Consider the following 116,682-nt stretch of genomic DNA (forward strand, 5'->3'; position numbering starts at 1 on the left):
TCCACAGTCAGATGATTAACTACAAGCCATATCTACTCATCATCTTCAACCGGATCTGATGCGATGGCACCTTTCCGTCCCAGTGACGGGAGAGCACAATCATTCCTATGCTCAAACCCGGTAAAAACCCTCTTGATGTGGATAGGTATCGGCCCAGCAGCCCTGCTAACGTTCTTTGTAAGCTGATGGAACGTATGGTGTGCCGGCGGTTGGGTTGGGTCCTGGAGTCACGTGGCCTACTGGTTCCACGTCAGGGCGGCTTCCGCCACGGTCGCTCTGCCACTGAAAATCTTTTGTCCCTCGAGTCTGCCATTCAAACAGCCTTTTCCAGACGCCAACACCTGGTTGTCGTCTTTTTGGTATACGAAAAGCGTGTGACACGACCTGGTGACTTCATATACTTGCCACATTATACGATTGGGGCCTGTGAGGCCCGCTCACGATTTTTATTTTGAATTTCCAGTCGTATCGTATTTTCCATGTTCAAGTTGGTGCCTCCCACAGTTCCCCCCCCCCCTCCCCCCTCCCCCATATCCAGTAGAATGGAGTCCAGCAGGGCTCTGCACTGAGTGTATCTCTATTTTTAGTGGCTGTTAATAGTCTAGCAGCAGCTGTAATGCCACCCATCTCACCTTCTCTATACGTGGACGCCTTCTGCATTTCGTACTGCTCCACCAGTACTGGTGTTGCTATTTTTAGTGGCTATTAACAGCCTAGCAGCAGCTGTAGGGCCGTCCATCTCACCTTCTCTGTACGCGGACGCCTTCTGCATTTATTACTGTTCCACCAGTACTGGTGTTGCTAAGTGGCGCTTACAGGGAGGCATCCACAAGGCCTTGTCATGGGTTCTAGCCCACGGTATCCAGTTTTCGGCTGCAAAGTCGTGTGCTTTGCACTTCTGCCGCGTCATACCGTTCATCCGGAACCAGAACTTTACCTTAATGACGATCTGCTCACAGTAGCGGAGACATATCGATGCTTAAGACTGGGTTTCGACGCCCGAAGACGTTGCTTTGTCACCTACGTCAGCTGAAGCGGAAGTGCTGGCAGCATCTCAATGCCCTCCGCTGCCTGAGCAATACCAACCGGTGTGCAGTTCGCTCTACGCTGATGCAGCTCTACAGAGCCCTTGTTCAATCCCGCCTTGACTAAGGGAGTCTGGTTTATAGTTCAGTGGCGACCTCAGCGTTGCATTTACTCGATCCAGTGCATCACTGTGTCTTTCGTCTAGCGGCAGGAGCTTTTACGACGAGCCCGGTGACCAGCGTCCTTGTGGAGGCCAGAGTCCCTCCATTGCTGGTTAGGCATCCACAACTGCTGGCCAGTTACGTTGTACATGTTTGTAGCTTTCCTGCACATCAGAATCCACGTATCCTTTTCCCACCCACGGCGGTTTATTTCCCGCATCGGCGGCTCAGGTATGGGCTTCCAATTGCAGTTCGTGTCCGATCCTTTCTTTCCGAACTGGAGTCCTTGCCTCTACCACCTATTCTTGAGGTCCATTCACGTGCACCTCCAGGGTGCACACCTAGGCCGCGGCTTCGCTTGAACCTTTCACATGGCCCTAAGGACTCAGTTAAACCCGTGGCTCTCTGCTACCACCTCCTCCCGATTCTTGACATGTACCAGGGCCACGAAGTGGTTTACACAGACGGCTCTATGGCTGATGCCCACGTGGGCTTGGCGTATGACCATAGAGGACATATTGAACAGCATTTCTTGCCCATTGGCTGCAGAGTTTTCACTGCCGAGCTGGTGGCTGTATTCCGTGCTCTTGAGCACATCCGTTCATGCCCTGGGGAGTCGTTCCTTCTGTGTACTGACTCCTTGAGCAGCATACAAGCTATCGACCAGTGCTACCCTCGTAATCCTTTGGTAGCGACCATCCAGGAGTCCATTTATGCCCTGGAACGGTCCAGTTGTCTGGATCCAAGGTCACCTCGGAATCTCAGAAAAGAACTTTCCGACAGGCTGGCCAAACAGGCTACGCGGAAACCTCTTATGGAGATCGGCTTCTCTGCAACTGACCTGCGTTCAGTACTACGACTCAAGGTTTTGCGGCTTTGGGAGACGAAGTGGCATAACCTCAGCACGCTCAACGAACTACGTGCCTTTAAGGAGACCACGAATATGTGGCAGTCCTCCATGCGTACTTCCCACAGGGACTCTATGGTCTTCTGCCAGCTCTGCATTGGCCACGCTTGGGTGACACATGGCTACCTCCTGTAACGTGATGACCCACCTCAGTGTCAGTGCGGCGCCCGGCTGACAGTGTCCCATATCTTGGTGAGCTTTCCTTCTTTGGCTGCCCTGCGACGGACTCTTCAATTACCGGACTCGTTGGCATTAATTTTAGCTGACAATGCATCGGCTAATTTAGTTTTACGTTGTATACGTGACGTTGGGTTTTAACGTTCTATATAAGTTTTAGTGCATGTCTTTCGTCCCTTTGTGTTCTCCACTGTAATTCTTTTAGGATGGATGTTTTAATGTGTCGCAGAGTGGCTAGCTTTTCCTTTTTAATCTCGTAGTCGGCCAGCCACGGTCACCTGCCCTTTTGTTTATATCTCGTCTACCTGTTTCTTGCTTATCTCTGTGGTTTTCTTTTCCTGTTTTGTCCATAGCAGTGTTGCTTGTCCTTCTGTAATTCTTCTGGTTCTTCCTTTCTCCTATTATTGCGCTGTCCGTCTCCTTTTATTCTTCTTTCCCTTGTGTAGTTATTTTTCTTCGTACAAGGCACCGGTGACCTCGCAGTTTGGTGCCTTCACCCTCCCCCCCCCCCCCCCCTCTTTTAAACCAACCAAAATAAGATTTTCCTAACTAGTGATAAATATAGTTTGGTTATCTGTGAATGATGTTTCAGATGTCTACTGTATTCGTAACATTTTGAGATGTTTGAAAATAGTTTTATGATGCTAAGAATCCTCAGTTATTGGCTACAGGTAATACAGAGATATGAATCGACAATTCCAGATGAATATGTATATTCTGGGAAATTGGAGACAGTGTAAAGAACGATGGAGAAAGGGGAAAGTATGACTTTCATGTTAAGAAAATACTGAGCCCAAAAGATAATAAATGATGTATTTAGGATTTAGCTGTATTTGTATGTTGAAATAAGATAATAATATTATGCAGTAATGTAAATGGTACTTATGCTGAGCAGTAATGAAGGAATAATACGATTTCAGTTATGATGTATATCTAGATGAACAGATATGTTTAAGAAAAAATATTTCATGAAGCCAATGAGTGGTAGAAGATGATGTAATTTCAGTGTTGATGATGTATATGGATTTTTTATGGTTTATTATTTCGAGTATCCAGTGAAGGGTAAAGGAAGATTTTTTCCCTGGTAACAGTGTTGTATTTGGGTTTTCAACAGGAACACTGTGTAGCGGTGGGAACAAGAACCAACATACATTTAACATGAACACTTTTTGTTCATAACTGCGCTCTGCATGTATGCCTTTATGAGGAATTCATTCAATAGATAATATAGCCACTTTGTGTTTGACACCTGATCTTTGAATTTTCAGGAATTTGCCACTTCTTAATGGAAATATAATTAAGATGTTACTCATTTACCACCAGGAATGACAACATATTTCTAGTTGTAACGCCAGCGAATTTGACAAATGCTAAGATGTTGTAACACATAAGATTTTTGTGGCAGTAGTATAAGATGTTGACTGGAATGACTGACATTAATTGTACTCTAATAAAGTTTTCTATTCCAGTAGTGTGCATACAATAATTAACTATTTTGTTGATCACATACTTATTCCTGATGTTATTGTACATGACGTATGTGGCAGTTGCCATTTTGGCCAGATAGAGAAATGTTTGTAACTTAAGAAACTGGATCCAAGTCATTTCATTTATGTGAATTACTTTAAAAATGGAGATACGTATTCTAGATTGATTTTTGATAACTTGATAACTTGTTTAAGTTATTGATTTTAAATAACACCAGAATTTTACGTTATGCAATTTATATAACGTACATGTTATAAGATAACCATTTCTACTGCATGTATTTTAGATAAGAAGGTTCGAATAAGGAAAATGTACAGGAAATTAAGATATTTTTCAAGACAATTCATTTTGGCAGTAAAATGAATGTAACTATTTATATAACTCCTATCTAAATTTGTTTCATGTATTCTGGGCACACGTGGGAGATGATCTTGGTTAACACACACACACACACACACACACACACACACACACACACACACACACACAGAAAGTCTAACGAAATTAATGATACTCGATGGCTTTACACGACTGGTTGTGGCACTAAGTTCACTGTCATAGCATGTCTCAACTTGTGAAACATGAACCAATGGAAACACTGCTCCTTAAGGCAATTCTACAGCAGTGATTGTAGCTCTTCAGATTCTGAATTTTCAGTGGAGGCTGTGACAAGACACTTCATCTTCCCTGAGTCTGCCTGGAGAACGTATTTTGAGAGCTGTTGGTAGTCAGTGGAGAAACTGAAAGCAAAGTACTACGCTACCTGGAGTCTGCAGCAGAAATGTGTTCATGCTACCATGTTGGTAAAACTGTGGTAAGTGTGTGTGTGTGTGTGTCACAAAACAGCGATGCGTGTGACACTTTGCAGTGATATTTTTTCCTCCCACTGTGTAACATTGTCCTCATAGGTTTTACCAATAATTGCGAACACAATTATACACATTTTTGTACTGTCCTGTAAATGTGTGTATCCTTCTTGCTGTACGTGAAGAGACAATTGCAACTGCTTTCATCTTGCGTGAAATGCCTCTTCCTTAGTTCATTTGAATTTACAGTAATTCTTACTTGTTCTCACAGTTTTTTTAATCGGTTGTACAATTAATTGTAATGCCTTTGTAATGCTTTGTATCTTATTGTAAAGCTTTACGTATTTCTGTTGCTTTATTTGACTGAACTAGATTACTGACTTACCACAACAGAGATTAGGTTTTACCATATCTTCTGTATCATGACAAATATACAAAGTGACTTATTACTGGATGCTTTGTACAATTGTTGGCATGTATGTACTGTTACTTGCATTTCAACTTATGTACCACGTACGTATCGCATTCTACCACTTCAGTGATATTTTTATACATTGTCAACTACCCCAGGTATTTGTAACCACACATTTTGTACCGTACTTTCGTGACACTTTGTCTTGGAGAATTTTTTGAGAGCTTACCGTTATTCTATCAGCAGAAACCACTCCCCAACGATCTTGTTTAACAAGAGAGAGAGATGATGAAATGAGGCTGTTTTATTTACCATGACAATTTTCAGGTAACTTTGGATATAAATGTGAATAAAGTTCTGAATGTGATTAATGTACTCAACTTCTGCAGTACTGATGTAACCATATACTTTGTGAGTCTGCTCTTGACATCAAATACGTTGGTCAGAGAGGTTACTTCTCTTGAATAGAGTAGCAGCCAATGTCTATTGGACGGTCTGGCTATATACTTGGTTTGAAAAGGATGGAAGCTGGCCTGCCATGTAGCGCAGGCAGCATTAGTTAAAAACGATTTTGTAATAATATATTTTTAGCAAATAGTTTTAGGAAATTACATGATATGAGTGGAAAAATGACAGCCCATTTTTAATCTAATCGATCTTTTTACATTTGTAACGGTGTAGTTTCTTATTTTTAAAACTTTGTGTATGGGCTACGTTCGCTGTATAAATTTTAAAGTGAAGCACATGTAATTACCTTATAGTTGATACGAGTGTCAGAAAGCCAGTTATACACAAGAGAATTATTAAGAAATATTTTGCTAATTTTTCTAGATGTGAGACCTTTATCAAAACGCGTATTGCTGTCTATGGTTAATGAAGCGTAGTTGAACTTGGACTCTTGTTCTTATTTTGTTCTTATTCGTCAGTCGTTAAGATTAGTTCCCCATGATACCGTCTTGCATTGCTTATCGTAAGTAATGGCAAATGAAACTTGGTTTTGGACAGGTTGATAATCCTAATAATGATAGGCTACAGAGCAGGTGAGCGTTCCGTGCGCACAGGTATGCCACTAAATTTAATTACCGTTAAAGTTCATGTCCATTGTAGGGCGCAGTGACTGTCGGAGTGTTTTTGTGAAAATATCAGTATCGGTATAGAGACTTATTATTAGTAGAAGATTTCAGTAAAGTACTGACTTGTTCATTTTCTCTTTCATGCAATAAAAATTTTGGAAAAGTGATTTTTTACAAGACTATATAAATATGAGCTATTTTCAGGCCCACTATTTTAATCTTTCATTAGTTTTTCAGTCAGATGGTATACGTAAATTTCTCTGAAATCTGATTACTTTCTCGCAGATGAAATGTTTGATGTACCTCCTAACATGGATTTCGCATCACCGAGATTTACGTATTTTGATGTCAAAGTAAGTTTTACATATCTCTGAGATACCAACCTGAAACTTGCAAACACGAGTTTAAAGTTTTAATCTAAATTTTCAAGACGATCAAAAATTTTCCGTTTCAGGGCGTTGCTGCTGCATACATGTAACGTTGTGCGACCTCGATACGTGAATATAAGCATCGATATGAGGGCAAGAGATCAGTTACTTCCCGACTTGAATGCGGTAAACACGGAAACGCGATAAATGGCAACGTTATTAGTGAATCCGTCCAAACAAGAACACGTTCTGCTGTTCTTTGCTTGGTTGCCGAAGGACAAACACCGGTAGACATCCTTCGCAGAATGAAGAATTTGTACATTGCGGTTTGTCTGTCGAAAGACACCGTCATGGAATATTGCCCCAAGTTCCGTGCTGGTGTATTGCTGCTTCATGATGACGCACGTCCCCATATCGAGAATGTCGTAACGCAGAAGAAAATGAAAACATTAAGTTAATAATGTTACAGAATTGAAAAGAATCTACCGTCTCCATGGTATGCAATACGCGAATTATGTAGTCTAAATATAGAATAAGGAAACATATTTACAGCATTCGGTGTAGAGGTTATGTGAACTAGGAAGACACACTGAAAGCGGAAAATATTCAGAACAACCTAAAGGTCCCTATGGGAAACAGTTCGATAGATGTTCTTACGGAAGACAAGCCACCGGTACAAGTTTCCAGTTTTAGGTAGTCCAGGCCGCTGTATCAACTTAAATAAACATAAAGATGTGCAGAATAGAATCAATAAATTTCAGAGCGTATGTGGAACTATAAAATATAAGACGAGGAAAGACACAAAACTGAAGCTTCACAGAACAATGACTGTGCCTGTATTCCTTTATCACAGTGAACCTTGCATTGAGAAGATAATTGCACCTTATAGTAGACTCAATTGAATCTTTTAAGATCTGCCAGTGGTTGTCAGATCAGTAATTTTATAAGAAAAAACCACATTCGAAGATAAGTAGACATATTTAACCTCAACGACAAACTGGAAGAATACATGAAGAAATGGTGACAACATGTTAATTGAAAGGAAGAAGGATTACAGTCATTGTAGACAAGTTCTATTCCTCAGGGGAAAGACACATTGGATGGTGGAGCAAAGTTATTCTTCAAAATGAAAAGCCAGAATAGGCATAGGAAAAGAAGAGGAAGAAATATAAGTTGAAAATGTGCCTACTTAATGCAGTATCATCACCAGTTTCTAGACTTAAGTTTTCACTTTATTGTTTTACCGGAAGACAAGTGTGAATGACGGTAATAAACAATGTATGGCAATATATTAATGTCAGGAAATATCTATATGTATTCAGTGTGATCATAGTTTGTTGGACGCTCTGTAGTTCCTTTACTTTCTGAGGATCTTGTCCCAGAAGTCAATTCGATCCTTCATCAAATCCTTCTTAGAAATTAATCCATCGTTGGTGATGTCTAGGTAATGGCCCTCGTTCTTCTTGAAAGGTAACCACGTCACCGACAACAGAGTGTCACCTGGATCAGGCGTCGGATTCCTGTTGAAGAAAATGAAAACCATAATACAATGGCTGCTACTACTCGAAAACGTGAAACGAACATAGGGACGACTTTGTTAATTGTACATAATTGCCAAGCTCTTTCCGTTTGTGCTTGTCACAGCGTGTTTGAATCTCGTGTAGCTAAGTATCATGTTCCCACGAACTCAATTCTTGCACATTGTGCTTGTCTGTATTATCGTTACAACTGAATTTGGGTTGGGAAAAAGGTTCTAAAACCATAGACAGTGATTCTGCTCCACGGCAGCAACATAATGGTAATCCAGGGATATCTTGCAGAAGACGATTACTCTTTCCATAAACATGGGTTTACGGGGTTTTTGCTTGCACACAACCACATCGTTGACATTTTACAAATGCAACGTACCACACGCAGTGACTGTATTTTTATAGTTGGGGGAGGAGTAAGCAGCGTGGTCAATATTCCCACTTATCTTTGTTATTCACGGGAATCAAACTAGATAATTCCGTAACGTATTCCGTAGGCCTTTACTAAACCATCTAAGATGGTAGAAAAAGTTACATCGACGAAAGATATGAAGTAGTCGTCTATTGTAGTGCGTTTAATTTACTTTAATTTCATACATTAGGTATCTGTAACAATGATTTATATTTATTACTGTACCAAAAACACTAAAAACGAAACAGATGAACAAGTGTGAGGGATAGGTGGTTCGTCAAATTAATACGAAACTAAGAATTTGTAGACGCGCTGTACGTATCAACTGTTATTACGACCGACACCAAGAAATGTTTAATAGCTAAATGTTTAGGTTTTATGTCGTGAAGCATAAGTGGAGCCATGTTTATTACATTTACAAAGGACAAACATGAAATGAAACCATTTAAAAATGTGTTTAGTGAATTTTCCTATTACTATCTGATCAAGAACAATAGCTGGCATTTTCCTGCTTTAACTGTAACAGAATGCTTCAACTGAAGTTAATCTCATAGCCTGTTTTCCGATACGTACGTACTATATTAAATGGGTGCAAAGACTTCTGAAAAGAAGGTGGTTATCAGACAGTTTTCTATGTGTTGAAATGTAGAAATGATTACGTTATGATTACTTTTTCTGTTGTACATATCCATATGTGTATTACGGCTCAAAAAGCCGTCTTTCGTGCTTCCCTTTCATTCAATGTTTTTGAATATTTCTTTAGACTGTCTACTTTATAATGGTTTACTTCAAATAGCTCTAACGAAGTATGGTCATGGATTTTCTGTCAGAAGAATTATTTATGTACAATACTTATTTTTTCTTTGAAAAATACTACAATATTGCGAACTTAAGAGACTCTTCTCAATACATCAATTTCAAAGAATGAAAATCAGGTCTGGGGATTTTCTGATAGAAAGGCTTCTTATAAAGAACACTAATAAGGATTCTATTTTTAGTTATAAGGATGTGGTATAGAGTAGTATGAATGGAAACGCAACTCACTTGTGATAATCTTAACAGATAACAATAACAGTAATGTGATCTTTATGGGGAGCTGAATCAGCGGGTTGGCAGCGCTACGTCTCAGTAGATTGACGTTGAAATAGGTCTGTGGTTATATGTGACATTTACCTGCGGTTTTCTGTGTAAGACATCGCTGAAAAACCAAAAGAGAACTTACCCAGTCTTGGCGAAATTTGTCCAAAGCCGCGTCATACGCGCTATAGCTTTGCCTTCGACGGTTTCTGGTCCCTTCGGGATGTCCTTCGTTTTTTCTCCACAGAACAAGTAGGGTATATCATCACAGTGGCTGGCACCTGTCGAAGTAAGCGACAATCAAACAAAATTCCACCTAAATTACGTCAAAAGTGAATGCACTGTGCCTTTTTAGCGCATACGCTTTCCTGTCGTTCGACGATCCTTAGAGAAATGGCAAGTTTTTCTTGCACTTCTAATAAGTAAGGTCTACTGCAAAATGAAACAGGGAATACTTTGTTGATCAAATAATGTTTGATAAGTAGCTATAATAGTTGTGACACGTTTCAAGTGATAAGTATTTCAAAGAAGTATTCCCTTGACTGTTTTTTTGTTTGAACGCTCTTTACTGTTCTTCGTAGCTTAACGTTTGCCTCACTACTATCGTTCTAATATTATGTACTATTGCAATATACTCTGCGGAATGTGATGTGTAAACAATGAATTTCATTTCAAAAAGTGTCAAGGTCCCATTTATCATATCTTTGCAACACATCAAACAATAAAAATATGTGCGTAAGAAATCCAGAAATTACGTTTGTAGTATTTACACAACGACCCTATGAAAGCCGCAAAAAGTAGGAACATACGTGTGATCAAAATCAACTTTATGCCACAGATTAATCACACGAAAGATTAAAAGTTGTAACAACTATTCTAAAAAGAACCCAGTGTCATCACCGAAAGAAGGACGCAAAGAAGATCAAGATGTGTACCTACGAAATCTCCCTCCAAATGCTTAAATATTAGTCCACAAAACTTGAATGGTATGTGCCGGAAGACCACGACGAACAAGTTTCCTGTATTACTATACAATTGCTTCAAAATTTTATTAGTTGCTTCGTGATAATTGTCCGAGCATCCATTATGTCTAGATAGCAGTCAGAGGCGCCCAGAGCACATACCTTATCGCTCCCGGAGTTGTCTCACTGCTTTTGCGATAATGTCTCAATGGTTATCCACTCTGGTGTGTTAGGTACCTGAATGAGAAGTGACATTGCTAGAGTAACGTCGGTTTGTGAAATAAGTGTTCGATGGAATAAATGCTACCGTTGTTGTTAGAATTTCTCACAAACACTATTATTCTTATAGTTAGAGAAGTCCCATATTTACAAATATTATTATACTTGTTGCAGGTGACCCAGGCACGCCGTCCTCCATCGACGTAAGTTAATCCCAGATATCACAGGCGCCGAGAGGTTTACCTAAACACAACAGGAAAGGTAACCCCGCACCAACAGAGACAAGACCCTAATAAACACAAGACCATTGCTTGAAATCAAACACTTTACAGCTACAGCTGGTCCTGTGGCTGATTGCTAGAAAACTTGGTTTTTGTAGGAGGGCTGCTGAGTTCGATTTTTGGGCTCGAGAAATATGTCAGTGTAGAAGAATGATTGGCCAAAACAATGCGCACCCAGGCCAAAGCATATTAATTGTACGTCTCATGCCATATCAAAATATGGCAGCTAATTTATTAACAACATACCAGTACATGCTTAACAATTGGAAGTATTACATAAATGCTATCACACCTCTGATTGCAACAAAGAACAATGAATATAACGAATATCATAAATAATGTTCCTTTAAAATTGTGTTATAGACTGACAGACAATCATAACTGCATTATTCATAATACAAATATTCAAATGCATATCCGCCTTGTTGGATGCATTGAAGTAAGCGCCTCTCTGTACTTGCATGGACACCTGTTAACATTCCTGCCGATAATGAGGCGTAAGTACGATGTATTATCTGGTTCCGTTTCGTAAACCCTGGCTTTCATATAACCACATAAGAAAAAATCCAAGTGCGTTAAATCAGGCGATCTTGATGGCCATCGAATGAAACGACCACGATCTGTCCACCGTTCGGGGTGCACATTGTTTGAGATATTCCCTAACCTCTCTACAGTAATGGGGTGGTGCACCATCGTGCTGAAACATTGCCCCACATCTAAATGAACTGGGTGTCTTCTAGGAGATGCCTAAAACTCGGTTCATTCTGTAGGAATTGCAAATACAGCCGGCTATTTAATTTAGAAGCCGAATAAAATAGCATTCATCTCCCCATAAAATCTACCTGACGAAATTCTAATTTACGGCTAATTTATTTGCGATACGTCTGTAGAATAACAGCCCATTTTGGAAATCGTTTCATTATAGCTATTGGTGTAGGTGCAGCTTAAAGGGGTCCACTTTCGTTCATCCAGAATCCGTTGTACCGATGACCTCCATATCCCCAGATCCGCTGTAGCTCTTCTTTGTACTAATTACGATGAGAAATAGGTACTAATGGGCAAGATCTAATGATTTTCGTAATATTAATAACAATAATAAGAAACAATGATATAATTTTAATTATTATTATTATTATTATTATAGGTACAAATAACACCGCAACCTGAGTGCAATAGCTCGATAGTACTTCCGTTTATACTATATTGTACGTACAAGTTATTTTGATTTAAGCTATGCTTACCGTGCATGAGACGTGCTCCAAAATACTTAGTAACGTTCCGGCAACATCGGGTGAGTCGCGGATTGGTCTTTCCACGACATGTTGGTCTATAATGCTCCCTCCGTTCTCAAATGCATCTCTGTACGTCTAAAACATGCGCAGAAGGTAGACGTCACGTTGGGAAACGTTGTGGACGCAGCCCTCGGTCCTCAGTTACGTTGCGGTGTGTCTCTCTATAGACCAGTATCATATCGGTGTAGGCTTCAATGGTGTACACTGCAGTTGTTACCTGTTCGACTGTAAGCCCTGACTCAAATTACACACACAGGGCAACGCGACCTTGTCAGAGAGGAACCAGGACGAACACGCACGCAGAGGGCGGTACAGCTTAGTGGAGGTTGGCTTGTTCGTGAACTTCCCCTTTGGACAGCAGTGGCGAGGCAACGCTTCTTGCGTAAACATATGCAGAAAACATAAGAATACAGAGGACGGCTTGCATGGACCATCTGGTACGGTGAGTGTGGTACTGAAACTTCCTGGCAGATTAAAACTGTGTACCGGACCGAGACTCGAACTCGGGACCTTTGTCTTTCGTGTGCAAGTGCTCTGCCAGTGGAAATCTCATTCTGGAAACATCCCCCAGGCTGTGGCTAAGCCATGTCTCCGCAAGAGTGCTAGTTCTGCAAGGTTCGCAGGTGACCTTCTGCAAAGTTTGGAAGGTAGGAGACGAGGTACTGGCAGAAGTAAATCTGTGAGGACGGTTCGTGAGTCGTGCTTGGGTAGTTCACTCCGCTGTAAAGTGGAAATCTCATTCTAGTGTGGTAATGGCTTGGCCAGTTAATGGTTATGTACACTAGAACATGAAATCTCCAGAATATTATTTCAGTTACAACTTACGGCAACTATCAGTGTTAGACACCTCCTCAGCGTACTTCTGTCATGTACTTCAGTCCACGTGAAGGCAAAGCCAACCACAAAGACAAAAAAGAGAAGGAAGATGAAGTGTCTACCTGAAAAAAATAACACTCTGTAATAACAGTAAATTAAAAAGAAATTCGAATATTATATTACAACGACCAACCACATCCCAAAAATGTTTTATGCGTGCCATGTCGGGTGAAAGTGCAGGTTGTAGATGTTACACGTTTTACCTCTAAAAAGGCCTGACGTTCCCCACCATATATGACTGATACCAGTTGTCCCTAAACATGTCTTGTAGAGTAAAGCGCCTTGGCCTCAGGTACTTCTCAGTTAGGCGTAGCCACCTGTGGTTTGATATACGAAGGCTATTCGGAAAGTAAGGAACGATAGGTCGCGAAATGGAAACCGCATTGCAAATCAAAACTGTTTTATTTGCAACAGTTAGCTACACCTTCGAGCTACTACTCTACACAATCGCCGCACAGACTTACACATCCGTCGTAGCGTTGTACCAACTTTTCATTTCTCTCGTTATAGAAGGCAGCCGCCAGTGCTTTTCCACATTTTTCTACTCTGGACTGCAGGTCGTTGTCTTTGTCGAAATATTGTCTTCATATACAGCAGTTCATTTGGGCAGGGATGAACCTCAGGGGTAGCCAGTTGCGTATTGTGGGTGATCAAACTCTTCCCGTCGAAAACGCTGTAGGAGCATCTTCATTGCGCCTGCAGAGTGCGACCGAGAATAGTCGAGTAGAACGAACGCATGAGAGTTATGTTATGTGGACTGCATAGTTTCAGGCGAAATCTTTCGCCAGTCTCTCATACTTGGCGGAAGGCGCTAATTTCTAGCCATTTCACTGTGAGCTCAGAACTGAAAGAGCGACATGATGTCATCGACGGGCGTACTAGACACAGTGCTCAACGCAACTGTGCAAAGCTTCATCAGACTTTCACTGTATTTTCCATTTCGAGACCGATCGTTCCTTACTTTCCGAATAACCCTCGTACATCGGAGTCAGAACCGTGCATTGTATCCAGCGTGGCTCAAATCATCATACGTGGAATTTGTCTGGTGTTACACTCAAAAACACTGGTTTATTGATAGAGTCCATCCCATTAGCATGTAACAAACATGCTCCCATCACTGTTCGACATTTGTTCTCTCCGCATGCCTTTGCTGTTCCCATGTTCGTCGTTTCTGAACAATAGAAGCTAACGGAACGGTTTCCCCACAGCCTGCAGCAAACCATATCGAACCGTCTACACAGACAAATTCACAGTTGATGCAACGCTCTTACATCAACCCAACATCATAGACTATGAGGCGTTACGATCGTATGTGTACCTGGCGATCATCCCAATGTGTAGTATAAGTTCATTATTGTCGTGTCTTTACGTAAGAGTGATTTAAATTCACTGGTACCACTGGTGCAGTTTATTATTGCTGTATGGCCTGTGCTAATTGATATTTTATGGTACGAAAAACCTATTTCCCGAGACTAGAAGTTTCTTCTCCGTTATACTCAACAAATATAACAATATTATGACCTCTGACGTGAACGAGGCTTATTGGCACTTGCTTTCACCTTTCCAGTTCAATAGTCGGCGCTACAGTTCCTGAGCATGTTGTATCGCTGCCTTTCCCTGTCAGTACAGTGCAATGCCAAGCTACCCCTCTGTAATATGGACGATTTATTCTGGTAAAATACGAGGTAGGATTCGTTCAGGCCATTCATAGTGGGTGCTGCAATTTTTACTAATATTACTGAAGCACAGTAGGAGACCAAAGGTGCTAATAAATATAACTGAAGTATTTTTAGCCTGTCCCAAGAACTTAAGTTCTTTTCAGTGCCTACCATATGCACCCCTGTGGCATATGCACTACCTGGTATACCACACGTGAAATGCAAACAAACGGAATACCAAAACATTTGGAATATGTCTCTTCATCATCCAGTGTCTTTGCATTTAAAAATACGAACAAACCACAGGGTGTGGTGGGTATGGATCCTCAGTACCCCTTGTAATCAGCGGTAGCAGCTGCATAGGTAGCTCAGTGATTTGAAACGTTTTCAAAGCTAGCATGTATGTCTGTACTCTTCATTGCACAATCTCGACTGACATAAAACTATCTTTTTGTTGTTGAGTGCATACTGTTCTCTCCTCGCTACAAGCGTCGTACATCAGAGCTAAATCGTGCTGGTCTGCCATCATTAAGTGGATCCACTGTTCCGAAGATCTGGGCGGCGTAACTACTACCGGTCATCTGTCCTAGACGTTGGCTGGCACACATGGACACTTTGCTTTGAGGAGTGTAGTCTGCACTCTATGCCTGCTCAATCTGCCGATTATGTCTTCCTGTCAGTGAGTCGTGCTGAGCCAAATGGTTCAAATGGCTCTGAGCACTATGGGACTTAACATCGATGGTCATCAGTCCCCGAGAACTTAAAATTACTTAAACCTAACTAACCTAAGGACATCACACAACACCCAGTCATCACGGGACAGAGAAAATCCCTGACCCCGCCGGGAATCGAACACGGGAACCCGGGCGTGGTAAGCGAGAACGCTACCGCACGACCACGAGCTGTGTGCTGAGCCAACTTCGGTCAATGTGCTGGATGTCAACTTTGGACATCGTCAGTGGCTAAAAAACTGCCTTTTATTCTTGACGTTACACTTCGTAGAACTTGTTGTGGCTGGGTGACATGTGCGTTCAGTCCAGGTACAATTGTCTGATTACCCTAGCCTTCAATACAGGGTCAAGATTACATCACCGTCACGTACTACGCGCAATGGATCTCACTCACCGCACAGTTAACACGTCTACACGAAATGCGAGAAAGAACGGTATTGAATAATGTTGAAGACTCTTCTACTGAACCCGTAAACATCTTCTAATTACGATCTTCAGGGAACACACATTACCGTGTGCTTTTTAATTAACATCTTCTTACGCATACTGATGACAACTGGAACCGTTTAAGTGCCTGGTATTTGTTATTCAGCCTTCTTCATTTCTGTATTTGTTTGCCATTTTGATGCTTCTGCTACTAGGTGACGTATATCAGGTATTCATCTTTCGCAAAAGACACGTCGTAAATGTCACATACATAAGTACTTAACATAATTTTGTAATACCTCGTATGCCATCATAAATATAAATAACTGCGAGGAACGGCCACGGGGTTTGAGGCGCCATGTCACGGATTGCGCGGCTCCTCCCGCCGGAGGTTCGAGTCCTGCATCGGGCATGGTTGTGTGTGTTGCTCTTAGCATAAGTTAGTTCAAGTAGTGTGTAAGTCTACGGACCGATGACCTCAGCAGTTTGGTCCCTTAGAAATTCACACACATTTGAACTTTTTTTTTTATAAACAATGATCCCTTGATAACAAGATGTGCATCTCTTAAGAAAGGCCATACATTTGTTAGTCAGTCGAGAGTACATTCCTACAGGATATCTAAAACCAAGAAATATAAGGATCTCTAAAATCAAGAAATACTAAGAAAGGAGTTATCATTTTCATGGGGCTGAATCATATGTTCTCACAACGAAACTACTGCTCCATCGCATAAGCCACAAATTTTGGCAGAGTTGTTAGCACTAACAAAAAACTGTACAACGAAGTAACTGACGTATCTCTTAAGCCATTCATGTAGCATCTTATATTTTTAAACGTATTTTACACGGGAGACCTGTTATACGAAGCTACGAGAAGCATTCGACAGAGAAATGACAAGAGCAGGGATCCTTGAGAAGGTATTTCCTCAGAATTATTGAGATGTTAGAGAGAGCCAGCCATGACAAAAGTATTCTTCTTAGTGTGCGTGATAGCTAAAAGCCCGAAATATCCTCAGACTTCATAAAGAATGTAACAATTTCAGTTTCAAAAAAGGCGCATACTGTCACGTGTGAATACTACCTTACTATTAGTTCGGTGAGGAATTGTCGTAAGATACTGACACATTACTTGCAGAAGAATGGAGAACTCGTAGACGCTGGCCACGGAGATACGCAGTTTGGGTTCCAGAGAACTGTAGGAACAACAAGGCAATACTTACCCTACGACTTATCTTAAAGGATAGGCTAAACAAACGAAAACCAACGTACATAGCAATTGTAGCATTAGAGAAGGCTTTCGACAGTGTTGATTGGAATACACGCTGTGAAATTATGAAGTTAGTAGGGGTGAGATACACGAAGTGGAAGCTTATTTAAAACTTTTATAGAAACCTGTCATAAGTTATGAGAATCGAAGCACAGCAAGAGATACTGTAGTTGAAACGGAAGTGAGACAGAGTTGTAGCCTATCCCCGAACATACTCAGTGTGTGAAACGAGAAAGATGCAAAGAAAGCCACGGAGAAATTTAGAGAAGGAGTTAAAGTTCAGGGAGAAGAAACAAGCTCTTTGAGGTTGTCCCTTAACATTAATTCTGTCACAGGGAGCGAAGCCCTCAGTAAAGTAGCTGAATGGAATAGATACTGTTTTTAAAAGAAGCTATGAGATGAAAATCGACAAAAGTAAAGAAGTGGTAAAGGAATATAGTCGAATTAAATCAGGATAAGCTGAAAGAATTATGTTAATAAGTGAGACACTAAAAACAGCAGATGAGTTTTGTTACTTGAACAGTAAGGTCACTGACGCCGGCCGAAGTATAGAGAATATGGAATGGAAACTGGCCATAGCACGAAACGCGTTTCTGGAAAAGAGAAATTTGGTAGCGGTTAATGAATTGGTTGGGTGCATAAGTTCGTATCGTTTTTCAGTAAGTTTAATAAACACAACAGATACACATGACGGAGACTTTAATCATCAATAAGCCAATCTAATTCACGATTTACAACAGTCTGCCAACGTTGGGTTAACTTACCAACCCCGCGACTATAGAAACCACGTGGTTTTCAGATGAAGAACCTGTCGAGCCACGTTCGGAATACATTTTCATCTAGGAAGAAATTTCCATGAAGATTGATCGCTAGAGAACGGAAAAGGCGAAAATCAAACGGCGCAAGATAAGGTGAATAAGGTGGCTGCGGAATGATTTCCCGGTCCAACTCCTACGTAACGTGTTTCGTCAGTCTAGCAGAATGCTGGTGGGTATTATCGTGGAGTAGCATCACTTGACGCAGTCGTCCTGGTCGTTCTTCGACTGTGCCTGTAAGACATCTCACTAGTTGACAATAAATGTCAGCAGAGATGATTAGAACTCGGGGAAGCAATTCGTAGCACACCACACGGTCGCTGTTCCACCAGAAGCATAACGCTATTTGTTTGAATGGCTGCAGGTCTTTGTACAGGGGAGTTATTGCATCATTTGTGCTCACCCATTACTTTATTTTATTGTGTTAGCATAAGGACAGCTTTCCTTGTTACCAGGAATGACGCAGGATAGGAACGGTCGGTGACGTGCTTCATTACAGGCGCTTAAACGATCTTCATCAAACCCCGAAAGTCTTCCCGTACGCGGAGAGTCACTAATGTTAAAAGGATCGTCCTTAAAGCGGGAAAACTATTTTCCTTACGTGCTCTGTCCGGTGGTGTTATCCCCATATACGAAATCTGGCTGCCTCCGCTGCTGACACCCTTCTATCGAATTCATACCGAAGAATATGTCGGAAATTGTACGGTTCCTCCACTTGACACTCCATTTTATTGCGTCCACAGCTGAATTCATTATCTGCAGATGACATAAAGACAATGTGTATACTCAGATAGCTACAATGAACTACAAATAATAAAAATGGCTGTCGATAAATAAAGAAAAACAGCGCTACGAGCTTTAGCATCAGCCTAATAAATATAAGTGTTAGGAATTATTTATCTGGAATGTTGTACGGAAGTGAAAAGTGGACGATAAGTAATTCAGACAGGAAGAGTGCAGGAGATTTTGAAATGTTATGTTACAGAAAAGTAATGAAGATTAGATGGGAAGCTCGAGTAGCTAATGAGCAGGTAAATACGAACTAGTGAAAATAATATTTGCATGGAACATCTTAAAGAAGTGTTGGTAGCTAGGATACATCCTGGTGCACGAAAGATCTGTTAGTTTGGTTATGGAGACAAGTATCGGGAAGCAGGAGTTTAGAGGTTGGTGGTGATGGTGGTGGGGGGGACAGGGTTGCCACCAAACACGTCTCCGACGATTGTCTGGTTTAAGGCATATGCGACACTCATCGGCGAAGAGAACATGACGCCACTCCTGAGCGGTCCGTTGTGAATGTTGTTGGGCCCGTCTGTATCACGCTGTATGGTTACGTGGCTGCAAAGATGGACATCGCCATGGACGTCGGGAGTGAAGTTGCAAATCATGCAGCCTATTGCGCACCATTTGAGTCGTAACACGATGTCCTGTGGGTGAACGAAAAGCTTTTTTCGACAACATGGTTGCGGAGATGAAGCAGCGATTAGTATGATTAAGCAATCATTCAAAAACAGTCTTAATCGCATTTATTATTATTATACTGCCAACCGGTTTCAACGCGACGTAGGGGACATCTTCTGGGCGTTTACACTGTGAAATTATAGATATCCGTCAGAAAGACTCCATTATACAACAGCTAAAATTACGTAGATTTTAAATATGTTACCCATTGGTCGACTGCTGGTGGTGTCACTCCTGTCTACATAACGGCAGGAAACTATGCGAGATTAACCCATCGTATGGGTTTAAATAGCGTGCTGAGATGACGTGAATAGACGGCAACACCCCTAGCGGCGATCAACGACATTTAATACAGTTTATTATATGTAATTACTAGTCACCTTAGTTTAACATAAATTTAAGTGACAGTAATAACAGAAAACGGAACCATTCCATTTAAAAAGAGTGTTACTTAGAAAATAATAACGAATATTCCGTAGTCAACTCGTAAAATTCGTAAACGTATATTACATTATGTGCCATAATGTAAAGTAAAACAATTTGTGACACACAAAACTGGTGTCGTCTTGTATTATAATATATCTATTCCTACATTTACGTAGAAAACATATGAGTCAATTTACTAAAACGGCTAATATGGAAGGACTACCAAGCCCTCTACTCCTTGTGATGAGGACGCCGTTGCCATGGATTACAAAGCGTATACCAGTCGTCCGTTGCCGTGGTAGCGGTATGTCATGGCTCTTCATCCACAGAGAAGTTGTCACTTATTTGGGGTTATGGAAATATCTACAATCATGGATAACCTAAAAAATCTAAAGATAGGATAAAAGTTTACGACACGTTTGTAATACCCGTTTAAGGAATGAAGGTATTAAAATAATAAAAGGAAAAGTAGCACAATATTTTCGGATAGCTCGAAAATTTTTTTATCGTGATCTCTATTTGTTCATTCAGCATCTGTGCCGGATTCCGTTTATTATGTATAAAAATTTCTAGGTTCTCTAGAATATCCATTATAGGTCCATTTTGGGTTACAGGCAGTATCTTCAGATTTTCCCTTATATTGATTTCTGCATGTTTTTACATATCTAAATGCTGTCCGAAGAGTGATTTATTACGTGCTGTTCCTGATGTATGTTCTTTCAATCTGGTATTAAAACTTCTCCCTGTTTGCTCTATGTAAATTTTGCTACAATCTGTACAAGTCAATGTATAAGTTCCTGATTTAGCAAGCATCTTATTTTTAACATCTCCTATACTGTGCCTAAGACTATTAGCTATGGTATTTGTAGAGAAAGCAATCGTAACATCCGAATTCTTGAACAGTTTGTTTATCTTATCTGATATAGTCCCCATATACAGCATCTTCACAGGAGTTCTCTTTTCGGGTATTTTCGCCTGTCTGACGTATATTTTCTGTTGTATCGTCTCTACTATATTTGCGTTATATCCATTAGATATCGCAATTCGCTTTAATATGTTAATCTCGTTCTGTCTCTGTTCCGATATTAGTGGTATTCTATTCAACCTATGTATCATTGTGAAGAAGAAAGCTTTTTTACATCTATTTGGGGGGCATGACTTTGCAGTGATAATGGTATCTGTAGTGGTAGGTTTCCGATAGACGACAAAGTTGTGGTGTCCATTATCGCAAAAAATAGTTGGGTCTAAATAGTTTATAGATTTATGTTGTTCATGCTCAACCATGAAAGTAAGTTTTCGATGTATGCTGTTCAACATTTCCGTCAAATTACTTATCTCCTCTGTTGTACCGTCAAATAATATTAGAATGTCATTATCATATCGCTTATAGTATATAATTTTTTGGCGTATGGACGGATGATCTTTCAAAAACATAACTTCTTTATTATTGATGAAAATGTCGGCTATCGTTCCTGCCAGTGAATTGCCCATAGATAGGCCGTCTTTCTGCTGATATATCCGATCATTAAACGAAAAACAGTGAAAACTTAAGGTTGTCTCAAGAAGATGCATTAATTCAGTTATTTCATCGTAATTAAGGGCCTTATGGCGTATAAGGTTTTCTCTAATAATTTCGATTGTTTCTGCCACCGGAACATTGGTATACAAGTTTTTAATGTCTAATGGGGAAAATCTGGCTGTTATCGGTATGGTAATATTATGTATTCCTGTTACTAACTCAAAGGTATTTTTCACTGAAAAAGCCTCGTCATATGTATAGAACTGTTTTAAAGCATATTCAGTTTCTTATTAAGATTGAAAGAAGGGCATCCTATGTTATTAACTATTGGTCGTATAGGCCACTACAAGCTTAGTGTAGGCTGTCTCTTTAGCAGAGCTGTTTCATTTTCTGCCAACAAATTGCAGTGTTTGGTTCGCCTTGCTCACAACATTTTCTACGTGTTCTTTCTAATTTAAGTTGTTCGTAATTGTAGTTCATAAATATTTAGATGAGTTTACGGCCTTTAGATTTGATTGATTTATCATTTAACCAAAATATAAGGCATTCTTTTCAGCTCTCATGTGGATGACTTAACACCTTTCACTATTTAGAGTCAATTGACAGTTTTCGCACCATACAGACATCTTTTGAAAATCGTTTAGCAATTTGCTTTAATCTTCAGATGATTTTATTAGACGATGAACGACTGCATCATATACAAACACCAAATACGACTGCTCATATTGTCTCCTAAATCGTTTGTAGGTAAGAAACAGCAGAGGGCGTATAACACTACCTTCTGGAACGCCAGATATCGCTTCAGTTTTACCCCACGACTTTCCGTCAATTAATACGAAATGTGACCTATCTGACGAAAAATCGCGAATCAAGTCGTATACCTGAGACGATATTCCACACGCACGCAATTTGATTACATGTAGCTTGTGAGAAATAGTATCAGAATCCTTCTAGGAATCTAGAAATACGAAATCAATTTGGAATACCTCGTCAGTAGTATTCAAAACTTCGTGTTAGTGAAGAGCTAGTTGTGTTTCACAAGAACGATGTTTTCTAAATCCAAGTTGGCCACGTGTCAATAGACCACTCTCTTCGGGGTAATTCATAATGTTTGAACACAATATAAGTTTCAAAATACTGCTGCATATTACTCCTTTTATCTTTCTCGTGTGGCAGTGCAGTTTTCCAGCCTTTGTATACGGATCTTTCGTCGAGCAAGCGGTTGCTATGTTTCAGTGGACCTATTGCGTCACAGTACTCTGAAAGGAACGCAACTGGTATAAAGTCTGAAATGGAAGACTTGTTTTTATTAAGTGATTTAAGTTACTTCACAACTCCGAGGATACCGACCTGTAAGTTCTTCACATTGGCAGCTGTTCTTGATTTGAATTCTGGATTATTTACTTCGTCTTCTTTGGTGAAGTAATTTCGGAAGGCTTTGGTAAGTAACTCTGCTTTAGCAGCACTGTCATCGACAGTATTTCTATAGCTATTACGAAGGCATCGACTCTCTTTCCGCTAGCATACTTCACATACGATCTGAATGTCTTTGGATGTTCTATATTTCGAGACCAAGTTTCGTTGTGGAAATTATTACAAGTATCTGGCATTGAAGTCCGCGCAATCTTGGGTATTTTACGTTCGTTTAAATTCGTCTTGCTTTTCCCATTGCTTCTGCAACAGTGTTCTGACTCGTTTGGTGTACCAAGGGGGAACGTAGTTCGTGAATCTGTTTGGTATATGCATCTTTCAAATGCTGTCGATTCTATTTATTTGAATTCAAACCTTCAAGCCACATCTGGCCAACACTTACATTGTCAATTTAGAAGGAGAGGAGACTGGCTCTCAGGATGCTGTCAAGCGAATTTTTATGTGATTTTTTTGAGCAGGTGTAACTTTAGTTTATTTTTAGACGATTTGGGAGTTACATTATTGAGTCTCACTGCGACAACTTTGTGTTTACTGATCCCTGTAACCGTTTTGATGCTCGTTATTAGCTCAAGATTATTTGTAGCTAAAAGGTGAAATGTGTTTTCACAAACATTTACTGTTGCAATGGCATCATGAATTAACTGCTCTAAATACACTCCTGGAAATTGAAATAAGAACACCGTGAATTCATTGCCCCAGGAAGGGGAAACTTTATTGACACATTCCTGGGGTCAGATACATCACATGATCACACTGACAGAACCACAGGTACATAGACACAGGCAACAGAGCATGCACAATGTCGGCACTAGTACAGTGTATATCCACCTTTCGCAGCAATGCAGGCTGCTATTCTCCCATGGAGACGATCGTAGAGATGCTGGATGTAGTCCTGTGGAACGGCTTGCCATGCCATTTCCACCTGGCGCCTCAGTTGGACCAGCGTTCGTGCTGGACGTGCAGACCGCGTGAGACGACGCTTCATCCAGTCCCAAGCATGCTCAATGAGGGACAGATCCGGAGATCTTGCTGGCCAGGGTAGTTGACTTACACCTTCTAGAGCACGTTGGGTGGCACGGGATACATGCGGACGTGCATTGTCCTGTTGGAACAGCAAGTTCCCTTGCCGGTCTAGGAATGGTAGAACGATGGGTTCGATGACGGTATGGATGTAACGTGCACTATTCAGTGTCCCCTCGACGATCACCAGTGGTGTACGGCCAGTGTAGGAGATCGCTCCCAACACCATGATGCCGGGTGTTGGCCCTGTGTGCCTCGGTCGTATGCAGTCCTGATTGTGGCGCTCACCTGCACGGCGCCAAACACGCATACGACCATCATTGGCACCAAGGCAGAAGCGACTCTCATCGCTGAAGACGACACGTCTCCATTCGTCCCTCCATTCACGCCTGTCGCGACACCACTGGAGGCGGGCTGCACGATGTTGGGGCGTGAGCAGAAGACGGCCTAACGGTGTGCGGGACCGTAGCCCAGCTTCATGGAGACGGTTGCGAATGGTCCTCGCCGATACCCCAGGAGCAACAGTGTCCCTAATTTGCTGGGAAGTGGCGGTGCGGTCCCCTACGGCACTGCGTAGGATCCTACGGTCTTGGCGTGCATCCGTGCGTCGCTGCGGTCCGGTCCCAGGTCGACGGGCATGTGCACCTTCCGCCGACCACTGGCGACAACATCGATGTACTGTGGAGACCTCACGCCCCACGTGTTGAGCAATTCGGCGGTACGTCCACCCGGCCTCCCGCATGCCCACTGTACGCCCTCGCTCAAAGTCCGTCAACTGCACATACGGTTCACGTCCACGCTGTCGCGGCATGCTACCAGTGATAAAGACTGCGATGGAGCTGCGTATGCCACGGCAAACTGGCTGACACTGACGGCGGCGGTGCACAAATGCTGCGTAGCTAGCGCCATTCGACGGCCAACACCGCGGTTCCTGGTGTGTCCGCTGTGCCGTGCGTGTGATCATTGCTTGTACAGCCCTCTCGCAGTGTCTGGAGCAAGTATGGTGGGTCTGACACACCGGTGTCAATGTGTTCTTTTTTCCATTTCCAGGAGTGTAATTTCCAGAGGATGCGTTTAGCACAATTAGAGATAACCTTTAATGCGTACCTCCGGAGGTAAACGTGTATTTTCAGCAACATATGGAGGGTAAATTGAAGTTACCAATAACTATAATTGTATGAGTTCTGTACGTGTTTGAAATTGGATTCATGTTTTATTTTAATCTTTCATTAATTATACCACATGAGTTGGGCAATCAGTAGAAGGATCCAATCATCATTTTATTCCGGTTACCAAGAATAAACTCTGTCCATACTAACTCACAGTAACAATTTACTTCAGTTTCGCTACGAGATAAACTACTTCTAACAGTAATAAACACACCACCGGCATCTGTGTTTAGCCTGTACTCTCTGAACACCGTTGGGTCCTTTGCAGAAATTTCGGCTGAACGTATCTCCGGCTTTAGCCAGCTTTCAGTACTTATGACGATTCGAGCATCGGTGATTTCTATTACAGCTTGAAGCTCTAGTAATTTCCCAAAAGCCCTACAACAGTTTACAATTGTTATAGCGATGGTTCCTAGATCTACGATCTTCCTTTATCAGACCTACACCTTTTTTTGTGTTTCCCCGAGATCCTCTAACTTAAAAAACCACACAATCCCTGCTACCCGTGTAGCCACCATCTTTGTGCAACGGACCTCTGAGCTCCTTAGCGGAATCCTAAACCCCACCATCTTAGGCCGCAAGTCGAAGAATCTGCAGCCTACATGGTCGAAGAATCGTCTGAGCCTCTGATTTAGAATCACCCCCACTTGGCTTTGAACCATAGTTCCGCAGTCGGTCCTGTCGACACTGCTGTAAATGGTGAGCTCTGGTTTCATCTCGTGAGCAAGACTGGCAGCCTTTCCTTGTTCTGTTAGCCACTCGAAGCCAGAGAGAATCTCTTCCGATCCAAAGCGACAAATATCATTGGTACCGACGTAGCCACCACTAGAAGTAGGCTGCAACCTGTGCTCTTATGACATCCAGAAGGACATGTTCACCGTCTGGAATGACTCCATCCAGTATGCACATGGAATGTGCATTAGCTTTCTTCCACTCCTTCGCAGACATGTTCCTAATGGGCCCCATGACGTGCCTAACAGTGGAGCTCCCAACTGTCAATAGTCCCATCCTCTGTGATTGCCCAGATCTTGCAGGCTAATCGGGTTTCCTCTGAAAGAGGACAAGTGACTGCGTCTGTCTGAGGGTATGTGTCGGCCACAGACAGCACCTGTAACGTTTTTGTCAGTCGTATCAGGGAGGCCCTACGTTCGGCACTGTCGGAAGTCTTTCGCCGCCTGCCACGCCCCACTTGACCATGATGGGTAAGAGGTCAAACCCAGCGGAAGCAGCTGGCCACCGGTGCGGACCGATTGGCGGTCTCTTGTGTCGTGCTGGACGTCCATTGGATCCCCACGATCGGCCTACAACAGTGATTCCCATCCACTGCTGCGTCATGTAACCGAAGCCGTCACATCCTGGAGCTGAGAGTAAAGTGTCACCAAGTCCGCTAACATCCGCACACAACAATCGCAGTCCCAGTCCATACTGAACACCGTGGAAAATTACACTATACACACAAACAAAGGACTATCGACACGCGCTATGGAACTCTAGTGCAGACACTGACGAAAACGCAAGGACTGTGGCTAATAAATTAGATCAACACGCAGAGATTCAAAAACTTAACTACCAACGCACTCACTTTAAATAATTCGCCCATCCTTAGGTACTTCTAATAATCGGTTTACTTTCGGTTTACTTTCCGACACAAACGTAAACGCGGGGACTGTGTCTATTAAATATAAAATTATCGCCCACAAAATCAAAAACTAAACTATCAAAGCACAAAGAGGAAACTATATAGTTCGCTACTGGTTAGGAACTCGTAAAATGTCACAAAAGCAGTTACTTCCCAGTTTCTGCTTGTGTCTCGGTTGGCTACCCATCCTTGATACTGGCATTGGGACGGTGCTGATGTACATGATGGTCCCACAGACGTCCCATGTGAGGATCTTACTGGCCACGGAAGCACCTTAACATCATGCAGACGGTTTATAGACACATGCCATGTGTGACCGGATATTGTCCTATGGTAAAAGGGCAGCATGAGAGATATCACATGGGGACGCAGGATTGCAGCGACATACCATAGTACCGCCAGATTCACTCACAACCAGTCGTTACCTGAAGTCACACCCGATGGCTCTCCATACCATGATGCAAGAAGTAACACCGCTACGGCTCTCCATAACTGGAATAGTAGCAGGACCCCCTCCGCATACACTCCGACGATGGTCATTCAGAGATGTGCAGACCTGTGATTAATCACTGAACCCAAAACGACGTCATTCATCAGTACTCCATGTTTCCCGATCATGGCACAGTCGTGAAGCAGTCTTTACTGTATTGGTGTTGGAAGCAGGTTGAACATGGGGCAGTAACTCGTGACTCTAGCTGCTGCTAATCTCTGACCAATTTCTCCAGATGACACGGGATGCTATGGTGAGTCTATTATTTGTCCTCCGGCGGCAAATACACGTATGAAAGTATTACTACGCACTTTGTCCACAATACTGCGATCCTGACCTGTAGCGGTCAGACGTGGTGGACCGAAATCTTGAAGATCTATATGCCTGTCCTTACGAACCCATGTAGTCCAACATCGGGATGATGTCACACCTGAGCGCCCTACATATCCGAATACTGCTCGATTCGAGCAGCAGGCAATGCGGGACCAACAATCAACATCTTTCAAACTCTTTCTGCTCCTCATACGGCTGTCCCACACAACACGCGACACCTCCGAATCCTTCACATTGATCTCTCATGTAACGCTGTTCGCACCATTTGTATACGCTACTAGTCGTGGTAACTACACTAAAAACAAACAACATTATATTGCACACTGGTACCCGTTCTACCTGACAGAGGGAATTGTAACCCTACTCATTTAGTAATTTTTGAGAACTAGTCTGTTGGACAAAGAGAGGTCTGGCTAAACGCGCTTTAAAATAGATTAAAGACGCTCTCGACTGCAATGAAATATTTAATTACGTTGATTACGGACTTCGGTCAGTATGTGACCATCTTCAGACCATTTATATCATTATGGTAGCCGGTGGCGGTGAACGGAGCAGGTGTTATAACATTCATGAAATCATAACACCTGCTTCGTTCGCTGTCAACACCTACCATTGTGATATAAGTGGTGTGAAGATGGTTACATTCAGACCGAAACCGCTGATCACTGTAAATAAATGCTTTATTAGAGTCGAGACTATTTTTAATCCATTTCTAAAAACTAATTATTTACCCACCCGCCGATGGCATACACGTGTACGAAGTTGTACTGACATCCGACCGTGTCTTTAAGTTTCTTCACCTGTCCTTGGTCTGGCAGTGTATGTTACGAACCTAAAAAACCTCTACGTTACAAGAGGCAGTGGACTGTTACGTACTTCTTTCGTTGTTACAGTAGATTAACAAGTAAGAAGAAAGAAACGATCGCCACTTACCAGAAAACTGTTCTCCACCGTATTGTTTCTTGAAAACGTTAAGTTTCGAGACGACGTCGAAGTGGTACAAGTAGACGGGCTGAGCTGCAGACATGGAAGAGAGAATCCTGGCAGCTGTCACCGAGGGATATGTGATCAGCAGATCTGCACGGAGCTGTTGACAAAAATGTGGCCACGACGTTTTTCTCAGTATTTTCTGACACAGTGTTTCTCACACTGAATGAAACTGAATTATAGTAAGAGTAGTGTGTTACATTCGAATCTATGGATATGGTTTAAGGAACATTTAACACAATATTTATATCTATATGATTACTTTGCAATTCATACTTAATGCTTGGCATAGGCCAGATCAACTTTTAGATTATTTCTATATCGTTGTAATTTCGAATAGCATGTGGAAAAAATGAACACCCGAATATAACCGAGCAAGCATAGATTTCCCTTACTTTATAACGATGGCCATTCCTCCCTGTGCAATTGGGAGTCAAAAAAATATTGTGGTATTCGGAAGAGGAAATTGGTGATTTAGATTTTGTGAAGATCTCTCACCGCAACTAATAACGTCTTTAGAATGAAATTTTCACTCTACAGCGGAGTGTGCGCTGATATGAAACTTCCTGGCACATTAAAACTGTGTGCCGGACCGAGACTCGAACTCGGGACCTTTGCCTTTCGCGGGCAAGTGCTCTACCGACTGAGCTACCCAAGCACGACTCACGCCCCGTCCACACAGCTTTAATTCTGCCAGTATCTCGTCTCCTACCTTCCAAACTTCACAGAAGCTCTCCTGCGTGTCTTGAAGAACTAGCACTCCTGGAAGAAAGAAGCACTTGCCCGCGAAAGGCAAAGGTCCCGAGTTCGACTCTCGGTCCGGTACACAGTTTTAATCTGCCAGGAAGTTTTAATAACGTCTTTGTTTCAATGGTTGCGGCCCAAATTCGCGTATCATTTGCGTCGCACTCTATCTTCTATTTCACAATAATACAGAAAGAGTTACCGTTCTTTGAACTTTTTCAATGTCTTCTGTCAATCCCACCGCATAAGGACGCCATACCGCAGCAGTAATAGAGAAATGGACAAGCGTGATGCAGGATATCTCCTTACTAGATTTGATGCATCTCTTAGATGTTCACCCATCAGTTTATACTTCGGCATTCACGTCAGTTAGCTTTGCTGCAGCCAAAGAACAATTAATGGGGTGTCTAGTTAATGGATGAAGAAATAAATTGTTAGATTCCATGAATATCTGTATCTTATAAATCTGAAACTATATTCTGCTGAAGTTATAAGGAGTTATTTGCCGAGAGTAAAGAGCAACAGATGAGGTAAAATGAGACGCTTGTGTAATGTATGGAGAAAGGAAACCCAACACTACAGTTCAAGCAAACATGGAAATAGACATTACCTTTAAAGATAGAAATCACTTTTTAGTGAAAACATAACAAAAAACGGATATAGTTTTAAGGCTGTGCTCAAATTAGGTAGTTTTAGAGCTTTTTAATGTAAGCATTTAAGACTTTGCTAAAAAAAGCTGGAAATACTTGTCAAGCGAAAAAGGTTAAAATTTGTCTTATTAATTTCTTTTTAATTACCAGCATCAATGTCACTAGGAAAGTGTTCTAACGTCCTCGTTGGTGCATAATTTTGTGCTATAGTCGGATTAAGTTGTAAGTAGTGAAAACGACTCATAGTTTTCTTGTAAGAGTTACTTTTAGAGGCGTTGCATTTGTGATTTCATTTTATAGACTTATTAACGATGAGTGAACCACATGTTTTACCAAAATATTAGCTAATTTAAACAGCTGCCCGCAGAAACCCTGAGCATGGAACTCCATATTGTTACTTTTTATCTACGAGGAACACCTTCACCATAACTACACATTTATCCACGAGTATTATTCTATTTGCTTTTAATGAACGGCATCCTAAATAAACTACCCACTTACAGAGACGAAAAGCAGCTGATATTAGGAATCCGAAATATGTGATTTTCTGTCCACATTCTTATCAGATTTGCATGCAGGATCGTTGAAAATTCCTTTTTCCATATTACCTCCCTTCCAGCTGCTGCTGTTACTGTGGAACCTAAATTCTCTCTTGTGCGTGACTGTGTGTATTATGTCTTTGTGACTTTTACATTTTCTTACGTGCACTTATTGTTTCCAAGCTTTATCGATATACTATGGAAGACAGTTTAAAAAGGGTGCAACAGATGTGAGTGCAGATATTTTTGTATGTGGTACTTTGATAGGTACACACATCAGTGTGGTAGTCGTTTTCTCTGCGACGAAAAGTCTTCCCTCAAGCAAGCCACAAACTTTACGACCTGATGTTTTCTGCAGGGCCGTAATGCGTCCACACTTCAGCATCTAACCAGCTGCCCCAGGGGAAATTAAGCATTTATGTCTCGCTCTTACGACATGTGCTTGGAGGAACTACCAAACCTAAAAACATACAACTTGTAAGTGCTGTAATTATTAGTCTGCGATTGATGGAAAAGCTGATGTATTGTTGTTTAGCGCACTGTCTTCAGGCAGCTGTAGGAATATTCACTCTTATAAAACCCGTTACGTTCTATGTACTGTAAGACTAGTAGGGTACCAGCTATAATATTGATGCTTTTAGCGTAAGTGATAGTAATGTAATTTATATAAAACACTGTGTAGCATCGTATTATTGTAAGAGTGATACTTAAATTTATATAGTCATTCTGGAAGAAATAAGCATTATCTAGCGCAACTGTTTGTGGAGTAATTCTGCTGGACATAATTAAAAGAAAGACGTTTTTCGTTGCGACGTAATCTTCTTACGAAATTCCAATCACCAACTTTCTCCTCCGAATATGAAAATATTTTGTTGACACCTACTTTGGGAGGAACAATCACCACGATAAAATAAGGCACATCAGAGCTCGTACGGAAAGATATAGGTGTTCATTCTTTCGGCGTGCTATACAAGATTGGAATAATAGAGAATTGTGAAGGCTGCCAAGCACTTAAATGTGATTTGCAGAGTATCCATCAATATGTAGATGTAGATAATAAGTACAGCTATACTGTTGTCACCAGAAAGAGAAAGTATATATTAAACTGATTTACTGTCAAGAGCTCTTTAAAATATTTTATTCTGACAGTTTTGAAATTGTCGCTGTGAGATTTTAATTTATGAATTTTTCTATGGTTTTTTGGTAGTCGTCGAGGAGATATTTTCCAAATACTTCGTTTTTTTTGCGTATTCCGTACCATAATGATTTTTTTTTACATATGGTGACGCATGAAGAAACCAACTTACGTCAGCGTACAAATCAATTGTAGATTCCTCTATCGGCTGGTTATCAAAGTAAAACCGCTTGATATCTCGAGCAACAGTGACACGCTCCTCCTTCTTGATGGGAATGCTGGTAGGTAGGGCTTTCTGAAAACTCAGGTTGAGTTCTCGCCATGCTGCTTTGTCTCTGGAGAGTGCTGTGAAAAAGAAACGTTGCTACACCATTCAGGAGCTCGAACGAAGCACAGTGTTACAGGTGGTGGAGCCATGATTTCGTTTTTGAATTACAATGTACTTGTAGTAACCGGCTAACTTAAGGCCCCTTTCAATATCTGAATTTCCCATGAAGATCTTTTAAAACAAAGGAGTCCTAACTACAGCACAGTTGTGGTTCTGGCCTTTGGTAATAGTTTATGAACTAGGTTGTGAGCTTTATTCGGATTTAAGGGTCTGGTAGTGCTTTTATTCCTCATGAATCATGGACCTTGCCGTTGGTGGGGAGGCTTGCGTGCCTCAGCGATACAGATGGCCGTACCGTAGGTGCAACCACAACGGAGGGGTATCTGTTGAGAGGCCAGACAAACATGTGGTTCCTGAAGAGGGGCAGCAGCCTTTTCAGTAGTTGCAGGGGCAACAGTCTGGAGGATTGACTGATCTGGCCTTGTAACATTAACCAAAACGGCCTTGCTGTGCTGGTACTGCGAACGGCTGAAAGCAAGGGGAAACTACAGCCGTAATTTTTCCCGAGGACATGCAGCTCTACTGTATGATTAAATGATGATGGCGTCCTGTTGGGTAAAATATTCCGGATGTAAATTAGTCCCCCATTCGGATCTCCGGGCGGGGACTACTCAAGAGGGCGTCGTTATCAGGAGAAAGAAAACTGGCATTCTACGGATCGGAGCGTGGAAAGTCAGATCCCTTAATCGGGCAGGTAGGTTAGAAAATTTAAAAAGGGAAATGGATAGGTTACAGTTAGATATAGTGGGAATTAGTGAAGTTCGGTGGCAGGAGGAACAAGACGTTTGGTCAGGTGATTACAGGGTTATAAATACAAAATCAAATAGGGGTAATGCAGGAGTAGGTTTAATAATGAATAAAAAAATAGGAGTGCGGGTTAGCTACTACAAACAGCATAGTGAACGCATTATTGTGGCCAAGATAGACACAAAGCCCATGCCTACTACAGTAGTACAAGTTTATATGCCAACTAGCTCTGCAGATGATGAAGAAATTGATGAAATGTATGACCAGATAAAAGAAATTATTCAGGTAATGAAGGGAGACGAAAATTTAATAGTCATGGGTGACCGGAATTCGTCAGTAGGAAAAGGGAGAGAAGGAAACATAGTAGGTGAATATGGATTGGGGGGAAGAAATGAAAGAGGAAGCCGCCTTGTAGAATTTTGCACAGAGCATAACTTAATCATAGCTAACACTTGGTTCAAGAATCATGAAAGAAGGTTGTATACCTGGAAGAATCCTGGAGATACTAAAAGGTATCAGATAGATTACATAATGGTAAGACAGAGATTTAGGAACCAGCTTTTAAATTGTAAGACATTTCCAAGGGCAGATGTGGATTCTGACCACAATCTATTGGTTATGAACTGCAGATTGAAACTGAAGAAACTGCAAAAAGGCGGGAATTTAAGGAGATGGGACCTGGATAAACTGAAAGAACCAGAGGTTGTACAGAGTTTCAGGGAAAGCATAAAATTGACAGGAATGGGGGAAAGAAATACAGTAGAAGAAGACTGGGTAGCTCTGAGGGATGAAGTAGTGAAGGCAGCAGAGGATCAAGTAGGTAAAAAGACGAGGGCTGATAGAAATCCTTGAGTAACAGAAGAAATATTGAATTTAATTGATGAAAGTAGAAAATATAAAAATGCAGTAAATGAAGCAGGCAAAAAGGAATACAAACGTCTCAAAAATGAGATCGACAGGAAGTGCAAAATGGCTAAGCAGGGATGGCTAGAGGACAAATGTAAGGATGTAGAGGCTTGTCTCACTAGGGGTAAGTTAGATACTGCCTACAGGAAAACTAAAGAGACCTTTGGAGAGAAGAGAACCACTTGTATGAATATCAAGAGCTCAGATGGCAACCCAGTTCTAAGCAAAGAAGGGAAAGCAGAAAGGTGGAAGGAGTATATAGAGGGTTTATACAAGGGCGATGTACTTGAGGACAATATTATGGAAATGGAAGAGGATGTAGATGAAGATGAAATGGAAGATAAGATACTGCGTGAAGAGTTTGACAGAGCACTGAAAGACCTGAGTCGAAACAAGGCCCCGGGAGTAGACAACATTCCATTAGAACTACTGATGGCCTTGGGAGAGCCAGTCATGACAAAACTCTACCATCTGGTGAGCAAGATGTATGAGACAGGCGAAATACCCACAGACTTCAAGAAGAATATAATAATTCCAATCCCAAGGAAAGTAGGTGTTGACAGATGTGAAAATTACCGAACTATCAGTTTAATATGTCACAGCTGCAAAATACTAACGCGAATTCTTTACTGACGAATGGAAAAACTGGTAGAAGCGGACCTCGGGGAAGATCAGTTTGGATTCCGTAGAAATGTTGGAACACGTGAGGCAATACTAACCTTACGACTTATCTTAGAAAAAAGATTAAGAAAAGGCAAACCTACGTTTCTAGCATTTGTAGACTTAGAGAAAGCTTTTGACAACGTTAACTGGAATACTCTCTTTCAAATTCTGAAGGTGGCAGGGGTAAAATACAGGGAGCGGAAGGCTACTTACAATTTGTACAGAAACCAGATGGCAGTTATAAGAGTCGAGGGGCATGAAAGGGAAGCAGTGGTTGGGAAAGGAGAGAGACAGGGTTGTAGCCTCTCCCCGATGTTATTCAACCTGTATATTGAGCAAGCAGTAAGGAAACAAAAGAAAAATTCGGAGTAGGTATTAAAATCCATGGAGAAGAAATAAAAACTTTGAGGTTCGCCGATAACATTGTAATTCTGTCAGAGACAGCAAAGGACTTGGAAGAGCAGTTGAACGGAATGGACAGTGTCTTGAAAGGGGGATATAAGATGAACATCAACAAAAGCAAAACGAGGATAATGGAATGTAGTCAAATTAAATCGGGTGATGCTGAGGGGATTAGATTAGGAAATGAGACACTTAAAGTAGTAAAGGAGTTTTGCTATTTAGGGAGTAAAATAACTGATGATGGTCGAAGTAGAGAGGATATAAAATGTAGACTGGCAATGGCAAGGAAATCGTTTCTGTAGGTGAGAAATTTGTTAACACCGAGTATAGATTTAAGTGTCAGCAATCGTTTCTGAAAGTATTTGTATGGAGTGTAGCCAAGTATGGAAGTGAAACATGGACGATAACCAGTTTGAACAGGAAGAGAATAGAAGCTTTCGAAATGTGGTGCTACAGAAGAATGCTGAAGATAAGGTGGGTAGATCACGTAACTAATGAGGAGGTATTGAATAGGATTGGGGAGAAGAGAAGTTTGTGGCACAACTTGACTAGAAGAAGGGATCGGTTGGTAGGACATGTTTTGAGGCATCAAGGGATCACAAATTTAGCATTGGAGGGCAGCGTGGAGGGTAAAAATCGTAGAGGGAGACCAAGAGACCAATACACTAAGCAGATTCAGAAGGATGTAGGTTGCAGTAGGTACTGGGAGATGAAGAAGCTTGCACAGGGTAGAGTAGCACGGAGAGCTGCATCAAACCAGTCTCAGGACTGAAGACCACAACAACAACAACAACAGTTTCAGGTTTAGTATTGAAGGCTGACAGCCAGAGTGGTATGAGCGGACAGTTAAGATGCAGTTGCCACCAAACAGATCGTCGTGGTGGACATACCTTGCAGGAGCTATTAACGAAAGTTTTATTCGTTTTATGTTTCAGTGGAAACAGACATACAGCCGTGTGGCTAGGGCTTCCCGTCGAGTAGACCGTTTGCCTGGTGCAAGTCTTCCGAGTGGACGCCACTTCGTTGACTTGCGTTTCAATGAGGATGAAATGATGAAGATAAACATAATACTACACTCAGTACCTGAGCGTAGAAAATCTCCGACCCAGCCGTGAACCGAACCCGGGCCGTTAGGCATGACATTCCGTCTCACTGACCACTCAGCTACCAGGGGTGGGACAGTGGTAACGGAATAATAAGATTCTAAAGAGATTATAAATGTAAAATACAGCCAATGTAAAAATTCACACATTTCGTTTTCATTAGTGAAAATAAAATGCTGTTATCGATGCTAAAGGGAAGTTTTATCTCTGTGTGATGACTGCAAAATAATATTAATAGTTTCTCGTGCACTATAAACTAATTAATGACACTCGTTGTGATCCAGCAATGAATGCAAACTGTCCCAGTCAGAATGAAATATTTAGCCAACATAGGAATTCTATCTATCGCTTGAGCCTTCTCCTGCAATTACACAGGGTCAGCCACGTTAATTCGATTTGGCATGTTAATCTTGAAGGGGTGGCCAGATGCTCTTCCTGCAGCCACCCCATACCCCCCAGGACGGAATTAGTGTACCCCAACTGTCTGCATCGCGCGTAATCCATGGAATAGTGCGAAAGTGTTCAGATGTCTGCGAGCCGTTTAACTGAGGCGGAACATGGGGACCAGCCGGTATTCACCTAGCGCGATGTGGAAAACCGGCTAAAAACGACATCCAGGCTGGCCAGCACATCGGCCCTCGTCCGCCGGGCAGATTCGATCTGGGGCCGGCGCGCCTACTCGAGTCCAGGAAGCAGCGCGTCAGCACTCTCGTCTACCCTGGCGGGTTTAGCCAACGTAGGAATATCAACAACAAAAACTCATTATGGTGCCAAGGATTCCTGTAGAGATGTTTCAAAGAATTCAAGAGTGTTTTTCCATGTGTCATTCCGTAGCCACAGTAGAGAGGCGGGACGTTGTAGTGCATTCACATTACGCTGTGTGCCTCAAATGTCGATGAGGGCACATATAGTTTATTCAACAGCGTTTTGGAATCAATAGGAATTTTAAAAAAATCTGTAGGCTTTATTCTTGTATTACTCATTAACCCATTGAAACACACAAGATACATTACATGTCACAGCAGTTAAATTCTTCATCTGAAAGACAACGGCGTCAGTTAACATAGACGAATTTTCGACAACTGTCTTCACAACAGCGACATTCAGACCAGGAACTCTAACGTATATCCATACTAAACTGTCATTTAACTCTCCCTGGAAAATCTGATTGATAATATTCTTCATTTACTTAAATTTATATGCAGTATTTTCATCGTGGTATTTACAAGGCAAAGCATTCTAACCTGTGAGTAGAAGCATTAATTCCTGTCTGTTATTAATGATACGAATATCAGAGAGTAGAACTCTTTTGTGTAAACTTAGTGTATAATAATTACTGTCTTGAAGGGAGTACAAACCTTGCATAAAAATTAGTCCTTCACGAGAGGTGATACCTAGGAGCAATGGCACAGGCTTAAATTTTCCACTCCTTAGTACTTCGAAAGGATCTTGTGTCAGCACACTGTCCGGTACCCCAGGAGGCTCAATCGATGCTCCGAAAGGCGCGAATTCCGTCCTATCCTTTTCTCAAATAAAAGAAAATAGTTGTTATTAGCACTTGTAAGACTTCTGTAATTTCTTTCTCAATGTTTTCTTTGTTTATCTCTCTCTCTCTCTCTCTCTCTCTCTCTCTCTCTCTCTCTCTCTGTGCGCTCGCGCGCGCTCGTGTGTGTGTGTGTGTGTGTGTGTGTGTGTGTGTGTTCGTGTGCCTTGAGTGTGTGTGAGTCGTCACCTCCTTCGTAGCTGCCTCGGACGCATGTTCGACGAGTTTTCTTGCCGGCTGCTCCCTCATGAAGGCGACCAGTTCCTCCGTGGTGTTCCCGGTGAAACCCAGGAACCTGGCCAGTCGGAATGCTCTCTCTCTGCAGTTAGTGTTCATAACACCTTCCGTTAGGGCCCCGCTTTGGCAAATGATACGATGGAACAAACCTGCGGAAGAAGGCATTTGCTAATACATACTGCAAGTAGGCTGTTTAGGATTTTTCGTTGGTAACGCCACGTAGCGCTCTGTATGAAAATCACTGACTGTGCTGTGTGCATTCTGTGGCTGGTTAGCATTGTTGCAATATTCACTATTGTAGTGTTGGGAAGTTGGATGTGAACAGCGAATAACGTTGCGCAGTTGGAGGTGAGCCGCCAGCAGTGGTGGATGTGGGGAGTGAGATGGCGGAGTTTTGAGAGCGGATGATCTGTGCGTGTGTCCATCAGAGACAGTAAATTTGTAAGACTGTATGTCATGAACTGATATATATAATGACTTTTTAACACTATTAAGGTAAATACATTGTTTGTTCTCTATCAATATCGTTGATTTGCTGACTATGCCTATCAGTAGTTAGTGCCTTCAGTAGTTAGAATCTTTTATTTAGCTGCCAGTATTGGTGCTCGTTGTATTGCAGTAGTTCGAGTAACGAAGATTTTTTTGAGGTAAGTGATTCATGAAAGGTGTAGGTTATAGTCAGTCAGGGCCATTCTTTTGTAGGGATTTTTGGAAGATTGCGTTGCGCTAAAAATATTGTGTGTCAGTTTAGTGTTGATCAGAATAAGTAAAGAGAGAAATGTCTGAGTACGTTCAGTTCTGCTCAGCTGTTTGAAAATCAAATAACCTTGGCGGGTTAATGTATGGTGCGGCATTTTGGGAGGAAGGATAATTGGCCCCCATTTTATCGATGGAATCAAAAATGGTGTAATGTATGCTGATTTCCTACATAACATTCTACCGATGTTACTAGAAGATTTTTCACTGCATGACAGAATGGCGATGTACTTCCAACATGATGGGTGTCCGGCACATAGCTCGCGTGCGGTTGAAGCGGTAATGAATAGCATGTTTCATGACAGGTGGATTGGTCGTCAAAGCACCATACCATGGCCCGCACGTTCAGTGGATCCGACGTTCCCGGATTTCATTCTGTGGGGAAAGTTAAAGGATATTTGCTATCGTGATCCACCGACAACGCCTGACAACAAGCGTCAGCGCATTGTCAATGCATGTGCGAACGTTACGGAAGGCGAACTACTCGCTGTTGAGAGGAACGTCTTTACACGTATTGCCAAATGCATTGAGGTTGACGGACATCATTTTGAGTATTTATTGCATTAATGTGATATTTACAGGCAATCACGTTGTAACAATATGCCTTCTCAGAAATGATAAGTTCTCAAAGGTACATGTATCACATTGGAACAACCGAAATAAAATGTTCAAACGTGACTACGTTATGTATTTTAATTTAAAAAACCTACCTGTTACCAACCGTTTGTCTAAAATTGTGAGCCATATGCTTGTGACTATTACAGTGCCATCTATCACAAAGCCAAAAAACTGGTCCAACCAAAACATTCATATCTTTACGTACTACACGAATATGTTATAAAAAATGGGGGTTCCTATTTTAAAAAGACGCAGTTGATATCCGTTTGACCTATGGCAGCGCCATCTAGCGGGTCAAACATAGCGCCATCTGGTTTTCCCCTTCAAGCTAGAAAAGTTTCGTTCTTTGTAGTTTTTTCGTTTGACGCTTATTTCGTGAGATATTTGGTCCGGTCACGATCAATGGACAACCCTGTAGTTCAGAGTTAACGATCTACTTCAGGTTCCACTTTAAAAATTCTAGAAGGCAAAATTTTGAATCAAGCATGCTGAAGCTTTTTCCGTAATTTCAAACAACCTACCAGACTGCAGGTGAAAATAAAGAAGATTTTATATTAATACATATTCTCCACCAGGGGTGGAGAGCTCTTCTGAACAGCACATTGCAAGGCATCCCAGATACGCTCAATAACGTTCATTTCTGGGGTGTTTGGTGGCCAGTGGAAGTCTTAAAACTCAGAAGAATGTTCCTGGAGTCCCTCTGTAGGAATTCTGGGAGTCGCATTGTTCTGCTGGTATTGCCCAAGTCCGTCGGAATGCACACTGGACATGAATGGATGCAGGTCATCACACAGCATGCTTACGTAAGTGTCACCTGTTCGAGCCGTATCTAGACGAATCAGGGGTCGCATATCACTGGGGCAGCACACGCTCTACACCATTACAGAGCCTCCACCAGCTCGAACAGTCCCCTTCTGACATGCAGGGTCCATGGATTCACGAGGTAGTCTCCATACCAGTGCATGTCCATCCGACCAAGCAACATTTTTTCCAGTCATCACCGGTCCAACGTCGGTGTGGACGGGCCCAGGCGAGGCGTAAAGCTTTGTGTCGTGCAGTCATCGAGACTGCACGAGTGGACCTTTGGCTCCGAAAGCCTATAACGACGATGATTCGTTGAATGGTTCGCGCGCTGACACTTGTTGATGGCCCAGAATTGAAATCTGGAGCAATTTTCGGAAGGGTTGCATTTCTGTCACGTTGAACGATTCTCTTCAGTCGTCGTTGGTCCCTTTCTTGTAGGATCTTTTCCCGACCTCAGTGATGTTGGAGATTGGATGTTTTACCGGCTGGATTCCTGATACTCACGATGCACTCGTAGAATGGTCATACGGGAAAATCCCCATGTCACCGCTACCTTGGAGGTGATGTGTCCCATTGAACGTGCCCCGGCTACAGCACAACATTAAAGTTCACTTAAAGGTTGATAAACTGCCATTGTAGCAGCAATAACCGATCTAACAACTGCGCCAGACATAGCGTTGCCGACGGCAGCGCCGTATTCTGCTTGTTTACATATCTCTGTTTTTGAATACGCATGCCTAAACCAGTTCAAAAATGGTTCAAATGGCTCTGAGCACTATGGGACTTAACATCTGTGGTCACCAGTCCCCTAGAACTTAGAACTACTTAAACCTAACTAACCTAAGGACATCACACACATCCATCCCCGAGGCAGGATTCGAACCTGCGACCGTAGCGGCCACGCGATTCCAGACGGAAGCGCCTAGAACCGCAAGGTCACACCGGCCGGCCTAAACCAGTTTCTTTGGCGCTTCAGTGTAAGTGATGCAGAGCTGCCACCTGTGACAGCCACAATGGCCTTAACATCGCAGGATATGGGGCAGAACTGAGCTAGGGTAATGGATGTCAGTACGTCACTCCGTGTTGCTACAGCCCTGTTCTTTATTCAACAGTCGTAGACGCCTGCTACCGGTGGCGTGCGAGTCTACTGACCGATGAGACATGTAGAAAATGTGCTAGGCCGCAGACAGTCACGGCAACCATTGAGATGGAATAACAGATGTCCAGATTTCTGGTTATGCGCAGCATAGGTAATCTTGTTTCTTACCCAATGAACTGTCATGAAGTCATGAGGAGGACGACTTGTCTGAAGACATGATACAAGAAGAAACAGGAGTCGACAGGAAAGAAACAGGGAATCCAATATTATAATTAGAATCTGAAATAGCTTTTGACAACATAAGATATCGATCGGAATTTCTAAGTCATTGGTAGAAGTGACAACCAAACGGCTATTATAATTTGTCTGGGGAACGTATGAGACTGGCGACAGATCGTCACACTTCCGGGAAAACATCATCCACACAATTCCGAAGGTAGCAAAAGACGACAAGTGCGACAATAATTGCACAGTCAGCTTGACAGCTCATGTGTCCAGTTACTGACAAAAATAACATACAGAAAAATGGAAAAGAAAACAGGGGATCTCTTAGGCTACGATCAGTTTGGCTTTACGAAAGGTAAAGCCCCAAAAGAGGTAATTCGAACTTGCCAGTTCATAATGGAAGCAAGTCTGAATAAAGATCATTGGATTTATCGACCTGGAAAAGCGTTCGACAGTGTATAATGGTACAAGATGTTCGGAATTCCGACAAGAATAGGGGTACGCTGTAGGGAAAGATGGATAACACAACATGTACATGATCCAAGAGGGAACAGGAAGAGGGACAGAACAACTAAAAAAGGAAGCGTATTAGAAAGAATTAAGCCAGGAATGTAGTCTCTCGTCCCTCTATTCTATCCATAAATCGAAGAAGCAATGTTGGGAATAAAACAAAGTTTCAAGAGTGCAATTAAAATTGCAGGTGAAGGGGTATCAATGATAACATTCGCTGATGACATTGCTATCCTCAGTGAAAGTGACGAAGAATTACAGAAGCTATTGAATGGAATGAACAATCTAATGAGTACAGAATGTGGGTTAAAAGTAAATCAAGGAAAGGCCAATGTAATGAAATGTGCCAGAACTGAAACAGCGAGAAACGTAACATTAAGATTGGTGATCACGATGTAGATGAAGTTAAGGAATTCTGATACCTAGGTACCAAAATAGGCCAAGACTAACGGCGCAAGGACATAAAAAGCAGTTTTACAGTGGCAAAAATGGCATTCTTGGCCAAGAGAAGTACACTAGTGTCAAACATAGACTTTAATGTGAGGAAGATGGTTCAAATAGCTCTGAGCACTATGGGACTTAACATTTGAAGTCATCAGTCCCCTACAACTACTTGAACCTAACTCACCTAAAGACATCACACACATCCATGCCCGAGGCAGGATTCGAACCTGCTACCGTAGCGGTCGCGCAGTTACAGACTGAAGCACCTAGAACCGCTCGGCCACAGCGACTGGAGTGAGGAAGAAATTTATGAGAATATACGTTTAGAGCACAGCATTATATGGCTGTGAAACATGGACTGTAGAAAACTGGAAGAGAAGAGAATCAAAGCATTTGGTGCTGAAGAATGTTGAAAACTAGTTGGACTGATATGGTAAGAAATGAGGAGGCGACGAAACAAATATATGGAAAACACTAACAAGAAGAAGGGACAGGATCATAGGACTTGTGTTGAGACACCACGGAATAATTTCCGTGGTTTTTCAGGGAATTGCCGAGGGCAGAAACTGAAGAGGAAGAGAGAGAGATAGGAATACATGGAGAAAATAACTCTGAGGTGAAACGGATGGCACTGGAAAGGTATTTATTTTGAGTCGCATCAAACCAGTGAGGAGATTGATGACTCAAAGATAAGAAAAAGTGTCTGTAGTGGAAGACAGTAGTCGAGCGTGTAGTGGTAATTTTTTCTTGTCTGCCCTTGCATTATTGTTGAGCCAGATGGTGGATGGAAACTTGGTTCTCCTCTGGGCCTCTATAAACGGATACGTCCATCTTTACGTTGTGAGTAGTACTCGAACTCGTTGAAAAAGACAACGCAGTAGCACTCTTGTGTCAGCACTGACTTCGAGTCCGCCACCGACAGCGCGCCTCTCAGCTGCGATGTCAAATGATGCCACAGAACTGGCCGCTCTTAGGACAGTCAGTAGGGGTACAGAAGTCGTCACACTGCCCATATAATTACTTGTCTAGCTGCCAACAAGCACTTTTCAATGTACGGAACGTTTCTGTACGATCCGGTATGGCCGAACAAGCAATACGTTTAGCCTCTCTGGTGGTAGTCGCACGGGAACGTAGAGATGCCTCATGGCGTCTCGTATAGCTAGCCTGAATCTATTCGATAGTCGCATGGGTCTTGGCATTGGGATTGTAGCCAGAAGTAATAGTGCGGAGAGATAAATTACAGACTCTACAGACGACGATCCTGTCTCTGTCGAATCCTGACACATGTTACATGAGGCGTGACACGATCTTGTCACCAGAGAAATCTACTGCGTAATATCCCCCTTACATGCAGAATATAGAGTACGTAATTCTAACTCCCCTCCGCCGTTGTACTTAAATCGTAAACGTCTGCCTAGCCAAGCACCTCCAAGGCTCAATGGCAGTATCACACTTGTTACATGCCACCGTCATGGTGCTGCAAATGACATACAGTGTAATCGCTGCCAAAAATCTCAAGTCGCAGAGTGTGATACTAAAAGAAAAGGAGTGGCTGCGAAACCTTCAGATTGTGTAAATTTGATAAATGTCTCCAATACACTGGAAAGATAACTTTGGATTCTCCATAAACTGAATAGGTTCTGACCATATACTTTTACATTCTTCAGTATTTGATTTTCACAATTTTTCTCTCATATCGTTTCTGATGAAAATGACACTAGTTGGGGTAGCGGTAAGCCGGCCGGAGTGGCCGTGCGGTTCTAGGCGCTACAGTCTGGAACCGAGCGACCACTACGGTCACAGGTTCGAATCCTGCCACGGGCATGGATGTGAGTGATGTCCTTAGGTTAGTTAGGTTTAATTAGTTCTACGTTATAGGCGACAGATGACCTCAGAAGTTAAGTCGCATAGTGCTCAGAGCCATTTTTGGTGTAGCGATAAAGTAGTTTTCATGGCCGGCAATGTATTTTTTGTTTCCCTGTGGCGATGAATGCAAACTTTAATGGCAGGAGAAACGTAAAATTTCAGTTATGATTCCACATATCTGCTCCTCAGAAACTGAGAGTTCAGTGTAAGGCTGTCATAATGTTTGAGTCAGCATTACCTATCCTAATGATAACTTATCGAAGTGTGAGTTCACCTGTCTGCACTCGAAGATAACAACCCATCATGTCGCTTGACTGGTAAGTTATCAGACGTTGTAATGAACGTCATTTGACGGATAATCTCATTCGACAGCTTGGCTGTTCGCCACATGACAGAGGTCGAGCAGACAATGAACCACCCTGTCAATGACGGATCTTGAATACCACTTGTCCAGAGAAACATCCACCGTGAGAATCAACTGCCTTGAGTAGCAACGTTTTCATGTGATGAATCGCAGCATTGTGTCACGGGCTGTGTAAGTGACATACGGTCGTTTTGCATCAGATCACTTCTCAACCCATCTCCAGACTTCGAAAACAGATCTGCAGCCATACAATCCATTATCAGCTCCTCGCTTGTGGGATGCCAAAGACATCGCCTCAGCCGGCCGTTGTGGTCGAGCGGTTCTAGGCGCTTCAGTCTGGAACCGCACTGCTGCTACGGTCGCAGGTTAGAATCCTGCCTCGGGCATGGATGTGTGTGATGTCCTTAGGTTGGTTAGGTTTAAGTAGTTCTAAGTCTAGGGGACTGATGACCTCAGATGTTAAGTCCCATAGTGCTCAGAGCCCTTTTTTAGCATCGCCTCACAGGTGTGCTTACGCTTAATTACGTCGTAGAAATGAGTGTGGGTGCAGAAATACTGCCATCGTCCGCATATGGGAACGAAAGAAAAAAAGCCACTACCACTGAATTGGCTCTGAGCACTATGGGACTTAGCTTCCGAGGTCATCAGTCCCCTAGAACTTAGAACTACTTAAACCTAGCTAACTTAAGGACACCACACACATCCATGCCCGAGGCAGGATTCGAACCTGCGACCGTAGCGCTCGAGCGGTTCCAGACTGAAGCGCCTAGAACCGCTCGGCCACACTGGCCGGCCTACCACTGAAGTGAGGTGTGTTTGGTAAACGGCTATGACATGGTTCAAGTACGGTCAAACTCATAAAATCATATGAGGTGATGCAAGAAATTTGCCAAAAGGGCACCGGTCTGGTTAGCGACAGAGGTTTTCTTCAGAAAGCGGACTTGAGGGGGGGAGGGTTGGAGGAGGAATTTGATAAGAGGAACGCAATGCCGCCTCTGGTACATCTGCCACCTCCCATCGCCGAAGATGTCGTGTCATGAACTTACTTAATCGTCGACAGGGTGAAGATGCCCTTCAATTGTTCCTTCGTGTCTAGCGCGCCGTACGCCATCTTGGACCAAGAAGCGAGCACAGTCCAAAAGCTGTGGTGAGAGGTTGCGCTTTCTCTGGATTTCTCTCCCATGCTTTTAGTGTCTTTTGAATCCACACCACGGCTGACACCACCATCAGGGCGGAAAAGGATGCGCTCGCACTAAGAAATATCTCTCTACAACTCAGCAGCCCGTGAATGTATATTTCGAATCTTTAATAAGAGACCTAAAATATTCCCTCCTACTATCCTAGATATTTTGCAGTCTTTATAGTTACGCTGCAACCCGCACTGCACATCTTCTTCCTTCTGCCGTTAAAATAAGTAGTGAAGATTAGTTTAACGTATTTATTGGCCGGGTAGTGTAGCTCAGTTGGAAAATAAAGAGAGTGGTCAAACAGTCACCATCCACTTAATAAACTGTCTGACATTCACTTTAACAGATTTAGAGCAGTCATCAGAAAAGTCTTATACAACAACTGCACCACGCCGCTTATACTGAGTGATGTAGCACTGTTCGCACGAGAGATGTTTTGCATACACTCTTCAAAGTGAATAGCAGGTGGTACATAGACGCATCTGAATGGCTCAAAAAAGCTAACACAAGACCGATGATTCCGCTGCGACAGTACCTGTGGTACACATCTTCCTACGATTCATGTATTTAAAGCTCGTCAGTTTCACTGTTTTTCTATAGTGTCATGATTATTCTCCAATAGAAAAACTTCACCCACACTCTGAACGAGTCTTACCTTTGGCTGCAGAAGACATGGAGAGTATATGACAGGCTACGGCACCCGCGCTCTCACCAAATATGGTGACGTTGCCCGGGTCACCGCCAAATCTGGCGATGTTGCTCTTCACCCACTTCAAAGCCATCACCATATCTTTGAGACCTGCGTTTCCGGGCACCAACTCGTCCTCCGTAGACAGAAACCCTGCGTGAGAGAAAAGTACGTGATTGCAATAGCTGTTCTGAGGTGAAGGAAATCAAGTCTAGAAACGTGCAAAACCGTCTAACATTCGGACTCTCCACTAATTATTTTTAATTTAATTGAGATGTTGATTCTCAGATGATAATAAAATTATATTAATGATATATAGGTTATGTCTGTTCACGAACAACTGAATGAAGTAATCTACGTTATGACACGTGTGTTATTTGAATACTGTTCAGCGGCCAGAAAAGTTTCATGTATACGCTGCATATTTGATACTTTATTGCTCAATACATATGTTTTATTACTTCCACTGCGTGTTGACGTTAGTTAAAATGTGTGCTAAGTGATCAGTTGGTGAGATATCCTTCTGCAAACACCTCCAAAATTCTTCTCAGCAGAGCACGCACTCCATACATGAATCTTCCCATCATGTCATTTTGTTTATTCTGTACAGAGTTTTCGCATTTAGAATACTTTGATGTGACATCTATTACCAAAATAACCAATATTTCGAGAACTGGTAACACGGGAGACCTGACGGAATAAATAAGAAATCCGGTATGGTTTCCCTGTCATCAAGAAGATAGCCCTTATGTCCACAAATCATTTAGAAAATCAGATCTTTGAAAAAATAGACACACAAGGAAAATATTAATTCGCATACTGAAGTTTCACCCATTGCGGATGTGGGAGACCACGACTGTGATGAGTGAATGTTTCCAGAAATTATTGCAACCAGTCGCTTTCTGCAATTTCTGATTACCACGACCGTTTTCGAACCTCATAGCGGCTCATCATATGATACACATTTAGTGCGTTTTTGGAAATTTGTTGGGGTTATATAGCTGTGGCTGAATGTAAGGACGAAACATGTAAACACTGAATGTGGAAAGAATGTTTTACATTATGAGGTCGACTTCAGTGGCTACATGTTTCGTATTTATATCTTAGCAAGGCTATAAGGACCTCACAATACTCGAGACATGCAATAGGTGAAAAAATATGTACTATCTGGTGGTTAATCGCCAGGCGATTCGGAACCGATCAAGGTATTAAAAGTTGGAAAATTACAAAAGGCGACTGGTTGTAGTAATTTCTGGAAAACTTTGAACACAAGAAAGACTAGATAGATGTCATACAGACATAAATAACACAAACATAAACATAAAATTATCAATAGAAAGTGTAAAGAAGTAATAATTTTATTCCCTACCATCAACAAAGGAAATATACACTCCTGGAAATGGAAAAAAGAACACATTGACACCGGTGTACCAGACCCACCATACTTGCTCCGGACACTGCGAGAGGGCTGTACAAGCAATGATCACACGCACGGCACAGCGGACACACCAGGAACCGCGGTGTTGGCCGTCGAATGGCGCTAGCTGCGCAGCATTTGTGCACCGCCGCCGTTAGTGTCAGCCAGTTTGCCGTGGCATACGGAGCTCCATCGCAGTCTTTAACACTGGTAGCATGCCGCGACAGCGTGGACGTGAACCGTATGTGCAGTTGACGGACTTTGAGCGAGGGCGTATAGTGGGCATGCGGGAGGCCGGGTGGACGTACCGCCGAATTGCTCAACACGTGGGGCGTGAGGTCTCCACAGTACATCGATGTTGTCGCCAGTGGTCGGCGGAAGGTGCACGTGCCCGTCGACCTGGGACCGGACCGCAGCGACGCACGGATGCACGCCAAGACCGTAGGATCCTACGCAGTGCCGTAGGGGACCGCACCGCCACTTCCCAGCAAATTAGGGACACTGTTGCTCCTGGGGTATCGGCGAGGACCATTCGCAACCGTCTCCATGAAGCTGGGCTACGGTCCCGCACACCGTTAGGCCGTCTTCCGCTCACGCCCCAACATCGTGCAGCCCGCCTCCAGTGGTGTCGCAACAGGCGTGAATGGAGGGACGAATGGAGACGTGTCGTCTTCAGCGATGAGAGTCGCTTCTGCCTTGGTGCCAATGATGGTCGTATGCGTGTTTGGCGCTGTGCAGGTGAGCGCCACAATCAGGACTGCATACGACCGAGGCACACAGGGCCAACACCCGGCATCATGGTGTGGGGAGCGATCTCCTACACTGGCCGTACACCACTGGTGATCGTCGAGGGGACACTGAATAGTGCACGGTACATCCAAACCGTCATCGAACCCATCGTTCTACCATTCCTAGACCGGCAAGGGAACTTGCTGTTCCAACAGGACAATGCACGTCCGCATGTATCCCGTGCCACCCAACGTGCTCTAGAAGGTGTAAGTCAACTACCCTGGCCAGCAAGATCTCCGGATCTGTCCCCCATTGAGCATGTTTGGGACTGGATGAAGCGTCGTCTCACGCGGTCTGCACGTCCAGCACGAACGCTGGTCCAACTGAGGCGCCAGGTGGAAATGGCATGGCAAGCCGTTCCACAGGACTACATCCAGCATCTCTACGATCGTCTCCATGGGAGAATAGCAGCCTGCATTGCTGCGAAAGGTGGATATACACTGTACTAGTGCCGACATTGTGCATGCTCTGTTGCCTGTGTCTATGTGCCTGTGGTTCTGTCAGTGTGATCATGTGATGTATCTGACCCCAGGAATGTGTCAATAAAGTTTCCTCTTCCTGGGACAATGAATTCACGGTGTTCTTATTTCAATTTCCAGGAGTGTACTCTGATATACGGCCGGGGGATCACCCTAGAGAAGATATGGACTGCTAATTGGGAAATTCATTGAGATAAGCGACTTGACAACGATCAGATTATTGTTATGCAGGGTCTGTGAACGAGTATCTCGAAAACAGTGAAGCTGGTCGAATATTGACGTACTGCTGTCGTGAGCGTCTGCGGAAAGAGGTAGAAGGACAGTGAAACAGTCACTAGACGCCAAACGGTTGGGCCTCCTCGAGTCTTTACAGCACTTGGGATTCGGAAGCTTGTCTGTTCTGTTAAGTAGGATGGACGGTTAAAAAATGGGTCAAATGGCTCTGAGTCCTATGTAACTTAACATCTATGGTCATCAGTCCCCTAGAACTTAGAACTACTTAAACCTAACTAACCTAAGGACATCACACAACACCCAATCATCACGAGGCAGAGAAAATCCCTTAGGATAGACGGTGATCTATGCCATCTCTGCCGAAAGAGCACAATGCTGGTGCACGCATAAGTGTTTCAGAGAACACCGTTCATCGTACATTGTTGAACGTGGAGCTCCACAGCAGACCACCCCTACATGTTTACATGTTGACCCAAAGACATCGCCAGTTGTAACGTGCATGAGATCATCGGGATTGGACAGTCGATCAATTTTAACGTGTCGGGTCTTGAGGAGAATCACATTTCTCCTACACTAAGTCGATAGTGTTCTCCACAAACGCCGTCACCGAGGTGAACCGCGGCTCGAAATTTGCACCGCACCACCGACGCAGGCTGGTGGGATCGGTGTCATGCGACGGGAACATCCTCCTGCGCTTGCATTGGACCTGTAGTAGAAACCGAAGATACGGTGAGAGCTGTGAACAACCTGTATTCTTTCATGCTTGATAAACTTTGAGGTTCGCCAATGGCATTATAATTCTGTCAGAGACAGCAAAGGACTTGGAAGAGCAGTTGAACAGAATGGACAGTGTCTTGAAAGGCGGGTATAACATGAACATCAACAAAAGCAAAAAAAGGATAATGGAATGTAGTCGAATTAAGTTGCGTGATGCTGAGGGAATTAAATTAGAAAATGAGACACTTAAAGTAGTAAAGGAATTTTGCTATTTGGAGAGCAAAATATTTGATGATGATCGAAGTAGAGAGGATATAAAATGTAGACTGGCAATGGCAAGGAAAGCGTTTCTGAAGAAGAGAAATTTGTTAACATCGAGTATATATTTAAGTGTCAGGAAGTCGTTTCTGGAAGTATTTGTATGGAGTTTAGCCCTGTATGGAAGTGAACCATGGACGATAAATAGTTTAGACAAAAAGAGAACAGATCCTTTCGAAATGTGATGCTACAGAAGAATGCTGAAGATTAGATGGGTAGATCACATAACTAAAGAGGAGGTATGGAATAGAACTGGGGAGGAGTGGAGTTTGTGGCACAACTTGACCAGAAGAAGGGATCGGTTGGTAGGACATGTTCTGAGGCATCAAGGGATCACCAATTTAGTAGTGGAGGGCATCGTGGAGAGTAAAAATCGTAGAGGGAGACCAAGAGATGAATACACTAAGCAGATTCAGGAGGATGTAGACTGCAGTAGGTACTGGGAGATGAAGAAACTTGCACAGGATAAAGTAGCACGGAGAGCTGTATCAAACCAATCTCAGGACTGAAGAGCACAACAACAACATCTTCAGCGGCAGTAAAGTCATCTTTCATCAGTATAGTCGTTCCTGTCGTTCAACGAAAACTGTGATAGTATGGTTTAAAATATCAGCCACCAAATTCGTCTGATATAGACCCTATGGCACCCATATTGGACCCTATCGTGTGCTATCGCCATGTACTTGTATCGGTGGCCCGTTATTTACGCGAATTACAAGACACGTGTGCGCCTGCTTAGCTGATTGGTAACTTGTTTGTGTATCAAGCAAAGCGCCCGATTTCGGTTCCCGGTCGGGTTGGCGATTTTGTCTGCTCGTGGACTGGATGTTGGTGTTGTCCTCATAATCCTTTCATCATCACACCGACACGCAATTCGTCCGGTGTGGTGACATGTGAAATAAGACTGGCAACGCGGTGGCCTGACTTCCCACGATGGGGTGTCCCGTCCAACAATGACTGAATCTTTCGCTTCACGTCTAATTTTCACCACAACCACAATTACGCTCCTCTGGTACAAGTGTTAAATAGAGTAAGCAAAATCATATTTAACAATTTAAATAGTAATAAGGAGTAGAAACTGAGGCGCGGCGGCTCGAGTCGATCCATCGCACACTGCGTATCTCTGGTAGAGTATCGCGCAGTGTAGCTACGTGGCCCTACGGGACTGGAAGGGAAGTGAAGCCATGCAGGAGCTGGCCTGTGGGCAACTAGGCGAGGGCACGGAACCTGAGTAGACCGCTTAGAAGCATATGTGTGTCACTGGGCGTTTTGCGCACCTGTGGTAGCACCCCACGCTGCGCGACCTGGCAGCACTACGCAGTGCTGACTGTCCTATTGGTCTTGGCGAATTTTGGTTGCACGTTGGCCGATGGGCCGAACTGATTTGGCAGGCCTTCCATTTTTCCATTAAAGCCGTATTTGCCGAACATGAAGCTGATCTTCTGGAAGTGGAGGTATTTTCCGAACTCTGGATCCAAGAGTTGTAATTGCTTCCTGCAGCATATGTTTTGCCAGCGTGGCTGGGGGCTGGCTTGAGATTGTACACTACTGGCCACTAAAATTGCTACACCAAGAAGAAATACAGATGATAAACGGGTATTCATTGGACAAATATATTATACTACAACAAACAAGTGATTACATTTTCACACAATTTGGGTGCATAGATCCTGAGAAATCAGTGCCCAGAACAACCACCTCTGGCCGTAATAACGGCCTTGATACGAATGGGCATTCAGTCAAACAGAGCTTGGATGACGTGTCCAGGTACAAAATGGTTCAAATGGCTCTGAGCACTATGGGACTTAACAGCTGTGGTCATCAGTCCCCTAGAACTTAGAACTACTTAAACCTAACTAACCTAAAGACATCACACACATCCATGCCCGAGGCAGGATTCGAACCAGCGACCGTAGCAGTCGCGCGGTTCCGGACTGCGCGCCTAGAACCGCGAGACCACCGCGGCCGGCGTCCAGGTACAGCTGCCCATGCAACTTCAACACGATACCACAGTTCATTAAGATTAGTGACTGGCGTATTGTGACGAGCCAGTTACTCGGCCACCATTGACCAGACGTATTCAGTTGGGGAGAGATCTGCAGAATGTGGTGGCCAGGGCAGCAGTCGAACATTTTCTGTATCCAGAAAGGCGTGCAAAGGACCTGCACATGCAGTCGTGCATTATCCTGCTGAAATGTAGGGTTTTGCAGGGATCGAATGAAGGGTAGAGCCACGGGTCGTAACACATCTGAAAAGTAGTATCCACTGCTCAAAGTGCTGTCAATGTGAACAAGAGGTGACCGAGACGTGTAACAAGTGGCACCCCATACCATCACGCCGGGTGATACGCCAGTATGGCGATGACGAATGCACGCTATCAATGTGCGTTCACCGCGATGTCACCAAACACGGATGCCACCATCATGATGCTGTAAACAGAACCTGGATTCATCCGAAAAAATGACGTTTTGCCATTCGTGCACCCAGGTTCGTCGTTGAGTACACCATCGCAGGTGCTCCTGTCTGTGATGCAGCGTCAAGGGTAACCGCACCCATGGTCTCCGAGCTGATAGTCCATGCTACTGCAAATGTCGTCGAACGGTTCGTGGAGTTGGTTGTTGTCTTGCAAACGTCCCCATCTGTTGATTCAGGGATCGAGACGTGGTTGCACGATCCGTCACAGCCATGCGGATAGGATGCCCGTCATCTCGACTGCTAATGACACGAGGTCGTTGGGATCCAGCACGGCGTTCCACATTACCCCCTGAACCCAGCGATTCCATATTCTGCTAACAGTCATTGGATCTCGACCAACGCGAGCATCAATGTCGCGATACGATAAAGTGCAATCGCGATAGGCTACAATCCGACCTTTATCAAAGTCGGAAACTTGATGGTACGTATTTCTCCTCCTTACACGAGGAATCACAATAACGTTTCACCAGGCAACGGCGGTCAACTGCTGTTTGTGTGTGAGAAATCGGTTGGAAACTTCCTCATGTCAGCACGTTGTGGGTGTCGCCACCGGCGGAAACCTTGTGTGAATGCTCTGAAAAGCTAATCATTTGCATATCACAGCATCTTATTCCTGTCTGTTAAACTGCGCGTCTGTAGCATGTCATCTTCGTGGTGTAGCAATATTAATGGGCAGTAGTGTATTTTAACAGACTGCCTTCAGCTACTCTGTCTCCGGCTATGCGCATTGTGATATGGTTAGGCATCATGTGAGCGATTTGTTCCCAATTCATGTCCCGCGTCCGGGTTCCCGGTTCGATTCCCGGCGGGGTCAGGGATTTTCTCTGCTTCGTGATGTCTGGGTGTGTTATTATGTCCTTAGGTTAGTTAGGTTTAAGTAGTTCTAAGTTCTCTGGGACTGATGACCAAAGATGTTCAGTCCCATAGTGCTCAGAGCCCAATTAATGTATTTTATTAGCATTGCAGTTGATGGACATTTTGATGTGTTTTTGTATTACCGATGTGGACTACTAAGTTTAAGCGATGGTTACATCACCGGATGGTTGTTTTGCTGGATGTACGTGATCTGTTATCCACTTTTGGGCTCACCGTTGGAACTGCGGTAAACTCTGCGATACTGAAGCCTAATTTCTCTTGTTTTGTGTTTTGGGATTTTACGTGTACAATGCTGGACAGCATTACAGGTCTTGGTGATCTAAATTTGTAACCCAGTTAAGACGTCATTGCAAATTCTGTATTTAAGTTTCCTGTAAATTTCTTGAGCTGGCTAGCCATCAGGTTAGTTGCATTTTAATTGATAAGCGAGCTCATTTGTATTATTTAGGTTTCAATATGGTAAGCCTAAGGTATTTAGGGTCATTGCTTAAATTTGTGTCAGTCCCAATCATAGTGGCCTGGTGCAAGATTCTGCTAATAAAAATTTAATATTTATACAGTATTTCAAATTTGATCTACCTCTATAAGCAGTTAACGTGAATTTTTCCTTTTACCTCAACCAAGAAATTTTTTTTCTTACCTCCTCTTCCCATCTTAGTTGTATGTACTTGCTTGTGCGGGACTACCTCGTTTGCATTAATCGTCTTCGTTTGGGTAGCTCAGAGAGCCGCGCTACATAGTCTGCACACCCATCCTCAAGACCACCTAGACATCGGGTGACACATCTTGCGTTCAATCATCCCAGGGGCACAGTCTGTACCTTCTGCCCGTGCAACAAGTCCACATAACTAATGAACAAAATATGTTTTCTTCAATGAGATGTGGAACTGTCCTGGGCCTTTAGTATATCATGTAATACACAACGTCTCGTCTTTTATGAAGTAAAAGATGCACTTCGGACCCTCTTGGTCCATCATCAGGTGTCATTTGTCTTAACACATGGTTTATTTTTTCTGTTGAATGATGTGAAATGCATATTCCTGTCATGAAAAGATTCACTTTAGGTCACGATTTTCATAAGTCAAACGCGGAAAGTATGGGCAAAATAGTTGAAAGATGAACACTATAAACATACCACACAATCCAAGAAAAACGTTTTTTACTTTTTAGCACCAACATAAATTCTTTTCTCCGCCTTTTTCGCGTATATCACTTCACTCAAGGGGCAGCGCTGCAGAGATATTTTTGTACATGCTGTAATCAAAGATGTATTTATTCGTAGTGCTAAAGTCATAATTATCAAATAATTGACGTATGCAGGGAATAAATTTAGAATAAGTCTTTAAAATTACTGAAATAACTGGGACTTGCGAAATCTGTTTGTTCATTTAACATAAATCCGGTCTTTTAATTTTGTGGAGTTATGTCTCCAGTTGTTCTAACAGATTTACGGTCTTACAATTGGTTTCATGATGTAGTACTACCAAATTGGTTTCTAGACTGTTGATGACATGTTTCGTCTCCAACATACGTTATGCAATAGCTGATTTTTCTAAGTCGTTGAGCCTGAAAGTATTTGTGTGTTCTTGATGACGGATTTTAAAGTTCCTGTCTGTTTTCCCTATATAGTAGGCAGGATAACTGGAGCATTACTCGTATACTTTGAACACTCCACTGTTTTTTCTTTTTTTTTTTTTTTTGTTTGGATAATTTATTTTATGTTACGGACGAGTAAGTTTCGTAACTTATTATTAGTTCAGGATGCAACTGTTACATTTTTGTTTGAAACGTTAGCGATTTTTTGTGATATGGGTCTTTTGTTTCACAGTGTGGCCATTCATTGTTTTACTTTTGTGTATTTGTCTATCTAAATTGTCAACTGTTTTGGCTGTGTAACCATTACTTATGGCAACGCTCTTTGTTGTTACTGTCTCATTCTTGAGGGTGCTTTCTTCTAAATCAAGAGAGCATGGACCTAAATTCAGGATGTTTCTGTGTGGTTGGATGGGTGCTGAGTTGTTCACTGTGATGCCAGTGTATGTGTGTTTGCTGTGTATGCTGAACTTATGTTTTTGTTGATGGTTGGTGAATTTTAAGGTCCAGGAAATCTATGCTTTTGTTGTCCTCATCTCCTACTGTGAATTTTATCTTTTTGTGCAAAGAATTGAATGCTGTTAGTAGTTCTTCAAACTCCTCGTTTGTTCCATCAAACAGCAGCAAGATATCATCAAGATATCATCTCCAGTAATATATAATTCTACTTTTGAGTCTATTGTTTTCATTAAAGAACTTATATTCATGGCAAGACTCATTTTCTGCTGGTAAACTTTCCCATTAAATGTAAAATAACTGTGACACAATATTAACTGCAACATGTTCTTGATTCCTGTAAATGACAAATTTTTATGTTTTACTAAATACTTGGCATCAGAAGAAAAAAACTGGCCTTCTACGGATCGGAACGTGGAATGTCACAGATCCCTTAATCGGGTAGTAGTTTAGAAAAATTAAAAACGGAAGTGCATAGGTTGAACTTAAGTATAGTCTTAATTAGTGAAGTTCGGTGGCAGGGCGAACAAGACTTCTGGTCAGATGAGTACAGGGTTATAAATGAAAAATTAAATAGGGGTAATGCAGGAGTAGGTTTAATAATGAATAAAAAAATAGGAGATCAGGTAAGCTACTACAAACAACATAGTGAACCCATTAATATAGCCAAGATAGACACGAAGCCCACACCTACCACATTAGTACAAGATTATATGCCAAAAAGCTTCGCAGATTATGAAGAGATTAAAGAAATGTATTATGAGATAAAAGAACTTATTCAGATAATGAAGGGATAGCTAACACTTGGTTTAAGAATCATAAAAGAAGGCTGTAGACGTGAAAGACGCCTGGAGACACTTAAGATTTCAGATAGACTCTAGTAGGTGCTAAGATAGAGATTTAGGAACAAGATTTTAAATTTTAAGACATTTCCAGGAACATACGTGGACTCTGGCCGCTATTGATTGTGAGCTGTAGATTAAAAGTGAGGAAACTGCAAGAATGTGGGAATTTAAGGAGATGGGACTTGGATAAACTGAAATATCCAGAGGTGGTAGGGAGTTTCAGTGAGAGCATTAGGGAACAATTGTCAAGAACTAGGGGAAGGAAATACAGTAGAAAAAAAATGAGTAGCTTTGAAAGATGAAATATAGAAGGCAGTAAAGGATCAAGTAGGTAAAAAGACGAGGACTGGTAGAAATCCTTGGGTAACAGAAGATATATTGAATTTAATTGGTGATAGGAGAAAATATAAAAATGCAGTAAATGAAGTAGGCAAAAAACACTATAAACAAATCAAAAGTGAGATCGCCAGGAAGTGCAAAATGGCTAAGCAGGGATAGCTGGAGGACAAATGTAAGGATTTAAAGGCATATATCATGAGGGCTAAGATAGATACTGCCTACAGGAAAATTAAAGAGACGTTTGGAGAAAAGAGTATCTCTTGTATGAATATCCAGGGCTCAGATGGAAAAATGTTTCGAAGCAAAGAAGGGAAAGCAGAAAGGTAAAAGGATTATATAGACGGTCTATACAGGTGCGATGTATTTGGAGGCAATGTTATGGAAATATATGAGAACGTAGACGAAGATGAAAAGGGTTATATGATACTGCATGAAGAATTTGATAGAGCACTAAAAGACCTAAGTCGAAACAAGGCCCCAGGAGTAGACAACATTCCATTAAAACTACTGATATACTTGGCAGAGCCAGCCCTGACAAAACTATACCATCTGTTGAGCAAACATGTATGAGCGCGGCTAAATACCATCATACTACAAAAAGAATATAATAATTCAATTCCCGAAGAAAGCAGGTGTTGACAGTTGTGAGAATTACCCAACTATTAGTTTAATGAGTCACAACTACAAAACACTACAACGAATTCTTTACAGACAAATGGAAGAACTGATTGAAGCCTACCTCAGGGAAGATCAGCTTGGATTCTGTAGAAATGTTGGAACAAGTGAGGCACTACTGACCCTATGACTTATCTTAGAAGATAGTTTAAGGAAAGGCAAACATACGTTTCTAGCATTTGTAGACTTAGAGAAAGCTTTTGCCACTGTTGACTAGAATACTCTCTTTCAAATTCTGAAAGTGCAGGGGGTCAAACACAGGGAGAGGAACGCCATTTACAATTTGTACAGAAACCAGATGGCAGTTATGAGTTGGTGGGCATGAAGGGGAAGTAGTGGTTGGGAAGGGTTGTAGCGTATATCCGATGTTATGCGATCTGTATATTGAGCAAGCAGTTAAGGAGACCAAAGAAAAATTTCTAGTAGGAATTAAAATCCATGGTGAAGATGTAAAAACTTTGAGGTTTGCCGATGACATTGTAATTCTGTGAGAGACAGTAAAGGACCTGGCAGAGCAGTTCAACGGAATGGAAAGTCTCTTGAGAGTAAGATATAAGATAAACATCAACAAAAGCAAAACGAGGACAATGAAGTGCAGTCAAATTAAATCAGGTGATGCTGAGGTTATTAGATTAGGAAATGAGACATCTAAAGTAGTTGATTAGCTTTGCTATTTGGGGAAAAAAATAGGTGATGATAGTCGAGGAAGAGAGGTTATAATATGTCGAGTGGCAACGGCAAGAGTAGCGTTTCTGTAGAAGAGAAATTCGTTAATATCGTGTATGGATTTAAGTTTCAGGAAGTTTTTCTGAAAGTATTTGCGTGAAATGTATCCATATATGGAAGTGAAACAAGGACGATAAATAGTTTGGACAAGAAGAGAATAGGAGCTTTCAAAATGTGGTGCTAAAGAAGAATGCTGATGATAAATGGGTAGATCACGTAACCGAATAGAATTGGGGAGAAGAGGAATTTGTGGCACAAGTTGACTAGAAGAATGGTTCGGTTGGTATGACATATTCTGAGAAATCAAGGGATCACCAATTTAATACTGGAGGGCAGCGTGGAGGGTAAAACTCGTAGAAGGAGACCAAGAGATGAATACACTAAGCAGATTCAGAAGGATGTAGATTGCAGTAGTTACTTGGAGATGAAGAAGCTTGCGCAGGATAAACATGGAGAGCTGCATCAAACCAGTCTCATGGCCGAAGACAACAACAACAACAACAACAGCAACAACAACTAAGTATTCAAAGATTATGTCTATAGTTTCTTGAGTTGGTACATTTGTAAATAATTATATCAAAAGAGGCCAACCTGGCACCTTCATGCATATTTATTTCTTTAATTTTAGTTGGTAATTCAGTTGTGTTCTCAACTAAATATGGCTTTCCAAACGTATAGTACTACTTCAGAAATTCTTTCATCAATTGGGAGGTAGGTGTATTTTTATAACTATCAGTAGGCTTGAGTGGAACATGAGGTTTACGAGTCTTGGGTTGATCTCTTAGTCTTGTGGCTGTGGGATTCATCAAAATGAATACTTTTGCTTGTTTTTCTGCGAAGAAGAAATTGCATTTACTAACAATATCTTCTGATTTTGTAGTGCAGTTTTGCAGTTGGATCTTATCTGAGCTCTGTTATGTTGTTTTCAGAAAAGAAATTCAGTGCTTTAGTGATGTATTCATTTTTGTTCACAATTACTACAGAGTTGCTTTTGTCAGCTTTCCGAATGATGGAACTGTTATTACTGAGTTTCATGTTTATCATGTTTACTACCTTTGTCTCTTGACAAACTGTTTTCAGGGTTTCATGCAGAAACTTGAAAACCCGTCTTCAAGAACACATAAATTTTCTCAGGCTCAATCACTTCGAAAAATCAGTTATGTCACAACATATGTTGAAACGAAGCATGTCATCAACAGTCTAGAAAATAATTTGGTAGTACTACATAATGAAGCCAATTGTAGAACAACAAATCTGTTAGAACAACTGGAGATATAATTCCATAAAATGAAAAAACCGGAATCTATGTACAAACTGATTCCTCAAGTCCCATTTATTTCAGTATTTTTAAAGTCTTATTCTAAAGTTATTCCCTGCATACGTCAATTGTTTTATAATTAGATCCTTAGCACTACGAATAAATACATCTTAGATCACACCATGTACAAAAATAACTGTGGAGTGTCTACAAACATGTGTATGCAAATGTGCCTCTTGAATGAAGTGATATGTAGAAACAGGACGGAGAAAAGAATGTATGATGGTGCTAAAAGGATGAAAATGCTTTTCTTGGATTATGTGGTAGGTTTACAGTTTTCATCTTTTCAACTATTTCCGACATATTTTTAGATTTTGACTTGTGAAAAATCGGAACCTAACATGAAATCTTCTCGTGACTGAAATATGCATTTCACCTCATTCAAGAGGAAAAATAAAACATGTGTCAAGGCAAATGACACTTGATGATGCATCCAAAAGATCCGAAATGCATCGTGTACTTAATAAAACAAGAGAAGTTGTGACTGAAGGCGTCTTTTCATTAATATTTACATCGAACTGAATACAGTCACGTTTGAAGCTGCAAGATATGGATGAAATTAAATATCATGTAATAATTAAAACTTTAGTTTTCATGTTTCATGAAGTTGTTTACCGTACTATCTTACGTTCTTGTATCTGGTCTTTCAGTGTGCTGAATAACATTTTTATGAATCTAATATTTTCTTGATAACAGTTGTTCTGGTCATATTTCTCCAAGGCAGTGTACTTCCCAGTTACCAATGTATACGATATATAGATAATAGACGGGCTAAATTCCAAAATCCAAACTAAAAAGCGAAGAAGACCTACATAAACACAATACAGGCAAATAAGCAAAGCAGCAGATCAGAAAGAAAGAAATTTATTTTTCTTTACAAAGGCTAAAGAACAGCCTCTTCCTAGCATATCAAACCTTCCTAGCATATCTCAGAGGAAAGCAGACGATTCATAAAGCTATTCCGCTCGCCTGTTGCCCCTTGTTTCCGCCTTCCCAGCGCTGTCTGTTTCCTTAGTGTACCGCACCCTGTTGACACCTGGGCAGGACCGGGCACCCGTACAAGTCTCCGGCCTCGAAAGCGCATTGCAGCTCGCGTACTTTTGTTCCCGGTATGATTGAAATCGGCTGCCCGCAGAACGGAGTGGTCGGCCGCAGGCGGGATGGAGCTGGTAAATGTGGCGCGATGCGCGGTTCTGAGCAGTATCCCATCACTGAACCGTTCACAGCAGCTCGCTCTTTTCCCTACATTCCTATTCATAACTAATTCTAGTTCGTTGTGCCGTTGATGCTGCTGTTGATGATCCACAGTTCTCACCGGATCAGAAGTTCTTAAATTGTTAGCATTTAACTTCGCTTACGCTCACTACATCTAGATTGAGCCCTTACAATTTCCGTTTCATATTTCCAGGCTTCCCTGCCACGTTCCAACATCTGACATTTCAAACTCTGACTCTTAGAGCGTTAACCTTTCCTTGATTATGCCATCTGTTTCTGATTGTCATCTATCTTCTTGGCAGTCCCCGAGATCTGAATGGAGGACTTATCTGGAATATTTTTCCGATGAAGAGATCATCAGTCCATATAGACCGTTTCCCCTGCCAAGAGCAAGAGAGTGTCTTGAACCTTCGTCCGTCCGACTGCCATCTTCGACAAGGCCGTTGAGAGAATGAGGGTGACTTCTTATGCCGGAAGACTTCGGCCGCCATTGCTAATGATTCTCATTGAAAATTGAAGCAGGTTTGGACCCGCTACGCTGGACGTTTCGATTACTAGACAACTACCTCCATCAGTAAAATAGCGAACACACGTACCAGACATAATAAAAGGCATGTATTTTGCAATAAAGTGCCAGGATCAGAAGTATTTGTAGCTTCTAAGTGCAATGGCACAATATGTAAATTAGTAGTTCTGCATTTAAGTGAAAATTTGTATGTATTTCAGGTCACTAAAATTCAATGAATTAAGGGGAAACACGTCTAGTAAAATGTGAACTGCATTTATCTACGATTATGTTAGAAGCTGAAGAAATGAATTACAGTTTGTGCCACTGGCGGCAGCCTTCTCTTACTTGACAGATGTATTAGCTCTAACAACACCGTAGCAGTATAAGAGAGACAGCGTCACGGAGTCTTCAAGTCCAATGCCCTCACTAACACAAACTTCATGCTTTCAGCGTATTTTGCTCTTCATAAAAGAGTTCTTGTTGCCAAAGTTCTGAGATATAGGATTAGTACCCCCCTTTATATGTGAGTAGGAAGCAGGAGAATTGCATACAAGTCCCGGACGGGGAACAATTTTTAATTCATTTTTTCACTTTCTATCATTACTGTAGATAAAGCTGATACTCATATGCACCAATAAAAAATTAATACTATAAGATTTGTAGACGCACTTATCTAGTTGTAAACAGACATAACCTAGAAACATTAACATAATAAATTCTAAGAAGTAGACGTGTTTTGGCTGAAATATGAACCTACCGAGCGCTCCAAGACGATAGTTGAAGGTCACTAACAAAACATCATGTTCCATGAGATGATCTGGCCCATAAACTTCCGTACTCCCAGAACCTACCAAAAATCCTCCTCCATGTATCCACACCATAACGGGGATGAGATCTTCATTTTCTCTTGTTTGTAGCTGAAACGTAATTGAAGCAGATGATCACAGAAAAATAAGCAGCGCTTGATAATCAGAGAACTGAAAATTTTATTTTATTATCAAATGAATGTTGATCATCTGCATTCATGCGTGAAGGAACTTAATTCCTTCAAAATTTCGAATACTAAGTGACGGTGGAAATTGTAGTGCGCTTCATGCAATAAGAATTAATATTTATTTAATGTACAGTAATTTCTGACAGTACTATTCTAGCACCAAGTGTAGAATCTATGTCTACATCTACATCTGCACGACTGCTCTGCAATTCACAATTTAATTGCCTGGCATAGGATTCATCGAATCATTTTTAAGACACTTCTCTACCGGTCCACTGTTGGACAGCGCACGGGAATAACGAACATGTAAATCTTTCTGTGAGAACCCTGATTTCTCTTACAAAATATTTTCACACTCTGAGGAGAAAGTTGGTGATTGAAATTTCGTGGGAAGGTCCTACGGCAGCGAAAAACGTCATTGTTTTAATGATCTCTCCCCCCCCCCCCCCACCCACTCTATTCGATCATCATATCGGTCGCACTTTCTCCCTTATCTCGCGATAATACAAAACGAGATTACCTCCTTTCAAGTTTATAGATATCGTCCGTCATCCCTGTCTCAAGCGAATGCCACACCCACAGCAGTACTCCAAAAGAAGGTGTACAAGTGTAGTGTAAGGAATCTCTTTAGTAGAGCAGTCTTGTTTTTTTCAGCAGACCGGAGAATGTAGGTAATGGGAAAGTTAGAATCAGTCCTATGTGGCACGCTCAACCCGCTTGTTAGCCGTTGACAATTTGTTTATGTACAGCTACTAAAGGTGTAAAAAAAAATTGTGTTAAGACGGCCGGCTACTTTAAATAAAACATACACTACTGGCCATTAAAATTGCTACACCACGAAGACGACATGCTACAGACGTGAAATTTAACCGACAGGAAGAAGATGCTGTGATATGCAAATAATGAGCTTTTCAGAGCATTCACACAAGGTTGGCGCCGGTGGCGACATCTACAACGTGCTGATATGAGGAGAGTTTCCAACCGATTTCTCATATACAAACTGCAGTTGACCGGCGTTGCCTGGTGAAACGTTGTTGTGATGCCTCGTGGAAGGAGGAGAAATGCGTACCATCACGTTTCCGACTGTGATAAAGGTCGGATTGTAGCCTGTCGCGATTGCGGTTATTCGTATCGCCACATTGCTGTTCGCTTTGGTCGAGATCCAATGACTGTTAGCAGAATATCGAATCGGTGGGTTCAGGAGGGTAATACGGAACGTCGAGCTGGATCCCAACGGCCTCGTATCACTAGCAGTGGAGATGACGGGCATCTTATCCGCATGGCTGTAACGGATCGTGCAGCCACGTCTCGAGCCCTGAGTCAACAGATGGGGACGTTTGAAAGACACCAACCATCTGCACGAACAGTTCGACGACGTTTGCAGCAGCATTGACTGTCAACTCGGAGACCACGGCTGCGGTTACCCTTGACGCTGCATCACAGACAGGAGCGCCTGCGATGGTGTACTCAACGACGAATCTGGGTGCACGAATGGCAAAACGTCATTTTTTCGGACGAATCCAGGTTCTGTTTACAGCATCATGATGGTGGCATCCGTGTTGGGCGACATCGCGGTGAACGCATACTGGAAGCGTGTATTCGTCATCGCCATACTGGCGTATCACCCGGCTTGATGGTATGGGTTGACATTGGTTACACGTCTCGGTCACCTCTTGTTCGCATTGACAGCACTTTCAATTGTGGACGTTACATTTCAGATGTGTTACAACCCGTGGCTCTACCCTTCATTCGATCCCAGCGAAACCCTACATTTCAGCAGGATAAAGGACGACCGTATGTTACAGGTCCTGTACAGGCTTTTCTGGATACAGGAAATGTTCGACTGCTGCCCTGGCCAGCGTATTCTCCAGATGTCTCACCAATTGAAAATGGCTCGCTACAATACGCCAGTCACTACTCTTGATGAACTGTGGTATCGTTTTGAAGCTGCATAGGCAGCTGTACCTGTAAAACATCCCCATAGAACTATTTATGAATGACTGTGTTGATAAACCCCTTACGTTATTTGATTTTCAAACAGCTGACCAGAACTGAACGTACTCAGACATTTCGCTCTTTCCTTATTCTGATCAATACTAAGCTGACAGACAGTATTTTATGCGCAACGCAACCTGACCTTCAATAATCCCTACAAAATAATGGCCCTGACTATACCTTTCACGAATCACTTACTTCACAAAAACCTTCGTTACTCGAACTACTGCAATCAGCGAGCGCCAATACTGGAAGCTAAATAAAAGATTCTAGCTACTGAAGGCACTAACTACTGTTAGGCATAGTTAGCAAATGAAAGATATTGATAGAGAACAAACAATGTATTTACCTTAATAATGTTCAAAAGTGATCATACATATCCATCCATGATGTAAGGTATTACAAATTTACTCTTTCTGATGGACACACGTCCACATCGTCCGCTCTCAAAATTGTGACATCTCTCTCCCCACATCCACCATTGCTGGCGGCTCACCTACGACTGCGCAACGCTACGCGCTGTTCACATCCAACTGCCCAATACTACAATAGCGAATATTCCAACAATGCCAACCAGCCACAGACTGTACCCAGCACAGTCACTGATTCTCATAAAGAGCGCTACGTGACGTTACCAACATAAAAACCTAAACAGCCTACTTACACCTGTACATGCCATCCAATCTCTGTTTGACTCTATGCCCAGGTGTATCAAGGCCGTTATTACGGCAAGAGGTGGTTTTTCTACGTACTGATTTCTAAGGATCTATGCATCCAAGTTGTGTGAAAATGTAATCACATGTCAGTTCTAGTATAATACATTTGTCTAATGAATACCCGTTTATCATCTGTATTTCTTTTTGGTGTTACAGTTTTAATGGCCAGTAGTGTATATTACAGGTTTTTTCATATTCCCTCGACAAGAACTTCCATAAGAGCTGATAACCTCCTTATATCGTTCCGGACGTTCTTTTGCCCGACACAGTGCAGCGGCTCGACATGGAATTTCCCTGCAGAAATATTGAGCCGTGGTGCATCTATAGGCTCCCGTAACTGCGAAAGTGTTGCCGGTGCACGGTTTGTGTACAAGCTGACCTGTCGGTTATGTCCCGTAAATGTTCGATGGGATTCATGTCGGTGACGTTCCACGATGTCATCCATAAAAATTCCATCACTGCGTGGGAACATGAAGTCCATGAGTGGCTCCAAATGGTTTCCAAATAGCCGAACAGTGATCGGCTCAAATGGACCAGAGGACCCAGTTCATTCCAAGTAAAGACGACCCTCACCAAGATGGAGCCACCGCCAGCTTACACAGTGCCTTGTTGAAATATTGTGTCCATGGACACACTCGAACTCTACTATGAGCTCTTACCAATTGAATGACATCTTGTGTCCAAGGACACACTCGAACCCTACTATGAGCTCTTACCAACTGAAATCGGGGATCATCCGAGCGGGCCACGATTCTCCAGTCGTCTACTATCGAAACGATGTGGACACGTACCTAGTAGGGACACTGTAGGCGTTCTCGTGCTGTTAGCAAACTCACTTGCGTTAGTACATCTGTAGACTCCTCAACACTCGTTGTTGAAACTTTGTAAATAAGCTTTCCTGTGTTCTCAATTGTTTGCTAGTTCGCGTTCTTCAGCATTTCTTTGACACTCTCCAAAGGGTCACGTAATGCTGTTGAGATTAGTGATGCCCTTCTTTGTATCCCCTCTTAGTACTACTAGATACGGTTCTCAAACTGCTCAACATTAATATAGGTGTGTCGCTGAAGTGTTATAAAGGCAATCTCATTTGTAGACAGATCGCATTTTCTCACTAGGGAAACTCCCGATCGCCCTTTCTCAGATTTGGTGGTAAGATGGCCTAGTGGATAGACCGTCAATAACTGAACACAGATCAAGCACGGGGACAGGAAGAAGCAAAATAGAAGCCGTGAATGGTCGAAGATTAAGATGTGTAAAATCGAACGTATTTCATTGAAAGCAGCGTCGCTGTTATCACGGTGTTGGACCCTGAAGGGGGATATCCATATTCGAATTTCGCTTGCGCCCCGTTTTTCCCCAAAATTATAAACTGATCGTCGGGTCATTCACTTGTCTGTTCACTGTATTCAAATATATGTCTGTGTCGTGCTGTAACACCCATTCAGAATAGCGAGGTGTACAGATGGGAACTCCAGACGTACGTACCTTCACCTCGTATTTGTTCTACACGATTACCGCATGTTATGACTCTTGTGTTTCGTTTTGGAAGTTTTGGCTTTTGAATTTATTTGCTGCAATATAGTTCACATCCGTTTATTTGTTGTTTTCATTTCCATGAGGGGTCAATGATTGATCTCACCTGCTCTCTCTATTCACCACATTTACTTGCGACGGTAATATATTAATACCACATGACACATATTCTATAACTAGCTTATAGTATGATAACTGCTAAGAGTAAGAATGTGAACAGACCTGTCAACGACCCAATAGAAACTTTATAATTTAATGAATAATAACACTAATAGGACACGAGGGGGATCTGAAGACGTATCTCCCGGTTTACAGTCCAACACCCTGGCTCATACGACCACGACAGCTCAGTTCTTACAAGTTGCTCGACGTTGGATACCTTGAGCTTAAGACATTCACTGTGTTTCACTTCTTTTCTCACCGCTCAGAACACTTTCTTCTTGTTCTCATGCTTGATCTGTTTCATATTTTGACTGGCTATCCAATGGGTCACATTACCACGAAATCTGAGGGGGTGCGATGGGAAGTTTCCCTTGTTAGTACTTTGCGAATGGAGCGAAGTAAGCTGTCTGCTCGACCTACAACCACGTGTATGAGATCATCCCATTTCATAAAACTATTGGTTCACCCAAGTATTTGTACGATCTGACTGAGTGAAATACTTATTTATAGATATTTTAGTCATAGTGGTCTATGTTTCATTTGTTGTATTGTGAAGCACGTATGCAGTTTTTTGGCACTGACAGCCAGTTGCCAATTGTTGGATTACTATTGAATCTTAGGAAGGTCTGACTGAAATTTGGGATGAGTTTGATAGACGATACTTCATCACAGATATCTGCAACGTCAGCAGACAGCATGAGCTTCCTATGAATATTGTCAGCAAGGTCATTAAGATACAGTATGTTTCCCAATAGAGTTCAGTAGGGCACGGTTGAAGATACTTCTACGTCTGTTTTCATCAAGAACCGATGTGGCTATCTACAGGCCAAGCATAACAGTATTAAGATACAGGGATTATAGGGTATGAAGTATTTTTCATTGAGTATGCTTAGAAAAAAAAGATTTGTGTACTATTTATCTTATAGCTCAAAAGTCAGGTCACCTCAGTGCCTATGATGCTTCACAAAGATTACTTGGTAACTACAATATTAACAAGATAATTAAAGATCAATTTCATATGCTGCTCTCTCATCTCAGAGTTGTACGTCAAAGGAAAACTACGATAGTTCTGAAATAGTGGATGAAAATGTCATTCACAGCTGTTATTTACACGAGGATTCGTTAGAAGCAAATGGTTCAAATGGCTCTGAGCACCAGGGGACTTAACATCTGTGGTCATCAGTACCCTAGAACTTGAAACTACTTAAACCTAACTAACCTAAGGACATCACACACATCCATGCCCAAGGCAGGATTCGAACCTGCGACCGTAGCGGTCACGCGGCTCCAGACTGTAGCGCCTAGAACCGCACGGCCACACCGGCCGGCTACAAGCAAATACATGTTATTGAGTGTCTCACAGATTTCGCGCGATATGTACTGTACTCAGAGCTCGAAGAAGAAAGTTCATTCCGAAAACTATCAAAGCTCTGTACCCCTTGTCTGTGTACCTATCGACGACGCATTGCTTCTATCTTTCGGTGATTCGTCTCCTTTATTCCTAAATAATTCGAAATTCCAAGTACTGTCTTCTGTATGATTAGATAAAGTAGATATAACATCTGTTGGATTCATCTCACCAGGAAAACATCTGTCAGAGTACGAACTGAAAATCCTTTTTGGAATGAGGGACATATCATGGTTGGTGAATTAACGAGTTTGTCCACTCTGGTACTTCACAGGAACTCATATCGACGAAAGAAGCAAACAGTATATGTTTTCTGGGTAATACTGAATGGGTGGATAAAATGCAACTGTATTCGAGAAACGACAACATTATCCCCTTCATGAAACAATGAAATGGATACATAAAACTGCAAGTGGGAGGTGAGAGAGAGTCACAGACATATACACACACGTTCGCCCACACACACACACACACACACAGAGAGAGAGAGAGAGAGAGAGAGAGAGAGAGAGATGAACATGTTTTCTACACCTTATGAGAATAATGCTTAGATTTAATGTAAGTAGAGAAACGACATATTTTTAGTTCCACGCACAAATTTCTAAATTAGTTACGCGTGGGTGAAGGACTGCATAAAACCAAATGGAAAAAAGAGCATTATAGAAAGAAAGAAACTGGAGACACACAGACAGCTAAGAGATTTACAAACGAAGACAGATGAGCATTGATAAAGTCGATCAAATATAGACCAGGTGTAGACGGAGGAAGGGAGCCAATCTCCAGACGAGACGTTAACACTGAAGAGTGGTCGAGTGCTGTTTACTGTAGTTAATACGAACCTTAGCAGTGTAGACGTTTAGGTACAGACAATCTTCGTCTCCCTCATATTCCGTCTTGGCTGTCATAAGGAAGTCTATTTGCGGAGCTACATTGCCTTCCTTTGTCGCGTTTCGTATGCCACTCCATTGTTCTGGTGGTTCCGGCGACTGAAACAAAACAATAATTTTCAGACTACACATTTCTTGTTAAGTTACTAGAAAGAGCAATTTTTGTAAGAACTCATCCACAATATTCGAGAGTGAGGTCAACACTATTAACGCAAGATAAATATAAAAAATATAAAAATATAAAAGAATATTGAAAAACCTCTGAGAGATTTGTAAACAAATTGAGCAACGCTGATGTGGTACAAATTACATCGCATACCTAATATTAAAATATCTAAACACAAGTGAATTTCTTTTCCAAAGAACAAGAACAGACTATCACTCTACTATGCGGTACAACAATGGATGAAAACGATCAGAAACAGAAACACCAACGCATTTGGGCAACGTAGCAATTCAAGAACTGGAAAAGAGCTAAGTAAACCGAACGATAGAAAAGCGCCAGGATTAAACTGTATCAGTAGGGAACTATTTAAATATAGAGAAACATGCTGAAATAGATACTTCTACAAGTGCTATGAAACCATTAGCGTGTCCGAAGGTTGGAAATATGAGACCCCTCAAAGAGAAATCAGAGGAAGCTAATAGATAATAAACGATCATAGCAGACGGCTCGACGTCCGAGGAAACTATTTTGTTCTGACTGTGTCGATCACGATAGCACAACATATTTGCAACTAAAATAATCATCGAGTCAAGGAGGGAATACAACAGAGACATCAACTTAAATTTTGCAGGTAAAATAAAGGCATTCGATTACGTTTTTAGCACGAAACATTGGGAGAGATTACGACAAAGGGGTTATTCAAAGATCGTAAACGGACTATGCCAGAAGACGGAGATCACGGCTGTTAATAAGACGAGATTATCTAAACGGCATTGTAACTAATAGATGAGTACTTGAAGGGTATGGATTACCACTAATCAACATATACATGGTCCATACCATGACGCTCCATAAAGCAATGAGCAACGCAGGAATAATCTTAAAAAAGACACTGAAATATTTTTTACTTTTGTTGAGGCTAAAGTAGCTTTACCATACAGAGAAAGGAGACTCATTTACAGTACGGACAATATGCAAGGACTACGACCTAAACACATTTCTGTAGTATTCAACTGATGGCTTTCATTAGGCAGTGTACGATACGAAGCAACTATCATAGAAATATTTTGACTATGGTCTTTGGCTACATTTCTGTAGCAAATGGTAATGATGTAAGCAAGACAGAAGCGGATTTATTGAAACACAATCAAACAACAAATGCTGTACTATGGAGCTCCTTTAAATTAGAAATGGGTACACATAGCGTGTGCAGGACGTATGTGGAGGATATGGAGTAGATAATGCTCTGGAACAAACATTTAAGATATTGTGTTCAGCTCTCCCACATCTGTTCTGTGGAACATAGTGTGCCGTCAATTTAAAAGTTTGGACACTTCGTAGGCCCACTTCCAGCCCACCCATCTGGTCACGGTAGCGCTGCTCTGGCACACGTCTATGGCCAGAGGTTGGGGTATGTCCCACATTCAGCGAAGACTGTCTTCTTAGATCTTAGATAACAGCAGCCACACTAACACCATCTAACGACTTTATTTTTACTCACGGGTATTAATGAAAATCAAAATGATAATGCAGTAATTCGTAAGTTCAAAAAAATATAATTGTAGCGTCGAGGTATGAACTAAAAAACGCCATCAGTTGTAATTATTCGAGTTTTATTTAGTACACGATGAATTTCTGACTCTGTGGGTCTATCTTCAGGTGTAATTCGTCTTAACACATGCATTATTTGTTGTATTGAATGAGATGAAATGGATGTTCCTGTTACGAGACGGATTGATGTTAGGTTATGAATTTCGTAAGTCAGGCGCGGAAAATATGTGCGAAATAGTAGAAAAGATGAATAGTGTAAACTTAACAAATAATCCAAGAAAAGCGTTTAGCAAGAGCATAAGTTTTTTTGAAATGAACATGTCATCAACAGTGTAGAAAACACTTTGTTAGTACTACGTAATGAAGCCAATGGTAAGACCCTAAATTTTTTAGAACAACTGGAGATATACCTCCACAAAATCAAAACACCAGAATCGATGTAAAATGATCTGTTCTAAAGTTATTTCCTGCATATGTAAATTGTTTTCTGCATACGTCAATTGTTTAATAATTATATCTTTGGAAGTATGAAAAATTCATCCTTGACCAAACCATGTACACAACCACCTGTGAAGTGTTAACAAACATGTGTTTGCTAATGTGCCACTTGAATGAAGTGAATGAAGTGATATGTTTGAGAACGATGGAGGAAAAGACTTATGCTGTTGCTAAAATGTTAAACACGCTTTTCTTGGATTATTTGGTAAACTTACACTATTCATCTTTTCCGCTATTTCACACATATTTTCGGCGTCTGACTTAAGAAACTCATAACCTAACATCAAACCATTTCGTGACAGGAATATCTACTTCATCTCATTCAAGAGAACAAATGAAGCATGTATTAAGGCGAATTACACCCGAAGATGGACCCACAGGGTCCTAAATGCATAGTGTGCTGAATAAAACACGAAAAATTGTGACTGAAGGCGTTTTTCAATTCATACCTCGAGTGTATTGACTACAGTCACGAGTGAAGCTGCAAAACTCTGCAGAACTCTGAATAATTTGTAAGGAGCCACGGTGTAGCACTGCGTCAAGTGACTGCTGGGCAGTAAGGATAGTGTGGTATCAAAAATGGTTCAAATGGCTCTGAGCACTATGGGACTTAACTCCTGAGGTCTTCAATACCGTAGAACTTAGAACTACTTAAACCTAACTAACCTAAGAACATCACACACATCCCCGCCAGAGGCAGGATTCGAACCTGCGACCGTAGTGGTCGCGCCGTTCCGGACTGTAGCGCCTAGAACCGCCCGGCCACTCCGGCCGGCAGTGTGGCATCATATGGCACATAGCAACATACACGCTAACGGATTTAAGGCTGTGGTCATCACATCGAACAGCTGTTGTCACATCACAATAAATATAAGTGAAATGTATACATATCGTTCTGCTTGTAATACAGAAACGAACCATTACCGGACATGAGTTCCTATGCGAAACATAAACCTTTTACAACCTCTAGAAGCGTGTAACATGAATTGTGAAACACACCGTATATCACTCGATAGGTGAAATCTCATTGATGATGGCCTGCTTATAGCCGTAAAGAATATGACAACATCTACCAAGTTCATTACAGAGCCCGATTATGAAGTAATCTGGGAGAAGTTTAACGTCAAAGGTGGCCCGAACTTGATAATCGGATGCTTCACCTGCGTCAGGAGCTGCAGCGACATAGCGCTTCAGAGGCAACATGCCGAATATTGTAAGTTTCCGGTACATGCTGTTGATAAGGGAGGGTCTTCAATTTGCCACCTGTATAATGAAAGAGTCATAGATTCAAATTGGTGCCAGAGACAGTGAGTCGAGTGAGATTGTTTGGAAAGCTTTGTCTGAAAAGTATTTCCAGCCAATGGGGTGGTTATGTCTCAGACCTGCTAGTAACTTACAGACTCGAAATTTTCAAAGCAGTTGACGCCGGGGAGCGAATCCAATATCGTAAGACATCAGGTATTAAAAGAAGTTTTGAAAGTTTAGCAAATTGTTTTTCGTATGTTTTTCGTATGTTATAGAGGAGACACATCGCAGAGTATCTAAACTGTTAATCTCAACCATAAAGCTATAATGACGATGATGTGGAGCACAAATGGAAAAAAAACTCAATGCATTACTCTGTACGCTTCACCCAATTAAGAGCTGCATAAGGGTGTGAGGGATGGAAAGGGCACATAACTGGGTGAGAAAGTTGTTATGAAAGCAAATTGGTCAAATCAGATTGCAAAAAAAGTCAAAACCTAGTTGACAACCAAACTCTGAACGAAGCTACAGTGTGCGTACCGAGAAGGTTGAAATACTGAAATAGGTCTTCCGAAATTGTTACACGGCGAAATATCCTAGTATTATTTCGCCTTTCAATCTTCGCATGGACGTCGAAATTGTAGATATTGAGCTAAGCGCTCGCGGAATAGTGGTTCAGTTAAAACTGCTCAGAAGTGGAAAGGCAAGATGAGATAGCTGTAAGCTGTACAGAAATTACTAGAAACAAGGTGGTCGTATTTCAGTTGTGGTTCATCGTAGGTCGCCGGAGGTGCGAAAGATACCTACCGACTAGAAAAAAACAGAGGTCATTCCCGCTTTGAAGAATGGTATTATGACGTAATTTGGATAACGAAATTCTCCTCTATAAAAATCAACGTGGATCCCGCGGTCGGAGATCTAGCGCAGTTCAGCTTGCCCTGTTCGCCCATGATATCAAGAGTCCGGAAACAAGACGCTTTTAATGAACAAAATATAGCTTGTCGAGTATCGGGCCTGATTTTTAATTGGATTCATGATTTCATTGTAAATGAATTCAGAATGTCGTTCTTTATCGAAAAAAATTGGGTGCTTTAAATGTAATTTCACTAGTACCCCAAGAGAGCGCTATTCGTCCATTATTGTTTACAACGAACTATCTGTAAGAAAACGTTATGATGACACATAGGTAGTACGAATTCAGAAAATTTATTTGCACAAACTAATGAGTGCTATCTACAGGGGGTCTCAAATTGATTATACAATCCTGGATTTCCAAAACTCTTTCGAGACATCTTTCCTCACAAAAGATGCTGAAAAACGCAAAAGAATGGCAGCTTGAGGGAGTGTCATGGACATAATAAGGGAGGTGGGGTGACAGTCATTAAATTAAAGGAATTATTCGTCGCGATATCTTTCAGAAAATTTCAATCACCAACTTGCTCCTCGAAATCCTCGAAATCCGAGTCTGTATAGGAAGAGATTATAATAATAATAAAAAAGAGGAATCAGAGCCTGTACGGGAAGATTCAAATGTACATTTTTCTCACACGCTGTTGGAGACTGGAATGGTAAGAACTACTATGAAGGTGTTTCGATAAACACTCGGCTCGGGACAGAAGCTGTACGTACTACACTCATGCTCATAAATTAAGGATAATTGCAGAATGTGGCGCCACTGGCGCTGATAGCATAGGCACATACGGAACACACACGACACAGACCTGTACGTCCACGTTATTGGTAATAAGATGAGAAAATCGTCCCGAAACACATGTGGTACAATACGCCACTGTTTCCTTGCGCATGTACCCCGACATCAATGTGGGATATAATCACCATGCACATGCACACAGGCGGCAAAACGGGTTGGCATACTCTGGATGAGGTGGTTGAGCAGCTGCTGGGGTATAACCTCCCATTCTAGCACCAGTGCCTGTCGGAGCTCCTGAAGTGTCCTTGGGGTTTGAAGACGTGCAGCGATACGTCGACCGAGAGCATCCCAGACCTGCTCGATGGAGTTTAGGTCTGGAGAACAGGCAGGCCACTCCATTCGGCTGATATCTTCTGTTTCAAGGTACTCCTCCACGATTGCAGCTCGGTGGAGCCATGTGTTATAATCCATCAGGAGGAAGGTGCGACCCACTGCACCTCTGAAAAGGCGGACATACTGGTGCAAAATTACGTCCCGATACACCTGAGCTGTTGTAGTTCCTCTGTCAAAGACATGCAGGGGTGTCCGTGCACCAATCATCAACGCACGACCGCCATACTGGTCCCTTTCAAGGACATTAAGGGGTTTCTGGTTACGCCAGATGAAAACCCGGCCAGAATCACTGTTCAGACTATACCAGTACTCGTCCATGAACATAACCTGGGACCAATGTTCCAACGACCATGTACTATGTTCTTGACACCAGGCGCTACGGGCTCTCCTGCGACCAGGGGTCAGTGGAATGGACCTTGCAGGTCTCCGGGCGAATAAATTATGTTTGTTCAGTCGTCTGTGTGTCTGGAGACAACTGTTCCAGTGGCTGCAGTACAGTCCCGAACAAGGCAATCTGCAGTACTCCGTGGCCGTCTGCGGGCACTGATGGTGAGAGATCGGTCTTCTCGCAGTCTTGTACACTGTGGACTTCCCATACTGTAGCGCCTCGACGCGTTTTCTCTCTGCTGCAATCGTTACCACAATCGTGATATCACACTTTGTGGCACACGGAGGGCTGGTTCTAAGACCTGCTGTGTTTGACCAGCCTCCAGTCGCCCTAGTATTCTACCAGCCATAACGTCATCAATATGAGTTCTTTGAGTGATTTTCAACACACAGTCACCGTTAGCACATCTGCAAACGTCTGCGTACTTACGCGCTTCGGCGTACTCTGACATGCACCTCTGCTTATGTGGCCTGCTGCCAGTACCACCGTGCGACGACCGCAGGTCCGATGCACTGCATGGTCATACCCCGAGGTGATTTCGATCCGCGAACCGCCCACCAGAGCATTGTTTGATCAAGTATCAGCATTTTCCTTAATTTAAGAGCATGAGTGTAGAAAGGTTTCCTGTTGCAGTTTCGAGTTCGTAGGTTCAAAGAAGAGGAGGACAATATACACTCCTGGAAATTGAAATAAGAACACCGTGAATTCATTGTCCCAGGAAGGGGAAACTTTATTGACACATTCCTGGGGTCAGATACATCACATGATCACACTGACAGAACCACAGGCACATAGACACAGGCAACAGAGCATGCACAATGTCGGCACTAGTACAGTGTATATCCACCTTTCGCAGCAATGCAGGCTACTATTCTCCCATGGAGACGATCGTAGAGATGCTGGATGTAGTCCTGTGGAACGGCTTGCCATGCCATTTCCACCTGGCGCCTCAGTTGGACCAGCGTTCGTGCTGGACGTGCAGACCGCGTGAGACGACGCTTCATCCAGTCCCAAACATGCTCAATGGGGGACAGATCCGGAGATCTTGCTGGCCAGGGTAGTTGACTTACACCTTCTAGAGCACGTTGGGTGGCACGGGATACATGCGGACGTGCATTGTCCTGTTGGAACAGCAAGTTCCCTTGCCGGTCTAGGAATGGTAGAACGATGGGTTCGATGACGGTTTGGATGTACCGTGCACTATTCAGTGTCCCCTCGACGATCACCAGTGGTGTACGGCCAGTGTAGGAGATCGCTCCCCACACCATGATGCCGGGTGTTGGCCCTGTGTGCCTCGGTCGTATGCAGTCCTGATTGTGGCGCTCACCTGCACGGCGCCAAACACGCATACGACCATCATTGGCACCAAGGCAGAAGCGACTCTCATCGCTGAAGACGACACGTCTCCATTCGTCCCTCCATTCACGCCTGTCGCGACACCACTGGAGGGGGGCTGCACGATGTTGGGGCGAGAGCGGAAGACGGCCTAACGGTGTGCGGGACCGTAGCCCAGCTTCATGGAGACGGTTGCGAATGGTCCTCGCCGATACCCCAGGAGCAACAGTGTCCCTAATTTGCTGGGAAGCGGCGGTGCGGTCCCCTACGGCACTGCGTAGGATCCTACGGTCTTGGCGTGCATCCGTGCGTCGCTGCTGTCCGGTCCCAGGTCGACGGGCACGTGCACCTTCCGCCGACCACTGGCGACAACATCGATGTACTGTGGAGACCTCACGCCCCACGTGTTGAGCAATTCGGCGGTACGTCCACCCGGCCTCCCGCATGTCCACTATACGCCCTCGCTCAAAGTCCGTCAACTGCACATACGGTTCACGTCCACGCTGTCGCGGCATGCTACCAGTGTTAAAGACTGCGATGGAGCTCCGTATGCCACGGCAAACTGGCTGACACTGACGGCGGCGGTGCACAAATGCTGCGCAGCTAGCGCCATTCGACGGCCAACACCGCGGTTCCTGGTGTGTCCGCTGTGCCGTGCGTGTGATCATTGCTTGTACAGCCCTCTCGCAGTGTCCGGAGCAAATATGGCGGGTCTGACACACCGGTGTCAATGTGTTCTTTTTTCCATTTCCAGGAGTGTAGTACGTCCCACGAAATAACCACGTCTCGGGGATAATAGAAATTATACCTCGTACGACGGCTTCCCTACAATCATTCTACCAATGCGTCATTTGTGAGAGGAACGGCGACGACGGAAAAAGGTGGTGTTACTAGAAGTACTCCACAGATACAAACAAAACCAAGAGTCTGTGAGATGACCATGATCCGGCTGTTCGCGCCATGAATCCTTAGACAAGAACCCTAGAGCAGATAGGCACACTACTGAAGTCACTACGGCTCCACATCCCTGTCGGTACCTGTGACGATCTCATTCACTCTCCTCCTGCACGTCTAGCAACGGTCCGGGCTGCGAATGGTGGTTGTTCAGGGCTTTAACAGTTGTTCGCATTAATGCGACTGAACAATGTATGTCTTACTAACTTGATTTTGAAACAGAATACATGTTAGATACTTTCAATACAATCTTTGTCCTCACGCACATCCCAAACCACTTCTGATTTGAATGCTTTTCTTGAACCACCGTTTGGTCTACGGCATTTAGCAAGATGTTTACAGAGCACGAGGGCGTCAGACAGTGCATATCGTTTCGGTTTAGCGTCTTTCGCATTGATGGATGTGAAGACTGCTTAGCAATCCAGAGATCTCATTGGTGGATTAATTGTAATTACAGAATTGGCTTGGCATTGAGTAAACGTAAGTTCTTTTTGATTAACAAAGAAACACGTTACACAGAAGTTTCTCCATCAGCTTTGTTGTCTTTTACTCTCTCTCCTATAAGATAACTTGGCCAAAAAGCGAGCTTCAACCGCAACATGAATAATGCTACGATTGTATGTTTTCAGGTTTTTGTACTGATTTACGATTTCATTATGGAAATGGGGTCGTCCGCTTCGTTAGTAACCCGAAAAACGTTCCGCAATCGAGACATTTTCATGATTAATATTTTGAACTAAAATTCTATGCCTGTATGTACTCCTTTTCTTTCCTTTTTCTTTTGTCTTTAAAGCCTTATACATTGTTTATGCGAACCGCCGAATGTATCAAAAGCAACGTTGCTTCATCTACTCTATTATAGAACTTAACGCATACTCTTGGCAATATTTATATCACCGGTAGGATTACGTTTTATGTCAAAATTGCAACATATTTTATTTCTCTGAAACATAATGACGCTAACGTGTTTGAAATCTTATTGCCTGGTATACAGCAATATCCTTCAGTGCGAATAAGCGACATGTAATAAATGTATTCCCCAACACTAATTCACAAATGAATCTAAGTAAAAATGGGAGATAGGCGAAAATCTTTAATCTTAGGTTGAAGGAGTAGCCTAAGTCGAAGTAGAGTGTGATTGTGAAGTTATCTGGAGACGTTTAACAGGTCTAGGGGAAATAAAGTTAATTGTGGGGTGTTATTACCGGCCACCAGTCTCCACAGTGACAGTTCTAGAATCATTCAAAGGGAGTCTACATTCTGTATCGAAGAAGTACCCGTATCATGCTATATTAGTCGGATGCGACTTCAACCTACCTAGTATAGACTGGGATGTCTACGGATTCATTACAGGTGCTGTAGACAAGCCGTCGTGTGAATTACTTTTGAACACATTATCCGAAAACTATCTTGAGCAGCTAAATCAACAGCTAACGCGTAATGGAAATATTTTAGATCTCGTAGCCACGAACAGACCAGACCTCATCGAGGGTGTCAGTGTTGAGACAGGGATTAGTGAGCATCATGTTGTCATTACGACTATGGTTACGAGTTAAAAAGTCGGCCAAGAAGGCTAGGAGAGTGTTCTTACTGGAAAGAGCAGATAAGCAGTTGTTAGCATCCCACTTAGTAAATGAATCGACTTTATTTACTTCCGGTACGATGGACGTGGAAGAATTATGAGCAAATTTTGAACACACTGTAAATCACGCATTGGACAAGTATGTGCCGAAAAAGTGGGTTACGGACGGAGAAGACCCACAGTGGTTTAACAGCGCAATTCGGAGGATGCTCAGGAAGCAAAGGCAGTTGCACTCACGGTACAAGAAAGATAGGGAGAATGAGGACAGACAAAAGTTAGTAGAGATTCGTGCTGCTGTAAAAAGACCTATGCGCGAAGCATTCAACCACTACCTTAGCAAAAGATCTTGCTGAAAACCCAAGGAAATTCTGATCTTACGTAAGATCGGTAAGCGGGTCGACGGCTTCCATCCAGTCACTCACTGATCAGTCTGGCCTGGCAACGGAAGACAGCAAAACGAAAGCTGAAATTCTAAATTTAGCATTTGAGAAATCTTTCACGCAGGAGAATCGCACAAACATACCGCCGTTTGAGTCTCGTACAGATTCCCGTATGGAGGACATAGTGATAGACATCCCTGGGGTGGTGAAGTAGCTCAATGGCTTGAAAATAAATAAATTGCTAGGTCCTGATGGGATTCCAATTCGGTTTTACAGAGTGTACTCTACTGCATTGGCTCCTTACTTAGCTTGCATTTATCGCGAATCTCTTGCCCAACGTAAGGTCCCGAGCGACTGGTTAAAAGCGCAGGTGACGCCTGTATATAAGAAGGATAGAAAGACGGATCCTCAAAATTACAGACCAATATCCTTAACATCGGTTTGTTGCAGGATTCTCGAACATATTCTCAGTTCGAATATAATGAATTTCCTTGAGACAGAGAAGTTGCTGTCCATGCATCAGCACGGCTTTAGAAAGCATCGCTCCTGCGAAACGCAACTCGCCCTTTTTTCACATGATATCTTGCGAACCATGGATAAAGTGCATCAGACGGATGCCATATTCCTTGACTTCCGGAAAGCGTTAGACTCGATGCCCCATTGCAGACTTCTAACTAAGGTACGAGCATATGGGATTGGTTCCCAAGTATGTGAGTGGCTCGAAGACTTCTTAAGTAATAGAACACCGTAAGTTGTCCTCGATGGTGAGTGTTCATCGGAGGTGAGGGCACCATCTGGAGTGCCCCAGGGAAGTGTGGTAGGTCCGCTGTTGTTTTCTATATACATAAATGATCTTTTGGATTGGGTGGATAGCAATGTGCGGCTGTTTGCTGATGAAGCTGTGGTGTACGGGAAGGTGTCGCCTTTGAGTGATACAAGATGACTTGGACAGGATTTGTGATTGGCGTAAAGAATGGCAGCTAACTCTAAATATAGATAAATGTAAATTAATGCAGATGAATAGGAAAAAAAATCCCGTAATGTTTGAACACTCCATTAGTAGTGTAGCGCTTGACACAATCACGTCGATTGAACATTTGGGCGTAATATTGCAGAGCGATATGAAGTGGGACAAGCATGTAATGGCAGTTGTGGGGAAGGCGGATAGTCGTCTTCGGATCATTGGTAGAATTTTGGGAAGATGTGGTTCACCTGTAAAGGAGACCGCTTATAAAACACTAATACGACCTATTCTTGAGTACTGCTCGAGCGTTTGTGATCCCAATCAGGTCGGATTGAGGGAGGACATAGAAGCAATTCAGAGGCGGGCTGGTAGATTTGTTAGTGGTATGTTTGATCATCACGCGAGTGTTACGGAAATGCTTCAGAAACTCGGGTGGGAGTCTCCTTCGTGAATCGCTACTGAGGAAATTTAGAAACCAGTATTTGAGGCTGACTGCAGTATAATTTTACTGCCGCCAACTTACATGTCGCGGAAAGACCACAAAGATATGATAAGAGAGATTAGGTCTCGTACAGAGGCATATAGGCAGTCATTTTTCCCTCGTTCTTTTTGGGAGTGGAACAGGGAGAGAGGATGGTAGTTGTGGTACGAGGTACTCTCCACCACGCACCGTATGGTGGATTGCGGAGTATGTATGTAGATGTAGATGTAGAAATTTAAAGCTCTTAAAATATTTTGGTTCAATTTTTTTTACACTAGCAACACCTTTTCATCGTCAGTTCAGTCGGCCGTTTCTACAGTGGCTAGCTTCGAGAAACTAAAAAGTATTCTAAAATCAAACTGCTGCTCTCGGAACGACAACTGAGTCTACTGCTAGTGAAAATCACACAGTATTTTCTACAATAAAATTATTTTTATTCGTGCGATACGCACGGTAAGAAGAAAGTTACAAATTTCCCAATTCAGTGAAGTAACGGAATATTAGGAATGGCTTTCAAAGCATTTTTTTGTATGCACCGGACATGTAGTGGTTTATCATTTTGAGAAGAGATGTAGGCTCTGTATTGTTAGAACAACATTTATTATGTATTTACTAGGGGTATACAACCACCGTATGTATTATAGCGGTAGGGACGTGTAATGCGTCCAGTAACACGCATTTAAGCCTATGACACTAATCTTCTCCTGAAGGGCTATAAGTTTGTCCCCCTAATACTCTAAAAAATTTTAAGGGATGTATTTCAAAACATGCTGATGTCATCACCGTTATTACGATTCACTGTAAGAATTCTGTGTTGCACTAGATACTTGAGTCGGAAGCGTGCTTTACAAGTCTACAAATTAAATTAGATGCGGTCACCAGGGATGGATTGTATGATATGGACATGAATTCGGAATAAGTAACAGAAATGAATGCTACCTTGGATTGACATTCCTCCTCTTTTCGCAGAGACTTACTTTCTAGTAAAATTCGTTGTCCATCTACTAAAATATTTTCCTCCAAATTCAACACGTGATAATGAATTTATTGTTCTTATAACCGTTTGTCGGCTGTCTGCTAAGTTGCCCCTTCTCCAGCGGAAGGAGGTTTTCAGAAATAAATAAAAATGTTGTTGGCTTCCACTGTTGACACTTACAGCTGGAGGGACGCCCCTTTCGCATAGTACTGTGCGTACTACTACAAAAAAGACAAAAAAATTTAAGAAAGTGCGGGTGAGAAACGTCTGTTTCAACTGATTCGTGTTTCTCTGACAGTGTGTGCGTCACATCCTTGACTGATCTTTCACGAAGGTAACTCTTCGTACTTGTAACTTATTGAATCTATAAGCTGAGATAAGACAAAGATAATAGCTTACTCATGGGTGATAAGTGCTCAGTTTCCAACACACTAGAAGATTCAACAGAAACAAGCATTGTAATGTTCATGGTCTGTTCGAATATCATGGAACAGAAAACCAGGTGTTCGTTATGACCTGCTCAAAAAATAATGTTAATGTGGGATGTGTTACCGTTGGCCTGAAGACGTTTTTGATAGTTTTTACTGCAACAAACGAAAATGTTCTATTTATTGGCTTTGTCACTGGAATGGAAAGGATAATAAATAACACATTTTTTTCATATTTTAAATTGAAGCTAAATCGAGATAGTGTCGAGTCCTTTCAGGCAACACTTATTATCGCTAGTTGTAGTTATAGTAAAGGTAAAGTAAGAAACAGATGAATTGCTGGAAAGTCAGTAGCAGTCAGTTAGTTTTCTCTCATGGCTGTTATATGTGACAGTTCTCCGCTGGTAATGGATGCATTTACTTAAATATACAACAAGCTTACAAACATCTAACGCCTGGAGTTTAGCATCCTTGAAGTAGCCGTAGCAGGCAGATTTCTGTTTTCGCATAAAACAGAATTTATCCGTTTCGAATCATTCTTGAATAGTTTTGAGATGACGTTTTATATGCAAACCCTTCGGATGTCTTAAACATAAGAAAACTTTTGCTTCTGCCACTAAGGATTTTATTTAATTGATCTCGTGTTTCGGAAAGTAACTCCCATTCTTAAGTGTGTTTCCAGTGCAGTGTGACATTATCCTTTTCGCTTTTGTTATGTGAGGCTAAACCCTAAAGACATCAGTATTCCTGAAGTTGCCTAGATAATGTAGAATATCACACAAAGTTTGCGCCATATTATGTTATGGTGCTGAATTATGAAGGTAATATTTCCGTGAACAACGTGATAAATTTATAGCAATAGGCATGTAAACCGTGTGCATATGTATTCCCACATCATCAGGTCATTTTCATATATTCTAGGAAGTACTACTTCTAGGATAGATTTAACATCACCCAGCATTTTAGACGCTAATGAAGAAATTGTAAGCGTTCACACCGTTGATGCCATTTATTTTTGACCCAGTAAATACAAAATGAAGTAGTCTGAAGAACCAAACAATTAATTGAAAATAGCAGACGTCAGTTAATTGTTAACCTATATCCAAAACCGAATGGAAAGTTTTTTTCGTTGTAAATAACATATTGAATGACACAGTTAGGCCTTTGAGTGGGGTCACTTTCAGTTCCTCCCTCCCAATACTTGATATTCGATGTCGCTTGACTCGGAGGTATTCATTTCGAACCATGGTAATTGAAGAACCTTTCACTGCCATTATTTAGCCGTCAAAGGAATAAGATGGGGTCGTGTGAAGTTCCTGAGCAGCAAGCTATGCAGCAATGTCTTGAATGAATTACAAATCCTCGGTAATGTTGCAGGGAGAATGGACATGTGGCACTTTGTAGTGACCCTTCTGTCATGTGGGGAGATTAAGCGTGTTTTGTTGGAGAGGAAGGGACAATGTCGGCACTAGGCTCCACACTCTTCCTTTCCTCTCTCATCACCAACAACACAAAGAAGACACTGACTAAACACACAACTATCACAACACACTTCGTTTAACATACGCCTTTAAGGCAATATCACGTGGTTATGATTAAAGTGCAGCTACTAATCCAGACGGAGCAGCAACTTAAACCTCATGATCCGCAGGAACGTCTGAACTTCCTCTTCGGTTTCTGGTACGGATCGAAGTTGATACATGTGGCCGGACAATATTCTATGGAGTGACGAGGCACATTTTACACTGCAGGTTGCAGTGGATACAAAGAACTGCCGAACTGAGGCTACTGTCAATTCGCCTGTTGAGCACGAAGAGCCATGGCTCCGGCCATATGTCACTGTGTGGTGTGTATTCACAAGCACCTTTATTCTGCTTGCGTTCTTCTTTGAAGAGGATAGATCTAAAGGGACTGTTAGGTGTACCGCGATGTCTGTACGTTACGGAGACCTCCTTGAACAGCACGTGATTGCTGCTTTGGAAGAGCACAACTACGAGGAAATCATTGTTTTCGTGCAAGATAGGGCAGTACACCATGTCACTCGCCGAGTGAAGTATCTGCTTAATGCAACCTGGGACGAACGTGTTATCTCCAGATATTTTCCAGATACATAGCCTGCAAGATCTCCTGATATCACTCCATGTGGGATCTAAAAGAACGCTTTTACCATGTAAACCTTTTGGCGCTACCTGATCTGAGGGTCCGTATACAGGAACACTTAAGTTATATTCCACGGAACTGCTACGAGTTGATTGTCCCGTCGTTTTGCGGATGTATCATCTCGTGCAGATACTGAACAAATTATGTAAGTGGCAATTAATAATAAAATTAACACTATGCCTTTATCGCTTGTATGAGCTTTTCTTCCCACGTCTCGTTCTTAATCCACTACACACAGAAACATTTCAGTACGTCTTTCTCGCGTTCACAGCTCCAGGTTTTCACCTGATGGCCAAGATTGGAACTAATTTTTTTTCCAGAGAAAATCGCTTTCGCATTAACGCAGTAGCATATCTACCAAGTTTCGCTGCCTTACAAGAAATACAGCCCACACTGGATTTCTGAGAGTAGCGGCATTGTAAAAATAGCGGCCCTATATCTCTTACACTACACAAGGATGATGGTTACGTTAGGTAGTCTACCTTACCCACTGGGGTCTCTCAGTTAGAAATGTCACTCTTGTCGTTATTTGTTTTTGTGCGCTATCCTTTTCCATTTGTCTTGAATAATCTCAATATCGACGACTCGTTGAATTCATATCTACCTGTCTTGCCTGTAAGTCATAGCTCTGAAAGTAGTAAGTGTTTGAACTCACCTTGAACCTGAGCGGTCCTACGGGTGGCTTGGCATAAGGGATGCCCTGGAAGCTGCAGTAAGTTCTGCCGGAGGGCGTCTTGAGCCTGCGGCCTCGGAGCGCACCCTGGGGTATGCTGATGGTCACCGCGCCGCCCACTCGTGCCATGGCGAGCCACGCTGACACGCAGAATGGCGGGCAGCGGTCTCACTGCTCTGATACCGGCGGAGATAACTGCAGAGCAAAGTCTCAGGCGCCACTACAAACACTCTGATACCAAACGTTGGGCGTGCTCACCTCACACGATGCACACTTACATGTTCACATCTCAGAGACACATTTCCCATAACTGCTGCAACGTATATTTCGTTTTCAATAAATGATAATTAGTTGAAACCCTCAGCTGCCGACAGGTGTTGTTGACGTACCTTGATGGGGACAGCTGAAAATGTGTGCCCCGAACAGGACTCGAACCCGGAATTCCCTGCTTACATGGCAGACGCCCTATCCATCTGAGCCACCGAAGACACACATAAATAGCGCGACTGCAGGTACTTATCCCTTGGACGCTTCCAGTGAGACCCACATTCCCAACTGTCTACAATCTACATATGTAATGTTCCTAATAAGATACTTTGCCCATCCACTGGTTACTCGCGCCCACTCAAGTTAACGATTCCCGTTAGAGTTCGGGCAACCTGTGCGCACTCGCACAGACGAAGGTCAATGGCCGGGTAGCCATTTAACTACATATGTAGATAGTAACTGTTCTCGAAAGAACCGATACCATTGATGACCCTGCAGCTTCTCTAGAATAAATGATAATTAATTGAAACCCTCAACTGCCGACAGGTGTTGTTGACATACCTTGATGGGGACTTATGTGGGCGCGAGTAACGAGTGGATGGGCAAAGTACGAGTATCTATTAGGAAAATTATGTATGTAGATTTTGGACAGTTGGGAGTGTGGGTCTCACGGGAAGCGCGCACGGGATAAGTCCCTGCAGTGGCGCTACTCATCTGTGTCCTTGGTGGCTCAGATGGATGGAGCGTCTGCCTTGTAAGCAGGAGATCCCGGTTTCGAGTCCCGGTCGGAGCACACATTTTCGGCTGTCCCCATCAAGGTACGTCAACTACACCTGTCGGCAGTGATTCAATTAAGTATCATTTATTCTAGAGAAGCTGCAAGGTCATCAATGGTATCTGTTATTTCGAGAACAGTTACTATCTTCATACATTTCCTTTTCTTTCAAATGTCTAGCTAATTCGACTTCCTTAAGAGAAATTCCCCTAACATTCCAGATGGCAGCTACCCTAGCTCCGTTATATCATGAGCGAAGAAAGTGGGATAGAGGTTCAAGAAGTGAGATTTCTATTAAGAGTGGATGGAACTACACGACAAGATCGAAAAAGAAATGAAGATATAAGGAAAGATTTATGATCATATAACGTCAACGAAAAAATAAAAGAAAATAGGGGAAAATGATAAACGTGTAGACTGTGCGGGTGAAAAAGATTAACAATAACGGTTCTCAGTTATAAATGCACTGGAAGACTATATAAGAGATGGAGTATCGCAACAGGCAATTTGCCTAATACGTCAAGTGAAGAAGCAGAAGAAACATCTCCCTCCTCATTAGAAAAATATCTCAACAGGATGTTCTCCAGTAAGAGAGAGAGTACACCTTCATATTCACCAATCTCGTACCATATCTATTGTTCAAACCAGCGGTCGAATCTTGCTCGCACAGTGGATCAGGGTCGTACAAGAAGTCTTGAAGCATAGTTAGTCAGTTATTTGTGAGGTGACGAACTCCTCCTATTATCAATGGTTGAAATTAAAAGACATTGCAGTTTTAGACATTGTTATAGGCTGAAGTCCAGCAACCGTGTGTTAACTTAATTACGGAATGCACATACAACGAGGTGGCTGCATAAAATTGTTGTCAAACTGACCATGGTTTCGACAGCTCTAAGGTGGTCTTCATCAGAATAAAAATTGCATAGGATTACCTAGAAAATATAATGATATCGCTCAAAAATGCAATATAATTAATAGAATTACTTCCACATACTGTAGAAACAGTATACTTACATGTAATCACACCATAGGAGAAAAACATCTGAGAAAAAATGGTCTTGTCAAATTGAAATAAAAATTAATAATGTAACATGTTTGTCAAAGAGAATATAATGTACCATTGAAGTGCAATGGCAGTCACGAGGTCGCTTAGAGCCAAACAACTGCATCAAACCGCCGCTACCTTCTGATAAGGATACCACCCTTGTCATTGCTAGCAAACAAGAATATGTGGCAAAAACTCTACAGTTCTTTCAGAAAAACGATATTTCCGAGCTGCTTGAGGTCCCCACAACAACTTTGCAGAAAGAAGTCATTACCCCTATTAACTATTCCAAAGCTCTTCTTAAACCTTTCCACAAAAAGCAGTTAATCAACTTGAATTCGCAGCAACCTAAATTATGAGCTCAGCTGAAAGGCCATAAAAATGACCATCCGATCAGCCCAATTTCCAATAGTATGAACAGTGCCTATCACGACTTAGCCAAATTATTGCAAGATGTATTGAAAAAATCTTTCGTTTTCCATAGCAATTATTGTGTTTCCAATATTCAAGATTTAGCTAATAAAATTAAAGACGTTTACTGTGATATAGATACGAAATTAATTTCCTCCTACATTCAAAATCTTTACACAAATTTGCCGGTACTTGATGCCTTAGACGTAGTAGAAAATGATTTACATTCTTCCAAAATAGATTTATCTGATGAACAAATCACTGACTTCCTGAATTTACAATTTGTAGTACAATACAATTATTTTGAATTTAATGGAAAACTATATCAGCAATTGGATGGCCTAGCAATGGGAAACCCCTTAGCAGGAATCCTTGCAGAGGTGTTCATCAATTCTTTAGAAGTGAAATTTTTCAGTAATTTTTCAGTGACAACTGCAGGCATTATTTCATACGCTAGATACGTCGATGACATTTTGATCATACACAAAGGGCCTAATGATGACATTGATAAACTTTTTAATATGTTCAACGAGTTTCATGAAAATATTTCTTTCGCCTGTGAACGCGAAAATGACTTCCGGCAAATTAATTTTCTAGATCTCACTCTTACGATAGTAGATGACAAAGTTAACTTCAGTATCTTCCGCAAAGAACAGTTCTGATCAAATTATTCCATTCACGTCAGTACACCCGCATTCTCAAAAGATGGCGTTTTTTCATTCAGCTATTCGTAGAACCCCCTCCACACCCCTTTATTCTGAAAATCTCAGTTCTGAAATAAATGTGATTAAAAGTGTGGTTGCCAATAATGGCTTTCATAGCTCTTTAGAAGATATTACTTTTATTAGGAAAACCAATAAGAGAGTCAACAGCGTAGGCCTTTCTAATAACGAACCTAATGAAAAGAAAAAATTTTTCTCTATGCCATTTCTGGGTCCCATTTCTTGCAGGATACAGTGTTTACTTCGAAATAAATATAACTGTAGAGTAGCCTCATCTACTACTAATTCTTCATGCTAGATGGCGCCAGTTTGTTTTCGTGTCCAATTCGTGTCTGCCTTGGCCTTTTAGCCGTCTAGTCTGACGGTAGCGGCGGTTTGATGGAGTTGCTTGGCTTTAAGCGACCTCGTGACTGCCGTTGAACTTCGATGGAACATTTTATTCCCATTGACAAACGTTTAATATATATACAGTTTAATTTTTATTCTTGTGATTATTTCAATTTGACAACAACATTTTTTCCTCAGATATTTTTCACCTATGGTGTGATTACATGTAAGTACACTGTTTGTACAGTATATGGAAGTAATCCTAGTAATTACATTGTATTTTTGAGCCATGTCATTATATTTTGTACGTAATCCTATGTAATTTCTTTGTGATGAAAACCGCCTTAGAGCTGTCGAAGCCATAGTCAATTTGACAGCAATTTTATGCAGCCACCTCGCTGTATGACATACTGTAATTATAAGACATTGATGTACATTTGTCTCAACACATCCTGCGCTTACTGTACGTGATAAATTTAAAACTGTGTCTTGTGTGAATTCTAACACTTGACGAATATTTAGGAAACCCAGATGCACCTATAAAGGTGTCCATGAAGCGCGGCGGAGTTGCTCAACTTAAAATTTGATGTCAACAAAAGAAGAGTGATGTCCGGATGTAGAGACTTTTATGCATGGGGGGGGGGGGTATAATTAAACTTTTCATATTTAACACGTTGTAACACGGAAACTAGCTACCGCATGAGTATGAACCTTGGTAGCAACAAGCAACAACGACCAAACTATGGGGTATATTATTTTCATGCGTCACAGCGCCACCGTCCAGTTCCAGCTACGGCCACCAGCTGTCGTGATCAGTCATTGTGATTCATAGTCTCACACACCTAACCAGTCGCAGTGCACGTGTTGACGGGTCAACATGCGGTAGGACAGAAGGGGCAGGGCACTATTGGTGAAGTTCTTTTACCAAAACAACAGTAATGTTGCACCTGTACCTCGAGGATATCGCCGACTGAAAGGATTACGGAAGGGGCCTCTTTCTCCACCTGCTGTGCAGAGCGCGATGAAGAAGCACGAATCAAGTGGAGAACTGGGCGTCGCTCAGGGAAGTGGCCGCCGACGATAGTTTATACCACAGCTGGTTGGTGAAATCGGGGGTGTAGCTACGGCAGACAACGCTGCGCTCAATTCCCGATCGTCAGGCAGCGTGCGTGTTATGTCACAACAGTTGAACGTCCCGTGGCCCACGGTACGGAAGGTGCATAGAACCATTCTCAACTGGTATCCACACAAGATCAATATCGTACAGCACCACAGGACGCACAACGGCGTGTTGCCTTCGCTCTCAAATTCTCGCATGGCTTGAAGTTGACGAGAGCTGGCCTGGACCATCCTATGAACAGGCGAAGTTCATTTTTCTCTGTCGGGTGAGGTGAACACACGGAACTGCCGAGTGTGAGGTTCTTCACCTCCTGTCGCTGTGCGTGAATCTCCTCTGCATGACGAACGTGACATCGTATGGTGTGGCTTTGCAGCTACGTTAATCATTGGCCCATTTTTTTCTTTACAGTTGGTTCCCAAGGACCAAAGACGTGCAGTTTGATTGGCCAGAGCTACTGTTATACGTTTCGCCATCATGTCATACCCGCCCTACAGGGAGATACGCATTTAACTCAACAGTTTTCATGCATATCGCTCGTGAAGTTCAACTGCTTCTCCGAGACACATTTGGAAACGAGAGAACTGTCAGCTGACCGTTTCCAAATGCTTTGGGGGGCACGATCACCTGTTCTCATTCCCTGTCATTTTTGGTTGTGGGCTTCCTGAAGGACAGGATTTACCAAGGGAACATTCACACACGTACTGATTTTTAGCGCAGCATATCAAGAGAGGTAGCCAGAATACCTACGAACATGGTTCGTTCTGCTGTGCAGAATGCAGTCCTGCGCATTCATATCTTCTGGACACTGATAGGCGCCATATTGAGCCCCTTTTCCAGCAATAATGGTACCGGTATGTAATGATATGGTGTACCGCAACAACACAGTAAAAGTGTTTCAACTGAATTAATTCTGCATTATTTCTCTACCCCATGTCCTCGATGTTAATGCTCTCAAGTTTGATACTCGAAGGGTAATTAGGTTCCGTGTTATAATGTGTCAAACAGGGAAAATATAATTGTATCCACCCTGTAAGTCGCGAAAAGTGACAACCCTCTGCCAATAACTCCAGTGTATTTTTTTAATGGTGGCTTGATGGTATACGGTTCATTTGGACGTTTGTAACTGTAGCATTCACGAGATACGTTCGATTTATGAGGGCATATTATTGGTATTCATTGCAGAAAACTGGAAAAATTTAATTTTTAAAAGTTTGGTTTTGTCCTCCACATTTTTCTATACTACACTAATGTCTTCGCTTCGTAAGTACAACTCCCAACACCCTATCCCCATTAGTATTTCATCTTCTAGTCCATGTCCATGTCCGCAGATTTTTCCAGTTTAACGGTCCTTCAGAACCAAGTTCGTCCGTGGACGCCGCGGATGACCACGTCCCTACGTACTACATTTTTCATTGCTGAAATTGATGTGTATCTGAACTCCAGTGTAAGCAGAATGGCTTTCTTCGCACCAGTGATGCTTTAGTCATCCAAAAAACATCACCAAAATACATTTTGTAAAACAATAGCGAATAATGGCGCGCAGTCTTTCCTTTTGATTGTTTCCTGGATTGGAAATAAATGTGCAGTTATCTATAATATAAAAATGAATCGCAAAATGTGTTGGTAAGCGCATAACTCAACAACGCCTCGACCAATTTGGCCAAATCTTTTTTTAAAATGTTCGTTGAAGTTCAAGGATGGTTTTTACGGCGAGAAAAATTAGAATTATTGCTGGAAAAACCCTAAAAATAGCCCTTTTCTTTTTCCTATACAAATGATTTGTAACTAAAACGTAGTCAATTTGAGCTTTATTGCTATGGTATAAAGTTCATATTAAATTACAAGCACTCACTGTTGTCTAAGCAATGTAGGTGTGTTCCTAACGTCAAAGATCATATCTATCAAAACAATGTGCGTGTGTGCGTTGGAGCACAGAATACATAGTTGGAGAAGTTTAATGTCGCGTTCCGAAACTCGCGTTTCTTTTGTATTAGTTTCGGCACGCGAGATAAAATGCATCAGTTTCCACGTCATTACATCAGTCAAACAAAAATCGCGTTACAATTCGTACGGCTTAAAAGGATTTGACTTCAAGTCATATAAAATTTAAAAAAAAAAAAGTTGTCTGTGACCTAATCTACTGAGTTTGCTTTTGTCAACTGATACACGAAACAAATTCGTGTTTTGTGCAGAGTGTTTACTTAGTTAGTGTTTGTTTAGTTCGTGATCAGTGAAAAACTAATTTATATTTGATATGCCTCCTATAAGACGAAGCAATTTAGGTAGAAGAACCAGAAATGCTACAAACCAAGCTAATTACCGATCTAATCGTACGGCACAAGAACGTGACGACGGAAATGAACGTGAAAGAATTCGGATATCACAAACGCGTGAAGCGCGAGCGCGACATTCAACTAATAATCGCGCAAGTTTGAATCGAGCTGCTTTCAGTTACGATGTGTCAATTGACTACAGTAACTACCAATGTGTTGTTATTGGTTCTATGAACTCGGTTTGCTCACACTGTAAGGCATTAAAATACAAAAACGAAGCCAATGGATTGTGTTGCGCAAATGGTAAAGTGAAATTGATACCATTGGACCCACCACCAGAACCATTGTACTCATTGGTTTCAGGAATAGGAACAGATTCTATACACTTTTTGACACATATCCAACAATATAACAATTGCTTTCAAATGACTTCATTTGGGGCAACAAATGTAGTTCGGGAAAATTTTATGCCAACTTCCAAGGTATGTATTATAGCAGTTACTCATAATTATTTTAGCGAACAAAATTTTCTGTCACAAAAGTTAAGATGTGTCACTAATCTTCAATTTCTTAATCACTTATATATCACTTAGTCATCATATTATATGGTGATTCAGTTTCAGTGACATTTTTATTATATTTTATATTTGATAGATATTAGTTCAAACTAAATATATACTTTTTAAGATCAAATATTATTTAAGTTTGATCACTGACAATCCATTAATTTATACCACACCATAATATTTTATTTTATTTACAGATACAAGGGCAAATATATCACAGAGCAGGTTCACTGTTACCAGTGTCAGATAGCGACAACAAATTCCTGCAAATTTATTTTATGGGCAATTCACCACAAGAAATTGATCTGCGTTGTGCACATAACAATTTAGTAAAGAGGTCTATTGTAGAACAATTACAAACTTTATTTCATCAACACAATCAATTGATTATATTGTTTAAAACTGCCCTGGATCTGATGCCATCCGATAATCACAAAATTGTAATCAGAGCTGATAAAACACCTGCAGGTCAACATACAAGACGTTTTAATGCACCAACTATTGATGAAGTTGCTATCGTTGTAGTTGGAGAAAACTTGGAATCCCGTGATATTGTTTTACATCGTCGGAATGATCAATTACAACGTATAAAGGAAACACACCGCTCATATGATGCACTGCAATATCCCATTATATTTTGGCAAGGTGAAGATGGCTACGATTTCTCAATAAAAATGATAAATCCCATTACAGGTAACTAAAATATTAATTTAGCTATGGCGATAATATCTCAGTCATTATATTATGTATTTTAATTTTATATTTGAATGTTATTAAAAGAAAATCTATTTACAGGTTCTGAAACCAACAAAAAAGCCAGTTCAATGAACTATTATTCATACCGCCTAATGATTCGGGAAAATGAAGAAAATCACATATTGAAATGTCGGCGATTATATCACAAATATGTTGTTGACATGTATGTAAAAATTGAAACGGAGAGATTAACATTCATCAGGTTGAATCAAACCAAACTCCGATCTGAAGAGTATATTCACCTTCGAGATGCGATTAATACTGATGGAAATGCACAGAATGTCGGTCGGATGACTATTCTTCCAGCAACATACATCGGAAGCCCTCGGCAAATGCACGAATATGCTCAAGATGCCATGTCGTATGTTCGTCATTATGGTACAGCAGATTTGTTCATCACATTTACATGCAATCCGCAATGGATAGAAATCAAGCAGGAGTTATTCCCTGGGCAATCACCCATTGATCGTCATGATATTACAGCCAGAGTCTTTAGACAAAAGTTGAAATCTTTAATGGATTTCATCGTAAAACATAATGTGTTTGGTGAGACACGCTGCTGGATGTATTCTGTGGAGTGGCAGAAACGAGGATTGCCACATGCACACATTTTGATTTGGTTGGTTGAAAAGATAAGGCCAAATGAAGTTGATGCAGTGATATCAGCTGAAATCCCTAATGTACAAGTAGATCCTAGATTGCATGAGGTAGTTATCAAAAACATGATACATGGTCCCTGTGGAACTCTTAATCAAAATTCACCGTGTATGATGGATGGTAAATGTTCAAAACGATATCCACGGACATTAATATCGGAAACAATTACTGGTAATGACGGTTATCCATTGTATCGTCGCAGATCAACAGCAGACAATGGAAAATCAACAATTGTCAAATTAAATCAACAAGATATTGAAATAGATAATCGTTGGATTGTTCCATATTCACCCATTTTATCAAAGACATTCAAAGCACACATCAACGTTGAATCTTGCCATTCAGTGAAATCTATTAAATACATTTGCAAATATGTAACCAAAGGGAGTGATATGGCTGTGATTGGAATTGGTGCAGAGAATTCCAATGATGAAGTTACCCAATACCAAATGGGCCGCTATGTCAGTAGTAATGAAGCAGTTTGGCGAATATTTTCTTTTCCTATTCATGAGAGACACCCTTCTGTTGTTCACTTAGCTGTGCATTTAGAAAATGGACAAAGAGTGTATTTTACAGCACAGAACGCAGTACAAAGAGCTGCTCAGCCACAATCTACTACATTAACCAGTTTTTTTGAGACATGCCAAAACGATCATTTCGCACAAACATTGCTATATTCTGAAATGCCAAAATATTATACCTGGAATCAATCCTCAAGGAGATTTATACGACGGAAACAAGGAAAACCAGTTCCAGGATATACAGATGTATATTCCACCGATGCGATTGGCCGGATTTATTCAGTACATCCAAGCAATGATGAATGTTTTTATTTACGACTGCTATTAGTCAATGTACATGGCCCAACATCATTCCAACAGTTACGAACTGTTCATGGTGAATTGTGTGGATCCTACAGAGAAGCCTGTCAACGTTTGCAATTGCTTGAAAATGACGCTCATTGGGAGCAAACTCTCAATGATGCTGTAATATCATCACATGCTCATCAAATACGAACATTGTTTTCTATAATCATATCTACATGCTTCCCATCAAACCCAATTGATTTGTGGATCAAGTACAAAGATTATATGTGTGATGATATTTTGTATCAAATACGGAATAGAATGGGAAATCCAAATATACAAATCAGTGAAAAAATTTACAATGAAGCATTGATTTCAATTGAGGACATGTGCTTGATATTGTCAAACAAACTATTAATTCAATTAGGCCTGACCGCGCCCAATCGTCCAATGCATGACGCTTTTAACCAAGAGTTGCATCGAGAAAAACTTTATGATCTCAACGCTTTGAAAGAATTAATTCAAACAAATCTTCCACTGTTAACTGAACAACAGAAGTATGTATTTGAAACTCTTATGAAAGTAACAAATGATGAAACTGGAGGGATTTACTTCTTAGATGCACCTGGTGGTACAGGAAAAAGCTTTTTTGATTTCATTAATATTAGCAACAATTCGCTCACAAAATAAAATTGCACTTGCACTCGCTTCGTCGGGAATCGCAGCACCTTTGCTTGAAGGTGGTCGAACAGCCCATTCAGCACTAAAATTGCCATTAAATATGCAAAGCAATGAAACTCCAACCTGCAACGTTTCGAAGAACTCTGCAATGGCAAAGGTTTTGCAGCAATGTAAATTGATTGTTTGGGATGAATGCACGATGGCACATAAAAAATCTTTGGAGGCTTTAGACAGAACCTTAAAAGATCTACGGAGCAATAATAACCGATTTGGTGGTGCAATGATTTTATTAGCAGGAGATTTTCGTCAAACATTGCCAGTGATTCCACGATCAACGCCAGCTGATGAACTCAATGCATGTCTAAAGTCCTCCAATTTGTGGAAACATGTCAAAGTACTTCATTTAAGCAAGAATATGCGTGTCGAGTTGCGAAATGACCAATCTGGAAACATATTCTCTAAACAACTCATTGACATTGGTAATGGCAAATTTCCTATAGACATGTCGACTGGCTGCATTAACTTTCCTCAAAGTTTTTGTCAGTTAACTCGATCAAAAGATGAACTTATCCAGAAGGTGTTTCCAGATGTTTCTCAAAATTACAGAAACCATGATTGGTTGAGCGAACGAGCTATACTGGCTGCAAAAAACATAGATGTAAATGAATTAAATTTCAAAGTTCAAGAACAAATTACAGGCGAATTGAGGATATATAAATCAGTTGATTCGGCTACTAATCAAGATGATGTAGTCAACTATCCACCGGAATTTTTAAACTCGCTGGATTTGCCAGGATTGCCACCTCACAATCTTCAATTAAAGGTTGGATCGGTGGTTATAATGTTGCGAAATATCAACCAACCGCGTCTTTGCAACGGTACACGGTTAGCGATAAAAAAATTACTAAACAATGTGATAGAAGCAACTATACTCAAAGGAAAGTATAAAGGAGAAGATGTTCTCATACCGCGCATCCCAATGATTCTGACTGATGTGCCATTTGAGTTTAAACGACTACAGTTTCCAGTGCGGCTTGCTTTTGCTATGACTATAAACAAGTCCCAGGGGCAATCATTAAGTGTTTGTGGTATTAATCTAGAAAACCCATGTTTCTCACATGGTCAATTGTATGTTGCCTGTTCCCATGTTGGAAAACCATCAGATTTGTTTATCTATGCGCCAGGTAATCAAACAAAAAACATCGTATACCACAAAGCACTACAATGATAATAATAATAATTATGATTCACATGATTAACAATAAAGCGATTACTTACTTTTAAATCCTTATATATGTTTTATTTAATTATTTTTTATTCACAACGCCCTATCACCAGGGTGACGGTTCTGTTCAGGAGAATTTTTTTAAATACGTAGGCAAAAAAACTGCCATATTACAAATCTTTTTGACAGGACGAAGTCTGTCGGGTCAGCTAGTCTTCAATAAAATTCTTCAGGGTATCAGATCGCATCGTCATAATTTAAAATGCGCCAACGTTTCGGCCAGCGTTGCAGCTAGCCTTCATCAGGGCCTTACATTAACGTAAGGCCCTGATGAAGGCTAGCTGCAACGCTGGCCGAAACGTTGGCGCATTTTAAATTATGACGATGCGGTCTGATACCCTGAAGAATTTTATTGAAGAAGACAACGGCCGCGGAAGCCTACGCTTACAAATGTGCAGTTAATTTTATCATTTGTATATCATATAAATTACGGAAAATATATTCTTACAAAAAACTTTTGTTGTTTTTCTTTCGGGTGAAAAGACAAATAACTTTTGTATGTATCCAGCACGAAAACACGCTACGGACAGTTGACCATACGAGAGATGCACTTCCTTTACATTCACTCCGCAGAGTTGGAATATTTTCTCTACTGTTTGCTAGTACTCGAACTGTTTGCAGTCTATTAATTTACATAAGTGGCATTCTGACTTACATTTTCTTTTCAGGCCAATATTCCAGCTAACACGGTGGTGTTCGGAAGTCACAGTGGAAACATTGAACGAATTTAGTAATTCCATTAGGAAGCTTAAGTATCTGCCTTGGTTCACCGTTGTATTAGATAATTTGAATTTCTTTTTCTTCTGCTAGTGTCCTACTCTATATTCTCTGATTTGTTTATTGCACTACGTAATTTTTTGTTGTTAAAGTCGCTCAATCACACAAGTAACTTTTTATGTACTTTCTCTCTATACGTGGATACGTTTTTTCAGTGAACGGTCCCTATGTCTTTACTACGTTGCACAACTCATTGGTGGAGACGATTTTTCCGGAGTGCTGATCAACGCGATGTGCATTCTAACGGATTCGAAGATATCCTATAACACTCTAAGACACTCATTAACACATGAGAATATTTTTAATATCTGGAGAATGTCGTAGAACAATTATTTTGTGGATAACAGTTGTATCTACGCAATGTATTCTCTTTGACGCATCATAAAATTTTCGCAACGAAAATAGTACATTGAAGTCAGTTTTATGGCAGAGAATGCGTGACCAAAATCGTCGATTTTCATGAGGTCACGACCTCTCCATCGTGAGTAGCATGGTCTACATGAAACTGAGGGGCGGCGCGGCTTGAGAAAGTATCCTCAATAAGATGAACGACCTTTAATTCAACCATTCGGATCGACACATCGGCCCTGAGAAAGTGGAACAAGCGTGTCTCGGCCACAGAACGGTAGATGAATTCGACCGGCTGTTTGAGGTGCCAGCATTGTGGTTTGCCATACGGCGGATAAATAGGCACGCTTTACCACGTACTCAGTTCTGAACTGTGGGCGCTAAGTGCACAATAGACCTTACTAAAAGTGTCCCATCCTATTCTGACATACAGGGTGATCAAAAAGTCAGTATAAATTTGAAAACTTAATAAACCACTGAATAATGTAGATAGAGAGGTAAAAATTGACACACATGCTTGGAATGATATTGGGTTTTACTAGAACCAAAAAAAAAAAAAAACAAAGTTCACAAAATGTCTGACAAATGACGCTGGACAGCGAAACGTCAGTGACTGCGCATGACAATCCTGTATAAAAGGAGCTGTAATGAGAGAGAGAATCCATCTCCGGCGGTAATCCGGAAGGATACCGCCCTTAGATTGGCCTTTCGGTTCTAATCGAAGCGGTAGGTGTATTGCAGGTGCCAGCCACCCTGAAGCGGTCCAGCCAGCAGCCAGCAGCCAGCAGCCCGAGGCAGTTCCTGCCATATGCCAGCAGCGGTTCCTGCCAGCAACCTGTGGCCAGCGTCCAGCGGCCACCAGTGGTTCCTGCCAGAAGCCAGCGTCCAGCAGCGGTTCCTGCCTAGCAGCCGGCGTCCAGTAACAGTCTACGCCAGCAGCCAGTAGCGGTCTACGCCAGCAGCCAGTAGTGGTCTACGCCAGAAGGCAGCAGCGTCCCTGCCAGCAGCACGCAGCAGTCCTCGCCTGCGCCGGCCCCAGCCACCAGCCACCGGCCACCAGCCAGCTTCCCTCAGTGGTCGCAGCCACCAGCAGTGGCGGCCAGCGGCCAGCAGTGGTCCTCGCTGCCCTCTCCATCTGCCAGTGCCAGTAGCAGCAGCAGCAGCAGCAGAGGCGTCCCCACCAGCCAGTCAGCTGGGTCACCCCCCCCCCCCCCCAGCGGCAGCAGAGTGGGGCTTAGGCCCCAGTCTCCTTCGTCTTTCTCCGCCCCATTCTCCTCTGTGTCTCTCGTCGCCCTGGCCATCTCTCGTTTTGCTCCTTTGTCTAGTACTGCGTTTCTTTCCCCCTTATCATAATGTCAACCCCCACCACCTCTTCTACAGCCACCACCACTGCCATTATATACACCTCCCCCTCTGCTGCTGCCACCACTATCACGTGGTGTGCCGCTTCACTCCCCCCTCCGTCCATCCCCCCACTCCTCACTCTCTCCTCTCCATCCCTCTTTGTCGCCCGTCCCCGACTCCTCCCTCCTGCGCCTCCTCTGATCCCATCCTTCCACTCCCCCCCTCTGCTCCTTCCGTTTCTGTGGCCCCAGCCAGGGTGGTCGCCCAGCGGGCTACGGCCCACGCTCCACTCTCCCCTTCACCTTCCTCGTCCTCGTCATCGTCTTCACCATCGCCTTCGTCATCGCCCTCACCATCTCCGGCGCCGACTCCACCCCCGGGACCTACCACTCCCCACCACATTCCAGTTGTTCCCATCCCCCACACATCCTCCACCGCCGTCAAGCGCCCCAGTGGCACCCCTGCCTCCTCTGCTTCCGAAAAGGCTCCACCTCGTCCCCCTTCCCCCACCCCTGATGCCATGGATGTCTCCCCGCCCGTACCTGCCCCCTCCTCCTCCTCCTCCTCCACCCCGTCCTCCTACCGCTACCTCCTCTCTCGTCCTGATCCCTCCCTCCTTGAAGCCCAGAACCTCACCCTCTTCCTTCGCCAGAATTGTCCTGATGCCCCCATCTCCCTCCTCACTCCTCGCCATGATTCGGTACTCATCTCCTCCACCAGCCCTACCCTTCACACAGACCTCCTTTCCCACATCCCTGTCACCCACTTTGGCCCTCATGCCTCCCTCACCCCTACTCCTTCCCCACCTCCCTCCCACCAACCCCAACCCCCGCATCGCCCGCCGACCCTCACCGCCGTGATCACTCGGGTCAGTCAGGTGATCACAGAGGGGGAGGTGTTGGCAGAGCTTCAGGCCCATCCCCATCTGGCGGTGCGTGCGGTTCGCCACATCCACAATGCTGCTGGCCCCACCTGCCTTATGCGGGTTTTATCTGAGCACACCCCCTCCATAGACCATCTCTTGAAGGAGGGTGCCCTCCCGTTCCCCTCCTCAATCCCTCCGCTGCCAAAGGTGCTTGCGGTTTAATGCGCACCCAACATCTGAGTGCCACGAGGCCCCCCACCTGCCCGCACTGTAGGCAAGCCCACTTTATATGGCAGTGCCCCAATCACCATTCCCCCCCCCCCCCTCCTGTAATACCTGTAACCTCCATCATCCTACCTACTCCCAGAAGAGTAAGGCCCAACCCCCTCCTACCACTCCTGAACTCACCATTCCTGTCTGCCCTCTGGACACCCCCACTCCTCCCGGCAACTCCCTTCGCCCACCCCCTACCGCTGAGGACATCATCAGATACCTCACCATTGTCCTTCAGAATGTTCATCCTTTACAGCGCCCGCACACCCTCCAACAGATCTCCCTCGTCACCCGTTCTGTTTTCCAACTCAAAATGTACGCCACCTACTCCAACAACCAGGCCCATTTCACCTTCTCCCGTCTTGACACCCTCGTTTAAATCCCGGTCATGGCTCGGCAGCACCGTATTCTTTTCAACAACATTCGCTCACTTCCCGCCAACAAGAACCTCTTCCTGCACACCCTTGCCACCCACCGCGTGGCTGCCTTCCTCCTCAATGAAACCATCCTGCAACCCCACCACACCGTCCACACTTCGCCCTACCTCCTCCACCGCTACGATAATCCCCTCCCGATTGCGCGTGGCGGAGTTGCCATTGGACACCACCGCCAGATCCCCGTTCGGCTCCAACCTCTCCTTCCCGACCCCACCGAACACCTGATCCTTAGTCTCTTCTTCCCCGGCATTACCGTTACCTGTGCCACCAACTATGTCCGCCCCAACGCCCCTATTCCCTTCGACTTCCTCTCCCACCTCGACTGTACCTTCTCCTCCTACGTGATCGCCGCTGACCTCAACATCCATAGTCGTTCCGCTGCCCAGTTACGACGGTGAAATCGGTTCCTCTCCTCCCTTCAAGGCGACCTCATTCCCATACCCCAGCACACCCGTCCCAAATCCAACTCCACGCCCAATGTTATCCTCTCCTCCCCCAACCTCCTTGGCCGCATAACAGTGGATGTCCTGGAGTCTGTTGGTAGCGACCATCTCTCTGTCCTCCTCACTGCCTTGACCCTCGTCATGACCCTCCCCCTAAGTACTTCCATGACTATTCCCGTGCAACTGTAATGCCTACCGGGATACCCTCTCCACCCAGGTAAATAGCCACCCCCTCGCCTACCACCACCCCTATGATGTCGCCCATGCAGCCTCCTTTCTCCAGCAGACCTTGTCTGAGGCCATGGAGGCCCACTTCCCTACTGTCGCCATCGATCCCCGCCGTCCTACCTTACCCCCACACGCCGTCCTCCTCCTCCATGAATCCCGCCGTATCTACCGTGCCTTCCTCCGCACGCGTGACCCGGACATACTACGATGCCACCAGCAAATCCAGCGACACATTCGTAATTTGCTCGTGGCTAAGAAACGCCGGGACTGGCGACAGACATGCACCTGTTTAACTGCTACCCTACCTATCAACTCGTCAAAGTTCTGGTCAGCCTTCCGTCGCCTTACTGGAACTAAACCCTCCCTCTACTATCCTCTTCTCCATGATGATCACCCTTTCCCTGACACCCTTAGTAAGGTCAATCACTTTGCCTCCTACCTCTCCGATGTATTTTCCATCCCCGATGATCCCCAATTCGATTACTCCCTCTTCCCGGATATCTGCGATCGAACTGACTCCTCTGTCCCTCCCCTCGCTCCTGGTTTCCAGTACTTGGACAACATTGCACGCACGGAACTTAATGCCCCTATCACTACACAGGATCTCATTGCTACACTCCGCACAAAACGCAACACCGCTCCTGGTCACGATCGTGTCACCTACTGTCACCTTTGTGAAGCTCCTGTCTCTTTCCTCTCCAACCTGCCCAGGCTCTACAATGTAGTCCTGTCCACCGGTTACTACCCCGACCTGTGGAAAACCTCCCATATCGTCATGTTCCTTGCCGCTCCCTGCCGCCGTTGGATAAGCAGCTGAGCAGCAAGTCGTATACTCCTAGCTCACTCATTTGTTACATAGTTTAATTCTTAATTTCTTTGCGTGTTTTTGGTTCTTGCATTGTTTAATTCATAAATTTCGAGCGTATTATAGTATTTGAGAGTTGTAGCACCGTGTTTTAGTACCTAAATAGTGTAATTTCGCTTAGTCTCCTTCCGCCGCCGAGCAGTGTCAGCAGTGCGCAAGTAGCAGCATTACTGCATTTACTAGGCAATCTTGTATTTTAATAACCGTTTAAATTTTGTCGATTTGTTTGCGCTCTCTGTAGATTAGTTCAGACGTTCTTAGCAAAACAGTTTTTAGCATGGATAGGGACTGCAACTGCTGTGTTCGGATGCAGGCTGAGTTGGCATCCCTTCGCTCCCAGCTTCAGGCAGTGTTGGCTTCGGTCACACAGCTTGAGGCTGTTGCCAATGGGCATCACTGTGGGGGTCGGGATGGGGGTTTGTCGGGGACGGCCAGCGCGTCCCACGCATCCCCTGATCGGACTACAACTGTGGTTGCCCGGGATACTGCCCGCATTGAGGCTGATCCCTCACCTGTGGTAGAGTGGGAGGTCGTTTCAAGGTGTGGCAGGGGGCGAAAGACATTCCGGAGGGCTGAATGGAAAGCCTCTCCAGTTTGTCTGACGAACCGGTTTCAGGCTCTGTCTCAGGCTGATACTGATCTTCGGCCTGACATGGCTGCTTGTCCTGTTCCAGAAGTTGCCCCTCAGTCTGCAAGATCCGGGCAGTCGCAGAGGGTGGGCTTACTGGTAGTTGGGAGCTCCAACGTCAGGCGCGTAATGGGGCCCCTTAGGGAAATGGCAGCAAGAGAGGGGAAGAAAGCCAATGTGCACTCCGTGTGCATACCGGGGGGAGTCATTCCAGATGTGGAAAGGGTCCTTCCGGATGCCATGAAGGGTACAGGGTGCACCCATCTGCAGGTGGTCGCTCATGTCGGCACCAATGATGTGTGTCGCTATGGATCGGAGGAAATCCTCTCTGGCTTCCGGCGGCTATCTGATTTGGTGAAGACTGCCAGTCTCGCTAGCGGGATGAAAGCAGAGCTCACCATCTGCAGCATCGTCGACAGGACTGACTGCGGACCTTTGGTACAGAGCCGAGTGGAGGGTCTGAATCAGAGGCTGAGACGGTTCTGCGACCGTGTGGGCTGCAGATTCCTCGACTTGCGCCATAGGGTGGTGGGGTTTCGGGTTCCGCTGGATAGGTCAGGAGTCCACTACACGCAACAAGCGGCTACACGGGTAGCAGGGGTTGTGTGGCGTGGGCTGGGCGGTTTTTTAGGTTAGATGGCCTTGGGCAAGTACAGAAAGGGCAACAGCCTCAACGGGTGCGGGGCAAAGTCAGGACATGCGGGGACCAAGCAGCAATCGGTATTGTAATTGTCAACTGTCGAAGCTGCGTTGGTAAAGTACCGGAACTTCAAGCGCTGATAGAAAGCACCGAAGCTGAAATCGTTATAGGTACAGAAAGCTGGCTTAAGCCAGAGATAAATTCTGCCGAAATTTTTACAAAGGTACAGACGGTGTTTAGAAAGGATAGATTGCATGTAACCGGTGGTGGAGTGTTCATCGCTGTTAGTAGTAGTTTATCCTGTAGTGAAGTAGAAGTGGATAGTTCCTGTCAATTATTATGGGTGGAGGTTACACTAAACAACCGAACTAGGTTAATAGTTGGCTCCTTTTACCGACCTCCCGACTCAGCAGCATTAGTGGCAGAACAACTGAGAGAAAATTTGGAATACATTTCACATAAATTTTCTCAGCATGTTATAGTCTTAGGTGGAGATTTCAATTTACCAGATATAGACTGGGACACTCAGATGTTTAGGACGGGTGGTAGGGACAGAGCATCGAGTGACATTATACTGAGTGCACTATCCGAAAATTACCTCGAGCAATTAAACAGAGAACCGACTCGTGGAGATAACATATTGGACCTACTGATAACAAACAGACCCGAACTTTTCGAATCTGTATGTACAGAACAGGGAATCAGTGATCATAAGGCCGTTGCAGCATCCCTGAATATGGAAGTTAATAGGAATATAAAAAAAGGGAGGAAGGTTTATCTGTTTAGCAAGAGTAATAGAAGGCAGATTTCAGACTACCTAACAGATCAAAACGAAAATTTCTGTTCCGACACTGACAATGTTGAGTGTTTATGGAAAAAGTTCAAGGCAATCGTAAAATGCGTTTTAGACAGGTACGTGCCGAGTAAAACTGTGAGGGACGGGAAAAACCCACCGTGGTACAACAACAAAGTTAGGAAACTACTGCGAAAGCAAAGGGAGCTCCACTCCAAGTTTAAACGCAGCCAAAACCTCTCAGACAAACAGAAGCTAAACGATGTCAAAGTTAGCGTAAGGAGGGCTATGCGTGAAGCGTTCATTGAATTCGAAAGTAAAATTCTATGTACCGACTTGACAGAAAATCCTAGGAAGTTCTGGTCTTACGTTAAATCAGTAAGTGGCTCGAAACAGCATATCCAGACACTACGGGATGATGATGGCATTGAAACAGAGGATGACACGCGTAAAGCTGAAATACTAAACACCTTTTTCCAAAGCTGTTTCACAGAGGAAGACCGCACTGCAGTTCCTTCTCTAAATCCTCGCACAAACGAAAAAATGGCTGACATCGAAATAAGTGTCCAAGGAATAGAAAAGCAACTGGAATCACTCAATAGAGGAAAGTCCACTGGACCTGACGGGATACCAATTCGATTCTACACAGAGTACGCGAAAGAACTTGCCCCCCTTCTAACAGCCGTGTACCGCAAGTCTCTAGAGGAACGGAGGGTTCCAAATGATTGGAAAAGAGCACAGATAGTCCCAGTCTTCAAGAAGGGTCGTCGAGCAGATGCGCAAAACTATAGACCTATATCTCTTACGTCGATCTCTTGTAGAATTTTAGAACATGTTTTTTGCTCGCGTATCATGTCATTTCTGGAAACCCAGAATCTACTATGTAGGAATCAACATGGATTCCGGAAACAGCGATCGTGTGAGACCCAACTCGCCTTATTTGTTCATGAGACCCAGAAAATATTAGATACAGGCTCCCAGGTAGATGCTATTTTTCTTGACTTCCGGAAGGCGTTCGATACAGTTCCGCACTGTCGCCTGATAAACAAAGTAAGAGCCTACGGAATATCAGACCAGCTGTGTGGCTGGATTGAAGCGTTTTTAGCAAACAGAACACAGCATGTTGTTATCAATGGAGAGACGTCTACAGACGTTAAAGTAACCTCTGGCGTGCCACAGGGGAGTGTTATGGGACCATTGCTTTTCACAATATATATAAATGACCTAGTAGATAGTGTCGGAAGTTCCATGCGGCTTTTCGCGGATGATGCTGTAGTATACAGAGAAGTTGCTGCATTAGAAAATTGTAGCGAAATACAGGAAGATCTGCAGCGGATAGGCACTTGGTGCAGGGAGTGGCAACTGACCCTTAACATAGACAAATGTAATGTATTGCGAATACATAGAAAGAAGGATCCTTTATTGTATGATTATATGATAGCGGAAAAAACACTGGTAGCAGTTACTTCCGTAAAATATCTGGGAGTATGCGTACGGAACGATTTGAAGTGGAATGATCATATAAAACTAATTGTTGGTAAGGCGGGTACCAGGTTGAGATTCATTGGGAGAGTGCTTAGAAAATGTAGTCCATCAACAAAGGAGGTGGCTTACAAAACACTAGTTCGACCTATACTTGAGTATTGCTCATCAGTGTGGGATCCGTACCAGGTCGGGTTGACGGAGGAGATAGAGAAGATCCAAAGAAGAGCGGCGCGTTTCGTCACTGGGTTATTTGGTAACCGTGATAGCGTTACGGAGATGTTTAATAAACTCAAGTGGCAGACTCTGCAAGAGAGGCGCTCTGCATCGCGGTGTAGCTTGCTCGCCAGGTTTCGAGAGGGTGCGTATCTGGATGAGGTATCGAATATATTGCTTCCCCCTACTTATACTTCCCGAGGAGATCACGAATGCAAAATTAGAGAGACTAGAGCGCGCACGGAGGCTTTCAGACAGTCGTTCTTCCCGCGAACCATACGCGACTGGAACAGGAAAGGGAGGTAATGACAGTGGCACGTAAAGTGCCCTCCGCCACACACCGTTGGGTGGCTTGCGGAGTATCAATGTAGATGTAGATGTAGATGAAACCTGGCAAACCACCGTCCGACGTCTCCTCCTACCATCCCATCAGCCTTACCTCGGTCTTCAGCAAGGTCCTGGAATCTATCCTCACCTGACGCATCCACCAGCATCTCCGCCAGCACTGCCTCCTTCCCATTACCCAATGTGGCTTTCGGCCGTCCTTCTCTTCCGACGACCTTCTCCTTCACCTGACTCATCTCCTTTCCGAACAGCTTAATTTGCGTCGCTCCGCCATCTTCCTCTCCCTGGACCTCGAACGTGCTTATGACCGCATCTGGGATTCCAGTCTCCTCTTCAAGCTCCAAACCTTCGCCCTTCCCATTAACTACGTCCGTCTGATCGGCTCCTTTCTCTCCCGCCGTCCTTCCTATGTCACCATCCATAATACAGATTCCTACACCTTTTTCCCCTCCGCCGGTGTGCCCCAAGGCTTCGTCCTCTCCCCCGTGTACCTTTTGTACACGGCGGACATGCCGCCGCCGTCACCCCCCCCCCCCCCCCCCCCGTCCACCTTCTCCAGTTTGCCGATGACACCGCCTTCCTTGCCCTTCCCCCACCCTGCAGCGCTCCCAACACCTTCTCCAATCCCAACTTGACCGGTTCACCGCTTGGTGCAACCAGTGGTTGCTCGAGGTCAATCCCTCCAAAACCCAGACGATCATTGTAGGCAAAACCACCCCTTCCTTCCACCTCCTAGATTTCTATCTCACCATCTATGGCCGTCCTATCGCCCTCACTCCCACCCTTAAGTACCTTGGCGTCACCCTCGACCGTCGCCTCTCCTGGACTCCCCACCTCCGGACAATCCAAGCCAAGGCAAGCTCCCGAGTCACTCTCCTCAAGCTCCTCTCCGGCAGTACGTGGGGTCTGGACCCCTCCACCATCCTCTACACATATAAATCCCTCATCCGCCCTATCCTTTTTTTATGCCCATCCGGCTTGGATCTCTGCCCCCCCTACCTTTTATAAATCCCTCCAAATCCTTGAACGTCATGCTCTCCGCCTCGCCTATCGCATCCGTCTCCCCTCCCCCACGCGGATCCTGTACGATCTCATCCCTTTCCCTCACCTCCTCCTTTTCCTTGAAAGGATACGGATCCTGTACACCTCCCGTAAACTCGATCCTGCTCCCCCGCTTGTCTCCCTGATCCTCTCCCACCCCCGCCCACTGCCGCGGCTGTATTCCCACGTCCCACCTGGTCTCCATCTCTCAACCCTACTTACCCTCTCCCAAGGTGGCTTCCACCAGCTCCCCCTCCCTGATGATGTCCTCCTCCCCTCCATCTACCCCTCCTATCAACTTTGACCCTGCCCCCCCCCTTCCAGTGTCCTTTCCTTTAGGCACCCTCCCTCCCTTCTCTTCCCTTCCCTTCTCTTTCCTTTTGCCCCCTCCCCTCCCTCCACCCCTCTTCCCCCAGGCTTCCTCTCCCCCTTCCTCCCTCCCCCTATTACCCTGCTGGTGGCATCTCTGCTCCCCCCTTTCGCTCTCCCACTCCCTCCTCCTCCTCTCTTGGCAGGTCCCCAGACTCGCACACGACCAGTGAACATTCGCGCGCCCGAGGTCATCTCCATTAGTGTCTCGTGTGTGTGCCTTCGTTTGTGTTTAGTGTTTGTTCGCCGAAACGCCGCCACTGTGCACGTGTACCATCGCCATCATTCCTGTTTTGCGCGCCGTGTCAACTGGTGTCAGTGATGTTTTCTCGTCAGGCGTGAACGGCTCCGTGTTTTTTGTTTTTTGGTGTCTCCATTGTTTTGCCCGCCATTTGGATTGTATTCTCTGTGCCCCCTCTATTTATTACTTATTGTAAATCTGAAGGCTGAAGAGCGGCGTACTCAGCTGCTGACAGCCTGCCTTGTGTAAGGTGATAAAAATTACAATAAAGAAAAAACCAGAAAAAAAGGGAGAGAATCAGATGCGCCAGCGGTCGCAGCATGTTGACGTTACCTAAAAAGGAGCTTTTAGCGAAGCTGTATTATCAGAATTGGGAATGTGCTAGTTGAGCACTACGATCCTATCGCCATAGGAAGGGGACTCGAACGGGTAAAGGTCCGTTGACAAATGCAGCTGTGGCGAGAATGATTTCGAAGTTCGAATCCACGGGTTGTTTAGACGATAGACCCCATAGTGGCCGACCGAGCACAAGGCGTAATGCTGGTGAGACAGTTCTGGACGAAATGGAGACTGTAGCGGGTTCGTCTATGCACGGGGAAATCAGCGCTCGTGCAGTCGCACGTCACACCGACATTCCATACACTACTGTTTGGTTGGCACTTAGGCGTACCCTCCGATGCTATCCGTACAAAATCTATCGGCATCATGAACTGTTACCTGGCGATTTAGTGAAGCGGAAGGCATTTGCGGCGTGGGCGTTTCAAATGATGGCGGAAGATGACGATTGGTTGAGTAACGTGTTGTGGACCGACGAAGCTCATTTCACGTTCCGTCGGTGTGTCAGCGCCCATAACTGCAGAATTTGGGCTACCGTAAATCCTAGAACTGTCGTGGAAACTCCGTTGCACGAGGAGAAAGTCACTGTATGAGTTGTATTTATCACATCTACCAATATCGGGCCTTTCTTCTTCGACGAAATGCGTAATTCATGTTTTGCAACTGCTACCGTGACGGTGAAAGGTACGCCGATATGTTATAGAATCGCATCATTCACAGCCTGGCTCATAAACACCTGCTGGAACGTACGATGTTTATGCAGGATGGCGCTCCACCCCATACTGCTAGATACGTGAAAGATCTCTTGCGCGCGTCGTTTGGTGATGATCGTGTACTCAGCCGCCACTTTCGTCATGCTTAGCCTCCCAGGTCCCCAGACCTCAGTCCGTGCGCTTATTGACTTTGGGGTTACCTGAAGTCGCAAGTGTATCGTGATCGACCGACATCTCTAGGGATACTGACAGGCAACATCCGACGCCAATGCCTCACCATAGCTCCGGACATGCTTTACAGTGCTGTTCACAACATTATGCCTCGACTACAGCTATTGTTGAGGAATGATGGTGGACATATTGAGCATTTCCTGTAAAGAACATCTTCTTTGCTTTGTCTTACTTTGTCATGCTCATTATTGCTATTCGATGAGATGAAGCACCATCTGTCTGACAGTTTTTGAACCTTTGTAATTTTTTTTTGTTCTAATAAAGCCCCATGTCATTCCAAGCATGTGTATCAATTTGTACCTCTATACCTACATTATACCGTGATTTATTCGGTTTTCAAATTTATACTGATTTTTTGATCACCCGGTAGATGCCTGCTACAGCATCGTAGTTTACGATGATCAGAGGATGACGTATTCGGGGTTCAGAGAAGAGGAAATTCTCAGATAAAACTGTAGGCGGACACCCCGGTCTTGCAACGCGGAAAGGGTATGGCCCGAGAGGAGATGTTGGTTGCCGCAGACTTAGTGGTGAGCACCCATGCTTTCGACTCCGGCGATAACGACGACAGTCTGGGAATTTTATAGTTTTCCCGACGTACTGATTCTTCAAACAAATTTCGAGCTTGCAATAGGTCGTCGACTAATTCATTGCACGATATTTCGATTGGGTACCTGTCAGTATCATCTTCAGGTGATCCGTCAATTACTCACTAAGAACTGTTCAGTTCTGCCCTGTTTGGTGCGCTGCGTATTCCGCCCAAGCGTCAAAATTCAAGTTGACAGACGGACCACACTTCACGGCGACAGCGCCCTCGCTGGTGGAGCAGCGAAACTCAGGTATCCTCTGTGTTAATGCTCACAGTGAATGTTGGTGTACTCTTCGACCATAAAATCGTGGAGATGGCTGAGTTCGACGCACTGCCCGTCTGGTAGCCGTGTCAAGGTTCGTCAGACTTTCCGCCAGGATTACTTCAACGGTTTCTGTAATAATGCAGTCCCAAAAAGGTGCAGTGTGGTCAGAATCACAGTTCTTTCATAACCCATTGAATGCACAGCGGAAATACACTGTTCTCCAATAGCGGACTTGCTTGTTTGCAGAAGACAAATACAACCTTGATGTTCAGTGCAGCGTTCTTTCACAGTGCGTGCAGTCTGTCCTATGTAAATCAGACCATAGTCACAAGCTAATTTGCAAGTTCCGGCAGTCTGCCGTAACAAGTCTCACTTCATCGATCCCAAAAGGTCTGTAATCTTAGATGGTGGACGAAAAATCACTTTCATTTGAAATTTACTGAGGATTATTGCTACTTTCTTCACCACCTCAACTCCATTCATAGCAGCATTCGGTCTACGGCAGAAATAGAGAATGATAGTTGTCTACCTACCTTGGATGGTTTGGTTAGACTATATAACGATGGTTCTCTGCATCATTCAGTTTATCGTAAGCCCACTCATACTGATCTGTGTTTGCAAGCGTCATGTTGCCATCACCCGTCACCAACTACGAGCGTTCTTAAAACATTTGTACACAAGGCTCACATTGTCTCAGATCTAGAGAGTTCACCTAAACAGCTCGCCCAACTAAAGACAATGTTTAGAAGGAATGGATATTATACCCAGCAGATGAACAGGACGCTTCAGTGAAAATCAAGAATAAAGAGGAGATCACGCCGACAAAATCTTTAGCTTTTCTTTCCTTTATGGATAACATTTCGTTTAAAATAGCAAGAAACCTCAGTAAATTTTAAGTGAAAGTTACTTTTCGTCCACCATCTAAGATCGATAAAGAACGACTTATTATTGCAGAAGTTTGGGATCTACAAAATACCTTATCAGCGTGGTATGGTTTACATAGGATAGATCACAAGTGCTATGAAAGAATGCTGCACTGAACATTAACGTTGAAGTCGTCTTTTGCAAACAAGCAAGTCCACTGTTGCCGAACGCTATACTTCCAGTGGACCTTCAGTGGAGTGTGATAGAACTGTGATTCTGACCCAGTTGCGTCTTTTTGGGAGTCCATTATCAACACTAGAAGAACCAGACTTTGCGGTAACTCTAGTAGTATCGTGTGGATTATTTTTGACACACAGTATTCTTATTTGGGTGGTGTTTTGAGAGTCGCCATGTTGACAATGCGTTCAGGAAGACTCTAAACTGAACAAAAGGGTAATTTGATATCTAAAATGAATAGTACACTGTCAGACATAAATTTTCAGAAAGAAACTCTTCTAGTTTTAAATTTTACAGAAGAAATTCCACAGTCTTTCATAAATCATCATTAAGACCAGTAAGTAAAAGAATGTTACAATGTTTCTCTTTATAAAATGATTGAAAAAGAATCAATACGTATTGTTTATGTGAGTCCTAATAGTATACGTACTTTTGTGGACAAATGAGCTAAGTATCGAGTATTTGTCAAAGATTCTAAAACGCAGCAGGTGACTAAAATGTTCTGCGTGTTTTCTTGCCTATTATAATCAAAGAACTAAAGCATAAGGACAAAGAGCTTCGATCTATAGCAATGCGAGCGAATGGTCTGGTCACCCGATCGTCCGACATGAATCCCATCGAACATTTGGGGGCATAATAGAGAGGTCAGTTCATTCACAATAACCTGCACCACAAACACTTTCGCAGTTATGGACGGATACAGAGGCAACATGGCTCAATATTTCTGCAGGGGAGTTCCAGCGATCTGTTGAGTCCATGCCAAGTTGTCTTGCAGCACTACGCCAGGCAAAAGAGTGTCCAACAGGATATTGGGGTATGTCCAATGACTTTTATCACCTCAGTCTATGTCCTACGTTCTGGCTATTGCGGCAGAGTTAGTAGCCATGCTTAAGGTTCTTGATTTATTTATAGGTAATAAAGCACCAGGTTCCGGGTTCTTTATTGTAAGCTACAAGGATCGTCTACATACTCAAATATGTTGAGTGGGCTGTGTGGTTCTAGGCTAAGGTTGCTTATCAGTGTAAGACAGGAATTGTGAAAAGGGTTGGATCCTGATTACTGACTGAAGATGTAAGAGAAGCTCCGACGTATATTATACTGTTCTTGCGAAGTCTCAATAAAGTAAATTCATCTCATACGTATCAGTCGAATAAATGCAGCCCTTCACTCTTTAACCACATACTCTTATGTCAGCTAAATACCAAGCATTGGACGGGTTTGTATTTATTCCAGTCTTGTGTTAGTCCATTTCCTCCTCTGTCTCTCTCTCTGAACCTGTTCTCCTTCCTCCACTCTCTGTCCCTCTCCTATTCCCCATCTCTCTGTTCCTCTTCTCCCCCACCCTTCACTTTCTGACCCTGTTCTCCTCCCTCTCTCACCTACCCTCTGCCCCCCTGTTCCCCCCCCCCTCTCTCTCTCCCTCTCTTGATCTTCTCCTCCTCCCCCCTCTCTCTCTACCTCTTCCCCCTCCTCTCTCTGTCGGCTTCCTGCCCCCCCACCCAACCCCCCATCACTGTCCTTCACCACCATCCCCCTCACTTTCAATTTTCTCCGTCCCATGTTTACTCACCAAGTTATCAACCTCGCCCTACAGTGTTTCTATCCAGGTAGTAGGGAATGTGTGTACCAAGTGTGGCTGCAAACGATCCAGCTCTCTCAGAGCAGCCTTTTCCCCTCATATTCGCCAGAGTACTCACATGCCACAAATGTAACACATATTTTCCCTGTATCTCTAGCGAATTTCGCTTGGCTGTTTAGTTTCTACGCAACTCAATCTTTATGATATCATGTTTCCTGAACAACGTGTCGTACAATCATATAATTTCCAGGCACATTAGTGATATATTTGGATACTGTCAGCGAAATGTGTTGGGATTGGAGTCAGTAGCAAAGACATAATAAATTAACACGTCATGCATGCTGTGGCAGTTTCCCACGCATCTTAGTGCTTGTGATGTCATATCTCCTAATGTATCTTTCGTACAATGACATAACTTTGCGGGTACACTCAGTGGTTGATATCAATAATGTCTGAAAAATTTATCGCGGATACAGTTAGCACTAAAGAAGTAACAAATTAGTGCATGAACAGCGAAAATGTAGTAAGCGATAAACCTTTCTCCTTTCGTCATTTTGTGAGGGTTGTCTGCGAGACAGTTTCTTAGGGGTTTGAAGTTGTGTGTAAGGATTGTTGCAACTCACTACCTGCTCTCAGGCTTATATATTGAATGGATGAAGTCTGTGTATTCATGTGTCATCACAGATCTGCCTTGTCACCCTCTCAACGTTTTAATAGCCATGTGCCTGTAATCCCCACAGGGATTATTTCCAGACAGTAATTGACATAGTTTGGTTGAAATCGGTGCAGTGATTTAGAAGATGTGGAACATACGCAGATACATTTTTAACATATACAGAATGATTATGAACTTCTGTAATGCTTTTCAACTTAAGTGTTGGTCATGTTTTCTCGACTAATTCCTCATGTAGCAGTCGTTTAGGAAAATAAATTTGCATGTGAGATGTAATACACCTCAACAATCGAATCCCTGCATAGATGGATAGCTTTTTAAGATTGATATTAATTTGTACTAGTAAATCAGAGGGTCCCCTTGATAGGTTAAGAAATTACCCATCAGCCACTTTCACTACACATGGCATGTGGATCGATAAAACGGAAATACGCGTGGCGGGCCATTGATTTCTGCAGGTCCGGAATTCGAATCCTGTGTCAGTGTAAATGTTTTAAAAATATTATTTCATTTTAGCAGTTTAACATTTTCTGCAACATACTGGATCCGCCTACATCTTAGTATTTCTGTGGCTTCACTTCTATTTTCACGTGGTTCTCGTGGTCTGGTGTTTGCTTCTTCTGGGTGTATAAATTCTCGTAGTGTGATGTCTACCTAGCAACGAGCCAGATGACAGAGCGGTAAGACACTGCGTGTTGAATTTTCTTTTGCACATTATTTAAAGTGTTTTTTTTTCCTTTCATTTATGTCATATAAGTTGTATGTTACATGTAAACTTATGCGAGCCAGAACATTATGACCACCTACGTAATAGGCGGTATGTGCATGTTTTCCACCACAGATGACAGCGGTGACGGGTCGTGGCACGAAAGAAATAAGTTTTTGGTAGGACCCTGGAGTCAGCTGCCACCATATCTGCACACACTCGTCACAAACTCCGTCGAGAGTGCGATTAACTCTGAAGCCACGTTCAGTCGCATCAGAGACGTGTTCGATCAGTCTTTAAAGTCAGTACCGCCATTAGATTGTTGTTTATTTACAGTGTTACATTTACACTTAGACAATCATGATTTCGCCTTCAAAGTGCCAGTATCAAGTGTTTTAAGTGTTAAAAATTGCCTAAGATGCATACTGTCGTATTAAAATACACTATTAGACACAGTGTGTTTGGTCGGCTTCAATTCTGGTGAGTTGGGGAGTCAGCACATTAACTGAAACTCGTCACTGTGTTGCTCGAACCACTCAATCACACACCTGCCCTTGTGGACCCATCGATGCCCGTGTGAATGTTTCCCATAACACAATGGAGCCGCCGCCAGCTTATCCCCGTCCCGCAGCACAGAGACTCGGAATAGTACTATCTGACATTGTCGCGATTCAGAGACGGGGAAAAAATGAAGACGAGGGGTCAGCGTTCCATAGACCACGTCACTAGGGACGGAGTAAAAGCTGCGATAATGATAGGAAATCGGTTGTGATAATTTTAAAGCAGCCATCCATACAATGCCTTAAGCGATGTAGAGAAAATATTGGGTGCCTAAATTATAATGGTCGGAGGGGGATACCAACTTCCGTCCTTCGGAATTCAGTTGCAACTGTATCAGTAGTCTATCTATCTTTTAATTTACCTCATCGCTAAAGTTATCCCGCTGTTTTACTTTGGCGGCAAAATTTCTTTCAAGTTACAAATACTGGAGCTGTTCCCCTGGAAGACGACGGACTCTCGCCCTCTCATGGCCATTGTGAAGAAATTATTGGGATCCATCAGAGCATGCTCTGCCAATGCGTCAACATCCAATACCGAGGGCTACGTGCCCACTTCAGTCGTAGCTGGCGATGTCGTGGTGTTGACATTGGCGCGTGCATGGGTCGTCGGATGCAGAAGCTCATCGTTAGGAATGTTCAGCAGACTGTGTATTTAGACGCACTGGTGCTCTGCCCAGCATTAAAATCTGTTTTTAGTTCCGCCACAGTTCGCAGTCAGTTCTGTTCTACCAGTCTGCCCAGCCTATAATCTCAGACATCTGTAAGGAGGGAGGGGCTGCTCAACACCACGAATTCTGGACGTGGTTTTACTTTGCTTTCGCCGCGAGTTGAAGGCACTCACCAAAGCACTCCTCCAACACCCGGTAACTCGTCCAGTTTCCGAAATGCTCGTGCCGAGCCGGCGGACCATCACAGTCTGCCCTCGGTCAAACTCAGATAGATCGCGCGCCTTCCCCATCCTACAAACGGACAGCACGCTCACTGATACTACACACACCGTGTGCGTGCCTAACTAACAGCCATTCCTCGCCAAGTGACTCTGCTATCATCTGGACGGGTTTATATCAATAGTAGACCACTAGTCGTAATAATTTGGATGATTAGTTACAGGGGGCTTTGTCAGGCTATGTCAAGAGAGATTAGTATGTGTTCGATATAAGAATAATGGACATTTAAGGGACAGTTGAGTGGGGAGAGATAACTAAAGGAGTTTGTTGGACCAGTTAGTTGTCGATGAGACAGACACAAGTTCTATTAAAGAACATTAGGAAATATTTATTGGTTTGGAAAGTGGTGGAAAGTGAGGATAAATTGTTTTAGGTCGTGATGTACTGCGTAAATATGATTGCTACAGAATCTTTTTTCTCTTGTACCACGCTTAGAAATGAAATGATCGTATGGCAACGTTGGCCGGAGGGCCCCGTCCGGGGAAGTTCGGCTGCCGTGTTGCAAGTCTTATTTCACGTGACGCCACACTGTGTGACTTGAATGTCTGTGAGGATGAGATGATGATAGGGACAACACAACACCCAGTCCACTGGCGGAGAAAATCACAGTCCGACCGAAAATTGAACCTGGGCCCGGTGCATGGTTGACAATCACGGCCGGCCGTGCTGGCCGAACGGTTCTAGGCGCTTCAGTCCGGAACCGAGCGACTGCTACTGTCACAGGTTCGAATCCTGCCTCGGGCATGGATGTGTGTGATGTCCTTAGGTTAGTTAGCTTTAAGTAGTTCTAAGTTCTGGGGGTCTGATGACCTCAGATGTTAAGTCCCATAGTGCTCAGAGCCGTTTGAACCATTTGACAAGCACGTAAGCAGGTGGACACTTAGAGAAACGGTGTAACGAACAGGAAACTCTTCTATTCAGGATGTGCTAGAAAAAATGGTCAGTATTCATGGATATGACAGCAATGATCATTCGAAGCAAAAATGTCTAGCAAACCTTGTAACTAAAATGCTTACTTGGTGAGCGATGAGCACATGTTTCGTAGAAACAAGACGAACAAGCCCTCATACTGTAACTTAATTTATTCAGTGATCGTAGGTATTAAGATAAGCACTTATGAGCACATGTTTAAGGGACATTTTTCGTGTTTTGGTCCATGCTGCTACCTCTTGAAATATGGAAAGTAAAGAACTTGAAGCAGAAGATATCTGTCTCATAGAACTCCATCTGCGAATAAAAAGTAACTTAGTCACATGCGCTATCAAAGGGTAACAGGAATTTATATTTTAAAACAATATATAGGACTTCGGTCTTTCGATTTCATATATAATGAAGCATACTATTTTAGAATCATTTTCGCAGGCTACAAAAGTTGAACGTTCGTTATCTACAGTTAATGT

General features: G+C 43.1%; 1 protein-coding gene across 2 annotated transcripts; it reads right to left on the minus strand.

Annotated features, from left to right (window-relative positions):
• Nucleotides 1-7,642: 7,642 nt before the first annotated feature.
• LOC124595786 (juvenile hormone esterase-like) lies at nucleotides 7,643-84,690 on the minus strand. 2 transcript variants are annotated; one of them, XM_047134674.1, is made up of 10 exons: nucleotides 84,539-84,690; nucleotides 68,684-68,830; nucleotides 61,794-61,953; nucleotides 46,024-46,209; nucleotides 37,448-37,644; nucleotides 37,074-37,236; nucleotides 31,679-31,851; nucleotides 28,385-28,538; nucleotides 9,582-9,717; nucleotides 7,643-7,938 (listed from the first exon to the last, which is right to left on the minus strand). In XM_047134674.1, exons 1-10 carry the CDS (start codon nucleotides 84,683-84,685, stop codon nucleotides 7,776-7,778), a joined length of 1,626 nt encoding a protein of 541 aa, XP_046990630.1. In that variant the 5' UTR covers nucleotides 84,686-84,690; the 3' UTR covers nucleotides 7,643-7,775. The 2 variants fall into 2 exon arrangements, with proteins under 2 accessions (XP_046990630.1, XP_046990631.1); XM_047134675.1 differs by lacking the exons at nucleotides 31,679-31,851; nucleotides 37,074-37,236.
• Nucleotides 84,691-116,682: the final 31,992 nt, after the last annotated feature.

This window comes from Schistocerca americana, chromosome 2 (genome assembly GCF_021461395.2).
Source record: "Schistocerca americana isolate TAMUIC-IGC-003095 chromosome 2, iqSchAmer2.1, whole genome shotgun sequence".
Classification (NCBI taxonomy): Eukaryota; Metazoa; Arthropoda; class Insecta; order Orthoptera; family Acrididae; genus Schistocerca; species Schistocerca americana.

Excerpts from the sequence above, each read along its gene's own strand:
- LOC124595786 (XM_047134674.1), bottom strand. The coding sequence starts at position 84,685 with ATGGCACGAGTGGGCGGCGCGGTGACCATCAGCATACCCCAGGGTGCG. Across the intron at positions 68,831-84,538 it reads TAGGACCGCTCAGGTTCAAG|TCGCCGGAACCACCAGAACA; the intron begins GTGAGTTCAAAC and ends GTTTTGTTTCAG. Across the intron at positions 28,539-31,678 it reads CAATTGATTTGTACGCTGAC|CTCCGTGCAGATCTGCTGAT; the intron begins GTAAGTTGGTTT and ends TTTTGTCAACAG.